Here is a 143,078-nt window from a genome sequence, read left to right on the forward strand (position 1 = left end):
GTGTTTTACTTGCATCTATTTGAAAGACTGAGTGTAAACACAAAAAATATTTTATTTTATGTGCTGGAATGTGCAGAAAATAGGTTTAAATGTTAAACTAATTTCTTCCAGTCAGAGAATGTTGCAGATAATTAAATTTTTGCTTGATGCATAAAGTTAAAAGATTAAAACTAATAAACAAGTTTTAAAAAGAGACTTTTCCATTTGATTACATTTTGTATGATGGATTATGCAGAAAAAGTAGAATTGGGCTGAAAGATCTATCACTTTATCACCTCTTCAGGTTGTAAATCGTGTTTTTAAAAAGTAACTAAGTAATTAATTACTTTTGAAAATAAGTAATCAGTAATGTAACGGGATTACTTTTTGGGGGAAGTAATCTGTAATTAGTTACTAATTAGTTTTTTCAAGTAACTTGACCAACACTGGTGATAAACGTGAAGCAGCTCGGAAAGACTTTAGCTTTACAGATTTGGTTCACTGTCGCTACCGATAGAAGCTAATTTTAAACAGCAGGCAGTTTTCTAAGCAGATCGAAGCTCTAAAAAACCAAATCCCAACTTATAAAACACATTTTTAAAGAAGTGCTGCGCTTTAAACGAACAGTTACACAGTAAAATAAGAGACGTCATACATACACAAACTCATATCGACAAACACAACAGCAGTCTAAATTACCTACGATCTCCCGCTTTGTTAAGAGTCAGAGAATAAAAACGAGTTTTAAGGCGTACTTCAAAAATGTGCTCAGTGCGGAGCAGCCTAACATGCAAAGGTACTTCCATACATTGTGAAATGAGTTACGTCGTGTGTAATGAGGGAACTTCTAGTAAGAAGGTGAGCAGCAGCATTTTGGACCAGCTGAAGGTGTTCAAAGGAAGGCCTGATTTATACGATCATAAAGGGCATTACAGTAAAAACACGTACGACTCTCGCATGTTTAAGACTCGTTTGACCAAACACTAAACAACAGGTGAATATTCATTTTTTAAGCTGCTAGCTTCCAAGCAGAGAGTCTGTGTAATCTCTCTTTGTGCTAATTTTGGCAGTTTTTAAGTTTTCTTCATGCATCCTGATTGCTACACGCAGCACCTTTAGTTAAACCAAAGAAAGTCATCTCAGTACAGCTCGGCTGATGCAACATATTTCCTGCTGTGAGAGCGATGTTCTGAACTGTTACTGTGCAGAGTTCACGCGAGCTAGATATTGTTTCTGCTGATTATTATTTTAAAAATGTATTATTTATTTCTAGCAAATTGTTGAACGAGACTAAAACAGAGCAGCCAGATAGATGCTTTCCCGTCCTGATGTCGGACAGAGCGAGTCGACAGTTTTCACTCTTGCATGAACCACTGATCACTGAAACACCTTTTAATAACCACGACTTCATTAATAATTAATTATTTTGAATTTAATCAGTGAAATTAAGGAATTTACTTTAATATTGTGGCCTTTATTAAAGCCCTTTATTGAGTCCACATACCATGACTGTATTTTTGACTGATGTATCATTGAGTCGCTTCAACTTTTAAAGTTGATTTTATGCAAGATTTGACAAAAAGTGATCAAGTCAGTAAAGATGGGCCACAAAAAACAAAGTACATCAACATGGAAGCAACTCTGAGTGTCTTTGACGCTCGATCCTCCAGGTTTCTGAGATCAGGCTTCTCGGTCACACATCACAGATCAGTGTTGGCAGACAACACATCGGCTTGGTCCAGCTATTGATCTGTGGTTCAACACAAACTATTCTTAAAAGAAACAAAACTACGACTACCTTTACATGGAAAGCTGCAAAAACATTTCCCACTTGACCTGAGTATGAGTGAGACACACATCCCCAACTGACGTCTTTATTTTTAGCTTGTTAGTGAAAAACTGATTCAAGTCAAATGAATCCATCCAAACAAAAAGGAATGAACGACTCATATTGTGTAAGCTTTAAATACAAAAAGAATAACAAAAGAAAAAAATTACATGACCCACGAAAATTACAAAATACATCCTCCCCTCAAAATTTTGTGTGACCACTGCAAAGTGGACAGATGGTCGTGGGAGATAATTCCACAGTGGCCTCTAATGTGGCAGAAACAAACCCCACTCTACACTATACATTTCCATCGTTACACACAAGGGTGATTGCCACATGCAGCATATGCAAAAAGACACACCCATGTCTCCATTCATGAATTTCTCTTTGTTCCGCCTCCCAAAATGTAAAGTTTACACTGTACAGATAGTAGTTCACATTACACGCGCCTCTTGCTCAAGCCCAGAGTTCCCAGTTTGCCACACACGCATGTTGCACCCACACGGTTGCATAGTATTTGGGAGGCGCACAAATCTAAAAATAATATTCTAAGAATCTGGATTACAAAAGTGTGAATCAGCCACAAATCCCTCAGAGTAGTAAATCAGAGACAATATGTACCCCTTCGCCTTGTGCAATGATGCTGCAAGATCAGCTAATCTGAAACAGCAATGCCCGTGATCGTCTGAGACTCAGCACAGAGAAGGAAACAAAGGCTAAAAAAAGGCAGAAACTCTGAGAGAAGAAAGGAGAAAGCAAACACTCTGATCTGCTGAAAGACTTAAGAGGAAGTTAACTGCAGAAACGGAGACGATGGGAAGAAAGAGAGAGAGAGACGGGGAGATTGGTTGAAGCAACCAGCCAGCAAGAGTGAGCGTCTCTGAAAGTGGATATGAAGGCGGATGAGCCACGCCAACCTCCTCTGACTGCATTAACGAAACCTAATGGAACGGCTGGCTCCGAGAGGCCTCGTCATCCATTATCTGACTGTTGCCCTGCGCAACCGAAGAGGCTCAGGGTCTGGGTGGCTGCAACTCAGCTGTCATACACCATTTTCTCCTTTTTCCTGTCTTATTTCCACTGGTCCTAATGAAAATGACCAATAGTCAATTGCCTGTTACATAAAGAAAACAGGGTATTATTGCATCCACCAGGCCACAAATCACTGTAAATCAGCAGGAGGAGAAAAGAGAAGGATGGCCTGTTTTCTACATGTAGTAGAACCACGAGGTCTTTATAGTCAAATATATGATGTCACAGTAAACGCGGCACCTATGGCACGGCCCTGCCAGCACTGGTGGTTATTAAGTGTTTTATTTTAGATTCAGGTGCTCTGTGAATCCTGGTATTTGTTTAATCTTATTAATTTATGTTCGTAAGATTTCATTTTACTGATTTATTTATCTGTTTTCAACCGAGTTTGTGTGTTTGTTTGGTTTAAGCTTTTATTCAAGGTTCAAGGTTCTTTATTTGTCACATGCATAGTTATACAAGTATAACACACAGTGAAATGTAGCCTGACACGCTCCTCGACATGTGCAAAAATTGGGGGGGGGGGGGGGGGGGGGTGTAGAGGAAGAACATTATATATATATATATATATATATATATATATATATATATATATATATAGTATATACATTGGGTGAATGTGCAGTAGTAGCAGCTAGCAGGTGAATTCTGTACATTAATATGAATAGACATCTGACTATTTTACAGGATAGACAATATAAACATATTTAAAATTAAAGGAATTGAAATGTACATTGTGCCTTGGTTTAGTGTCTGGAAGAGAGTCATTAAGACACAAATTTAATTTTTTATTCTCTGAACTATTTTAAATTTTTATATAATTGTTCTAATTCATAACTTACTTGTTTTGTGATACCATATTTATTTAAAGGAGCTACTCTGCCCTATTAAAATTATTTAGTTGTTGGTTGTATTTAAAAAGTTTTTACTTTCGTTTTTATTTGCTTAGGAAGTCCCTGCAATTAAAATCTTTTTTCCTGGTCAAGAAGACAAAGCGTTGCACATTATACAATCAATTATTACATAAACACCAAAAAGATTTTTTAAAAAAACAGATAACAAAATACAAAATATAATATTACGAGACGTCTTTATCAGAGCTGTGAACTGAAGCATGTAGCTTCAGCTTGTTCTGAAGGTTATTCCATGATCATTTGTTATAATTAATAATGAAATATTATTAAATAAATTGGAGATATTTAAAATAAGTGAAAGCATTCAGAAATTACTGAACAATCGGGCAACAATTTGTGAAGATGGGAGAAGAGAAATGTGAATATTTAGAGGTTGTGGGTGGCGTCCCACAGGGGTCCGTGTTGGGGCCAAAGGCATTTATTATGCACATAAATGATTTATGTTAAGTGTCTGATTTGCCAACAATACAAATATCTTGGATCTGATTAGAATTTACAGCAACCTTTGAATTCGTTCACCTCAGAGATTAATAAAATATTTTATGGTTTGAAAAAAATAAGTCAGCGTTAAATCGGAATAAGACAAAAATGCTGCTATAGAAAAACATAGTGTCAACGTAGAACGTGAATTTATTTAGTCAGAAGTGGGACATGTTAACGAGCAAAGCACGTAATAAATGAGAAATCATTCACATTCTTTACTGGTGCTTCCGCTTTATAACTCCTTTATGACTGCAGTTTGAAATGTTGTAAAAGTGAGAAAAACAGCTGTGAACTGCTGATATTGTTGGATTTGTTGAACACACTAATTTTCTGTTCTTACAGTCAAAAACTGTAAAATTCAAAACCACACAAACAACAGAATAAAATAAAGTAAAAACGAAGCTTGGAAACAAACATTAAACAGCTGAATAGAAATACAATGATATTATTGTTACCAGGTAAGGAGACGCACAGGTGTCCAATCAGGTTAGTTTGTGAACTGCATGTTGGATGTATGTGTGTGTATAGACTTGTGTATGCTTATGTATGCATACGTGAGCTGCTTAGTTCATAATTCATGTGCTGCTCCTTTTCAACAATGTAAATTTTCTGCCTATTTTTTATTACATGTTCAAAATCAAGCGATCAATCGATCAGTCAAAGAGGAGCCGTCTAATGTGAGGCCAATCACAGCAGCAGTCTGTGAGCGTTTGCAGGGCTAAGAAGGGCGTCTCTTTATGCTTCCTGACAGCCAAGAAACCAGCCAAAGTACACAGTGATGACTGGACAACTAGTTTGACATGAAAAATAAAGACGTGTGATGCACAGTTAGACAATGTGTGTAAATGTGCGATCCTCTATGCTGTTGCATGCTGGGGGAGCAGGCTGAGGGTCGCAGATGCCAACAGACTTAATAAACTGATCCGTAAGGCCAGCAATGTTGTGGGGATGGAGCTGGACTCCCTCAAGGTGGTGTCGGAGAGGCGGATGCTGTCCAAGATAAAGACAATGTTGGATAACACCTCCCACCCACTCCATGACATGCTGGTCAGTCACAGGAGCTCGTTCAGTGAGAGACTGAGATTACCGAAAAGCACCACTGAACGACACAGGAAATCATTCCTGCCTGTGGCCATCTCCCTGTACAACGCATCCACTTAACACACTGTTTACTGCTACAACTACACATGTTTCTTTTCCAAATATTTATTTATGAGTGACTTATGTATGTATGTATGTATATATATGTATATATTGTACTATTCTTAGTTAGCGTATTGTCTGTCTTGTCTTAATGTTGGTTTAAAATGGAGCACTGTAACAAAAAATTATTTCCCCCAGGGATCAATAAAGTATTCTGATTCTGATTCTGATTCTGATTAAATGATTTCACCATAATCAAGAATATTTAGGATTAACGCCTGTACAAGTGTATTCCTGGGTGCTACATTAGAAGAAGGCCGTATTTCCATAATAAAACTCTAAGTGCTCAATATGCAGACTAACGAGAAGTCCCTCCTCAGTTAAGCCTCCTCTTGGTGTATAAAGAAGGTAATGTGATTAGACATTGAATATATATATTGAATAAAGTTGGGTTGTAGACAGTGTGACTGCACATATCAGTAAGACTAATATAGGAAGATGGACTTTAGCTACTCCTAAAGCTCCATGAGGCTCACAATGGGCTGTCATATCATGGACCTCTGCACTTATTCTCACATTTATCCATCGGATGGGATCTTGTTGTTTTCCAGGCTTCTGCTCATTAACAAGGGGATTACAGCCGGTGGTGTTTTAAGGGTTGAATGTACCCAGACGAGCTGCTCCGAGGGTTTAGTCAGACAGACCACCATTGTGCCGTAATAGTGGTGTCTGTGTGGGGAACTCTGGCCCGAGAGCGCTCCCCCTTACAGTGTATCTTTGGCATTCTGCAGTGCTGACCTTGTCGTTGAAGCACTTCAGTGTGACCATGTGGTGAGAAAATGACAGCATCCTCTGAGAATGGGACGGGGGGGCTGCTACGTACACAGGCATGCTACACAGAAGTTGCTTACTTACAGCTCGGTAGATAATCTTTCGTTAATCCACCGTACTTACCCCGACACACACACTGACTGCATCTTTTGTGTGGTTTCACAGAGAAAGTGTTTCTCTGTGGCTCGGGGTCGGGAGCAGGGGCCAGACTGATTCAGGACATTCCCAGGAGCACTGGAAGGAAATGAGGACACTGAGCAGTTCATGCAGGGTGTGTTGGGCTGTTGTTGTATCGCTCAGGCTTCAGTAGAGGAAAATGATTATTATTATTTTTTAAGTTTTTGCCAAGGCGACATCAAGAGAAAAACGTGACCGCACACATTTCTGTGCACCAGTGTGTCGGGTGACCGCGCGATAACAGAATGTTATGAATTTTGAGCGATTGGACTCATGTGATGCAGCTGCTGCCATGCCGCTCACGCTCCAGCCACACAAGAACATCACTTTCCTCCACGAACAATTCTCCTTTTCTACTTTTGTCTACAGCGGTTTGTTTTCCTTCAAGCAGGCGGCGGGCCGTGTTAGCGGATCTCCAGATGATCATTTCTCAATAATGCGAAATCATTACAATGAGAGTTTCAACATCCACACTAAATTGGTTTTGTGCTTTGTTTGCTGCCTGCCCTCTCACCAGCCTGGGCATGGATTACTCATACAACAGGAAATAATGACGCCAAGGTCCATTAAGTGGGATGGCAGGACATCATATCAGCATTAATCTCCCACTTAGCAGAGAAGCCCCGGGAGAAAAGGAGAGAGCGATGGAGGGGAGATGAGAGAGGGAGAATATAGCCTTTCCCTATTGTACTGGGGCCTTTAATTTTTATTGTTTTTGTTTTTTTAATTATATAAAACTTCATTAGAAATATCTTTTTGATTTGTCAAATCTGCACCCAAACACGAACACCAATGATTTAATACTCAACATGAAGAGACTTTTGAATCGAACTTTAGTCAAAATAGACAATTCGATTTGACTGGATGCCTTTATTTGATATAAATATTATAAAATGTTCGTTACTGCTGTGCATAATCGAATCATAGAATCTGTTTGCAAAGAGAAACAATACACGATCAGGCGTCACTCTGAGGGAAATCAGGGGGAGGGTAATTATTAGCAGTCTGTAAGATCCTGTGAACAGCAGGTTGTTAATGAATTAAATAAATGTATTATACCTTCCTGTGAAGTAACAAAAAAAAAGCTTGCTAAAATATTTATTTCGTTTACATGTTTTTCTTTTTTTTTTGGGGGGGGGGGGGGGGGGGGTCCTCAGAGGAAGTCTTCTGGTTTTCCATAAAACTGGACAAAAACTCCAATAATGTAGGCCTCACTATAACTATACACATCTGAGCTTGTTTGTAGGCATGAACACCTCAGGAGAAATAGTTGAAATACTCAAATTAGTCATAAATGGTAAATGGCCTGTATTTATATAGCGCTTTACTTAGTCCCAAAGCGCTTCACACTACATTCAGTGGTCCACCCATCCACACACACATATTCACACACTGGTGATGGCAGCTACATTGTAGCCACAGCTGCCCTGGGGCGCACTGACAGTCATACAAGTCATACAAAATCTATAAAATGAATTTCCAGTCAAATTTGACTTACAGTTCAGTGCAAAATTCTTGAGCTACCCCATATTTCTTAATACTTTGGTAGAAAAATGGGAAAAAGCTGCAGAAATGTATTGCTTGCGTATACTAAAATACAGTATATAAGGCTTCTTGAAGGTAATTCAAAGCGCTTCTTTGGATGTTGGCTGCCTTTAGTTCTGTTCTCTGTCAAGATGATCCCAGACTTTGGGTTCATTACTCCGTAAGTTCTGTGACCACGGACATGGACATCAGTGGCTCAGGAAGTAGCACTGGTCCTCTAAAAGGTCAGTGATTTGATTCTCCAGTCTGCATATCAAAGGATGGGAAATCATTTTAATATATCAAACATAAATAAATTATAACCCTGTGTTGCTTCCATCTGAGTATGTGTGCGAATGTTAGCCTTTGTATGAATGTGTGTGAATGGGTGAATGAGGCTTGTAGTAAAAAATGCTTCGAGTGCTCAGTTCACAGGTCCATTTACCATTTCTGACGGGGCTTCAGTGAAGAGTATCAAATGAATGAGCAGATGCATCATTCAGGTCCTGTATCAGGTCTTGGTTGGATTTCTTTTTTCCATTTCAAAGACATGACTTTCATTTCTTCTGCAAATAGTTTTTAGGCCCACTCCTTCTTTTCTTCTCCATTTGTACAGTTTTCATGGCTGTTTTTTTAAGGAAACACTGCACACAATGCTGAGGTATGCCAAGTTGTCAGCTAAAAGGTCTTTGGGAATGACTTTGTTGATACAAAAATACAATTTTATGTCAGTCAAACTGTCTTTGGCCTTTTTTTGTGGATTCAACGAAAGAAATGGAAACAAATGATTTGAAGTGCTTAAAGATACAATTTAAAGTCGGCTCTTTGCTAAGTTTTGTGTTATGTGTAGACACAACACTGATTCTCGAGTTAGTGCTTTTGCATGCTTCAGCATGATCACGCAGGGATTCTTCTGGTTTCCATGGTGCATAGCGCCATCTGGTGGTAGTAAATAATTTACAGTTCTTCCGTTATGGTTGTCCTACACGATCCCTGAAAGACCCATAATTTAACTCAGTCTAAAATAAGAAATTATCGATTGACTATTGTAAATAAAAAATAACATGTCTCTTATTGTTTACTGGGCACTTTAGCAAATCGGTTTAATGAAAAAACAAAAAACAGCGGCGTCAGACTCGTCGGTTTCCCGTCCAGAGGTCGTCCAACTGCCCGCCTGATCAGAAGTGGCTTCGGTTGCGGTTGGCTGGCTGTCAGTCTGTGGGAGCGGTGACAGCTCAACGGGTCGTTTTATCTTTAGCTTTGTGCCCAATACAGTCGCCACAATGTTTGAGGAAGCCAGCGAGGTGTTCGATAACATGTTTAAATCTTCGTTTCCCCTCACCTTCATCGTCTTCATCCCGGCGGTGCTGATCCTGGTGTCTCCGCTCCCGGCCGAGGCGTCGCACGAGTTCACGGTGTACCGCATGCAGCAGTACGACCTACAGGGACAGCCGTACGGTAAGGGGGCTGCTTCTTTAGCCTGCTTGTCACAAAAAAGCAGACGTCCCTGCGTGAAGTTGGTGAGACTGGGCTCAGTGTCCGACACCAGTTAGCCTTGCTGTCATACACAGTAAGCGCCCAATTTCCTGAAGCGGAGTTTCAATGACAACAGGCTGCTAATGTAGCTTAGCATAAGCTAGCTCATTTCCCCATGGCCCAAGCAGGAGCCAGGCTCCTTTAAATAATGCAACCAGAGCTCAGAGCTGAAGACGTATCCTCATTTAGTACGTTTAATGATTTTAACTTAAATGTGAGAGGCGCAAAACCCTGGCAGGCCGTTGCTCCTCAAATTGATAACTAGCTGGATGAGTGAATGACCTGTAGGGCTGTATAACATGTACACTGAAGAGTGACTGAGGAGATGAAGGGTGTCTTAAAGGGATTCCTCTGTCTAGTATCTGTGGCAGAAATAAGTAAATAGCAGCTGTCAGCCTTGACAAATAGTTCACCACTCCAAGGTCTGTGCCAAGCAGCTTTTTTCACCCTCAGCATCCCTGTGTTGAAAGATTAGTTTCAGGTCTCACTCAGTGCTGCTCCAAACCTTGTGTCTTGTGTCCTCAGGTACCAGGAATGCCATCCTGAACACGGAGGCCCGTACTGTGGAGGCAGAGGTGCTAAGTCGTCGCTGTGTAATCATGCGGCTGGCGGACTTCTCCTATGACAAGTACCAGAAAGCCCTGCGCCAGTCAGCGGGGGCTGTGGTCATCATCCTGCCAAGGAACATGTCTGCTATGCCGCAAGACATAGTGCAGGTAGCGTGCCAGTCTGTAACACCACAATCCACTATCGCATGCTTCTTCATTTTCAGTTCAGTGCTGTGTTGGTTTCCACGGTGGGTTTAGTATATAGTGAAGTCAGAGTTTATTTCTATAGCACATTTTAAACAAGTTGACCCAATTGCTCCACAGGTTATGCAAAATATACACTCTGCATGAGGTTCAGCGCACGTTCCTTTGACTGTTTCCAGGTTGATTGTTCTTTCATATTAAAGGTACTGTGTTAGGTTTGAATCCAGTCAAGGCCACACGATCAGACTTCAAAGGCTGAAGTTTTGGGATTGCGTTTGCACCGTAGCACCTTTTGGCCCATCATTCTTTTTAATTTAGTGAAGCTGTGGTTTTGCTGGCCAGAGTGCTTTTGTTTCAATCAGGGCAGGTCGCAGTCACATTTATGACAAGCCCGTCTGATTTGTATATTATTGGCTTATTTTAGTAACTCTGGTGTTTGTTTTTACATAATCGTCGGCCATTTTTTTAATGAAAATTCACTAAAGCAAAGAGAAATATATAAGCCTACCCTGTCCTAATAAAAGCTCTGCTACCATTGAGTGAGTCATCACTGATTTCGTTAGTGTGCGCTATAATTTATTGCATTACAACAGCAGGTAAGCTACTTTGTGCTCACAGATTTAGTTTATATTTATAATTTGCAGAAGATATGACCAAGTAAGGCATCAGGTCTTGAGAGAAAAATGTGCTCTTGATGGTTGTATTAAGACATTTCAGAACGTGTGGCTTACACGTTTACATCGCAGGAAGGCACAAATGCAGACACACCCAGTGTTGACATTTTTTTATGCATAGTATATTTTTTCCCTTTCTGCTGCTAATAGTCTGCACAGAGATAAAACTAAAGCATAATTTTACAGCAGTAAGTGCCATGCTCGAGGGCACCTCAGTTGTGATAGGAACAGGAAGGCAGTTGTTTTTTTTGACAGCACCACCCCTTTGAGCTGTTTTTGACGGGTTTCTTTGCACCATATAAGCCTGAGCGTGTGCTGTGTTCCTGTGTTCATGCTTTACATCTTGTGACTAATTAAACCTCCCACTTCACGCGTGGGAATCTTCTGGAAAAGGAGGGACGTATAGTAGTAGTAGGCATTTGATGTGTTATGTTAAACTAATTAACATGTCTGGTGAATTGTTATCTGCACAGATTTTTGTTACACAGCTCTGTAAATGTGTAAAGCAGTTTGCTGCTTCCGCCCATCATTTGTTCTTCTCGGCGCTGGCAGAGATGAAGCGGTTGAGTCACATTTCCTTCCCTTTTATTAACTCTGCTGTCCTCGACCGTGTCTCCCGGTAGCAGTTCATGGAGTTGGAGCCTGAGATGTTGGCTACTGAGACCATCGTCCCCGTCTACTTCGCCATGGAGGATGACGAGCTGCTGTCTATCTACACACAGACCCTGACCTCCTCATCCTCACAGGGCTCCTTATCAGCGGCCGAAGGTAGAGAACCTGCTGATGATGTGTATGATTTTAAACGTCACGTTTTAGATTTTTATAATGTTTTTTGTGCTTTCTCTAGTCCTGCTGCATACGGCCACAGCCAACGGCTTTCAGATGGTGACCAGTGGAGCTCAGAGCAAAGCCGTCAGTGACTGGGCCATCACCAGTTTAGAGGTGAGCCACATTACAAACTGATTGGATGTTCATTTATCTTTTCTGATTTCATCCTTGTGTTGTTCCTTGCCAGACTTTGGCGGTGGATAATGCTCCTGCTTTACAGCCATATGTTAACCATACTTACCTCTGTAACAACTGATCCATGAGATAATTGCCAGAGTGTTTACTGCGCCTTATGACAAATAAAAAAAGGAGAAATTAGATATCAGTTATATGCATTTTAATTTGCTTTATGTTTTAGTTTGTTGCTCACAGTTAGTTTATATAAAAATATATATTTGGGGAGGTTGGGGTTTAAAAAAGTCACGTTGATGTAGAAGTCTAAAAAGCTCATGTAGCAGATATGACACCATTACTAGAGGTGGGAACATCCCATAATACACTATTATTTTTTATATTTTGTTATGCTGAATATTGCAATAACATATATGTGAGTTATCAGCTTTTTTCAACTGCAAACGATGTGCTTAAAGGTAAACTTTATCAATAACTTTTATCTTACTGGATAAAACAAATAACTCAAAAATTATTTATGCAAAATGAGATCATCGAGCACACAAACGCTGTCATTAAATCCAACCATAACTGAAATCAGTTTGCGATCGAATACGGTCATTCGATTTGTTTCTGATCATCACAAAGACACAAATGCAGAAAGTTTCCAGATTCATGTTTAACTGTTACATTTGCACCCAGCAACGTTCCTCTGTGGTGCATGAGGTGGGTCCTCTTGTTCTTGTGTTTTAATTCATAAAATATTTAATGTCCCCTGTGTAAATACAATATTACCACACAAAATACTGCAATACTATGCTGTATCGTGTTTTCCCCCCCACCTCTAATATTTAGATTGCAGGGACCTCCAGTGTAAGATTACAGTTTCCATGTTTGCTACGTGTGTGTTACTTCCAGTAACACTTCCACCACATGGTCAGTTGTCATTGTTGTCATTGCTGTTGTATCTTAGTCACTATTGTAAACTCTGTGTAGGATACCTGCATGTTCATGTCAGGTAGATGTAAAGTATTAGGTGGCTCCACAGTGTCGCCGTTTACACGCTTGTTTGACAAATGTCGCTCCCGGGAGAAGAGACGGATCCCTTTGGCAGTCCTTTGTGAATAAGGAAAAGTAGCTTCATGTATGTTAGAATATTACAGCCTTTTTGGAAGATAATTTTTTTGTCTACAGCCAAAGCAGTACGGTGGTTACGACTATGTTTTACATAATGAAGGGTCACAGTTTTGTTTGGATCGTTTCTCTGAGAGCTTTTGAAGGCGTTTTCGTCCTACGGTGAACACGAGGAAAATCAACTGAGTGAAATGAAACGCGGTTTAATTTACTCATTGGGAACATGGTGCTTGATTCTACTCATTGGTCTCTTAAATGTTGCCAAGGCGAGTTGTGTTAATTAGTATTTTTGTTTTCATAAAAAACACTAATACATAACAAAAACCTATTCAGAGGATTTTCTCTCTGCTTTGAGGTGGAACCTGCTGCTGCCTGAAGCTCTGACTGTTGGTTTAGTGTTTTGTGTGCGACTTCTGAATATGTGGGTGGGCTTAAACTCCTGAACGAGAAACAGTCGAGCAGGTCAAAAGCTGTGGATTTACTCAGCAGGGATTACTCTGACTCAGTGTTTCTGGATGGGAAATAATTCAAAGAGTTCTTACAATAAACTGCAGTTTTAAACTGCTTGGCGCTGTTTGACTTTAGGTACTTGTGTGTAGAGCGATATGACCAAAACCTCATCTCCCGATATCAGACATCTATCGTCCGATAACGATGTAAATCACAAAAATGTAACATTTTCTGTAAATTCTGTGAATCTCGGGCAGCTCGACTTGCGTGAAGTGTTTCCAGCTGCGCGTCATGTAGCTGGAGTCGAGGGTTTTAACCGATGCTGAAACGATGCATTTTTAGACATAAGTTGTAACGGCGCCGTTTTCTTTGTGAGTATTTATTACACGGCGTGCTGCGGGGAAAAGCCTGTTCTAACGTTTGAGTCTAAGATCTATTTTTTAGCACCTGGCGGCTCTTTTTTACTTCTCATCTGTAAATAATCTGCATCTTTCACGTGATTCAGTTTATTTTGAAAAGTCTCAACAGGATCTTGAGCTTTATTGTGAAAGGTTTATGTGGAACATAAACAAGCGGATACGCGATGGCGTTACCGTCGTTGTTGCTAATGACAACGCATAAAAACAGGCGCTTGTCTGTCCGTAGTGTGGTTATATCAAATATAAGAGAAAGAGAGAACTTTAAGAAATTAATATAAACACTACAGTGACATCAGAACCATGAACAAATATTGCTGTAAACAGTTTATTTTGTGACACCACGAAACAAACGACAGCGTAAAATGAAACGACAGACGCTTTTATATCGTCATCAGATATATATGGTTATATCGAACAGCCCTACTCATGTGTAAATAGGTGATGATGAAGAAGAATAACTGTAACACTGCTAAAAACTGCTAAAACACATGATCATATCTTTTGCTCTCAGCACATTAATTTGCCAAAATAGACTGAACGCAATGAACAAAGTCATTGATTTTGACTGTTAGCATAAATAAATATTCTAATAAAAGCACTTTGATTAAAGGCTGCATGTGTTTTAGTCATTACATTTTTTTTCAGGTTTCTTCCTGTTTTTCCTGCCCGCTGTTGCCAGGTGTTGGCGCATAAGTGGGTCATGTGATTGCTGGACTGTTGTTGAGAATCAACACTCTAAATTAATAAAATATTCATAAAATAATAAAATAAATATGTATAAATAAAATTGAATTGTTTTCTTTTAAACATGTAAATATAAATAAAAGAATACAGAACAAAAAACATAAATGAATGAATAACAATTCATGTTATTTAAAATTTACACGCTCAAAATGAATCTGAAGGCTTTGTCATCTGTCCTGCACAGTTCACAAGAATCTCTCCTCCTCCGAGAGTGGTCGTCAGATTTTAATGAAACAACAAGATTAGTTTGTCCTTGACTCTTAGTCTGTAAAGTCGGGACACTGATGGGAGCAAGACTTTACATTAGAGTAACCTTTGAACTGTATCAGACGAGTGCGTTGATGTTGTGATGTCCAAATGGACAGAAGCTGTGTTTGCCTGAGAGTTTCATGGACTATCTCAGTACCACAAACTCACCCCTTTGTTAAAAGAAAGAAAAATATTAGTTGTTTATGATCTTGAACAGAATGACTGCAGTTAGTGTGTACTCATATTTAATGAAACCTCTGTAGGGGATGCTTATCTCTGAACTCGCTTTACTCTAATTGGAGATAATTTATGTGAATTTCAGGAGCACATGTCACTCCATCCTCTGCTCTCTTTTAATAAATGTAGGCGCGGCCCTGCTGGTGAAAGGTGAAGATTAGAGCTGATGCAGCCTTTAAGTACATTATATTGACTAAAAACAGTCATTTTGAGCTTTGTGTTAAAAAAGCGCTTCAGTCTGACTGCAGAGGATCAGCAGATTAGCAGAAGAGTGGAATTAACTGAACACAGTGAGATTGTTTTCTGTTCCTCTTTTATTCTCAGCGTGATATAACGGCTGAATCTGTTTGCTCACAGGGCCGTCTGGCTGGAGTTGGAGGAGAGGACCTCCCCACCATCGTGGTGGTGGCTCATTACGACTCCTTTGGTGTTGCTCCGGTATGCTTCTTTTTTCCTAACTCGGTCATCACTGACAACTTGGACACAGTCAGGGGGTTTGTCAGGAAATATCTCCAGGATTTGCTGAAGTAGGAGAGGTTATATTTGTGGAGAGCTGGTCAAAAAAGAGAAAATAGGGCAGCAAAGTAATCAGCCTGTGCTCTGTTGTGTAGTGGCTGTCATATGGAGCAGACTCAAACGGCAGTGGAGTGTCCATGTTACTGGAACTGGCCCGACTCTTCTCCAAACTCTACACCTACAAGAGGACGCACGCTGCGTGAGTAACAACGATCACGTTACGATTCTTTCTGATCATTTGTGCCTCAGGTAGCACCGTGGTGCGATGTCTTTAAGCTAGACGTCGCGCTGAAGGTCTGTTCTGCCCCTGCGTTCACAAACGCATGAACTCGAGTGACATTCGTAATCCATACGGTTTAATATGATGTCAGCTATAACAGCTTCCGCTCTTCTGGCAAAGCTTTCCACGGGGTTTAAGAGTTTTGTCAAGAATCCCCCAAACTGTTCTTTCAGAAGCATTTTTGTGAGGTCAGACACTGATGTTGGCTCCGCTCTAATTCATCCCAAAGGTGTTCTGTCGGGTTGAGGTCAGGACTCCACGCTCGCTCATCCGTGTCTTTGTGCACTGGTGTGCAGTCATGTTGGAACAGGAAGGGGTCGTCCCCGAACTGTTTCCACAAAGTTGGGAGCATGAAATGGTCCAAAGTATGCTGAAGCATTAAGAATTCCTTTCACAGGAACTTCTCACATCTTACATAAAGGGCGAGCCCTTTTCCCTTTTCCCACTCCAGAGAACAAGTGTCCGCTGCTCCAGAGTCCAGCGGTGCTTTGCTTCACGCCAACACTTTGCATTGTGCTTGGTGATGAAAAGTAAGATGATTGAGCTGCGTCACTTCTGTCTGCCGTTTATTTACTTTGTGGCAAAATGTCGAGGAAAAGTGCCGAGTTTTATCTGAAGCTTGTACCACTGATATTAATCTTTAATAACTGTCAAAATTGAGAGGAAACCAAAACCACTGCTGTACAATGCTCTCTGCCGGCTTAGTTGAATTGGTCACATGACTGCATCAAATGACTAAAATGCTTTTGAAAGCCTCCGTTTACGCTGTCCACACCGCGACGCGAAACCGGCGCTTTCCAATTTATCCACTTTGAAGAGCGTTTTCAAAAAACGCCGTCTCAGTGTGGCTGGAAGGCCAAAACGGAGAGAAGAAGACGGGTTTTCAAACAAAAACATATCAGTGTGGACGTCTGCGCTCTATGATTGTCGTTCCAAATCACTTCTGCTTCACTTCAGCTGTCTCGGTGCAACGCTGGAGTTCACTGAGATCCTTTCACACGTTTGTAGGAGCGGTCTGCATGACTTTATACATCTGTGGCCATGAAAGTGATGTGAACGCCTGAGTCCAGTGACTTGGATGGGTCAGTGAATACATCTGCAGCAAAGTGTATATGAGAAAACAGACGTAGCATTGATCGCTGACCTCAGTAGTTCATGTGAACATAAGCCAGAGTCTGTTTGTTATGTCTGTTATGGTCAGGCTGCTTCTTGAGGACTGTATTGAATTATCTTTGCACTCGGCTGAGATAACGAGCACATCTGACCGTGTTAAACACTCAGAGTGGTCACTAATATCCTGATATGGTGTGTCTGAAAGTACTTAACAGCAGAGGAAGTGAAAGAAATCACTTGTTAAAGACTGTGAAAGTGGACTTTACCATAAGTGCAGCGTTGGCACTGCTGTAGGTCTTATATAAGATGGATGTAGTAAGTGATGGCATCCGTCAATGGTTTTTAATTGGAGCTGAACTGAAGCCTAGAGATTGGCTTCATCATCATTTTTTCCCTGCTGGAGCCAAGTGCGATCAAACATGGGAAGCTGTGTTATTACACAACAACCAAATCAAAACGATGTGACTGCAGGGCTGCGCTTAGCTCCAACTAAACTCCATCAGATGCTTATTTACAGTAAAAGAGATGTGCTGAGCATCTCACTTCAGCTGATTGGGTAATGCCTCCTCAAAGTAATTTACACAAACACAGTATAGATTTGAATTTAAGGACCCTCCTGACATCACTGTAGTCAGTCCAAGCCACATATACTGTCAGTCTAATTTTATTCCTATTTATGGATATTATGGAAACGAGGGTGACACATGACTGGTAATCTGTGTTGTCTTGTTTTATTGAAAATCTGTGAATTTCTCTGTTATTTTGACCATTTGTTGAACGACCACAAGCACTCAGGAGATTTAGATTTGATCGATTGTTATTTCTATAGCCCCGAATCACAACAACAGCTGCCTCACGGCGCTTCATAACAATCAATTTACCCACTCTGAACAATCACTCGGCAACAATGGAAAAGAAACAGGAAGAAACCTTCGGCACAGGCTCAGGGAGGGACGTTCAGACATGCAGTGGAGGAGAGATTGATTTAGTTTGTTCGTTGTTATTTGTGCTTCTTCCACTTTAGCCTCAATTTCAAGTTGTGGTCGTTGCACTTTAGATAAAACTCGTTGGACATTTGCGTCATTTTAGAAAAACCTTGTTTTTTATTTTCCGTAGGCGCCATAATTACAGGCTGCATCATTTAAACACCACATTCTGTTGCTGACCATGTGTTTACAACCACAGTGATGGCTGCTTCCAGCCGGATAAGACGCCATGTCTCAAAGCTTAAAAGTGTGCTTAGAAGGCACCGCCCACACCATCACATCACCACCAATCACACAAAGGCAGGGCAGATCCATTCTTTCATGTCACATCAGCTTGAAGCATTTTGGACATTCCCCTCTGGGCTCCCATCTCTGATTGGATTGATTTGTTGCCATGTGATTGGCTGTTTAGATGTTTGCAGTGAGTGCATATACCAATATTGCAGAAACCTCTCATGTGTGAATCGTGCTGTGTTCAGGTACAACCTGCTGTTCTTTCTGTCCGGCGGAGGAAAGTTTAACTACCAGGGCACCAAACGCTGGCTGGAGGACAATTTAGACCACACAGGTATCGTTCAGCAGTCTCACACAAACCCTGCAGCATTCATGCGTCCATAATCCACATTTCAACAGCAAGTTAATAAAAACATATTTTATAATTATTGAATGTAGTTTGTAGTATTTTTAGTAGTAATGTGTTTAAAAGCTGGTTACATCTGTTGTCTCTTCTTCCCGTCAGACTCCAGTCTGCTGCAGGATAACGTAGCCTTTGTGTTGTGTCTGGATACTTTGGGGAACGGAGACTCTCTGCACCTCCATGTGTCCAAACCTCCCAAAGAGGGAACCCCTCAGTATTCCCTTCTGAAAGAGCTGGAGGCGGTAAGAAGTCACAGACTCGATGAGTCTTGGAGCAGCTTAGACGGATCACCTTTCTTCTTACACCCAAAGCAGAGGTTACATTCTTCTGTCTTCCTCCCAGGTGGTTGCGAGTCAGTATCCAGAGGTCAAGTTCTCCATGGTCCACAAGAAAATCAACCTGGCTGACGACATGCTGGCGTGGGAGCACGAACGTTTTGGGATCCGCCGCCTGCCCGCCTTCACTCTGTCCCACCTGCCCTCGCACCGGCTGGCTCAGCGCTCCAGCATCATGGACGTGCGGTCAGTGTCCCCCTCCTCTCGCCACGGAGCGGGAGAGCCCCCTGCTGGGTGGGTTCATTACTGCAGTTTCTTGAATCACCAAAAAATAGTGTTTCCATTCCAGCTGCCGGTCATGAGCTGTGGTCAGATTCTTGTTTTGTTGATGTTTTTGCTCAGGAAGGTTGTGACTGAAATGGTCGTTATGATGAGATGGTCATGTTCTTTAAACTGCCGTTAACATCGATGCACCGTCTACATAACCTGTATTTCTTTTTTGTTTTTACTCCATTTGCTTTATTTGATGATATTTTCCACCAAGATTCAGGAAAATCTTAGCAAAGGCATCATCTAGATGGTCTTTTTTACTCTGCAGACAGGCAGGACTTTTCCATGCTGTCAATAATGTTTATGATGTTTAATCTAAACGAGGTTGTAAGGAGTCAGGAGAGTCGTTTCCTCTCCTGTAGCTGTCGATTTGTCTTTTCTCTGTGAGCGAGCATCTTCTCAGACTTCCTACGTCTCAGCCTGTCTGTGTGTGAAAACAGACGCTCTGTGATCAGCTCCCTGGTTTCTGCTCTTCGCCTCGGACGACTTCCTGTCGTCTAACTGTCTGCAAACTCGTATTTGTGTCTTACAGGCCTCACGTAGATGTGAAGAAGCTCAGCAGGAACACCAAGCTGGTAGCAGAGGCTCTGGCGAGGGTCGTCTACAACCTCACAGAAAAGGTCTAAACAGCAATTTTTAAAAAGGTTTAAACCGATGAAGATTGTAGGCACTGTGATGCTAATGTGACCTGTTTCTTTAAACTTAAAGGCAGCACCTGGAGACCTGCAGATTTTCACTGAGCAGATGGTACGTCACCTGTCTGTCCTGTTACATCATCATCCGAGTCGCACGCCTCCCTGGAACCTGATTCATTTTATTTTCCTAAAACATACACAGTGCAGCAGATAACTTGATTTTTAGTTCTGAATCTGGATTCGTTACATCTTCAGTCTCTCAGCGATCACAGGTGTTGAGCTCACGTGTCTTTTGTAATATGGTCGGTCTCCTACCAGCAGGTGCAGGACGAGCAGCTGTCAGCCGTGGTGGACTGGCTCACGGCGCAGCCCAGAGCTGCTCAGCTGGTGGACAAAGACAGCACCGTGGTGTCCACCCTGGAGTATCACCTGGGACGCTACCTCAAGGATGTCAAAAGACACTACGTCAAAGCTGACAAGAGGTAAAAAAAAAGGAAAAAATCCACACCCGCAGCGATGGGAGGGAGGTTTATTTGATGTATTTCGTAGGTTTTGATCTGTGTCCTCGTCAGCATGTCAGCTCTTCATTCTCTCCTCTTCAGGGATCCAGAGTTTGTGTTTTATGACCAGCTGAAGCAGACGATGAATGCTTACAGGTACGGCTTCAGGGAGCTGGTTTTCTCTGCACAGAGGGGCTTTAAGGCTCCTCGTACCTCTGCAGCTCACAGCTGTGATGTCATAATTATTTTGAAACTTTGTTGCATATGAGATCAAATTCATAAATAAAACATGATGTAGTAACGCTCTCTGCCCCATGTTAAACTTTTCTTTCTCCTCACTCAGAGTGAAGCCCGCTATCTTTGACCTGCTGCTGGCTGTCTGCATCGCAGCCTACCTGGGGATGGTGTATTTGGCTATCCAGGTAAGTGTCACTTTATTCATGATGGCATCGTTTCGACTCATTAGGGGACACTTAACTCTCACATCAGATCCAGGGAACCAAATACTCCAGTCGGGTGATTCACTGAGCACAAAATGATGTAACGAACATCAGCGGAGACGAAAATTAAATTAACCATAAGGGCTTGATTTGATTCACAGTCACAGTTTAGAATCACAGGCTGAATCAGGATGTTGCTGTTTGCACTCCTGACAGTCTGGAGATGAACGCGTTCAGATTTGGATCACTGCTGTGGTGCTGTTTGGTGGATTTGAACACAGTGTTGCATAATGTCCTAAAACGACTGCGTGGGCCCGTCAGTGTCTTTGTCATCCAGGACCTGCAGAGACGCTCTGGGCGCTGTACCCACGTGAGGCCCAACAGCTGCTCTTTCATCCTGGTACCCAGCGGGTTACAAATATGCTCCCCCAGTTATACTGGATTGTGTTGCAGGTGGAATAAAGTTCACCACAGCAGAGACTTTCACATCTCTCACATTTACTCTGTGTGAACGGCTGGTGAAGAAAACGGCGTCCTCCTGTGGCCCCGTCCAGCTCCTCTCATGTTCCCTGGTGTCTCCTCCACACTCTGAGGATCTCTGTTAATTTTCTGTCAAGGCCTCTTTTTGTATAGGACACACCATCTTATTCTTTCGCCTTTTTAAAAGCAAACACTAACAGTGTTAACAAAGAGATCAGGCCTAGATTAACAGATTTATTGCACTTCTCAACAATGCAGCGCCATCTGGTGGCAGACTGCTGCATAACCTTCAGAATACAACAACTTAGCGGCTTTAAGCATCAATTGAAATGGAAAACAATTAGTCAGGTACCGACTACAAGAGCAGCTAGATTAGCCCCAAGGCCAGCTTCAGAATACCCTAACCCAGCGGTCTCCAACCTTTTTTGCGCCACGTACCGGTCCGAGGCCCGGGGGTTGGGGACCGCTGCCCTAACCCACACCTCACCAGGTGTAGTTAGTCGGGCAGTACCTGAAGACGAGTCCACTGCGGAGCTGCAGAGGTCTGCAGAGTGTGTTGGGCTCATGAGACTAACCCTGTTTCTTTTGTCTCTTTGCAGAACTTTGGAGTCCTGTACAGTGTTGTCCGTAGAATCACTCAACCCAAGGCCAAGGCCCACTAAGGCGTGCAGCAGCGTTTACTGCCCCGGACCCTACTGTACCCTTTTTCCTCAAATTCAATAAACTCTAGCCAATAAGACACTGAGGCTGGACCGAGCTGCTGTTGTCACGATGGTTTCCAAACCAGCAGAATCACTTCCGTTTCCTTCGTCCGTAATGCACAAACAATGATGTCAGATCCTGTCTTGCTGCCAACTTTGACCCGTTTGGTCTCATGGACCAGAATAATCAGGAATCATTTCAGTCTCCACAGATGTCTCTGTCATTCATTCAGCGTGGTCACTCATGTTGTTTTTAACCTCTAATGACGGGGGTTAATGTCACAGGTCGTGATGAGATTGGTTGAGATGTCACGTGGCTGCACCGATCGCTCCCCGTCCCTCTTCTCGGCGTACTTCACGAGCCAAACGTCGTGACATCACGTGTTGTCTCAGGCAGCTAGAGGGAGAAGCTGACCGCACAGTTTATCCCAGAATTTCCTTTTGTCAGGAGGGCTGATCACCAGGGAGTCTCTCTAAATATAACGCTCGCACGATCAGCCGCTGACGGTTCGCTGTGTCTGAAATCGTCTAGTGTTGTGTCGAGAGCGACTGGAGCGTTTCCTTTGAGTGAAACCCTCAAACACGAGTACTGTTTACGGACATGACGTCGATCTGTCTAAATGAAATGTGAAGTAGTCTTTAGATCGTATCTCCATGCCTTTAATACAAACCCCGTCACATCATTAATGTAGTTGTGCAGTGATAGTTTTCACTTTGGCGTTTCTGTTTGCTTTTTGTGCCATTTGTTTGTTTCCTGTGACGTGTCGTCTTTGTCTGATTTGCCTTTTTTTAAATCTCCAAACTGATTTAGAGAAACGGTCACGCTGGTGGCACCAGCTGCTCGGAGAGCTTGTTTCAAAATGTCACATGGAGCCATGTTTTGTTTTTCTTCCTTATCTAATCAATAAAATGAGCCCCTCCCCTTTCACCCCTTTTCTAATCAGTAGATGGGACCTTTTGCTGACTTGCAAAAATATGATTTGACCAAATCAGATATTTTTAAATCCTTGCCCTCGTCTTTGCTTTGGGTGAAAAGTGTTAATTTGCTTTTTTAAAAAATGTATTTTCTGTTACCACATGACCTGTGACCCCTCCCCCTCCCAATCAGCAGACCCGTGGAGGGGGAATATGAGTTATAATTTATTAAATGGCTTTGTTTTTGTTTCGTGCACTGAATCTGCTTCATCTGCAACACTTGATCTTTGCAATGAAAGTGAAAACGGTTGTGATTAAAAATAAATGACACATGAAAAACACTCAAATCGTTCTTTACCCATATGTTTTATTTCATGAGAAAAAAGAAACGATAACATTGGCTGAATGGTATTAAAATCGTATTACAAAAAAGCAAGTATGAGGTTTGTTTTTATCAAGTAGTCGTGTTTCAGAAAGTGGCCAGATTCAGTTCAACCTCGGGGGTCATTTGTACATCTTTGTGCATCAAGGGTCCAAAACAAGTTAAAACACATTTGAAATTAAGAGATTTAATTATTCATCCTTCAGTTGCTAAATCCACCTTTTAATTTTGATCTACTGATGAACAATAAAAATAATATTAAATTACAGTGCAGTGCGTAAAAATACCTGCAGGGCTTTTTCTGGCCCTGTCGCTCTGTTAGCGCTCCTCTTTGCTCCCACAGACACTCGCCTCATCAGCTCGGGTGGAAATTTTGGCACAATCAAATCATGACAAAGCTTTGGGTCAAAAACTTTGAGGCAGTCTCTGAAAGTTTGTTTCTGCCACTGAATTTCTTATTTCATCTTTTTGCAATTGAAATTTTGATTAACTCTACTTGCCTTTGTTTTTCAGTGGTGGAAAAAAAGCTTCCATGTTGACCAGAAACAATCTGAACGCCATTTTTGTTGTTTGTTTATTGGGCGAGGACGAAGCTGAGGTGCCGAGATCAACGTGTAATAATCCGCTTACTGCAGCCTCTTAAATAAGGTGACTTCTCAAAGATGCCGTTATACCGATGAGTCTGTGGAAAGTTCCCTTTGTGTCGTCACTCCCTAAAACATTTTTAGTAACTGCGAACCAGCCAACATACCTGAACAACAAAAACACCTGATTGGACCTCATCAGTAAGGTCGCCCTGTCAGTTATGAAGCTTTGGCGACTGTATGCATACAGGGACCAAATACATCCTCATTTTACTTTCCATCACCTGCAACAGGAGGTCCTGTGAGTCCTTCATTCATTCATCATCACTCCCCTAAACATAAGGGAGTGGGGGTGATGAGGTGAGAGCGCACAGCGGGCTCTGCTGCTAACGTCTCGGTCCTGTTTGTGCACTTTAACATCGCGCCCCGATGTTCTTAGTGTGCGCTGATGGGGAGCGATGAGGTCAAGTTCACACGACCTCAGCTGTAAGCCAGTGTTGACAGGATGGTTTTAGTCAACTCTGAGCCGGGGGTGGGCGATGTGGGTGAAATCTGTCATAATGATCATTTTTAATATTCATAATTTGTACTTGCTGATTAAAAACACAATGAGGTTCTGAAGGACAGTAACCAGGGTGGAAGCAGTTAGCACATTGGCTAGTGTTACGCATAACCATACTGCCCACCCCACGAACAGTTACTTGTACAGACATCAGCGCAGTTGTACGAGACGTTTCTGAGAGCGCCACGTCAGGCTTTAGGGGGCGAGTCACACCCGATCCAGGACGTGGATTTTTGAGGGTTTACTGCAGACTTCATTCTGAGCTCATCGGCAAACTACGGATCGTCTCGCCTCACAGCAACATGTCGGATCAACCGTGTCACCTACAGTACAGATGTGTCACCACTACAGTAAAACGAGCGCAAGCCCGCATTCAGATTAAATGGAAGAGGTCGGAGACTAGATCCAGATGTTTGCCACGTAGATGGACAAGCCCCCCCGGTCCCTGAAAATATCCGACCTGGGCTGTCAGATCACGATCAGCGACTCACACGCAGCAGGAAAAACAACGACACATCTGACATACAAACTGCTCTCTCTCAGGAAAAATAACAGCAGCAGATTAAAATAAATCAATGCAGATAATCTGCACCAACAGATACTAAGGAAAAGGAAATAAGTTAGCTCTAACCCCCCCCCCCCCAAACACGATGCGAGCAGCGTGGAAGACACACAAAGCAAAGCGGATCGTCTCGTAGGGACAGACGACATCTGCAGCCTGCTCCAGCAGCACAAGCATGCTGTTCATCCAAACAAGCGCTTGAATTTGATCGAGAAGGTGGAGAAACTGAAATATCCCTTATTTTCTACAGCGGCCGTTCCCACTAAAGTGCGAGCTGGAAACCAGCGAGGGAAAACCGAGGGAACAGTTCCCTTTCACTCGAGTTCAAGTTATTAATATGCTCAAATTAGAAATCATAGAAAAATCTTCCCTTGGGCTGGGGGAAACGTTTCTGGGATATTTGTGTTCGGTGGCCTCGCTGCGCCAAAAACATAGAGAAAACAAACAGATCGCTTTTAGGACGAGTTAGTAAAAACTTCATGATTACACAGCTGTAGGATGTTTCGTGATCATTTCATAGCAGTTCCAAAATCATTCCGATGTCATGCATTTCTGAATTCCATAATCTGCGCATACATAACGTTTTGTTTGTCATCGTTCAGTCTTTCCATGATTATTATTGGCTCCTTTTTTTAGCCGCCACCACCTGAAATCTTTTGATTCTGAAACCCAGTCAATCAAGTCCAGCTATTTGCTGTCATTAAACCAGCTTGTACGCCTTCATGTCAGCGACAGATGCTCTGCGACACACACACACACACACACACACACGAGAACAAATAATTTAAAAAACAAAGCAAATGAACTTTCCGTACAGGAATGACAGGTGGATATTCCTAATGCCTGCGATGGTCAGTACAAGAGAAACAAAAGATTAAAAAACATCCACTTTACACACACACACAGCCTGGTTTTTTGAAATCAAGATAATTGAAAGCAGGCAGCCAGAGCCGCCTGGTCCCAGCCACCGACTTGTGCGATGATATGAAAATCAATACATGTGGTGAAGCGGCCATAAGGCCAGGCAGCCTTTCTCACACCACTGCGCCATGTTTGTTTTTTACCCTTCCTCCTCATATCATAGGTCAGAGAGGACGGGCGGAGGTGTAAGACGGAGGAAGCGATTCATTAGGAATTACTAAATATCTAAATGTCTACAGAACCATTTACTGGCCAAAACCTTTCCTTGCCTGGGCGCTGCGGTGCTGTGCACGGTGCTGCGCAGGGTGCTGTAGGCCCCGCACAACTGTACGCGACAATCACAGTCCAGCTCTCATTCAAACTGCTCGCTTCTACTGAATCTGTCAAATGTAAAGTTAACAAGAGTAAGACAAAAAGTCGGCTGAAATAACATTCACAGTGCTCCAATTAAACCAATCTGGAAACAAAATGACAGCGATGATTTGAAATGTTCTAAAAACAAATACAGAGAGTAAAAAGTCATCAGACGCGATGTTTCCCTTTCAAGATGCTCTTCCTTTAAAACATGCTCCACGCTGAAGGAGGGCGTCTTTGTCTTGCATGTACCAGCAGCCTAGTGCCAGGTGGTGGCGACGGAGGGCCTGTTATAAATGCTTCTCCTTTGTGATCCCGTTCTGCACGTGTTTCCTGGAAAGAAAGCCAGATGGGAGAGAAAGGAGTGAGAATCCTGAGGTGATCAGCAGAAGTGAGACATCAGCAGACACGGGGCATATCAGAAGTGTTCAAGGCCAGGCAGATAAGGACCAAACAGCACGTCCGGGGCTTTCTTACACGAACTCATTTGCCTTTGGGACAGGAGCGCACATCTGATAACTCAGCCTACCTGAGTTAGTATTCAAAATGAGGCTAGTTTTAGACACAGCACAGCAGGGATGCACATGGCAGCCCCTCAGATAACGACATGAACCTATAACCTCAGCTAAAAGTACACTTTGCTTTTTGTCAGCACTTCTTAGTTTAAAGCTCACTGCTGCAAATACAGATTACACAGGATTCACAGAGAAACAGCTTGTGACTATCATATCATGTGGTGACTTTTGATGTAAGCTAACTGCTTCCACAGGTTATGAAAGTGCATTTCTTCTGCTTAACCAGCTGTTGGTGAGCTGTGGGACTGTGGAGCTCTGCAGGCAAATATGTATTACAGCATGTAGCAAACCAAGTTTACACAGCGGCACCCAGGTGAAAACAGAGGTTTTAAATTCTGCCACGGGCTGTGAAAGGGATTTTAAAATGTAATATTTCAGTTATAAACAAATGTAATTTGAGGTACCAGAACTTTTTCTGTAACTTTACACATTGGTCATGTAGAAAAACTGAGACTACTGTTGAAACTGAACTTCTTTTTCTTATCTTGAGAACATGTTTAGCTAAATGTCTTTACACTGACAGAAAGCGGAGTGTCACTGCTCCAGCATCCGGTGTCCCACAATGTCAAATTAATTTACTATCTCTGCATTAAAGCTTCCTCTTTGTCTAAGCAGCTGTACAATGTAGCCTACAAAGGCTTAAATATACAGCATCACATCTTACCTTAATGCTAGCAGTGCTACGTTAAACGCTAATTGTAGTGTCAGCTTGCTAACATGCTAAATTAGCTAAACATTAGCATGCTAAGATTAATGCAGTCATACATGCTGTTTGCAATGGATCATTAGCATCAAGCTAATAGACGCTATGCAGACCGACAGAACCACCTTTACCAGCATTAACGTGAAGTAATGGGAAGGAACTTTGACCTTAATTCTTTTCTTTCCTCAATTATTTCCAGTCAACTGCATGTAGGAGAGGAACACAGCTTTCAGCGTGGCAGTCTTTCTATTGGCCAGTAGGGGGCGATCTCCTGAGCATTGTCTATTAAGTCTACCAGAAAATGATCCTACATCTTACTTGATTGACCTTGTAGTCTCAAGTCTTCCTTAGTATAACATTATTCTTTGTTCCCACTTAAAGTGGAACAGCAGGAAATTCTTTAGGGCACGGCTACTTAGAGCCACAACAATTTAAGCGTCCAGTGTCCTCAGTTTGTCTCACAGCTTAGCACATTGCTGCCTCCCACTGGTGTTGTACATCAGTGCAGTGTTTGGCATCCCACTGAGTGGGTAGCGTTCTGTGTTTGTGTCCCATCAAACAGCATTATAAAGGGAAATCTGTCTAATGTCCAGTTTCCCAAATTCTCCTTTGACCCAGTCACACGGGAACCCACGAGCACATGCAGTGCAGGCTCCAGGAACCCACTGAGTTTCTCTGCTAGCTCCAATCCACTCGCCAGCCTGAATGTCCCGGCGTTAGCCTTGTAAATATGATGTCATCTTTCTGAGGCCACATTTACCTGATGCTTCGATGTTGTATAGCTTTCTGCTGTCTGCTTCCCACTCAAGCTGTCACTGATGATTCAGCCTCTCGCTGATGAATCGGTCAGCTCAAAGCACAAAGCGCAGCATCAAAGAGCTGCTCGCATGGCTTTGGGCTCGCCGTTTTGTTTGTTTGTTTAGTATACTCGACATATTCCAGTAAGGCTTGGCTATAGAAATGTGTTTCATCATTAAATGTGTATTTTGGTAACGTCTGGATGTCTTGTACTGTCAGGCAGCGCTCAGAGAGGATGGTTGAAACAGGACCGTTTACAGTCTAATGTGTTAAATCTAATAATTTATTAATGTGGAAATTCTGCCACTGAACATCAGCACAGCTGCTTTGGTTTCCTCTAAAATAAGATCTACATTACATGACCCAAAGTACACATGCTGAAGGTTGGGCTCACCCCTGTGCAGAGTTGTGATGTCCAGCATCATCAGTGCTGTTTTCTGCTGGAGGCTCCTTCCTGCTGTCCTCGTCCTCGTACTCCCTAACATCGTTCACCTCCTTTACTTTCAGCAGCTTCACTACAAACATCACAATGAACTGCACACAACAGGGGAGGAAAACAGGAAATGCAAAGAAATCAGACGGCGTGTCCAAAAATGAAAGACTTTCAGGGTTTGAATGAAACATTTGACAAAACCAGTGTCCTCACCAAGAACCAGTAGATGTTCATGAGAAGCAGGGCGAAGAGAAGCGCATTGAAGAAGAAGTAAAAGGGGATGTGGGGGACGGACTGGAGGCTGGACACACATGTGGCATACATGACTTTGAGGGGGAACCAGTACAGACGGAACCAGAACCTGAGAGAGACGAAAACGGGAACACAATGTATTACATATCCGCTCGTCTTCAGCGTCTTCCAGACAGAATAATTATAATGCTGTCAAGACTACAAAACGCTTCACCGTGATGGAGAACAAATGGAGAACAAGCAGCTGAGGAAAATAAGCCGATGTTAAATCTCTCACCAAGTGATGCTGAAGCTGACAGAGCCCAAGTTGGACAGCACGTCGTTTAGCAGGTAATAGCCTCCTCCTCTGGACTTCAGGTAGACGTTGAGCTTGGTGAACTCCAGCTGGATGTCGTTGATGTCGTGCAGGAATAACACTAGAATCCCGATGTTGTGGTATCTGGAGGGCAGAGAGCACAGACTGTGGCACGAGGATCCTGATAGATGCTGAGCTCGGTGACAAGAAGAAAGCAGACTTGACTTTTACATTTTCTATACATTCACTCTGTTGTCTTTGTTCTTTGGGTCGGTACAATGTGATATTTAGACACACCACATAGCTTTTTATCCTTTTTACCTCAAAACACTGAAGAGGTCAGCGGTCCAATTACAATTCAGTCTTATATATATATATATAGCTCCAAATCACAACAAAAGTTGCCCAAAAGCATTTTGTATGGCCTACAACAACACAGAGAAAGCCACAGTAATCATATGAGCCCCTAAGAGCAAGAGCTCTGGCGACAGTGGGAAGGAAAAACTCCCTTTTAACAGGAAGAAGCCTCCGACAGAGCCAGCCTCAGGGAGGGGCGGGGCCATCTGTAACGTGATAAATGTCATTCCCTCGATGTTGTCAGCAATCGTATTTACAGATTTACTTTTTTCTGATAATTTGCATTTTACTTAAGGCAGTGAACGAACACATCTGCTCTAGTTTCCACTAAACTCTGCCTCCTACCCTCCAGTCAAACTGGTGTTTCGACTAACCAACCAAAACTATACAATCATTCATGAACTGTGATTTTGTGCTTCTGTGTTAGAAAATGAGCTGAAAAACAAAAAGTACCTGAATGCGTAGGAGAAGCTGATGAGCGCCAGCGTGATGATGTGGTGCACCACCATGACAGCAGAGTCCTTCCTCCATGCGTCCATATAGATGGTAGCATAAATGGAGTGGCCGTAGAAGCTGCCCTGGATCAGGTAGGCGATGGCGATGTCTGTAGGCACTGACATACCGCTCTTCCAGTCTGCAGGGACAGATGGGAAATTTTATCCTGCTTGCATAAGAAGGTGTTTTAAGAACACGCTTGTGAATGTAGATAATGAATGATGTACAGTAAAGCATTTTGTTTTTATTCTGGACTTCACTGTTTCCCTTCCTGTCGCCAACGCCGTCTTTAACACGACCATAAATAACAAAGATACTCTGTTTACAGGGCAGCAACACCACACACTGGGCGATACGGGTTTCTAGTCTTAACGAGCTTTTGTGGGGGGTTTTTTTGGTAATACTTTTTTGTAACACTTTGTAATTTTAAGCCATTAAACTGTGGTCAACCAAACATGCAGAAAGGCCTCAGCTGACAGTGAGATTCAAATCCAGAGCTCATTAACATCCGTGCACAAGTCAATCATGTGTGCACTTCTTAAAGCCTCTAAAACACATGACTACCTGCCGCTCATCAACATCTTTGTTAATCGATAAATGCACGATGACCCCGGTTTGGATCGAGACGCGCAGTGAAATCAGAACATCTTCCAATAAACACAAAGAGTCGTGCAGCCTCTTGAAGAAGTTCACCTCTGAACTTCCTCACATGCATCCTATCTACATCCTTCTTCTCATAAGACAGCTTCTGCTCTTTGCACAATTTCTCACAAGATAAAAGGCGAAGAGGCGACTGCGTTGCATTTGTCACTGCGGTGGAACAGAGGCGTGCCTTTCACATCAGGCCCCCAGCTCACGTGATGGAGGCACATGTTTGTCTCTGCCAAAATGTGGTTTAACGCACTGTCGACCATTTGTGGCCAAAAATAGAGTCACAGTATCTGTCAGATCAGATTGTGGTGGCGTCTAGATCTCAGAAACATTTACAGTCAAACACCATCAGCATCTGCTGGTGACTGAGTGAAGAATGACTCAGCCACACTGTTTGTGACACATTTCATGAAACAGACGACTGTGGAGGCTTTTTTTTAAACTCTAACTGTGACTGTAGCTGTAACTGTAGCTGTGACTGTAGCTGTAACTGTAACTGTGACTGTAGCTGTGACTGTAGCTGTAACTGTAACTGTGACTGTAGCTGTAACTGTAACTCTAACTGTGACTGTAACTCTAACTGTGACTGTAGCTGTGACTGTAGCTGTAACTGTAACTGTGACTGTAGCTGTGACTGTAACTGTGACTGTAGCTGTGACTGTAGCTGTGACTGTAGCTGTAACTGTAACTGTGACTGTAGCTGTAACTGTAACTCTAACTGTGACTGTAGCTGTAACTGTAACTGTGACTGTAGCTGTAACTGTAGCTGTAACTGTGACTGTAACTGTGACTGTAGCTGTAACTGTGACTGTGACTGTAACTGTGACTGTAACTGTGACTGTAGCTGTAACTGTAACTGTGACTGTAACTCTAACTGTGACTGTAACTGTGACTGTAGCTGTGACTGTAACTGTGACTGTAGCTGTAACTGTGACTGTAACTGTAACTGTGACTGTAACTGTGACTGTAGCTGTAACTGTGACTGTAACTGTAGCTGTAACTGTGACTGTAACTGTAGCTGTAACTGTGACTGTAGCTGTAACTGTGACTGTAACTGTGACTGTGACTGTAACTGTGACTGTAGCTGTAACTGTGACTGTGACTGTAACTGTGACTGTGACTGTAACTGTGACTGTAGCTGTAACTGTGACTGTAACTGTAGCTGTAACTGTGACTGTAACTGTGACTGTAGCTGTAACTGTGACTGTAACTGTGACTGTGACTGTAACTGTGACTGTAGCTGTAACTGTGACTGTAACTGTGACTGTAGCTGTAACTGTGACTGTAGCTGTAACTGTGACTGTAACTGTAACTGTGACTGTAACTGTGACTGTAACTGTGACTGTGACTGTAGCTGTGACTGTAACTGTGACTGTAGCTGTAACTGTGACTGTAGCTGTAACTGTAACTGTGACTGTAACTGTGACTGTAACTGTGACTGTAACTGTGACTGTAGCTGTAACTGTGACTGTAGCTGTGACTGTAACTGTGACTGTAACTGTGACTGTGACTGTAACTGTGACTGTAACCTTAACTGTGACTGTAGCTGTAACTGTAACTGTGACTGTCGCTGTGACTGTGACTGTAACTGTGACTGTAGCTGTGACTGTAACTGTGACTGTAGCTGTAACTGTGACTGTAACTGTGACTGTAACTGTGACTGTAGCTGTAACTGTAACTGTGACTGTAGCTGTAACTGTGACTGTAACTGTGACTGTAGCTGTAACTGTGACTGTAACTGTGACTGTGACTGTAACTGTGACTGTAGCTGTGACTGTAACTGTGACTGTAGCTGTAACTGTAACTGTGACTGTAACTGTGACTGTAGCTGTAACTGTGACTGTAACTGTGACTGTGACTGTAACTGTGACTGTAGCTGTGACTGTAACTGTGACTGTAACTGTGACTGTAGCTGTAACTGTGACTGTAACTGTGACTGTGACTGTAACTGTGACTGTAGCTGTGACTGTAACTGTGACTGTAGCTGTAACTGTAACTGTGACTGTAACTGTGACTGTAACTGTGACTGTGACTGTAACTGTGACTGTAGCTGTGACTGTAACTGTGACTGTAACTGTGACTGTAGCTGTAACTGTGACTGTAACTGTGACTGTGACTGTAACTGTGACTGTAGCTGTAACTGTGACTGTAACTGTGACTGTGACTGTAACTGTGACTGTAGCTGTGACTGTAACTGTGACTGTAGCTGTAACTGTGACTGTAACTGTGACTGTAACTGTGACTGTAGCTGTAACTGTAACTGTGACTGTAGCTGTAACTGTGACTGTAACTGTGACTGTGACTGTAGCTGTGACTGTAACTGTGACTGTAGCTGTAACTGTGACTGTAGCTGTAACTGTGACTGTAACTGTGACTGTAACTGACTGTAACTGTGACTGTAACTGTGACTGTAGCTGTAACTGTAACTGTGACTGTAACTGTGACTGTAACTGTGACTGTGACTGTAACCTTAACTGTGACTGTAGCTGTAACTGTAACTGTGACTGTCGCTGTGACTGTGACTGTAACTGTGACTGTAGCTGTAACTGTAACTGTGACTGTCGCTGTGACTGTGACTGTAACTGTGACTGTGACTGTAACTGTGACTGTAGCTGTGACTGTAACTGTGACTGTAGCTGTAGCTGTGACTGTGACTGTAACTGTGACTGTGACTGTAACTGTGACTGTAACTGTGACTGTAACTGTGACTGTGACTGTAACTGTGACTGTAACTGTGACTGTGACTGTAGCTGTAGCTGTGACTGTAACTGTGACTGTAACTGTGACTGTAACTGTGACTGTGACTGTAGCTGTAGCTGTGACTGTAACTGTGACTGTGACTGTAGCTGTAGCTGTGACTGTAACTGTGACTGTAACTGTGACTGTGACTGTAGCTGTAGCTGTGACTGTAACTGTGACTGTAGCTGTGACTGTGACTGTAACTGTGACTGTAACTGTAACTGTGACTGTAGCTGTGACTGTGACTGTAGCTGTGACTGTAACTGTGACTGTAGCTGTAACTGTGACTGTAGCTGTGACTGTAACTGTGACTGTAACTGTGACTGTAGCTGTAACTGTAACTGTGACTGTAACTGTGACTGTGACTGTAACTGTGACTGTAACCTTAACTGTGACTGTAGCTGTAACTGTGACTGTCGCTGTGACTGTGACTGTAACTGTGACTGTAGCTGTAACTGTAACTGTGACTGTCGCTGTGACTGTGACTGTAACTGTGACTGTGACTGTAACCTTAACTGTGACTGTAGCTGTAACTGTGACTGTCGCTGTGACTGTGACTGTAACTGTGACTGTAGCTGTAACTGTGACTAATAACGGCTCTGACTGGGGGTCTCTGGAGTCCAAAGCCTTAGTAATGGCTTTGTAACTCTTTTCAGACTGATAGATGTCAATGACTCATGTTGACGTGTTGCTTTTTGAGCTCTTTTAGCTAAATTGACTCAGTCAGCAGGTTTTATTTAAGTGAGTTCTTGATTTATCAGGTCTGGCAGTGGCTAATGGTTCATTCACAGTTAATTCATGACTTAACAAAAGTGGCCAATTACTTTATTCAGGGTCAGGTAAGATTTTTTTCCCTTAATAAATGAAATCATCATTTAAAAATGTTTATCTTTGGCTAATATTTGATGCTCAACAACATTTAAGTGTGACACATATGCAAGAAACCCGCTGCAAATGGACAATAACTTCCAGGGGATACCAGAAGTGAAGGGTCAGCTGTGGTAGTCAGGATGGGAGGAAGCTGGAGCGATCGCGTTTATCCCCGAGAGCTTTACAGAGGGTTTTTAAAGTGCTGTGAGAAACGAGCTAAATGCATGTAGCCTGGCTTATATCACTGAAACCTATCGGATGTTGGACGGAAACTTTCTCCTCCTGTGTTTGAGTAAGGCTCGTCTCCAGTGATATGGGGTTACGTTGGGGCCTTGTGTAATGTTCATTGATTGGACCGTCCGTCATTAAACATTGAGAGGAGGGCCGCTAGCTGCATCACAACAGAGGAGCTGCCAAGGGGGAGGCATGGGAACTGGAGCCTTTTTTCCCCTCTACTGGGGACCAAAGCTTTTCTCATCTCTTTGGGGCAGCGATACACTCCTCCTCCTCAGTCCCGTCACTGCACTTTGATTTCGACTAATTTCCTAAATTCTCACAGTAGCTGTATCTCTCTTTCCCTTCCTCCCTCCATTAGTAACAGTCCAGCCTTGTAGAGGAATAAAGCTTCTGCACACATCTCAGGCTGACAGCTATTAAAAGCGAAGCAGCGATTAAACACGAACCTGGCGCCGTCAGCTAGCCTTTGTGAGCTCGGCGCAGGAGCCTTGACAACTCTGTGTCTGATAGAAGAGGCTGAGAGACTATGAAAGGCACCACTGAATTATATGTGAAATCCCCAGTGTGCATCTATCCTCTATCAGCAATGCAATGATGAGCACTACACAGGGTCTCAGCCGCGGCGCTGCTCTCCATGAAGTACAATTTGCCGCTGATTTATTGTAAACGGTGGGGCAGAACTCGGAAAACATGAATAAATTATTAATAGATAGCTTTATTTTAACAAATACTGGTCTGTATAAACAAGTAAATAAATATGCTTTTTGCATTGTATAAAAAAACTACAATAAATCCTCCTGCGCGTCCAATCTCATTGTTAAGTTTGCAGATGACACTACAGTGCTCGGACTTATATCCAACAATGATGAGACAAACTATAGGACAGAGGTGCAACAACTAGAGTCATGGTGCCACGACAATAACTTGGTCTTAAACACCAAAAAGACCAAGGAGATCATTGTAGATTTCCGGAAGAGGGGTCATAACAACCATCTGCCTCTCTTCATTGGCAGTGAGGCGGTGGAGAGGGTGAGCAGTTTTAAATTCTTGGGGGTAACTGTGACCGAGGACCTGTCCTGGGGCAACCATATCACCTCAGTTGCACGGAAGGCCCAACAGCGCCTCTACTACCTGAGGAGACTGCGGAGCGCACACATTCCCAGATCTCTGATGTTGAACTTCTACAACTGTGCCATCAGCAGCGTTCTGACGTATGGATTTCTAGTGTGGTTCCCCAGCTGCACCAAGGCCGATCAGCAAGCACTCCAGCGGGTGGTGAAAGAAGCTGGCAGAATTATTGGAACAAGTCTGCCAGAGATCAGTAATATCTTCCCCACTCGCTGTCTGAGGAGGGTGCACAGTATCCTGCGGGACCAACATCACCCTGCGCGCCACCTTTTCCATCTGCTGCCCTCAGGGAGAAGGTACAGGTCTATACAGGCCAGAACATCCAGACTGGCCAACAGCCTGTATCCACAGGCTCTGAGGCTGCTGAACTCTCTGCCCCCCTCTGCCCCCCTCTCACGGACAATAACCATATCCAACTTCTTAATAGCAATGAACTGGTCTGCATTGGTGCATCATATCTTTATTCTCTTCCCCCTCCTGCCCCCCCCCTCTTTCTTAAATAGATAACTATCATATCTGATATCATATCTCACAGTACAATAATATTGAATGGGTGCATTGTTGTATTTTGTCATGTTTCTCAGGTCTTTGTCTGAATTTCTACGAACATTATTGCTAAGGATTGTCTTATTGCATTGGAGTCACACTGGGTTAAATATGTACACTTGGGTTTTAAGGGGTATTTATTATTTTCTTCTTTTTTCTGGGTTGTATGGAAGCCCCAAACGCAATTTCATTGTTCTTGACAATGACAATAAATAAATAAATACTAAATACTAAATACTAAAGAACCATAAAAGGTGACCAGTTAAAAGCTGCAAATATGCATAAACCAGAACCACATCCTGCATGCGCTGCTATAAATATCTGCCTATTTGAGGACTCAAGGTGGCATTTTACCCCCACAGTGTCTCCACAGGATTAGGCAGCGCTCCTGCTGTTTCATTAGATTAAAATGGCTTCAGCTTCTGAGCTGAGAGGTTCGGTATCTGTGTAAGTTAAAGTGCTGAGAGAATTGTGACTTAAAAATCGCCTGTTCGGGTTTTGTAGCATCCTGTATGATGAAGAGCTTAGGATTCAGTTAGCACAGGCTACAGAAGACATGTGATCAGTGTTGTGTATCGTACCGTAGAAGACAGAGGGCGGGTCATGGAAATAGGAGTAGGAGGTGAAGAAGAGCAGGTAGGTGCTGTAGGACCAGGACATGGTGTAGAAGACCAGCTTCCACGCGCTCTCTGGCATCTTGGCAGCATCTTTGGGCAGCAGCCTACACCACTGTCCGAGAGGCTGCAGAGAGAGCAGAGAGAGAGACGGTGAGAAAAAAACACCAGAGGAAGTCGAGCTGAGAATTAAATGAGCTGTTTCTAGACTTTTGGGTAGATCCTTGGAAACTGACGCTTTTTAAAAAATCTATTCTACATGCAGTGAGAGTCTGGGAAGGCAAACATGGCTGCTCGCTCTGCTCACGGTCGGCTGATACACGTTGAGGCTGCAGAGCTGAGGAAGTCGTTTAGTTGCCCATAATTCATTTTAGAGAATCGATCTTGTCTTGCGCTGCACTGCAAGTACTGAGAAAGATCATTAATAATTAATTTCAAATATTTTGCACAGAGTTGCAAGTTTATTGCCAGTAAGCTAAACAGTTCATGCATGAAGCTTCATGAAGCTTTGAGAGTTTTGCAGGTGCAGTGCTGTGCAAAAGTCTCGAGCTGTGAATAAGTAGTAGGTACAGCGATTTATTGAAATGTGCAATAGTATATGGAAATGCAGTATGCAAGGCAAAAATGCAATTTGCTTGAAAGCCAATATTTGGTGTGACCAGCTTTGTTCCTAACAGCGTCTGAAGTCTGTTAGGCATCTTCTCTGACCGGATGAGGCCAATCCATGACTGATCCTCTTCCACTGGTTGCTTTCGCTGCACTGGCAGCGTGTTTGGCATGACTGCAATGTTGACACTGAAGCTGCTGCCAGTCAGGTGGACCAAAATCTGATGGCACTTTTCTACGTCCATAATTTGGATCCCCAGCACCTCTTACTGAAATGTTTTACAGATGTGTGCATCTCTCCTCACCTCGTCCGTACATACTGATGATGATTTGAGCCGAAGAATCTCAAATTTGGTTTCATCACTCCATTATTATTATTTCCACTCATTTTCACTCCAGTTCTGCTGTAATCTGGCAAACCTCAGCCTTTTCTGCCTGTTTCCTTATCTTAAGAATGGCTTCTTGACAGCAACTATCCACTGACCGTGACCGACTGCATCAGGTCTTTGCTCCCCATTTCTAAAGGACACGACGTCCACAAACAGTTACCACAACTTTAAGGACACACTGCACATCATGCCATTTTTTTGAAAAAAAAATACAAGCACACAATTAGTTAGTTGTTAAGTTGTCTGTAAATAGTTTGGTTCCTTTTTTATGCTTGAATGGACGGCATGAAACGAACACAGCCAGTGCTAAATTTACTCACATTTGTATACAGTGTAATAAAACATCTGTTTAACTTCTGCACTTCAAAACTAGACTGAAAAGTAAAACCAGCATGTTGAGGATTCATTCCACTGCAGTTTACAGCCAGGCTATCATATGCTTGTTTAATTGTTCCTAATAATCTGGCAACTGAGTGCAGAATGAAACCAAAGTACAAACAACTGAACAGACACTAAAAAATGTGCAGGGGTCGAAATGCCCTTCGTTAAATAAGAGAGGTCAGCTGCACGGTTTGGAGAACAACGACGTCCTGCAGTCTGTGAAGCTCGCGAGCTTCAGCACGCCTCTGCAGACTACAGTAGCAGCACATGACCGCCAGTCCCCAGAAAAGTCTGCTAATGCTTTGCTTTCAAGCAGAAATAGAGGAAGTTGGTGAAGAGGCTCCTCATCAGACAAACCCGTGTAGGCGGTACCTAACCGACCCACCCACTCATGTTGAGCCTGTGTTATCTTCTTGGTTGCCCTCCCCCAAACTCACTTCCACCACTTTGTGAGGCCTTTTCTTGTCGCGGCAGCAGAAACTCTTAAAAATGAGCATAATTGATTAATTTTGAATGAAAGGGAGGAATCACTTGTGACCGTCGAACTAATAGAGACGTGGACAAAGGCACAGCACGTAGGTGAAGTAGTGCACCAGGTAAATTAATCAGACAGGCAAGTGCTTAGTGTTGCACAGCTGCGCCAAGACAGGAAACCAGAGTCAGCTCACCGCCTCGTACACAAACGACACGCACACGCGCTGGAAAGCAATGAAACGGTAACAGGAGGCAGCAGAGTGAAAGCTGGCTGTGTCAGTGATACGCTGCATCTCAATCAGTTGTTACCGAGCTGCTGGTCTACGGCTCCGTGATCCTTTTACATACATGACAAATTAATGGAGCGAGCGTGGCTGCGGATTAGAAAGCGTTCTGGTTTCTGCTTTTCCTGCATGACGCTGCTGTTTCTAACTTTTACTCCCGTTTTTAGGTTTTTTATCCTTCTTCTCCTGCTTTTTTGTGTCTCTGCTGTTTTCTGGGTCTGACGTCTGTCTGCGTCACACGCACGAGTCAAAACAGGACGAGAAGCTGATGGAGCAACACAGATGTGAGATTATGTGTTACATGTTCAGAAGAACAGGCAGCACGCGGGGGGCGGGGCACACGATCCCCAGCCGGGGCTGCTGACTGGTTGAGACACGGTGCGTGCTGAGTAAGTCATGACACTGTCCACGTTCTTTTAAGTCTCCAGTACATCTCCATCAGCCCTCCCATCCGTCTCCTCCCCTCACCCCCAGCTCTCTCTCACTACCCTCGTCTCCCTCCTGCCTGCGACATTTATTTATAGAAGCCAGCTGTCAGCACACAGCCCCCCTCCCACACTCTTTTAACACACACCCCCCTCGATTCACTCAAAAAAATAAGCTTTCCCACGTTCACAGTGGCTGAAACACTCGAGTCCGAAGACTCAGATATTAACTTTTAACTATGAGCCCAATTATGAAATTAAGGCTAAAGCCAATTTGAAATGGGAAACGGAGCAGATGAAGTATCTTGGAGTAAATATTACTAAAGATCTGTCTAAGATATACAATGCAAACTTTAATCCTTTAAGTTATAAAATAAATGAGGATATTAAAAGATGGAATTTATTACCATTTTTAAATTTTGAATCACGTATAGATACAGTTAAAATGAATATCTTGCCCAGGATGCTCTACCTATTCCAAACACTCCCTGTAGAAATAACTGACAAACAATTTCGGGAATGGGACAAAATAATCTCTAGGTTTATATGGCAGGGGAAAAAACCACGGATTAAGTACCAAAATATTCAGTTGGCTAAAGACAAAGGAGGGTTGGGGTTCCCATGTTTGAAAGACTATTATATTTCTGCTCAATTGAGGACATTAGTGTGTTGGTGTAATGTAGATTATCAAGCGAGATGGAAAGAACTAGAAACAGTGACCTTAAAAGATTCTCCAATTCAGGCAATTCTAGGGGATGTGACACTTATTAAAAAACAAATTCATCAAGGAAACCAATGGATTAACCTGCCTTTAAAACTCTGGTTACAATTTCTTAATAAGAATGATTGGATTGAAGAGGTTAGGATTTTAAGATGGTGCGCTTTTGACAGTGATTTTTTACCTAATGAATTAGACGTAAGATATAAAAAATGGTCTGGACAAGGTTTAACGGCATATTGTATGTTTTACGATAAGGGAATTCTTAGGGACTTCCAATCAATAAAAGATCAATACCAGTTAAGTAAAATGGACTTTTTTAGGTTCTTACAAATTAGGCATCATCTATATAATTTTATACCTAAGAGAACAGATCTTTTTTCTTTACCTGTTCTGAGTATATTTGTCAAGGCTTATCAGGCTGACACAGGCCTTAAGGTGATTTCAAGATTGTACAAGGGTATACAAGAGGTTAAGAAGTGGAATACTACCTACATCAAAAAAAAATGGGAAAATGAAACAAATATAGCAATATCAGACAACATTTGGTATGAGCAGTGCGCTTTTCAGTGGAGAATTTCTAGTTCTAATACATGGAGATGTTACGGTTGGAAGAGTATCTGTAGGTTTTTTATTACCCCTGCACAAAGTAAACATTACTTTAATCACTCTAATTGCTGGAGAAATTGTGGGGCCCAAGGAGTAAAACATTTTCATCTGTTCTGGTCTTGCCCAAGGATCAACATTTTTTGGGTATTGATCCACTCTGAGTTGCAGATTATTTTTGGTATGCAGCTTCCCTTTAATTGGGACGAACTTTTGTTTGGATATTTATACTCAGTAAATGTAGATAAAATGTCTAAGCAGTTGTATGGTATCCTGAGTTTGGCTGCCCGTAAAATTATTACCAAGAAATGGCTTAGTGCGAAAATTCCATCACTGGGTGATTGGCATGAGACTGTACATGGGACGTTTAAAATGGAAAGAATTACCTTCATTAAAAGACTCCAGTTTGATATATTTAGTGAAATTTGGGGTAAATGGAAACACTACATCCGGTTAAGGAGACCCGATCTTGTTTGAATCTCTGTAACTATATATGCCACATTTCTGAATCGTTATGTGTTTATATGTATATGTTAGTATGTATGAGACTACAAGTGAACACATATGTAAGTAGGTATGTGTATGTATGCTTAAGAATATGGGTGTGTGAGTGAATATGTGTGTGCGAGTACATACACACTAGAGGGTACACCCGTCTGTTTTTCTTATTTTTATTTTTATTTTTTATTTACGTCTGTTCTTGATTATATGTTTATTTTGGATTATTTGTGTTTATATAGGTTGTTTAATAAAAAGAGAATAACAAAAAAGAAACACTCGAGTCTGCTACAGGCTGCAGCAAAAGCACCAGCTCATATCTCACTGGTTAGTCGCCCTCATTCCGGATCCATCTCCAAGTAAAGTTAAAAAATATGGATCCTATCTGTTATATTCACCTCTGGCTGTTTCGCCCAGACTTGTCTGTCACTACACTACATAAATATATACACACACATCACATGCATTACATGTGTTTTGAGTCATCTGCAGTATTTCTGTCACTGTGTTTCCACTGCAGCGACTCTGCACTGGGTTACACAACCAAAGGTCTGTCCCAGTCGTGTAGTGACAAACACTACCATGTGTTTCTGTGGACTGTACCAAAACTGTCTAACACGAGCATAGACTGTTTATGGAAGACAGACGTCTGGGTGTGAAGAGTAAACTATCGTAGAAGTGCTTCCCTGATTTATGGCCTCAGTTTATGGTTGAATCTGTCCTTTAAAACTGTATTAAATAAGACATCGTGGTCCTTTTTTAAAATTACAGTAACATGTAGCTAGCCAATGAGTGAAAAGTGTCCCACAGTTTGATGAGTAGAGTCCATCTTGTGTTTGGAGTCTATGGATTTGAGTACTTTTCATTCTTTCTGCTATTCTTGTTCAGGCTGAGAAGAGAAAAAACTGATAGCAGCCAAAACTATTTACAGAGGAAGTCTAAAAAAAGAGCTGAACGCTTTTAAACTTTTGACTTCTAATAGTTTGTTTACTCTGATCCAAATCATGCACGAGTTTGCACGACTTTTAGCTTTTTCGTCTGGTTTGGTTTCTGTTCACACAAAGAAATCTGCACTCGTAGCAACCCAAATGTGCTGCTACAAACCAAACATTCAGTCTGCTTATTGGCCAGATGTGTCTGCAGCGAGAGCAACAAAAGTAAATAAACGAAAGACAAATGTGGTCATCTGACCAAACATCGCCGCTCATCCAAATGAGTCCTCGGGTCATTTTACAGCTAGTTACTACAGCTTGTGTACTCTGCTGCATCCCAGAATGCAAAGCATAGCTAGAAGGTATTTCTCAGATATACAGATATTCACCTATATATATATTTATGTATACAATATAATATCAACACATACAGCAGCGTACACATCACAGCTAATGCAGTGCAGAGTCAAGCTCTGCCTCCATAGTAGCTGGTCTCCTACACCTGACATATATATATAGACAGAGAGAGAGAGAGCGAGCTCCTGTATGACTCAGGCTCTAACTCACAGTACAGCAAATCGATGGTTGTTACTTTTTTATACCCTTTTGTGTATTGGTGCTCCTTACATCCTGAGTATTAAGTCCAATAATAAACCAAGTTGTTATATTTTTTGGTGACTGTGTATAATCCCTACAAGATTACAATGACAACCACAAAACATTGGCTTCTTTGTAGACGTGCAGGCAGGGATCTATTACTTTGGCCTTCCTGGTTTGTATTAGGTTTCAGTACTTGTTGTAACATGGACCCAGCAAGGCAGCCCCCCTGTGCTGGCTATTTTTTGACAATGCCACTCTCAACAAAGTGATATGACCCAACAGCATCGAGTGGCTGTTAGCAGATTTATGACTGAGTCACTGGTGTTTTTGGGGAATACCAAAGATTCATTCTGGGAAAGGTGCGCTCTCTATACTCTGGTCTTCTGGCCTTCGAGTATCCCAAACCCCACAACATTTGTTCAAATGCAGATTGTGAGATTATGTAACAGTCTGCCAACGGCTCCCTTCTTGTCTCGCTGCGTGCCACCCAGCCCACCATCTCTTTGGGTCCTCTCCGCCCACTCCATCCATCTACCCTTCGGTTTTCTGTGCCAGCCTACAGAGCGGGGGTATAGTGGGTCAAGGACACTGAGATAATCCGCTCGTCCTCTGTCGGATAAATGACAGGGCCTTGAGTTACACTCAGCTGGGACCTACGACCACTCAACAGCTCCCCCCCCCCTCTTCCTCTCTCGCTCTGACAGACAGACTCTGGCTGAACTCGTTCTCTAGCCGGAGGCTTCATCTCTCTGTCCCCTTCTGTGGTTTCTCTCCCTGCCACAGAGAGAGGCCGGCCTTTAAAACAGAAGGAGAAAAGCGTATAGTGTACAAGTGTATATGGAGGAAGTGTGAGAGGGACTTGATGACAAATGGCTGGTTCCCATAGCAACCATGCAGGGATGCTGGCAAGGCCCTGCAGTGTGGCTTACGATCTCTTTCCATTATGCTTCCACTTCCTTATCGGTTTTCTCCCCACTCTTTCCCAGCTTAAGTGTAGCAGGACCCCCTTATTACCCTCTTCACTCTCCCTCCCCCTGCACTTCCTGGAAGCGAGTGATGAGAGAAGGTGAATGGACTGTGGCCTGTTGCATAAGGAGATAAACTGGGCCAGTGAGTCAGGATGCTGGCTCATGCGTGGCTCTGTTCAATAAGGGTTGCACTCTCTCTCTAAACCTCTTTCATTCCTTTGCTTCAGCCTGGCTTCGATTCCTCTCAGCGAGTCTGACGTCACTGCGTCCGTCTCAGTGTCACCTTTAAACTGGATTCTGTAACACATTCCCTCTGTGCTCTTTACATCTTTTTTCCACACCGAGGCCAAATAGGATTTGCAAAGGCTAATCCAAGGGATGGCCAGATTTTTACACTATATATATATATGCGAGTAAAGACAGCCTGTTTATCTGTGATTAACCATTTACGCAACCCCATCTCGTAGAAGTTTCTCGTGCCGTTAAGTAGGTTAGAATCCACTGGCTTGACCTTAATGCGAAATTACCAAATATCCTTTTCATTACACTTCCAGCCCACCTCCTCACCTGATTCGGGTTATTTGGCTCTCTAAAGACAAAATCATCTCGCTCACTCCATCCATGTCATTGCTTGTTCCTAACAAGGTGAAGAGGGGACAGCTGTCAGTGGGGATAAAGATTATCGCCCAGAGAGACAGAAGGAGCTGGAAACACTCCACTTATTGCATTGTTTAGAAAGCCTGACCTGTATAGCTGATTTGATTAGTTAAGAACACTCTGCATGCTTACACTTCCTGTTCCTGTCTTTGATATTTGTGGTGAGTTGATCTTGCGCTCATCTTGTTTTCCATGGATGTAGAAAATCAAGCAACCACTGCTTGGAGTCCTTAAACTGGATCAGCTTAGATCAAAACACCATTTCATAAAGTTAGACGGACCTCACAGAGCTTCATTTTCTTGTTTTTCATACCATCTAAAAGTGACCACAGCAATAAGGACTTTACACATAACTGAAGTTTACACAGCGATGCAGTTATTCAATTATATCACGTAAAATCACAACAACAGCCACCTAAAGACACTTAACACTGTAAGGCAAAGAGAAGATTAATTAAAATAGTCCAGCCTAGAAGTAATGTAGCTAAATGTCTGCACTGAAGGACACGCAGTGTTGCTGGAGGCCACCGCAACACTAACCAGAGTAAGTATGTAGTTAGATACAATGTTTCTTTTTTTAGGGCGAATATAATAACGTCAGAAAATGACAAGACGTCCAGGTCTTTATGTCTTTAAGACGCCTGTAGTTTAAATAATTGATTTCTATCTGGGCATCATCTGCATAGCAATGAAAATATATGTAGGGTTTTCTAATCATATTGCTTAAAGGAAGCATGTGTAATGTAAAACGTACTGGTCCCAGCACAGAACCCTGTGGAACTCCAGGACTCGCTTCCATATGTAAGGAAGGCTCCACACGTACAAGAACAAACTCTATCAGACAGATAAGATTCAAACCGTTTCAGTGAATTTCATGTCAACAGCGTATTCTAATCTCTAATCTAAGAGTCAAAGGAGCTTGCAAAGAAAAGCGTCTGGACTTCTTTAAGTTGCTTGAAGACGTTTCACCTCTCATCCGAGAAGCTTCTTCAGTTCTAAGGTCAAATGGTGGAGAGTCCCAGATATAAACCTAGTGGGAGTAACCCCCCACAGAGGGACAAAAGGACCCCCTGATGATCCTCTAATCGCCTGAGCCAAGGTGGGAAACTGGGCGTGGGTCCCAATCAGCCAGAGTTTCGGGTTTGTTCATTGTGAAACCTGGCCCCACAGAGGCGGGGGTTTACGACACCAACTCTCTGCCATCTATAATCCAGTTTTGAGTTCCCTTCCCAGACGCCTTAACGCCCACTCACATCCTGGGCCATCTGACCTCAGGAATTCGCATGATAAGGTGGGGCCAGGTTTCACAATGAACACACCCGAAACTCTGGCTGATTGGGACCCACACCCAGTTTCACACCTTGGCTCAGGTGATTAGAGGATCATCAGGGGGTCCTTTTGTCCCTCTGTGGGGGGTTACTCCCACTGGGTTTAAATCTGGGACTCTCCACCATTTGACCTTAGAACTGAAGAAGCTTCTCGGATGAGAGGTGAAACGTCTTCAAGCAACTTAAAGAAGTCCAGACGCTTTTCTTTGCAAGCTCCTTTGACTACGATGACCTGGATGACTGAGAATCTTCACAGACTCTAATCTAAGATGCATCATGTACCCACTAACTTTACAATGTAACAAGTATTTGTAAGAAATATTGGACAAGCTCAGTGAATCAGTGGAGACTGTGTAGCAAATGTGACCCGTTTATATTATTAGCAGTCTCTATTGTTCTCATTAGAAGCTTCTGGGTAGTTCAAGAGTGGCTGGCCTTTAATGTGAAGCAGCAACAAAGGAAATACCAGTAATGTGAAAGTCGAGTCATATCAAAGATGTGTTGAAGTGTTGTGGGCCAACAAGGAGATAAAGACAAACACCACTAACGTCACTGATTTGTTTCTAGCACTGCACTGTTGGTGCATCTCACACTTCCTTCCTTCTCTCCTCCTATTCTCTACGGACAGCGACAGACGCGCCCTGACTCGTCTTCTAATCTCTCCAGTTGGTATGTTGTAGGCATGCATTCATATCCTGCCTACTCAGAGGTCTGCTGAGGCCGACGGCGAGCCGTGGATGCTGGGAAATGAGTCAACTGCTAATTTGTATGTGACTAAACAGAAAGAGATGGATTTCAGTTCTCTCTGAGCCTTGGATGAATCAGCTCACCACGGCATGAATGACTTTATGGAAAAAAACTGGATGATTAATCACAAAGGGAAGGAACATATGTGTCTTGATGCACACATGAACAATTCCCACTACGGCAGTCAGATGTTTTACAAACATACATTTGATTTGGTACTTTTATGCTGGTTTTCACACCTACACTACAGCCTATGGCCAGAAGCTTTTAACTGCTGTTTGCATACTGTAGAACACAAAACTTTCACTTTTTAATTTACAGAAAATCCTAAAGACCCGACTAAATAACTCAGAATTCAGCCCCATAAATGAAAGGTCAAATGTGGGCTTTGAAGGACACCAGAAATATTTTCCTGTTTCAAGGGAAACAACATATACTGTAATTCTAAATACATCTGTAGGAAGTGAGCCTAACAGGACCAAACAGCATCTGATGGGTTTTTAAACTTTCATGTGAAGGTTCCTAAACTGCTGAACATTTCAACTTGATTTGACACACGATTAGACAGGGCTCTGTCTAGTGAAACAACTAATTTGCATGCCAGAACGTGATTGGACGAGCGCTGATAACCCATCAGCATCTCCAGCTGAGCGAATGAACAGAAATCGTGACTGACAGCTGCAGAAGTGCATTAGTGTGGCATGGAAAAGCCATTTCTGAAGATTTGACTCTGCTGGCTTCAGTACGCCACAATCATGATTATTGTTTTTAGGTGCACTCAACACAGAAAAATGGAAACAACTTCAGGATGAACAGAATTTGACTGATTATCAACTTGATTTGGTTATTTAAACAAAGGTTTGCATGCCATACATACTATAAACGGCACAATAAAACATGAGGAACTCTCTGAATCTGTTCAGCGTGTTCTACCAGAGACTTCGGAGGCAAAAATAAACCTGTAGTTTCACTTCCTGCTGAGTAAATTTATTATTTCATTGACATAAGACATGGGTAAGGCAGGGTATGTGTTTTATATTCCAGCACATATTGTAATGTGTCAAACTTAACATGACATGGGGAGAGAAAAGGCAGCCGCTCCTATTAGGAGGAGGTGTAGCCTGTTAGTGGAGCCAATAAGCCGACGCTTGTTCTCAGATTAACTGACAAATGATCATTAACTTATCATTACATATGTGAAGCAGCATTATGTTTCCTAACTAACAGATTAGCAGCTATGCTGACTGAGACCTAACGTTCAACTGGAAGAGGACTGAACAGTTTCTTTTTTGTATTATACAGTTGTTATGTTTATATAACCAAGTTTTTACTCATTCGTTAGTCCTATTTTTACACCTGCCTCAGAAAAACAAAGCCGAGCAAGTGAAGTGTTTACGTCCTGCATGACACTGACCCTCATCTACCTGGTTCCTAATGACAAGTAGACAATTATATAACCGCTTCTGCAGTTTTGCACAATTAAGTATCGTTTCTAGTGTAGATGGAGCTGGTTCAAGTTTCATATTTGCTGTTTGCAATCAGACCAGCAGGTTTAAGCAGGTTACAGCAAAGTTTCTAAGCTGATATAGACCAGAGGACTGTGTCCATCCAACTGGTAAAAATGACAAAGCACTATGGATCTGTCCGATAGCAGGAACAACATGTAACACTGCTACCCAGAAATACAGTTTCATAAGTGTCATACAGTCTACTTCATTAGTTCTGTCACAGGCAACAGCAACATAAAGCCTGTGATGGTCACATGGTTATCATTTGTGTCTAATGATTTAATGCCATAGTATTATACTATATGTCTCTGTAATATGATTTATGGTAACAGTAGTGAAACCCACATTGTGACATTGTTCTATAAACTTTGACCTCCAGGCACTTTTCTCCTTTAGAAGTAACACAGGACAAGAATCTTCTGCAGAAGGACCAAAGAAAGCAACATACACACTCAAAGAGCTGAGATACTCCAACTAACAGCTAGAAGACATATGGCTGTCGTTCATAATGCAGTATGGACCATATTGTGACAGCACAAGGACTGTAATAGTAAAATGCATGTGTGCGTGTGTGTGTCTTCAATGGAATAATTTACTCTGATCAGACAAAGCTTTATTCAGAGGTTAAGTGAGCAACATTGATTATGTATCAGCAGCACACCCGGCTGGATTAAATATGTTCGATGGTAAGTAAACAGTTGATTCTTGCTGTGAACACTGACGGTTGTAGCCAGTGTGAAGTCCAATTACAGTCCTCGAGCTGAGCACACTTTGGTGTATGTATGAGTGTGAAACGACCTACTAATTTGTTAGTAACTGATGTAAATATTCTATTTAACCTGACCTGAAACTAATGATTGAGACCATAAAGCAATCAGGAACTCAAGGCTGTTGTCGTAAAGACTTTTATACGACGCTTTTAACTCATTAAAAAGAGAATCTAGGTTCAAAGGACTTAGCAGACATGGAAGTTATGTTGTTTTATATGGTTGTGAGCCCACTGGATACGAGCTTATTGGCGTCATGCAGCCATACAGAGGAACAAGTTTGATGCGTTGCAAATAGAAAGATGGGACTCTTTCCTGCGGTGCCAGAGGTCTTGCAGAGTCTTTGCCTCAGGTGGTTCTAGGTGGACGTGAACGTATCTGTCATGGTTCGTTACGTAGCTGCACTGCAGGTGGCGTTCGTTAGTGCATCACAGCAATTTACTCATGATGGTCTAAACCATCATTAAACAAATACAGAGGAAAGCTAACTGCTACAATGGAAAGGTCATATGGTGACTTACCATAACTTTACATTTGATGAACTTTTATAGTTTATTTATGCAGTCTGCATATTATAACCACTGATTGTTGTCACGTCTGAGATGTGTAAAATGATTCGCAGTGAAAGCAAGTGTGCAGCATAAAGATACCCAAGCTCAGCTGCTAACGTTTAGCCTAGCTCTGGTGCTAATCCCTCATGTAGCTGCTTTAATGTATCCAGGATGTAATGAAAAGAGTTGTTGTTTGCAAGCCACATATTGCAACCATGCAACTGACAAAAAGACACAAGTGCGTCAAAACCCCCAAAGGAAGAATCGCACCAGAGCGGTGTGGAAATCTAACTTCGTCCTTTTTATTTAAGATTAATTTATGATGCAAGCACCGTAAACATATCAAACAGCTTCTACACAAAGGCCAGGCGTATTAAAAATGAACAGAAGTCATTGAAAAAACCATTCTGAGAACACTTGGATGGAGTACTTCAAAGTGGCACCGAGATATTGAGAAAGATAAAGACACTATTAATTCTTATAGCTACCACAGAGAGACCTCATTACATAAATGATGGAGTTGAAATGAAATAACGACTTTAGTTGAATTGTTAGTTTGGACAGAACCTGTGATATGACTCCACTCACACCTGTGCAGACACCCACTTTAGCTTTCAAATGCTTCAGTAGTTAATAACGTTTTCTGTTGATAGTTTTCCATATTTATTTATTTTTTGCAATTTCCCACATTTTATAGTCACAGTAAATGATCGCAGCCAGAAAGAGCGGATCATCTGTGAATCAGAAGGCTGGTTGGAGCAAGTCCCCGCCTACTCTGGTCTTCCTTCTCTCACCCCAACCAATCGCAGCAGATGGCCCCGCCCCTCCCTGAACCTGGTTCTGCTGGAGGTTTCTTCCTGTTAAAAGGGAGTTTTTCCTTCCCACTGTCACCAGAGTGCTTGTTCATAGGGGGTCATATGATTGTTGGGTTTTTCTCTGTATGTATTATTGTAGGGTCTACCTTACAATATAAAGCGCCTTGAGGCGACTGTTGTTGTGATTTGGCGCTGTATCAATAAAACTGAATTGGATTGCATGTTGAAGTATGCTTGGGCACGATACTAAACGCATCATGGTCTTTTATTAGACTCTCGAGTAATGACAAATACACAACAGGTCTGTTCTAAACACAGATGTTCATATCAAACACGACCACAGTTTGTGCCCGGGATCACTAAGAGCTCAAAGCTCTTTAAATGGTTGGTTAGAAACTTTTTTTCTGCTCTTGGCTCTGTATGATGTTAAGGAAATTGAATATTCTTATATGGTCTTCTCAGGCCATCGCAGAAGCCCCACCCACCTGCTGCTCAAATATTCTATTTGCACGTGGCAGCCAATCAGAAGAAAATTGGCTTAAAAGGAGCGCATGAACTGATGGGCTCCACTGAAGCCTCGCGAGAGATAAATAAGTCTTAATTTGAGCTGTAAGTCATTCGAAGGTTAGTCCAAGAATAAAACCATGCAGCCAAACTTTAGCATGATGGATCCACTTTAAAAAATATTATCACACACTAATGTTCATATTGTTTGTAATGCTACAATTTGTCTTGGAGAGGATGGTGAAGCGTGACATGCCGGTGTCTGCATGCTGTCTCTGACTCACTCACCTTGGCTATTCCTGTAAGAACAGCCTCTATAATCACTGCCAGATGTCAGTGAGAACCTATAAAGGTCCAGCTCTAAACTCCAGTTTTGCTATGTGTAGCTATAAAATCCAACAGCACACGGTGGGTGGTGAGACAGAGAAGAAGATATCCAAGGGCGAGTGCAACAGAGGGATGGAGAGGAAGAGATTTTGAAAGCGAGGATGACAAAGACTAAAGAAGGAAACTATTCTGGACGCATTTAGCACAGACTGTGTCTGTGTTTGTTTCCCACAGAGAGAGAGAGAGACTGGGGTAAAGAAACTGATCTAATTGCATCTCAAAACTGCTCCAAAGAATGCCTGGATCTTAGATTCCCCCTAACTACACTGAACAAATGAAGCACGCAAGTGCTGCAGAGATGGCTCTGAAAAACAATGCGTGCGAAGTGATGAGCAGACCGAATGAACTGGGGTTTCTCATGACTGCTGAGTCCTCAAGTGTCCTTGTTAGAGGAAGGACATCTGCCAAGTGTGAAAACTTGAGTGACAGCGTGTTATTGCACAGTGGCGGCCTGTCCACTGTGTCAGTCTGGAGGAAAACAAGGGGAAGAGAAAAAAGCTGGCCAGCGGCACGGCAACTCTGCTGCGGTCAAGGCCGCACGACACATGCCAGGCAACCGGAGGGAACGCCGTGACACTCACCAAACAGAGCTGATGCATGACCCCGCTCTGTAGCTGCTGGTGCACGCTGTTAAAAGCTGCACACGACTCCCAGTTTTATCTGCAAATCAAATGAACGATCTGCTGTGCTTTTCTGTCTGGAGTCACAGAGACTCACGGTCGCACTAAATCCTGGGATATGAAAGAGTCGTCTGCAAGATGATTCAGTAAATGTGAAGAAAGTCTGCAGAAATCTGAAGCCTGCTGGAGGTTAACATTAAGGACTCAATTAATGACAACTCATTAATAATCTATTTGACACTTATTTATATAATTCAGGCTATGAAATGTCAAACATGTGATGAATCTGTCTGCAGAAAAAGGCCAATTTTTGGGAAGTGGTGACCAGAGCGGTTTGCGCTGGTTTAATTTCAGAAACTCTGCTTCGGTTTCTGAAATGAAGTTAGCGTGGCACTGATGGATAGGCAGCGTGTGGGAGCTGTGTGGGAGTTCCAAATGATTTTAGTATCTTGACAAAAAACAAAACAAAAAAACACATATGCAGGTATACGAAACTCAGCAGGTGAAAACATCTAGAAAGCAAAGGAAATAAAATCTGCGCTAGTCGGCATGAAGCCGAGTGCACGCTAGGCTGAAACGGACCAGTGCGGGACCAAGTCTGCAAGTGCGTGAAGCCCATTATTAGCACATGAGCTATGAGCAGACATTCAACTATGTGTGAGCACTGTCAGGAACACGCTACGCTGGTATTATTCAGACTAAAATGTACATGTGCACGTATAACGTATAACATCCGTACTGATCCAGCGCAGTGACAAATGATGATTAATCGCAGCCATGCTCTGTGGAGAACACAGCGGGGATAGCCTGGCACTTTAATGCACCTGTAAGTGCTGTGTATTTATGATGTCTGACACACTGGAGCACACAGGAGAGAAAGATCGTGTGACAGGTGATGGAGGAGGTGCTGCCTGTCTAAATGCAAAGTGATGATATATTAGAGGGGAGGGGAGGGGAGGGGAGGAGAGGAGAGGAGAGGAGAGGAAAACTTCTCGACAAATAACGATTGCTTGTAATCAGTGTCAAAATTACACACTTCCTACAAGTTTCACCTGAGTGGGCACTTTTGGCTGAATAGATATCGCTTCCCCTCAACCTCAAGTCCAGTTTCAGGTTTCTCACTGTGGCTCTAATGCAAAACAATGAGCAGAGGCTTAGTGGAAAGTGATCTGGGATCTGTGGTTGGGAACCTTGTCAAACCTCAGGCTGCTTTCACATTTAGAGCGGCCGAGGATGAGGAACCATTCAGCTCGATAACGGGAGACAACCTCTGCAACAAGGCTGAAGCTGGCAAGCTGTGTGTGTGTGTGTGTGTGTGTGTGTGTGTGTGTGTGTGTGTGTGTGTGTGTGTGTGTGTGTAAGACAAATGTTCCTGCTCCCAGTTTGACCACTGAGCACTTAGTACTACCACTTTTAAAACACAGACACTATGCAGCCTAATGCAGCATTTAGATGGTGAACAGCAGGTACATGTGCTTTTACAAACATGTGCGTGCGTGTGGGTGTGTACGCACATTTGTGTTAGCGATTGGCCGCTGCCTGCTGAGTCAGCAGGCTCGGCCCCAGCCATGACACCCTTCAGCTCACTTCCCCCTCTCCTTCCTTCCTTCCCCTGCCTCCTTCTTCATTAATTTCTTGATTATTGTTTTTATTATTATTCCCTCTAATCACCGCTTCTCTCTTCTGCTCACTCCTCTATCGCCCTTCCTCTCTCTCCTCACTGATTTCACACACCGGTCGTCATTCCTTTGCTGCCGGGAGTCGGGAGTGGCCCGTTTTGAAATTGGACTTAATGACAGACAAAATGCATGCAAACATAAACAAATGTTTTTAAAGTCTTACGTTCTCATAAACACAAGCACACGCCCTGATAAGTGTAATGCACACTCTAACAACAAGCATCCGTGTAAACCACGTAAACACAGAACCAAAGATGTTTGTGCAAACAGGAAGCTGTCGTGTGTAATTATTCTGTGTCACATTTTCCTCAGAAGAAAAGTCTTCCAGCACTTGCAGGTCTCATGCACCTTTGAAACGGTGTCGTGGTGCTAATGATGCGCTACAGCATCTTGTGCAACAGCAGACCTCAAGTGCCTTATAAACAAGTTGTATTTAACCTAATAAGGTGCTGCTGTGCCTCAGACACCAAACCGAATGTGAAACATTCTGAAAAACACTCGACCACACATGCGCTTCGGTGCCACCCCCACTGCGCTCGGCTAACCCTCCCCAAGGGCTCGGTGACGTGAAGTGATAGTAGCGTGTGTGCAGGCTGCTTTGGTATCTTTCTGGTTCACACAAACACCAAACGCAACACCGTAGGATTGTTGCCAGGTTTGCAACCTTGACCTAATTTCCTTGCTTTTGAGGCACAAAGTTCACGCACCATAAAAAGATATGCGCTTGTCCGCGTGCCTGAATAGCCGCTGCATCTAAATGTCTCCGGACTGCCAGGTTGTGAATATAAAGCCTCCCAGAAAGCGTGATGCCTCTTTTTAACTTTGAATGTGTCTCTGTGCTTCTATCAGTCATCCAAGTGGAACAAGGTTCGGCTTTTGTTACAAGGCAAGCTGGCCAAACACCAATCAAAATCCAGTATTCTGCTCTGCTTTCATAATTGGGATTTCCACAGTGAAAAAATGCAAACCCCGGTAACTGTAGACTTGTAAAGTGGGTCAACTTTCATTCTTCAAAAGGGACTGGGAGCGCTGTAAGTAACAAAACAGGAAACTAATTATTTTTATCCGTCAAAGCATCATCTACAGGTGTTAATGTTAGAGGCGAAAGCAGGGCTGCAATTAACCATGATTTACTTTGCAAAGATAAAACAGCCATTAAAATGTCCTTGAGTACCAGGCAATACCTTTAAATGTCCACGAAACAAAATATTAGTTGATGCAATGTAAAAGCAACAAGATCACAAAATCTTCCACTGAAAACAATTCAGTCAATTCTGTTCTTTCATGTGAAGCCTTTGTGTTGAATTGTGTTGCATGTCAATGCTCCTCTGCTGGTAATAAGGGACACAACGTGTGACAGGAAAATATCCCCCACAATTACACCACCACTCGCAGCACCGCTCTGCTGCATACTTTGGTCTTAATGAGTGGTTATATCAGTCACTTGCCTTCCTATCAGCTCGAAGCAGTCTCACCACCCTCTGACCTCTGACCTCTGATCACATCAGCAACAACCTTAAAGTCTCTTAAATCACAATTCTTCCTCTTTCTGATGCTCAGCACGTCATCTTTACCATGTTCACTCAGTTGTTGCCACGGGAATATTTGCAGTACCTAATTTATTTCTTATTTATTTATTTTATTTAGAAAGAGGGGCAATACATATTAATTAAGATTTTAACAAATGTAAATATGCCAGATTACAGCCTTGGGCTAACTTCCATCCGCAGACCTTCTGGCAGGTTGGTGTTAAACACAAGACGAAAACAGTGATCACATCATATTAGAAGAAACAATGACAAGAAGAGTGGACAACAGAGGACAGTATAGATGACAATAACGGAAACACGTCAATTATATTGCAAACCCCAGTATTGCACATGCCCCGACTGCCCTGATGTTGCACTGACCAGTTACACTAATAGTTGTTTCCCTTTTTGTAATACACTAACTCTTTTTAGTGTACGCACTCCCTGATATGACAGAGCATCTGTGAAAAGGTGCTCCGTCTGAACGCCAGTTCAGTCACCTCTAACAGTGGCTCCAGTCAGGCGGGACCCGGCAACACTGCTGGACTTTTGTTTAATAAAATCACTCATTGGTGGAGGCGCCGGACCATGTAGACCTTTGTATATTAGACAGGCAGATTTAAACAATTAGAAATTAGTAAAATGTAGAAACTTTTAATTTAAATTTGACAATGGTGATATGAAAAAGGTTTCTTATCTAATATCTTCATTGCTCTTTTGTAGCGTTTGATTGGCCCAATAGCAGCAAAGCTGGTATGAAATACAGTATTCGATATGAGCCAGTATCACAGAGTGCAGGAATGTAAGCGCTGCTGTCTGGTAATGATGTGCGGATATGTCTACAGTTCTGTATATTAACATTTACATGTAGCTTTGGCACTGTTCATTTGTGTGACTTTATTCCTTGCAGATATAAAATGTAATCGATCAGAAAAGCACCAGGAAACATCTAACATCTGTGCTAGTATCTGATGCACGTAGGGTCTCATCAGCTCTGAAGTTAATGACGTGTGTTTATGTATAACAGTTTAGCCACTTTACTCCAAATCAGAAACCACAGCAACAGCACAGAGTGAGTAACTATGAACAGGTCGAGGTTAAATGCTCTGTCGTTTACTTCAAATCCAAGTTCAGGAGAGGGAGGCTTGTTCCCATTCTGCTAAGAAAGACATCGCACAAGGACGTCGGGCTCCTCTGGCAGCCAGCTGAGCTTTTCTGATGAGTAGCAGTCACATGGCTGAACGAACACTGAGCCCATCCTCTTCATCCCTGATAAGAACTCGAAAAGTGAACTGAGCTTTGACTCAGCATCTACAGCCCCCCCCCCACCCTCCCACCCCATTATGTAGCACATATGTTTCATTGAGTCAAACATACATACGCTGACACACATGCATAATGTAAAAATGAAAACAGGCCTCCTTCTTTACATTCACAGGCAGCATCTGGCTCTGCACACAGTGCTTTCAGCTCCTGTGTGCAACTCTGGCCGAATCATCCTCATCACAACATCTATGTGTGTAGACACCCCGCCCCCACCACCGGGCAGATTAACTGGCCAGAGACCACATGCCCAGTCTGTGGTCAGAGAGCCCCTCCCTGGCAACGCCGGCCGGATGGAAATGCTCAGGCCTCAGATGAGTAAAAGAATAGTCTGAGTATGTGACCAGCAGGAGACACGCAGAGGTAAAACACATGCTGCCAGGCTGCTCTCAGAGACACTCTGTGCACATGGTTACACACATTAAAAAAATCACCATTTCTACTCTATGAAAGCAGATTGGTGTGTGTGTGTGTGTGTGTGTGTGTGTGTGTGTGTGTGTGTGTGTGATAAAGAAAGAAGCGAGGGGAGGCGCAGGCAGGAAATCCGCATCACTTGCTAATAATATGGTTAGTTGCCCTTAAAACACAACAGTTGTAATCTGTGACTAATTACCAGAAACACGACGAGTCAAGATTTACATAATAATAATAATAATAACCGTGATGATGATGATGAAGGATAAAAGGAAGAGAATGGATGGATGGATAACAATAATAATAAACTTGCAGAAACAAGGCGTGCAGCATTAATAAAATACTCCAAAATAAAGTGAAACTAGAATAATTTTTCTAACAAGCATCCATTGGACCTGTTCACCCAGCACGTGTAGATAAGGCTATCTAACACGCACACATTTCTTCCCCTGGGAGTCCCCCTGTCTTCCTCTGCACACAGCGTGCACATTCAGAGCGTGCGCTGTGAAGCTGTGCGGCAGCTACCGTGTGCATCTGCGAGAGCATACGGACAGTTTCGTCCCCTACTTGAACGGCACTAAAATGAGAACCTGCGGTACGGGAAGCTGCGCGCGCCGCTGCAGCTGTGTTTGTGGTAGCCTGAGAGTCAGGTTAATATTTTCTGACACTGTGGTTAGGCTATCTGAGAAGGATTTAAGGTGCCCCTTCCTCTAACTTGTTCCTTTGTATTAAACCTGCAACAGGTTCCAGACAGTTCTTCTTAAACTCCCACCTGCCTGCACAGAGCATCGTGCGCCTCCCGTTATAACTACTGACAGATGGGAGGCCACACTTGTTTCAATTAGAAGAAAGAATCCCTAAGCCGAGCGTATTAGGGACTGCATGGCACCCACCTTAAACAGACTTTCTGTCAGTCCCCTCCTGACCTTCGTCCACAAATAGGCGCAAAAGAAAAACAGGGCGATTTCGGTCCAGGTAATGTAAGCGTTATCCAGGAAAGTCCGTTTGCTGAGCTCCAGACCGCAGCTGCTACAGTCTCTCCATGCGTCCAGCATGACGATGGCGGATCTGGTGATGAACTCTATGTAGCCCGGCATGGGCTCCACTTCAACCGCCCCGGCGCTCCCGGCAAGACTATCCATTGTGGTGAGGCGCAAAAACCAGCACGCAAGAAAAATATGGGCAAAGACACCAGCGAGCAGTGCGGTCCAGACGCGGCGACTGACTGGTTCAACAGCTTGCTAGCTGTGCTTAAAGAAAGGAAGCCAGAGCAAGCCTCTCTAACCAGCTTAACCTCTTCAGTAGCCTAATTCTTTGTTTTCCAAATTAAGACCGGGGCCCATTCTTTTGCGTCCAGGACAGTTTATGAATGATACAGGGCCCCCGCCAGGTATGAGAGCAGACACGGCGGCCTGCGCGGCTGGATTCGAGAATCACGCAGAAAAATTACGAAGCCAGTACAGACAATTAGTGTGAGCCATCAGCGGCAGTCTGGAGGAGGTTTCTTCTGTTAATCATTCCGCTACGCACTCAGCTCATCTGCGCCCCGGTTAGCCGCCTAGCTAAATGAAATCGCAGCGCACACCGCAGTGAATGGAGCAGCATTGGCAGGGGCTTCCAAGCTAGCTAGCGACTTGAATGAATTAGCATTTATCGCCTTTGAGCGCACAAACACAGAGGGAGGGGGGGGGGGGGGTGAAAAAAGAGGTCCAAAGCTCCTGTCGCTTCTCCGGTGATGGTGGCAAACCCTGCTGCGCTGTCACACGCGCGCTCTCATCGGGGTCCGTTATTCGCCTTATATAACGTCTCCTGAGTTTAACCTGCAGCTTCCCGTCACACGGCCGAGTCTCAGACGAACACAAGTTACTCCAGCTTCAGAAAACGGATGAATGAGGATGTTCTCATCCCACCAGGAGCCCCGTCGCCTCCTCTTATTCTCCTCCTCCTCGTCTGGCTACTAAACGTGTCCGAGGGTTTGACGAGCCGCGCTCACTGGTGCGTTCAAAGACGCACAGACAACCCAGCTACGCTTAAAAGAAACCGGGTAAAATAAATAAATGGAAGAAAAATAGAAAGGGGGGGGGGGGGGGGGGAAGCAGAGGGGCTGTGACGTAATTACCGCTCTGTCTTTGTGTTTGAAAGAAAAAAGCGTCATGTGCACGATTTGCATCACAGATAATTCAGAAAGCGCGTTCATGTCTGAATTTCCGGTCTCTAATACATTCAGGCACACAAATCCACACACCATCACACAGCCGGGTCACACGTTTATTATCATTTCAAAGGAATGCTCGCATTACACAGATGTGTTGTAAAACAAATGCAATTTTCAAGAGTGGATAGCAAAAGAAAGACGCGTTGGGCTGTCCCCACGGGGAGTTGTGACATCCAGTGTGGTTTAAATATTACAGCCAAAGTTTCAGAGCAAAAAATACCAAAGCACAGTACACGTTTAAATGAAAGGGAGAAGCTGGGTCTGTGGTGTTAAAGTGAACTCCATCCATTGTTAGAGCGCCTCCTCGGTACGAGCAGATGCTCTACGCTGTAGCTGTGGGAGCGTACTGCATGGCTAGTCTGTCAAACTCGTTCTCCTGCAAGAGAACAAAGAGCAGAGGGAACAGTTCAGCACCACAGGAGCACTGTAACCCACTTTAAGCATGTTTATGTACATCTGCACTCTTATGTAATGACACCAGTGTGGGACAAGGGCTAAAGACCCACAGTGGCTTCGCTCCAAAGGACACCTGGCACTAAAACTTTCATAACATCCATTAAATCGTTATATTTGTCAGAATGCTTAACGACAAGAATGTTACCTTAGCTAAATAGTCTTTGAGGAACGGGTGGGCTCTGTGTGCATCTTTCAGCTGGGAGAGGTATCGACTGGTTACCTGGGGACATCATAAACTCATCAGACATACAGTACCAAAAACAGGTAACGTTGGCCAAAAACAAAGTTTAAAAGTCCACAAAAAGCAGGTTTACAGACGAAAGGTGACACAGGGTTACCAACAGAGAAACAACTTTTCCAAAATGTCTGCAAACAAACTGTAACATGTTACACTGGTAAAGAATATCAGAGTAATGCCATAAAACCTCTAAATGCTCCACCTGTGTACTCCTTTCTATAATACCAGATATTAAGACCCTGTGTTTCGTATAGTTTGCAAATACATTTCCTCACAACTCCAGGAAACCTTGAGTGAGATGTGCTAATCAGCAGTTACTGCAGGTGGAAACAATCTAATGATGACTTGTAGCTTCATGTCAGCAATGTGCTGCTATCTGTCCACAATGCAGGTTATAGGGAACATACAAACTCACTATTTTTGCAGTCTGAAATATTGAAAATTGACGATATAGTGAAATTCCAAACAGCACAAATTCTATTCAAAGCAAAAAATAAAGAACTGCCAGGTAATATTCAGAGTATGTTTTTTTTGAAAGAAGGAAGTTATAATTTAAGGGGTTTTTGTAACTTCAAAACAATGAAGCTACGTACTACAAGAAAAGGCTTTTGTGTTTCTGTTCATGGAGTGAAACTATGGAACAAACTGAATATGGAATTAAAGCAATGTCCAAACATAAAACTGTTCAAAAAGAGTTATAAAAATATGATCTTCTCGATCTATAAAGAAAAGGAAAATATTTAAATTAAGTGAATGTCTCTATTTAAAAACAAACAAACAAAATTCATGATGTGATATTATAGTATATAGTATATCAGAAATCTGTTCACTATTTTTATTACAAATTATATCAGTAAGGAAGCTGACTAAATATTCACTGATAATTTATGGGACAGGGGTGGGATTAAATAAGTGTATACTTCTTCCCACTCCCTTTCAACATGTAAATTAATCAGAATGTTTTTTTGTATGTAATTTGTATAGTATATTTTTTTTTCTCTCATTTCTTTTCTAAATGTACTTGTATATTGTTCACATGTTGAAATAAATTACCAATCAATCAATCAATCAATCAATCTGTGTGCTCTGAAGTCCTTATAATGTAAGGAAGATAAGTGAGCGTTATCTCATGAACTCTGATCTTCAGATTGTGCAACTCCTCTATGGCAGAAAGGATTTGTCTGGTTCAAAACAAAACAAGAAGTGCATCTTATTTTTAATCCTCGATGTAGGCATGAAGGGTGAGGGGGCAAAGCTGCTTCAAACCTCTTTGAAAGATGGTGACTTAATCTATAGGATATTGATAAAACCAATGGTTAAATCACAGACGGCTTTGGGTTCAAAGTCTCACCTCGGGAGCTTTGCCCAAGTGCTGGGTCAGCACGATGAGGTTGATCAGTGTCTCAGGGTGGCTGCTGTCCTGATAGGGATAAGAGAGAGGAAGACGCTTTACTGTCAGCAGGTTTAAAGTTTCTTACTGAAAGACTCAGATTGACCTGCTGCAGGTCGCAGTGATCCAGTTTAATGTCACCCTGCTTTAAATGAATCACAGCAAAAACATGTGTGCTTACAGCAACATGAACCAATGCTCTCTAAAATCAATACCTGCAAACATGATAAGACCAGACTCACAGCAGGCATCACCAACCAAGGTTATTCCAGGCAAATCGTTAGTATCTGTTAGTTTGGTTAAGATTTCCTAACAGTTTACCTGATGTGTTTATTGAGAATCTGGACTCAAATTAACCCCGAAACTAATACAAGCTAAGCTAAAGCTTAACATTTTAAAACAAAGATGTTAACTCAAGTGAGAAAATACACCCAGGAAACCAAACTGAATCAAAAAGGCAAAATCAAATAAAAACTAATTAGAAAAAACTATAATAACCACTGGCATCAAAGCGATCTGCACTCACAGATGGATTCAAAATGCAGATGACTTTGATTTATAAAGTGACCTGTAGTTTTTATTTACAACAGATTATATTCAATAGTTTAAATAATGAACACGGATAAATAACATTTGTTGACTGGAGGAATAAAAACTACAGTCCAACCAAATCCTGTTAGAGATCAAGTGCAGGAAGTGTGCATGTGCTGCCCCCTGCTGTCACACTCAGATCATTTACTTCTTCAGTTATACACTAAGATGCTTTATTCTTCAGGTCGTCTGGATTCAGCAGTTATAATATGGTTCACACTAAAACGAACCCCGCCTCCCACCCAAACACACGACCAATCACGTTCACTGAGCGTGACGCAAAATGTAACAGCTGCTGTCACAAACAAGAGGATCAGCAACAACTGTCATTTTTATCTGTGTTGAACCACTCACTGGTGGTCAGGATGCACGAACGTGGAGTCAGTGTGAAGAAATTCCCAGGTTTTCTAACTAAACTTGTGTTAAGCAGAATTGATGGTGCGGCAGAAGCGGCGCGTTTGCAGTCCGCTCAGGTCCGAGGATGGCCCGTCTGGCAGCGTACCAACTAAGTTGTACGACCATAAATTATGCTTTAGGAGTTCTTCATCCCCAGAGCAGTGCAGAAAACGAATTAATATGGGGTTCAAAAATAAGCTTCTGTGCAGGCTGTACATGTAACACAAGCATCTGACTGACTATCACACATATTGGCTGAGATCACGACGAGGAGGAAGATGTTCCTTAACATGAGTTTATTCATTACGTAAAAAGTGGCACTACTCTCAGCTCTAAGACCGTGGATCTAAAAGCTGCCTTAGAAACAAGTTAATAAAGCATTAAGTGAATTGTGCATAAATGCAGAGACCAGACAGACACACAAAAACCAAAAAAGCCAACTCCTGTGGTCCTCCAACCTTATCAAGCGCCTCCTGCAGCACTCCTTCAGCCTCCTCCCACTTGTTCTGAGCCATGTAGCAGGCCGCCTGGCCATTGAGGAGCAACAGTGTAGAAGAGTACTTGTCAGACATCTCTTGGAAAATGTAGTACGCATCCTGCAGCTTCTCTCCACCCTGGAATAACAAACAGACTGTGAGTCAGTGATGATTCTGAAAAGTCAGTCGCAGCTGCTTTATATGCATCGTATTGTTTTTCTAATGAGGACGGGGGTGCAGAGCTCCTGAAGATATGAGCTGTTTAAGAAGCAGAACAGTCCATTCACCACCTGTCACACTCTGGCTAGGTTAGCTTTACACTGCACCAATATTTCCTGCTGCTTCAGTTCGTTTCAATGCAGCTACACCAACTCCTGTATTGTGCACTGAGGGACATTAATGAAGGTTTGTCCCCTCACCACAGCAATGTTAACCCAGGCTGTTGCTAGCTGGGTTAGGGTGGCGTCTTCATCCTGCTCCTGCATCTTCTTCAGTTCTTTCCTATGAAAAAAGAAAATGTGATGAGAAGATGACTGCCCCAATTTACAGTCTGTTTTTGTTAATGCAAGCTTTTCTAATTCACAGAATTAGTAACACACACTGCAGGTCTGCTGAGTTTAACTGTTTGATAGAGTGCTGTGCAAAAGTCTTGAGCTCCCCCTCATTTCTCTGTATTATGCTATTATTATTGAAACATGCAAACATACGATAGAAAGTAGCTGCTCTCTTATTTCCCAAGAGGTCACCACAGCGGATGTACGCGCATGCTGATTTTACACACGATGCCCTTTCCTGACGCCACCCTCCCATTTTTATCCGGCACTAGGAGTAGGCTAGCATGTGACCCCTGAGACTGGGTGTGTGTCTGCTGCCATAATCTTGTAATTTCTGTAAGCAGACTTCACGAATAGTTCTCCAGGCTTCTTGAAGGATATTCAAAGCTCGTCTTTGGATGCTGGCCTCCTTTTTTTTTTTTGTTCTCTGTCAAGACGATCCCACACTCTGGGGGATTTCATCACACCGGCTGTGTTTGGGATACACTGCACACCCTGCAGAGATAGCTGTGTTTTTGGCTAAACGCTCTTTGAAAATCCCCCAGTCTGTGTAAGACGCTTGTTTGACAAGTTGTTCATTATGTGTAGATACAGCACTGTGTCCTCCTTTTTTAGGCTAAACTCCTTTGACAATGGTCGGGTACAAGAGCTGGATTAACCCTTTAGGACCTACCATAGAACCAAGTCCGCCTGAGCTATCTTTATAGTTTTACATGCTGTAGCGCCATTTTTGGGAGCATTTCAAGTTGCTATACATCAATACAGCGGTTATATCCCAAATTTTAATAATATGTATGCTTTAAGTCCATAGTAACTACATAAATAACAAAAAAGTGCAATAAACTACAAAAAAGAAAATCATTTTTGGTTCTTTACACATATTTGCAGTCAGAGAAATTTCAGAGGTTTATCCCTCAAAACCGTAAATGCAAAAAAGTTGCACAAAATAGTTTCCAACCACAGGAAATTTATTTTGAGTGTCTTCATAGTTTTATGAAGACACTCGTTTTTATATACTTCTCTCTATACTTTTTATATACTGCAGGGAAAACGAAAATATTATAATGCAAATTTGGAAAAACAAACAAAAAACGGCGTGTGCATCAAAATAAACTGTTTCCAGCAGTGTAAACATGAATTTTAATAACACCAGCATAGCTTTGTAAATGCGCTATAGAAAAACAACAACGATATTTTCCGCAAAAATGACGTCACTTCTGGTTTCGGGCAGGTGATGGCGGACATCAGATAAATCGCACTGACGTCTATTCCAACGTAGGAAGTGTCATGAACAGCTGATCAGATCGGCAAAGCGTGTTTCTGGAATATTTTGGTTTTGTTGCTGCAAATGCTTTTAAAGAAATTTTTGCAAAGCCATGTGTGGAAGGAAACCGTGACCTCGGACAAGCTGAATGCATAAGATGTAAGTACAACTCTTCTGGTATCATGTGCACAAAAAACGATTGCGCTAGCTTATGTGCTTCCAGTTCTACCAGGCTTTTAAAATAGTTACGCAAAACGGAGCGTGCCCACTCCGACCGGCCATAAAGGGTTAAAAATGAGCCAATATCCAGAGAAGAACCTGGAGAACTATTGTTTGACACCGCATCAAAATAAATCATAAGAACGCCTGAAAGCTGGTTGAAGATTTTTGTGCAGAACTGTAGATGTGCGCTTCCAGAAGCTGATCAACCAATTCTAGTGGAAATTCTCTAGTGTCATGTTCATTTTTCTCTTGGATGAAAACACCAGGTAATGTCATACCTCGCCAGGTCAACACGATCCAAGCTCAGAAGCACCTGAATGGTCATGGCCATACTGATGACAAAAACAGAACAACAGTTGGTCAGTTTCATGCAGAGCTCTTTAAACAGCAGGGAGTGAAGATCCCACTGAGTACAGATGACACAGGACACATTTCACGTCCCAAAAACAAATTACGAGGGCTCAGAGTTACAGAGTTCAGACTGTAAACAACCCAGAAATCATCTGTGATATTTAGAAAAACGTCAAACAAAATACATGATTGATGTATATGTAAATGTAGTTCATCTCACACTCCCACATATTAGCTGTGTAGGCACTTGTGCGCATTTGTCAAAGCAGCACAGTGAGTCCAGTAATCATGCAGATGACTGAGCATCTCCATCAAATATTGGTTATGAATAAAAATGAACGTTAAAATTTAAACTGTTCTTGTTTTTGTGGTGATTACTAGTCAAATATGGGGGAAATGTTTGGAGCGGATCATAAATCAAACCTTGTTAAGCTAAAAATTTCACTCCCTTCTTACCACTCGAGGCTTTCTCCTTGGTGCAGAGCCCTGAGGGCAGCATCAGTATTCATCTCGTGGTGATAGATGGAGGCAGCCATGAGTAGGAAGGTGGTGTTGGCAGCATCCACACTCTTTGCCATCTTTTTGTCCAAATCGGCAACGATTACGTCCCTGAACAAAAACAAAGCCTAATTAAAAGCTGTGAAGAAAAAACAACTACCATCTGAAGAGTAAGCTGTTTCCATCTTCTGTCTTCTTCATTCAAATTTGTACATGGACACCTTCCTGAATTCTGTCAGGCTTGTTAAGCAGTAAAACATGAATAAAAACTAAGCAAACGTAACATCACAAAACACAGTTTCCACTGAGAACAGGAAACAGTCTGTAACTATGACTATATGAGAGTGAAATAAACAAAAGTCCCACCATCAATATATATTTTTATACAATCTGTTAACCACAGAGGAACTGAATTATTTATTGTATCTTGTGTGCATTATTAACACAACACTTATTTCTCTTCTTTAGGACACACAGGACATTATTGAACACCTGGAGTTTGGAGTGGCAACAGATATAAGACCTGTTGGTGTTGATCAGGCCTGTATCAAGAACGAATGAAAACCCGGGACCCTCAAACACTCAAGAAGTCTCTGCTGAACCCAAATCTCTGCATTTTAAAAGTCATCGCACATCTAATTCTTCTTCTTCTTCTTTCAGCTGCTCCCTCGGGGGATGACACAGTCAATTAACTGCCCATCACACCAACCCTCTGCACAGCTTTTCTCAGAGGTCTTCCTCCTACCATATTACAACATCCTTTGTCCAGTATATCCACTCTCCTCTTCTCTGCACACGCAGACCATTTCTGCTTCGCCTCTTTAACTTTGTCTTCAAAGTCAGAAGCCTGAGCCGTCTGATATACTCATTTTCACAGAGAGAGATCTGCGCATCTTCATTCGGCCTCCAGCTCCATCATTTCGACATCACACATCAGAGCATGTCACTGCCATCATATAAACCTTCCCTTTCAAGCTTGCTGCCATCCTTCTGTCACAAATTGCTCCTAACACTCATATCTACCCACTCTGTCCACTGCCTTGGATGATCGTCCTTTACTACCTCTCCTCCTTGTATTTTCACTCTTACACAGACATGCATCTTTTTTCTGTTGACATTCATTCCTCTTTTCTCTAGCACATATACACACACACACACACCTCCACCTCTCCTCCACCCATTTTCTCCTCCCACTACAGTTCAGAATGTTGTCTGCAATCCTCAGAGTCCACAGAGACTCCTGCCTTACCTCATCCGACAGCCTGTCCATCACCAGCACAAACAAAAAGGCGCTCGGAGCCAGAGCCTGATGTAATCCCACCTCCACCTTGAAACCACCTCTCACTCCTCCCTCACAACAGTCTCGCTGTCGTCATACACCACCCTCAAATAAACTCTTGACACCCTCACACAGCATTGCAGTTCCTCTCTTGGCAACCTTAAATCTGCTTTCCACAGAGCCACAAAGACCAGCACATATCGAACTGCTTGTGTGAACTTTAGCCTACTACTGATACAGACTGGAAGGCCACAGTGACAACTAGTATTAACTACAGAAAAATAATACGTTTTATCCATATCCGGGGGCGATCGTGGCTCAAGAGTTGGGAGTTCGCCTTGTAATCGGAAGGTTGCCGGTTCGAGCCCCGGCTTGGACAGTCTCGGTCGTTGTGTCCTTGGGCAACACACTTCACCCGTTGCCTACTGGTGGTGGTCAGAGGGCCCGGTGGCGCCAGTGTCCGGCAGCCTCGCCTCTGTCAGTGCGCCCCGGGGCGGCTGTGGCTACAATGTAGCTGCCATCACCAGTGTGTGTGTGTGTGTGTGTGTGTGTGTGTGTGTGTGTGTGTGAATGGGTGGATGACTAGATGTAGTGTAAAGCGCTTTGGGGTCCTTAGGGACTAAGTAAAGCGCTATACAGGCCATTTACCATCTACTCTATCGCCAAGTCCTATGTCCCTCCCGTGGCGGACTAGTGTAAGTGGATGTACAAATGGTACGTCTCGATGCATCTCAATCATCCAGGAAAGTAAATCTCCAAAAGTTGATTCTGTTCATCTGGACGTAGCGTTTTGTGGGAGAAACGTTTCGTCACTCATCCAGGTGACTTCTTCAGTGTCAGCTGACTGCAGGTTTCCCCATCTTATAAAGAGTAAATTTGCATAATGACTGAAACCAGCCCACTGAAGGAACAATGGGCTGGGAGGTTTATAAGATGAGTGACGAAACGTTTCTCCCACAAAACGCTACGTCCAGATGAACAGAATCAAGAGGTAAAAATGGTACCTTTTGCTCTCACTCGACAAATACTCTGCAAACATCTTCACAGCCTGCAGCTCGGGGGGAGAGTTGGCCTTGATGTCATCCAGGACAACAGCATACTTCCTCTGCAATAACACAGAAAGTAAGAGGACGGGTCTCATCGACACTCCGTGACAGCGGTGGGTGCGCAGTGACAGAGCTCTGATGGAGACACTCACCTGAGCAATGTACGCTCTATACAAAAACATGTCCCTCTCGATCTCCTTTTCTGGTGACGACGGCTTCAAAGACAAAACACAGGCAGCATTTCAGCACCGAGAGAAGTTTGAGCTAACAGGTTTAGCACTGCTGCTCGCAAACGGGACGCTGGCTCACACAGAGCCGCGGGACAGCTTCGTTTAAACGCATTCAGGTGTTAACTGTTTGTCACCTACCTTCACTTTCTGCGCCTCGTTGATGCACTGCTGATAGCTGCCGATGTAATACGCATTTTTCACATCGAACAGCTCATCAACATCTCCCTGCTGCGCCGCCATGTTGACTACAGAACTTCCTGGACACGTAGCACATATACGTCACCTGCTTACGTTTTGCTCAGGATTCTGGGAGATGGAGTTCAACAACAAACTGCTGAGAGCATAGATTTATGATATATCTCTGTGATACATGCTGAAAATTTGCTGTCTTTAGTCAACTCTTTTTTTTTAATGCTCTGGTTATATGTGTTTATATTTTTTTGAATTTTTACATTTCTATTTTGAGGCACTTTGTGATCGTCACTTTCTTACTTTGTTAGGAGTAGTACCCATTTATAGCACAGAAGAGCCCTTCCAGCTCTCCTCTCTCCTGTCTTGTCTTACTTCTCTCTTTCACCTTTTCTATCTCTTTGAAGAAGTGAGGCTCCATAAATATTAAAGAGGTAAGTATTACTTCTCAGTTGCAGTGAATTGATAGAAGAAAATAAAGAGAAAACTAGATCAGTAGAAAACTAAACAGAAGAAAGTAGAAGAGAAATAACAAGTTAACATAAACCAGTGACACACTCCGGGGCCTGATCAGCCCTGGCAGGGCCTCCTTGGATGAGGGTGTCTAGTGATAATGGCCAAAACACCCGATGAATCCAAGGTCCACTACTGACAATGTGTCCCAAATTTTAATATGATAATCTAGATCAGATCTCTAACCCCTAAACCTAACCAAGGAAGGTAAAAAATGGCAGATTAGCCTGGGTAAAAGACCGAAACACCCTGTGAAGTTGAGGCACACAACGATGTGTGCCGCTGGTAAAGTTTCTGGGCTGCCTTTCCTCATAACAGCCATCCCTCAAGACTTTCTCCATTTGAAGCAATGCATTACCAGGGATTGTAACATCTAGTCCTTTTACTGTACCCATTTATATGCGCCTTTACTTATTTCAATGTGATTTATTCTTGTGCATTTAGACAAAAGTGATTATTCTGCTTTAGTTCTGCTTGACGTATCTGCAGCCTCTGACACCAGTAATCATGGGAGGGGTTGGTATTTCTGGTTCAAATGGTTCTCATCATACTTACCTGTTTGACCTCATCGGCCCCCCTCACACGTGGGGTTCCTCAGGGCTCAATCCTTGGTGCAGTTTTCTTTCCTGGGCATTCTGCTAAACAGCTTCAAAGGCACTTCCTAGAATTTCTTTGCTGATGACACACAGCTGTATTTTTCTGTCAAGACAAACAACCTCTCCTCAGTGAATGCTCCACTGAGATTAAAAACTTCTGTTGTGCTAAAACTGAGGTTTTTATTAGTTCGGGCCTGAAGACATCTCTAAGCAGGTCAGTTATTACACCAGCCTGCTCTCAGGCAACATCAAATCATGTATTAAGGCCGTTGGTATTATTTATGAACAGCAAGTTTGAATCTCAGAGCTCAGCCAGTCGTGTTTCTTTCATTTAAGAAACATCTCAAAAATCAAACCTTCGCTGAAACCCAACAGTTTGCCACTTTTAGTGCACACTTGCATTTTCTGCTCGGACGCCTCCCTTGACTGTGTTCATGGTCCAGAACGCAGCAGTGAGGCTCCTTACATGAAGGTGCTCGCACATCACCCCTATTCTTGCTTCCCGCCTCAGTTTCCAGTGATTTTCAGAATTTGTTTAAAGATTTCTGAAAATCAGCCCTACATAGCCAGGCTCCTGTCTATTAGGGGTGCAACGATACTCGTATCGATATTGAACCGTTTGATACAGTGCTTCCGGTTCAGTAAATGGTAAATGGCCTGCATTTGTATAGCGCTTTTCTAGTCCCTAAGGACCCCAAAGCGCTTCACACTACATTCACACACTGGTGATGGCAGCTACATTGTAGCCACAGCTGCCCTGGGGCGCACTGACAGAGGCGAGGCTGCCGGACACTGGCGCCACCGGGCCCTCTGACCACCACCAGTAGGCAAATGTGGGGTTAGTATCTTGCCCAAGGATATTTGGCATGCAGTCAGGATCGAACCACCGACCTTCTGATTAGTGGCTGACCTGCTCTGCCACCTGAGCTACAGCCACCCTACACCACGCATATGTATCGAACAATACAAAATTTTTAATTTATTTTATCAACTTTCCTTCTGACGATGCTGTCTGTGTTGAGCGCTCAGTGAATCTGCGTTCGACTACTCCGCCTAGGCTGCACTGTCCAGCGCAGATCCACTGAGTGCAGGGCAAGCTAGCAAGACAGAAGCTAAGCTCTCCTTGCAACATGGCAAATTGAACCTCCCCCACCCTCATTCAGATCTGCCTTTGGAACTATTTTGGTTTTCATGTGACTATGACCCTGAAGGTAAGCGCGTCATGGACTGAAGTAAAACAGTATGTTGGATGTGCCACGCAATGCTCAATTACATGGGTGGGAGCTAGTGTGTTAGCGCAGTTTTCTCGTTAACATGTTGGCCGTCTAGCCCCACGCTCAGGGCGATCCGCGGTAGCTCGTTAACGGAGATTTGCCGTGTTGTGGCGTTAACGTCATTTCAGATTAACGCTGACAGCACTAGTGGGAACACAACGAATATGACTGCACATTTACTCCGACAGCATCCTAGTGCAAAGACAAGTGGAAGCAGACAAAAACAACAAGCAGCATGCTACAAACTTTACCCGAGTCATTTAGACAGCCGTTAGCACAGGATTCTCCTTATGGGGACCTGATATGTTTAATATGCTGCTGAGAATATAGCCCAGAAGAAGCGTATAGTAGAGCTTTTATTTTGAAAGAGCCATTTCTCTGTAATAAACTCTTTTCCAAAGATGAGGGATTCCTCCATCAGATTTATTTTTTATTACTTTGTTGTTTCAGCAACATTAAATTTAAAAACTGTACTTTTGAGTTAAAATATATATTTATAATTTTAATAAATGAAAAATTAAAAAGGCACGAACATTTTTTGTATCGAAAAAATATCGAACCGAACCGTGAATTTTGTGTATTGTTGCACCCCTAGTGTCTATATATGAGACCTTACAACAGCAGTCAGCCTCTCAAGTCTTCTGATCAGGGTCTTTTAACTGTTTCATGCACCTATTTTAAATCCAGAGACAATCACGCTTTTAAAGTCATAACTCCTAAGCTTTGGCTTCAGGTCAGCTGAATCTGTGGTTTGTTTTAAATGACTGCTGAAGAGTCATTTTTACAGGCTAGGATTAGCCCTTGTTCTTCTAATGTGCATATCTCACTGTGTGTTTCCATGTTTAAATATGAACACACTTTGTAAATGTGTGTTTTAGAAAGTGCTATACAAATACTCATTCTTCTGCTTATAATTATTACTTATTATAAATGGGCATCAGTATTGTTTTAAAACCCTGCTGTACAACAAACAGCATGTAAGCTGAAGGCTGTGTAAAAATGGAGAACTCTCAGCCCCAACTATATGGATGACAGACTGCCCGACAGGACACAGTCTGTGAGATTGGGCAGTGCTCTGCCTGGTTTGGTGATGTGCAGGGCTCCACAGGGGATCGTGCTTTCTCCATTCCTGTTTACCTCGCACACCTCAGATTGTCAGTACAAGTCCGGGTCACGCCACCTACAGAAACACTCTGATGACTCTGCAGTGGTTGGATGTATTGTATTTTAGTGATGAGCAAGCAACTGAACACAAGTAGACGATTTTGCTGAATTGTCTGGGGGGAATCACCTGCTTCTGGAAGTAAATAAGACCAGAGAGATGACGATTGACTTCATGACCCGTGTCTATCCTGGGACAGGATGGTGATGAGTTGCAGGGAGTACAGGCACCTACGCATCCACACTGGCAATAGGCTGAACTGGAAGACCAACATAGATATGAGCATGGCCTATCGTCTAAGGAAGCTGAGATCCTTCAATGTGTGCAGCAAAATGATGCAGATTTAGTGTCCTTTGTCTGCTAGCAGCATCAGAGCTGAATGAACTGCAACCTGGACTCTTTCCAGGATCCTTCTATCACAGATAATCCCGACCACTCTCTGCACCACTTAGTACTAATGGAAGAAAAACAGCACACGATTTACTTTGTGTGCATTTCTGCAAAGGTCTTCAGCTTACAGAGTAATTTCTCACATTGTACCACAAGGGGGCGCTCCAGATCAATCTCACCACTGCAACTGTTCCATGTTATCCTCATTGTCACAGACTCATCCCATAGAAACACAAATCTTACAGTAAATGAGATTATACAAAAATGTTCTTGTAGCTCAGTAAGATAACGCCTCAATAATCACACCTGAACATAGCACTGCAAGTGCAAGAGTATCAGGCCTACATCATATATATAAAATAAACTATTGTCTTAACATAACAATCCAAAACGGACATGACCTTGGGAATTTCTGTATCCTCATTAGACAGACGGGGAAACACTTCCCCTGTCCCGAAAACATCCGCTGATAGTTTCCCCCTCTCTCACATCAGGCTCATTATCCCAACAGCCTGCTCTCAGCAGCGTTTAGCACATTTTGTCTGCAAAACTGTCACCAGAAGCACCAACGCAGGCTAGAAAGACACATTATAGGCTATTTATTATTTTGACCCTGACAGAAAAGTTGCTCCCACAGTTCCTGCTCATTGTTCCCCTAACACCGTTTCCTCTGGGAAACTTTCAGCCTTGGGAGTGGGAGCTGGACGAGGATAATTACTGGAAGCCCTGCACGGGGGCAGGGACTGCGCTGGCTGTAAATGGCCCTTTTTTTTTCGGCCTGATTGGGCCTGGACCACTCCCCCTCGTTGCTCCTCCATTGGTCCGAGCCCACATCAATCTGGTGATTTCCAAGTGCCCCTCAAGTTTGAAACTTTTTTTACGAGTGGGAGGAATCGAGTTACAGCAAACTGTGGTAACTGATCGCAGCAGCCGAGGGAAGAAAACACGCGTTCAATAATTTACACATCTGTGCCGAGGACACGGTTACAGAACAAAACCTGAATTGAACAGCAGCGAGGACGTTTCACGGCCGACACGCAGCAGAACGAGTGGAAGAAAACCTGAATATGCTGTGAAGTGAATTCATCTGCTCTGCCAGGATGAACTCTTTTCGCTCACAGTACTAACTTGCTGTCATCTGGCTGACCGTGTCCCCGTGAAGCTGAGTAAGGTGAGTCCCACCTCAACGGCCGACCAGTTCTTAATGAAACCTCCCAGCGGCCTGTGGTTAAGCCAGCTCCCCCTCCTCTCCTCGGACAAACACGGACTTGATGAGAGCTGTTTTTGTTTTCTGCGTTTCTTTACGTGTTTGACAGCCTCCATGTTTGGCTCGAGCTCAGCGGAAGTAACGGCCAATCAGTTCGTGCGTGATTGGGATACTTTAGCGTCTGATAAGAGATTTAGCGGCTAACGGACCGTTTCCGAAGCGAAGGAGAGTCGCTCGGGTTGTTGGTTTAATAAGATGTGGACGCGGTGCGAGAAATGAAAGATAAACCGAGTTTGTGCTTCTCCACGCGGAGGATCATTAGGATCATGTGTCTGCTGTTATTAGTCATTGATTGGTAATGAGAAAGCACCGCTGAAGCTCTGACTGTGGGGGTGGTGTACTCTGCCAGCCGCCCATGTTTCAGACTTGTGCGGCTTTACACCGTGTTTGCTGGATTTAATAGGAAGACATTAACGTTTATTAGTAACCATACTGTACACACTACAGTGGGACTGTGCAAAAGTCCATGATCATTTTGTTTACAAGGACCTGTGCCTTGTAATCTTTCACAGTTCTCCTTTGGATACTGGCTGCGTTTTAAGCCCAGTCCTTGTACCTTTTTGTTGAACCACTTGTGAATCATACAACCACAAAAAGGAACCAAAATCGAGGGACAAACCAGTATTGTGTCTACACGTGACCGACAACTTGGCAGAGAACCAATTTTAAATGGTATCTTTGGGCACTTTGTTACTAACAGCCTGTTGCAAAAACGCATCATTTGTTAAACAGTTTCAAAATGGTAGTTTTGATGCCGCAGGAGCGATTAGCTGAAAACCTGCCATATCTCCACATGGTCTGCAGTGAGTCCTTAAAAAGTCTGAGGCACGTGGAGGGCAAAAGCAGAAGTGGCAGACTTAAAAATAAAAACTACCTACAGTATTAAGAAATGAGGGGGGGAGGCTGCAAATACCTGACAAAGGACTGGAGAGCTGCATCTGGGCCTTCAATCGATCCAGCTACTGTTTGCTGAAGCCTCATCAGAAATTGTCCCAGTGGAAGAGTGACTGTCAATAGGTCATTTTTAAAGAACTCCAAGAAGTGCAGTGATAACGGTTCTTCATCAATGCAGTGAAGGACACAGATGCGTATGGAGGTCAGGAGAGATGTGCAACAGTTATGTATTAGCCTCACAGTCTAATCCTCAGCTTATCAAAATCAAAACTGTGGGAAAAACCCTCTAACACGCACGTTTTGTAACACATTGCTGTGTTTACATTGCAAAGCTTTTCTCCATGACAAGGCCGGGGGTGGATGAATAGCTTCACTGTGCAGTGGTGGCACACATTACCACGCTCAGCCTCAGAAGGCATGTTAAATGAAATATGGCCTTGGATTAGGACTCGGAGGTCCGTCTCTCCGTGCGCAAGCAAAACTGCTTTGGCATTTTTCGACCTGCTGTCTTTTAGTCGCAAAGCCTTCCTTTGTAGCGTCGTTGTTGGTGGCAACTGCAACAAGTGAGCCGAGGAAGAATGAACAATAGAGTAACTGCAGGACCTCATTTCAACACCTGCTGTTTTTGAAAAGGGAAAGGTGGAGGCTGTGCCTTTAAATCCTCCTAAACTGCATATTTAATTGGCTATATTTGTCTCCTCTTACTCTTTAGAAATGACGATGGGCATTTTTCTGGACTATTTTCCAATAACAGGTCATAACCTTTCCACAAATCCCTGAAGCGATTGCCTTCATTTTCTAAATGAAAGCCTGCAGCAGGTTGTGCACTGGTCATGCAAAGCAAAACCACCTCCAGTGTTTGGGAAGTGGGATCATTATTTTTGAGGTTTTGCTGTATGCAAGATGAATTGGTTAATCAGTGTAACAATCAATAATGAGAATAATCATAAGTTATAGCTGTAAAGTAATCATATTGGCCTCCATTGCTACAGACAGCCGCAGAATAACTGATGGCAGGTTTTAAGAACTATAAATATGTTTTCCTCATTAATCGTGGCTTTTGTGTTCATTGTTTTTTATACTGTATGATTTTTGAAAGACAATCAATAATATATAAAGCTTTCCCAGCAGGATTAAGCAGACGCTGGTAAGCCTCGTCTGTTTGTATTTCCGTGTAACTCTATCTGTGCGCATCTCCTCCTTTGCGTGTCTTGTCGAGCAGGACAAAGCAGTCACGTTGCTCTACATTCCCCATGCAGTGTTATTAAGGGCAGTGCATGAAATTGCGGCAGTAATCCCAGAGACACTGTTGGTCCTGCTGAGGAGACGCCACGGTTACTCATTAACAAGACAAGAGAGGTGTTTGACCTTTCTTTTACTGGCCTGCGACGCTCAGCCGAGCACGCAGGTGGCCGCTAAAACCCGTGATTCTGCATGAAAGGCCAGCGCTGTATGACCTGAAAATATCGTGACGTTACCTGAAATAAAGGCAGCGAGGGACGGTATCAGTTATGTCACAATCATATCCTCTCGTGCCGGTGACCCCTTTGTTTTCACTAATCCTCAGCCCTGCTGTTCTTGCAGCCAGGCGCGCTCCTTTTATTAAACATCAAGTTAGCAAATTATGCTCTCTGGGCTCTGAGGTAAGGCAAATTAGTCATAATGTGTCGTACTCCTATGGTGGCCTTAATTAAAATGTCACAGGCCCGGCCATCAGTCACAGCACGAGCAGCTTGACTATGTCCTGCATTATTTGCAGCGGTGTTAACGTGATAAATAATACAGAATTGAAACTGAAACACGCCAGTTAAAGCGAAGTAACAAGCAGGCTGTTTATCCCTCTCGATTTGTTGCCAGTCTTTCTCTTTGCACGTTGGTCCAAATTAACTGGGCTCTAAGTTAAAACAACTACCCACTTGTGCATTTTAATGCAAGAACAAATGTTGTCAGTGAGTGCTGCGCTGGCCCCCAGGCAGCGCGGCAGCGACTGTATTCCCAGCCTTATTACACATGCGTAACACTGACTGATGTTCCTAAATTATTGCCAGCAGCTCGCAGTTGCTGTCTCTTACTGTATGCGCTGACGGCCCACCCTTTATCCGTATCCCACGTGTCTGCCTGAACCTGTTGCTCCACAGCAGACTGCTCTTAGCCTTTAGTCTATTTTAGTCCATATCGGCAGACTGAATTATTAATTTCCGATCCATTATGTGCCAATGCGTTAATTATTAATTGTTGAGCGGGCTCTGGCAGATCTGAGGAAAGTGTTAAAAAGAAAAGAAAATGGGGGGGTGGGTTGGAGTGCGGTTTCTGAGCGAAAGGCATTGATTGCTTCCTTTCTTAGCAAATCTGCACAAGTCTTCAGAGATGACTGTGTGGGAAGCAGAGGGCTCGCCATTCAAAGCATGCATGTTGCATGTATGTTCCCCCGTCCGCGTGTTCTGCGTGCAATTATGGCTCTTCATGTCAGCACTGCTGAGCTGGATGAGTGCGAGCAGAGAGAGCATCATTACGCAGACATACAGCTGTTAGCACGTACAATGCTCCCAGCTCTGGCTCTATTAGCAGTCAGCACCTCCTCTGTTATGCAACACCTCAAGAGAAGAGCGAGACAAACACTACAAAAGTTGATGAAAGATGAAATTGCAGCGTTCACTTGTCCTGAAATCCTGCTGTTGATTCCCCCAACAGTTGAGTGGCTCCATTGGAGCTCATTTGAGTGGTTACTCTCATAACACAAAGCACGGATGTACCTTATATAACAACCTGGATTGTCTATTGTATCTCAGAGTGGAGACAGATTATATCATACAGCTGGGGAGAATGTGTAGCGAAGTCTGTTTTTTTTCCCTTTCATTCAAGGTTTGCCACACAAAAATCAATTTAATGACATCGTTAATGTTTTGGGGATTTTCCCCCCCAAACCTGACACTTTGTTTTTCTTACAGCTCTGCAGTTTTACGAGGCTTTTAAATGGAAACGCTGGTACACTGGATGCATCTTTTTTAATAACTTGTGGAAGTTTAACCAGAAGCAAGAAAGCAAATACAACACACCAGTGTGTACACAGCAGGGCGTCGTCCAGTCCAGTCCGGCAGCCGTGCAATAAATGCTTTGTGATGCTTATCATGCAGATTTTTTGTTGTGTCGAAGAAGTCTCGACTCCGCTCCTTTTGTTGATGCTCGACTGTAATGCAAAATGCAGGGCAGCCATTAACCTTGCACTGCTGCTCTAATATTGCAATTAACTGCTGATTACTGGAAATAACCAGTAAGTAATCCTGAATTAAAAACTGAATGCCGTCAGTTGTGCAATCAAGTGCTTTTTGATTGCTGGTTTGAATCTGAATGGATGAACTATTTAACCAGTGGGAGAGCAACAAAAAATATTTTTCCAAAAAAGCAAATAAGACTAAAAACTCTTAAGAATAAATTGCTATTCATAAAAAAACCGATAAAAATATCGATCCTGTTTGCAGCACCTTTTGTCTTTTTGTGGTATCTGTTATTTTACTTGGACGACTACAGCAGGAAATGACAGGAGAGGAGCAATCTGGAGTGGTAGAGGATGTGGTAAAGGTCACTTGCATGCTCGCCGAGGTTTATGCTTTTGGAAAGGTGAGACTTAAAACCAGGAAAGAGTCTTCCTGTGTTTAATACACCTGGACGCATTATTTTGTGTTTGCAGCAGATAAAAATAGTTAGTGAGAAATGCCAGAGGTAATTATCGACACGTGATGCAGTGGAGAGCAGATAATGGGGCTGTTTTTTGTTGTTGTGCAGTGTACAATTCAGTATGATTTATGTCTCTTCAGTAATCGCCTCCATCCTGAAGCGGTGAAGATTTTTCTCTGCTGATGGAGTTGTCTTTTTCAGGGTCACAGTGCCCCAATCCATGTGACTAGCGATCCCTGAAGAGCATGAAAGTCGTGACATTTTCTGCTGCCATCAACCAATCACTTAGAGGATGAAGTGTCATGGAAAGTTCTACAGACTCTGCCAAAGCTTTTTTAGCAACTTTTTGTGGCCAGGCAGTGTAGAAACACATCTTTCACTGGTTTTTCTCTTTATGCTGGCTCTTATCAGCATCCAACAAGCTGTCTAGATTGGCAGCAGGTATTAAAGTGGTGGTATTTTGGTAGCTGTGACCTCCTCTTCCTCGTGAGGCACAACGCCACGGTTTAGAGTGGGCGGTAGCTACAGGTGTATCCAATTTCCACCTCTTTTTCACCTGTCACACCTCAGCTTTAGTTTGATTGACAGGTGAGTATAGCAGATGCTGAGGCTGCAGCCTGGATCCTGAACAACGCTCCCCTTTGGAAAAGCAATGCTGCGCTCGTATCATGTTGGTTTCATCCTACATGTGAGCAGCCAGAAGCCAAAAACATGTTTGTGTCAAGTAGCACGTGTGGACCATAAAACAACACGTGCAAATCAAATAATGCTGAAATAATGTCAATAACTATCCCCTTTGTTGGGGAAATGTAAATAGTTTTGGTTAGATTTCCAGTTTTTGGGCCTTTATGGAAATTTCTTTAGAACTTGTTTGTGATAGTTTTAGGGTTGGGGTGCCATCACTAATGCATCAGACCTCAGGTTAAGTTAAACACTGATTGTTTCCACTGTGAGGATTTTGTAAATTTTCTTTGTTTTATAAATTTGGAAGTTGCATATTTTGAAATTCTACACTTAAACTGCTTGTTGTTGTTGTTTTTTCGTTGGGCTCATTGAATCAGAGCCTGACAGATATTAGATTTTTGGGACAAATTATTTTTACATTATTTTTCAGCTACAAGTATCGATTTCTGATAAGGTTCAGGATCTTCTTTTTAAAAATGCCACTGAAACCATAGATGGTATAAAATAGACACAGATTCCAGGCCTGAAAAGTGAAGGCAACAATTAAGTTTAAATTAATTAGTACATTTTGATGGCCACCAGGGGGCAATATCCGTGTTTGCGAAAAACCAACAACTACACGACCTCGGTAAACGACGTGTCTTTGACAGCTCACAAATGCTAATGAGCGGTTTCACGGTCAAGGAGTGACGTGGTTATGCTTCAGTCCAGCATTGTTACAACTGTTTACTGCCACCAGGGGGCAGCATCACAAACAAACGTACTTTAGTTTTTCCTCTTCTTCAGGCAGTTATACCAATATTGTTATAATGCTGTTTTTCCAGCCAGTTAGCATTCGGCCTATGCAACGCATGCTTGTGTTTTGTTATCTTGGGTTTTCTTTTTGTTTGGTGTGCTGCACACAAGCGCGCCTTCTTCGGTTGCATCCCCATAGTCCTTCGCTTCCGGAAGCCAAATTTGTGCCGCGAGTCTGACCCATCTCTCAGTCGGCACATCTGGTTTCAAAATGCAAAACTAGCAATGGCAACCCCAAAAATGGGCGACGGCATGCCGACGATGACAGAGCGCGTGTAAGATGTTTGCATTGGCTCTGATATGAGCCGATGCTAATATGATTACTAACATCTTACATATGTTTTTGGGGGTTAGTCCTTGTGACCTTTGGCCTCCTTTAAGGGGGAAAAAAAAAGGGAGCTTTAGTGATGACACATTCATTCGGCTCGATGAGTTATTATTTCTGTCATCATACAATGAAATCCAACTATAGTGACAAAAAAGTATTTTAAATTGTGGCATTTGTTTGGTAACTGGGAGCGTCGAGGCTGTAGCCACTACATCAAGATCTTGTTGCTGTCTTTACAGCTCGTCTTCTCTGTATCAGTGTAAAAGGTCACAGTGGCCACATTACAGAAACACTAACTGAAAGTGACAGCCAGTAGGAGTTGTCATCCCACTTATTCCTCTTTTCCCATATGACCTGGAGAAGCTTTTAGCTGCCGCGTCTCCACCGCAGACCGCGCTGTCACCTGCCCTGGCTATCCGGCTTAAATAGTCCTCTGAGGAGTAGGGGGGGACGGGAAGGTCATTTTATTTTATTTTTTTATTTTTATAAAAGTCATCACAGCTTCTCGTCACCGCGATCCTTCAGCCAGGCTGCCACGCAGGCTTGACAGGCCTGTCTGCACCTGCAGGCGGGAGCGTCCCTGGATTCATTACCCAGGCTCCCTTATTGTCTTGAGACATCAATCCGACACTCTGTGGGGTCTGGTTTCATTTCCCATGAGTCATCTTTGCTTTGAGATTTTTGCTCAGTGTCTATATGAGCGAGTGCAGCTCATTTTGAGTGAGTATATGAGTTTGTGACTTGTCTCACTGCTGCAATTATAAGTGCTGAGCTCTCGGCTGCTGCAATCTGTCTTTGTTTCATGTTCAGCTGCTCAGTAAGTCGGCCTATCAGTAACGTGTGTGAGCCAACAGATGTTTGTTCCTCTGATGTCTGCGTGCACTGATGACTGTGGCTCGTACACTTTGCCGCAATACTCAGCAGGATTTGCCGTTGTCATGTCTTGTTTTGCCTTAAATCCGTTAAAATGTTGCCTCTAAATACTACGGAGACGCCGTGTTGGGGTTGGCGTGCTGTCCCTGGACGCCGCCGCGCTTCACAGGCCATTTAGATTTGGCACTAAGCGCTTTGGTGCAGCAGAGTCACAGAAGAAAAATAGGATTTGAATCGAAAACCTTTTCATCGCTTGTCCCTTGAGAGCATGTTTTCGCGAAACCTTTAGCTTTGGGCGGGGACTAAGAGCCGGAGTGAGGATATCCTTCCGTCCTCGAGATAAGTGTCAGGAGTCTGTTTGTCACTCTTAAGCCTCGAGTGAAGCCAGAGGCAGACAATGCTGAGAGCCAGACATTTGAATTGTACGACAGGCGAACCCTCCACCCTTCCCCACTTCTTGCCTTCCTCCTCTTCCAGCTCGTTGGCGGGCCTCGGAGAGTCGACAGCTACGACGCCTCAGATCTGCAGCAAAAGTATAATTTAATGAGCGCCATGAAATCACCCTTGAGCCTGTAAATGGCGTCTGCCCATTATCCATTTGCACTTTTCGAAACTCTCGTACATCCATCAGCGGAGGCAGAGAGAGGATGGAGGCTGATGCAGACGCGTGTTCTGATAAGTGCATCTCCTGTGGAGGCCGTCCTCTGTGATTAACTCGTGTCAACAGGACAAAGTGACGTTTCTTTTCTTCCAGTTGTCACTCGCATAGAAATAAAGATTCCAAGTTCAGGTTTTGTTTGTTTGGGTTTTTCTCTCACTCTGATCATTAGTGTCTTTCTCATCTTATCCGTTTCACACGCGTTGCATCAGAGCAGGATTTTCTGTAACAAGCGTAGCACGGCAAGTTTAGAGTTACGAAGCGGTCGATAGGGATCTGCCAGTGATCCTTGATCAGCGCGGCGAGAGGCCCGATTAAATGTCCAGCACCTGCAACAAGACGCTGCGAAAACTAGATTTGGCGTGAGACGGTATATAAATGACCCCTCGTGCTAACGCCCACAGTTATTTCCTGCATGTTTCAGGGTTGATGTACAACAAACCTCCACCCTGGCTCTGCCTCTCCTCGCTCCTCTCTGGGAAGCATCCTGCTGACACTCTCTCCGAGGAGTCTTATTGATATTCTTCGAGAGGCATTGCAGAGAGAGAGCAAGGGAGGAATGAAAGTCACACACTGTAGCAGGCAGCAGATGCGCTACCTTCCAGTACCAACGACGGCAAACGTCACAAGTCACCCAGCAGGGATGTGTCAGCGCTCTGCGTCGGCTGCACTAATTGCACCTCTCACGCTTTGTGTGCACGTTATCCGGATTATTACGGAGAGGCAATTTGCCATTCATGTATTTGTTTACAGTTAATCCTCTTTAACGTGGAGACGTATGGCGTGAAGAGTAATCACTTATGATGCGAACAGGACATTTGTTTCAGTGCAGCCACGCGTTCGGCGACGTGCGGCTCGTCAGAGGATTTATACAGGGTGTGACTGTTTGCCTCATTTTTATGCGCATTGTTTTCCACTAATCCTCGCATTTGGCTGAGTCATTGTCATTTTTTTTTTTTTTGCTGTGCGATCAGTTTACACAATCGGATGAAAATAAGTTTATTAGCCGATTAGTCAGCCGACAAAAACGACCTGGATTTGTTTTAGCTGGACACAAACCAGTCGCTGCCTCCTGCACCAGTCTTTCAGAATCAGCTCGCTTTCAGTATATTTAATGAAGCCATGCAGAATTTTTACCTTCACGCTTTACAAGCACAGGGGTCAAAGGTTATGATGCATTTTTAATCAGCTGTTTCTCAGGTGGTTTGATGGGAACTAAATTTAGCTGTTTTTGTTTTAGTCCCAGAAAAGTCAAAGTTTGACACTTGACCTTTGTCTTCATCAGACTATAGCAGTCTTCACAATCCAAGATATTATTATATTCCAAAAAGATTTTAGCTTCAGTTTTTCTTGAGACAAAATGATTTTTCTTATTTTAGATTTAAAGTATTAAAGTTTAAACTAAAAGTAAAAAGGAGCCAAAAGTGGAGTGCCAACGTTTGGTGCTTTTTGTTTTGGACACTTTTCAGTAGCAGAATGTGCTGAGGTTTCAGTCTCGACCCTACAAGCTCAGCTTGATTCGTACATCTGCACTGAAACGTTGCCTCAGGCTGATCCTACGTCAGTGGCAAACGCTGTTGGCACCGTTACTCTCGTGCGTGAAGGTGGGATTTCCGCCTTTGAGTCGCTCCATCCTCTCCTGACCATTCAAAAAAACGTCTGCAGGAGAAACCCAGTCAGTCGCTCGGGTGTAGTTATGTGAGGGTTTGTGGTTGGGTTTTGGCATATCTACAGCTTAGATGACGGTACAGGAGAAATCTTTGTTGGGTGATTTACGTTAAATTGAAAGTGTGTCATTAACGTGTCAGGACACCGCTGCAGCTTCATCTACAGCTCGGCTCTCAAAGCCTCGGCTCTTTTCTGAAACATATTCTGTCATTTGGTGTTTTGACGACGGGGTCGCCGAACCGCCGTCTAACACGTCGGGCCAAAATCTTCCAGACATGTTCAATTTGTTGACATCTAGCGACTGCAAAGGCCAAGCATATGACCAACATCGTCTTCATACTCATCAAGCTGTTCACCGACTCCCCTCGTGCTGTACCGTGACTCATCAGGATGAAGGTGATCGCTCAGAACAATTTCATATCTGTTTTCAGTCCCCGCGTAGGTGACGCTTCACATTATTGGTTTAGTTTGTCACCTGTCTGTATATCAGAATATTTATTTATGTAAAACCGAGGCCTGTGTGTTTGTTTACAGAGCTCTGTTTACGGCAGAATAATTTTACATAATTATTAGGAAATAAATTGCAGCAAAGGAGACTCTTTGCATGTTTTCACAGCACATACTCGGCAGTAAACACTGAAAATAAATCGGTGACTTTAGATTTAAGTAATATTAAACATTTATGAGGCAGAAAATCTAAAGACTAATAGTTTGCCTATATGTTCATAATGATGTAGGAAACGTGACGTCTGCTAATGAGTACAGATGGCGGTGCTGTATTAGATTGTGAAATGCTGTGCACTCATCTTTTAGGGACCAGCAATATTTGTACCATATTTTCATGAATATTCCCAAAAAGACACATTTTTAAAGAACCTCCAGGAATTTTGAGCATTTAGTTCAAATTTCATAGAAATCCATCAAACGGTATGTGAGAGATTTCAGTCCAAAGGTGCAAACACATTACGACGCCACTGTGACCACAGCGCCTGCAAGAGCTCCTAATCCGAGCGTGCAAAGATTGACACGTTTTAACTGCACGCTGTGACCACTTCCTGCCCAGCCAACAGGTGGAGGAAACGATGACACGTGCATCTCTGCTACACAGCATACTGTACACTGGAGTTTGGATCAAGTCCACAGGAGGAAACTCTTTCTTGGCAGGTTTCCCTTCAGATTCACGTCAGGTGTGCAGTTTAACAGTCTGTAGCTCTCTGTTTGTAAATACAGCTTAGATTTGCTGTGGTTTCTTCCCAGTAGCCCTAACGATCTATTAAACTGCAGAGACCACTGACATGATGCAGTGAAGCCAGCGCTGAGCCCAGCACGTGTCATGTCTGGTATCTAAACACCAAAAGCAACTGAGTAATGTTATTGTCTCGAGTGGCTAAAAAAAATCAAACCCTGATCTGGATCTTTATTATATGAAGGTTTAGACTTAGAAATAAATTCCTGCCATTGTCCCACTTCTTCCTTGTGGATTCGTTAATATGTGACATGATGCGGCGTCCGCCCAACCCCTCCATCACGAGTCCCAGTGAAACGGCGAGCAGAGGAGAGAAACTGCAGCAGACTCTCACACTGCTGAAATTAAATTAGTGTCCATAAAATAGGTCAGTAACTTGAATAAAACGCTTCTTTGGGTTTTTGAGGCACTGAGTGGACACTCTGCACTGCGCTCGTACATCTCACCATCACTTATACTCACTTTATAAACACAATGAGGGCCAACGGTTTCAAAGAGAGGCTCAAACGCACTCAGCATGCAGGCATGATGAGACCTAAAGTAGAGAGAGGAGAAGCTCAGATTGCAACGATTACGTCTGTTTACTGTTTTAGTAAAGCCAAACACCGTATTCAGTTTCATTTAGAGTTCCTTTCTATATATTTCTGAGAGTGCGAACCTCTAAAAATGTTGAACATGTCCGAACAAAATGAAACTCGTAACACAGATGCCCCTTCCTTCACCCTCATTCTTCCCCCTGCATTATAAGGCAGGCGTGGAAAATGACTGCGGTGCCTGTTTACACTCGTGCGCTCTGAGGTTATCCTTGGAGATCTGCGAAAGTTAGAGAGGGAGTGCTCAGGAAAATAGATTTTTGTTGCTTTATTGCTTTAAAAGGAGACTGTTCAAGCCTAAAGAAGTGACCTGCAGAAGGCTGCTGAAACGATACGGCGTGCTGCGCTCTCGCTCGCTCCCCTCAGCGAGGCTCTGAAAGCCAGCAGACCCGATGACCCCCCCCCCCCCCTCCTTCTGAGCCTCTATCACGGGCGCAGCCTTTCACTGAGTCACCCCACTTGCCACACAAACACACACTCAGAAACGACATGCATAAATAAATCCACACATGTGCAGAGTGGGCTCTGTCTGCCTCCTGCTCGCCTTGTTTCGTCAGTGCATTCAGCTGATGAGACGTTCGGATTACTTTGCCTGCTTTGCGTGGTCGGGATGTAACTGACTTTACTCCCACACGTGTAATGACACATTCTTCTCTAACTACCTTGCAGGCACCGAGCCAGAGGGTTGCTGGGACTAATTTGACAGCTGCCACGGCTCATTATCTGATAAAGCGGACAGTTCTCGGCCCCGCAGTTTAAACAGAATTCGACGATGCTATATCTTCACACATTGTGTGTTGGTAGTGTGGTATTCTTGGCTCATTTTGCTTTTGATATGAGAAGGTCAAAGAGGACATCTAAGAAACGGTTCTTGTTTTATTTCTCAATTTGTGCCAATTTTAGAAAACTTTCAAGATGTTTTCACGTTGATGGGGTTTATCGATAAGACTGTGGCTTGATAGCATGTTCTCTCTGTCTCTTCTCGACCCAGACTTGACCATGGACTCCTTCAGCACCAAGAGCCTGGCCCTGCAGGCGCAGAAGAAGCTGATGAGCAAGATGGCTACCAAGAGCGTGGCCAGCCTCTTCATCGACGACACCAGCAGCGAAGTGCTGGACGAGCTGTACCGCGTCACCAAGGAGTACACCCGCAACCGCAAAGAGTCCCAGAAGATCATCAAGAACTTGATCAAGATGGTGGTGAAGCTGGGAGTGCTCTACAGAAACAACCAGTTCAACAGTGAGGAGCTGATCCTGGTGGAGAACTTCAGGTGACGACCGTCATTTATCGCTCTCGTGTCTACACGAGGCAGTTTAGACCGAAGCCCAACTTTGCTGCTTCTCCTTCAAAGCCATGTTATAGTTTCCTGGTATGTGAGCATGTTAGGGTCCATGTTGGCTGATGTACCAACTACGTATGCTACAGATGAGCACCAGTTATATTTATTTAAAGGACATGAATGGGGATCATCCTCTGTTGTAGAGGTGGGTGGTATAAACAGTATACGGTAGAAACTATGAATTTACCTGCAAATGATGGCGGGCGACAGTAAGTGCAAAGAGACGAGGCACGTTTTTGAATATGGAGAAAGCCAAAAACTGCGCTTCCTCCACTTCTGTACCGTTGATTCATTAATGTTGAATTCTCTGCAGCTGCTCTATTCCCATGTTGTTGCAGTACATTAATGACTAACCTCGTATTGTGGATGGATTATCTCAGCTGTTCTCGTGACTGAAGTTTGGTCCGTTTACAGCATCCTGCCATGCGATTGCATTTGTCCCTAACCATCAGGAACCCTCATGTTAACTTTTATCGAGGGGGAAAAGTTAGCGTTCATCCTCCAGCTTCACTGTGTTTATGCTATGCTAATATAGCTGTGTCGCTAGCGATCACGTAGCACAGCGGTCCCCAACCCCCGGGCCTCGGACCAGTACCGGTCCGTGAGTCGTTTGGTACCGGGTCTTTTCACGTGTGTTATGAATAAATCTTCTTTTTTTCGGTACCGGTACTGGTTTTATTTTGTTGTATTTATCCGCGACACCTTAAAGGCCGGAAAATATTTTCGGGCATAAACCGGTCCATGGTGCAAAAAAGGTTGGGGACCGCTGACGTAGCACATCATTATATACCAGCTAGCCCAACTTCAGTAACCCTACAAACATCACTGCTGTTTAGTTTCTGTCTTCATTTATGTTGGAAGTGACAGCAGAGCTGTACGTTTGAATTAGTTTCCAAAATCTCTCAGTCAGAACATGCTACATCATGTTTAGGTGGAAGCTAGCGAGCTAACCATCAAGCGGTGCGGCTTCGTAACTTACCAAAGTCACACTAAAACATTTTTGACAGATGTTTGAGCGCCGTGTAGCACATAAAATCTGTTCGAGGTCAGTAAGCACAACAGAATTCATACATAAGGCGCACTGTAGATTTTTGAGAAAATTAAAGCATTTTAAGTGCACTTATAATGCGGAAAATACGTATGTATGTATGTAAGCATGTTAGGGATCATCATCTGTTGATGCACCACCTACGTATGCTACAGATGAACACCAGTTGCATTTCTTTAAAGGACATGAATGGGGATCGTCCTCTGTTCTGGACACAGACAGTATGTGAAGGTCATTTTATGTTTTGTCAGAGACGAACCTGCTGGAATAATATCTGTACAAAATCAGAAGTTTATCAACCTGCTGGTTCTTTAACAGCGATGCTACATTTTACCTTTGATTTCTTTTTCTTTCTTATGAAGCGATGCGGCTCTTACAGCAGAGTCCTCATCGCTGCAATAAACGATCGGTTACTCGACTGTGTCTGAGCGAAGTACAAGTCGTGTTATATTGTTGGTCAGGAGGCTGGAAGCCTTGTGAAACATTGAAGATGTGATTCTGGGGAGAAGTGCAGTTAAAGGATGTTTCTGTGTGCTGATGGAAGCAAATTAAGGGAATGGACATTTCCATCAGTTTATGTGTTTCCAGTAAAACCGAGCTCGGAGGGACGCAAAGCTGACACAAGCGCTCAGTGCAGAGACGGGTTATTATATTAGCATGGAGATGTGAGCTTTGCACAGGACAATACTATAACTAATATATGGGGGTTGTGAAAGTTTTCTGGAGAAATTCCTGCGGCAGCACTTTCTATTTTTACTTCTGCTGCTCTGGTCAGAATTAGAAAGTGACAGCGTCTCCTCTCTCTTGTCTCCTCGCAGGAAGAAGGTCCACACTCTGGCCATGACGGCGGTCAGTTTCCACCAGATCGAGTTCACCTTTGACCGGCGCGTCATGAGCGCCATCTTGAATGATTGCCGCGACCTGCTGCACCAGGCCATCAAGCGCCACCTGACAGCCAAGAGCCACTCGCGAGTCAACCACGTCTTCAATCACTTTGCCGACTGTGACTTCCTGGCGACTCTGTACGGGCCCTCGGAGGTTTATCGCGGCCACCTGCAGAGGATCTGTAACGGGATCAATAAGATGCTCGACGAAGGCAACCTCTGACCTCTGCCTCGGCGTTAGGCTCGTTTACCTCGAATCATCACGAAGCATTTCTCCTTTTTTTGAGACAACGATCGTGAACATTTTTCTTTTTCCTTTGTTTGTGTTTGCGTTTACTGTAACATCGAAATTCGCTTGGCAACTTTGTCCAAAGTATATTTCTTTTTCCAGCCTTCTTTTTAATGAATGTAAAACTTCATGCTCTTATCTCCATAGCCTTGACAACTGTGCCTTAAATAGCATATTTTATCTTCGTTCCAAGGGCTCGCTTTCTCTCTGTCACTTCAAAAAGGCAAGAAACCAGGCACAGGCCTCCAGCTGTATCTGTTAAATGGACAAAAGTGGGTCTGGGAGCAAAACGAGGAGAAGAGAGCGAATTTCCAAGGACAAAAAGAAGTTTTACTGTCTGTTTGCTTTTCCTGAAAGCAGTGTTGCACTCGATCCCAAACAAGCGCTGTACTGTAGTGAAACCATGTGAACGACGGCAGTAATCCTGCTCAGCCAGCATTTTGCGGCTCTCGCCATCATGCACTGAACTCTGGCTTTTTGTTTCGGAGCCACTTATAAACCCACAACAAAGGCAAAGTATTTGGGTCATGGGGGGAATGTAAATTCGAAGGAATTTGAGCGTGCTGCGTGTTGTTGATCGTCTCTGCGCCGACTCGAATGTCTCGCCGCCTGGACGCTCATCTAGCCTGAAAAATCACGGCCGGGCAGCGAGGGCGGTGCACAATGTGGCACCAGGTGCAAAGATTGCTCTGGCATTTTGTCAGAAGGGAATTAAGCGCCAACTCGGTCGAACCACTCGCCGTAACGGATGCCGTTAGTCCGGGGTCAGCTGTGTTTCAGGTTGGGGAGCCTCACGTTTATCCTTAAAAGCACTAAAACTCCAGCTCAAATTCTGACTGATCCCAACTAAAAAGTGAGCAGGCAGATGAAAGACTGCAGCGCCGTGTCTGTGAAGAGCGCCGGGCAGAGCACGGAGATTAGAGCAGAGACAAACACAGCACCTGATTGTGCTCTCCCACTGCAATTATCGCTCCCCGCTCCAGGGTGGCGTAATGGCTGGGAGCCGGCCTCCGTCGAGCAGCCACTCCATTTCACCGCACGGCAGCCTCGTGTGATGAGATGGGGATAACGTCTCTGTTTGCGCGATGCCAGTCCTTCTAATGGAGTGAAAGATGATGTTGTGTTTCTCCCTTACAAAGGAGTATATGAGTAGTTACTACAGCCCTCTCCAACCTTGCATAATGGGCATCTTTCCTTTTTTTTGTCTGTGTTTTTGTATCACTGAGCCTGTCTGGGAGATTGTTTTGTGCCGCGGCCTCATTTTGTATTCTGTCTGTCTGTGTGTGTGTGTGTGTGTGTGTGTGTGTGTGTGTGTGTGTGTGTGTGTGTGTGTGTGTGTGTGTGTGTGTGTGTGTGTGTGTGCGTGTGTGTGTGTGTGTGTGTGTGTGTGTGTACCTGTGAGAGAATTGGAAATTGAGCCGTGTAATAAGCGCTGTGCATTCCCAGATAGGATTGCTGAAACTTTAACTTCTGCAGCAGCTCTGCCAAAGAGAGAGGAGAGAAGGGACTGCTGTTACTTAAAAAGCACTCTTTTTTTTTTTTTTTTTTTTTTCCCCCAGGACAACACTTCAGAAAATGGTGTGAACGTGATCGTTCTAACCCCTTAATGGTGAAAATGAAGACCGGGGTGGTGGCTGTTGTCATTTTAGTCCTGCGCCGGTTTAATTGTGAGATGACTTCTCATTTGTTAGATTCATTTAAGACCAGCCTCATCATTTTGGGAAGGCTTTGAAGTAAATCCTTTAATTGTCTTTAAATGCAATTTTCTCCAAATCCTCCTCATCTCAGGGCGAGTTTCAATCTCACTCCTTCTGAAATCCACCAAAAAGCAGCACGAGCCCTCGAAACAGTCGCACTTATTTTACTCAAACGTGCTTTTCTTGTTGCATTTTCACTCTTGTGACTGTGGTGAGTGTTTTTATTTTCACTCGTGTACATAGGATTGTGTTTGTGCGTTCTCTGTATCCAGACACAACAAATTTAATACAAAATCCTTTTTTTTAAAAACTGATACATTTCCTGTCTTTTTATTTTTGTCCTAATCACCCATCTCCTTATCTGGATGGTGGATGTTTCTGACCCGATCAGGAGGGTCATCTGACTGCAGCTGACCTGGATTTAGTCGACACACACACACACACACGCACACGCACGCCCCAGCTCCCAGCATTGTTAGGAAACTATGAAAACAAACCCATCTGACTGACAAACAATTCAACTTGGGGTCATTTCTTTCCTCTTCCTATAAGGCCACGCCACAGTCAAAGGTAGAACAGGAAATGAGTAAGCCAGAGGACTTTGTGCTTCTGTTTTTGGAAGTTTAAACATTCGACTCAGCTGCTGCTTAATTTCAAGTGTACAACGAGCAGCACTCTGTGGACTCAGTTTGAGTTTAATCTGTCATTGACTTTGCTACTTCTCAGACTTTGGAATGATAATTTGGCCAGTAGCACGTCTGCTGATCCTCCCTGTAGCACACTTGAAAGGCTACTGCAGTACCAAGTGCCCATTTATCCTCTAATACGGTCATTATCTAAACGTGTGTGTGTGTGTGTGTGTGTGTGTGTGTGTGTGGATTCACCCTCGAGTTCAAAGCTCTACGATGTGACTAAAAAGATGTGTGACCAACTCAGTCACGTCTTATTTTCCTTCCCGTTCCTAAAAGCCGTAACTTTGATATGGAGTAAACAAAAACATCTTTAAAGTTAAAGGGACAGTTCTCAGTAAAACCCTATTTACATATTTTGCTCCCAGCCTCTAGTGCTGTTTACCCATGCACATTGTTTTGGTGCGAGTCGCCCAGTTCTGGAGATGCCTGCCTCTCTTGAACATAATGAATCTCGATGGAACTCGCCTTGCGGTGCTCAGAGTGCCAGAAATGCATCTGAAAAATGTAGCAGCAGTGTCGCTCCAGAAATCATGGCTGATGACTCAAAAAAACACAAAACAAACCATCATATGAGCAGTTTATTGTAGAAACAGTTTCCACTCGGATACACCCGCCAACCGTATCGCTGTGCAGACAGCTTGAGATGGAGAGCCTTGGGATTGACAGGATGTAAACACTGATGATTCACCCATCAGCTGAGCTGTAATATCAGTCAGCTGAGTGCTTTCTGTGCTTGATGGATGGAGTTGAGTGGAAACACAGTAGTTCCTACATAAACGTCTCACAACAAGGTTTGCAGACTGTCAATTAAGCGGCGCCCTCGGGAGCTCGGCAGTGAAGGTAAAACTGCAGAACCACTAGGAGCCACTCGAGGCTGGCTCCAAAAGGGCGTCGACCCCCCCACCAACTCTGATCCTAAACGTTACAGCAGAGAGAGCCTGGTACAAAATACAGTTTGGCCTCTATCAGTAGTTTTGGCTCTGCTGCTGCGGGTAAGTCGAAATTTTAGGGTTTTTTTAGTTTCATAGTATTTTACAGCTCATTTAAATGGATAATTGAGTTGGTCAAAGTTAAGCATCTGCTAGACTTCATCCAATAATTTGAATCATTAAACTGTGTTTGCACTGTTGGACCACTTTTAATGGACCATCTGACCAACATTATTACTCTGTGTGGCATAAACTATCCAAGACATTAGGGCTTCAGTGTTGGTGAGTGAAATTCAGTTTTTATTCTCACTAACACAACTTCTGCTTTAGAAAATAAACGTGGGGTGACTAAAACACTGTATCCTCACACCACAGCAAAAGCAAGATTTGAATACCTCAAGAATTATGTGAACCGCTGTGAGCAACCACTTGGTGACGGTGGGAAGTAAAAACCCAACAGGAAGAAACATCCAGCAGAACCAGGCTCGAGGAGAGGCGTCCATCTGCTGCAACCACAAGGGGATGAGTGGAAGGAAAGGGCGAAAGGCACAATGTGGTTTAGAGAGACCGTTTAGTGAACACTGAAGATATCTGATAACAAGGGTCACCTGATCAAGCCCAAAACTAAAATGCTTTGAGTTAAAAGTGGAGAGAGTCCGCCTTCTGAATCCAAGCTGGCAGCTGGTTGCACAGGAGTGAGGCCTGAAAGCTGGAGGTCTGCCTCCCATTCTGACAACCACAAGGAAGCCAGCAGTCTGACTGCAAAGCGCTCTGCTGGGCTGATGTGGTAAAGTGTAAGATAGAAAGGACTGCTGCATTACTCATTTTAACTGTCCTTCAGATATTTTCATTTCAAATATAAAGTCACCAAAACTGAAAGTGAAGGATAATTTACTCATTTGTTAGTGTGTGACTCCAGAGGCCTGTGAAAGGAGCAGCAGAGGCAGCACGTGGAGTAAATGTGCAAAAACAAATCTGTAACTTGGTCTAAGCTTCGATGTTAGAAAAAGAAACATTTTAATAAGACCTTTTGCCAAAATGTTTCTGTAGAATGAGCCCTTTGAGGTTTTTGTTGCTTGAAGCCTGACAGCAAAGTGCCATGTAGCTGCCGTCTCTGTTTCTGATGTCTGAAAAACTGGGAAACTCACACCAAATGATGTCGATGCACGTGTGAGGCTACAGGCCAGGATGAAAATATGTAAATGTGATTTTGAGGTGTGCGGCCCCTTTAAATGATTAATTTCTGTTGCTGCCTGAGAGGTAAAAGTGTCTCCGGGGGGAAGGAGGTGTGAGGGAATTTAAGTTTGCTTATTTTCTCATTTGCAGTGTGGGAGTCTCGCTTAAACACTTTCTGAAAATGAAAATTTCCAAATGACAGTCACGACGTGATTATCAGCGGATGTGAATGAGGGCTCTGATACATTTTGGTGAGGCTTCCATTGGGGCATAATTATCATTTTTACATAATGAAGTGACTACAAAGGAGCCGGCCTGCATCCTAAGAAGGGAGCCGAAACGACGAGGCATACAGAGGAACCATTACTCTTTCCGCTCGTGTTCGAGCCCAGATTACCGAGTTGTGATTTGCGCTATAGACTCGCACCCGAACTAAACGCAGCTGAGCTGAGATGCTGTGGCGTCGCACTTCTCTCTGCGATCAAAAATGACAAAAGGGATGATTTCCCTGCTCGGCTGCGTACAAACGCGAGGAAGGACGAACCGAGCAGCATTTCCACGGTCCATCCCTGCAAGGATACAGGCAGTTAGTTTTGGCACAAGACTGCGAAAACCTGGCCGCATGTCAATGCGGGCACAAACACCCTAATGTTTGAGTTGTGGGTGGTGCAACAAAACAAACCAAAGGGCATTGTGTTCAAACAACAGGCAACGCTCTGCCCTCGTACAACAACACGGCCGTATTTTTAGATTTTCTTTTATCATCCATGCCAGAATAAAATGCCTTTCAGGCCTAATGAGTGAGAAAGGGACTGGGCCTGGAGTCAAAGGATTAGTGGCACTGAAGAAAAAACTGCAAAATGAATCAACGGCCTATTTCTACGATGATAGCATTTATTGTGTCATTTTAAAGAAAACCAGCGGAGGAAACGTGTGTTTGCTGCAGGTTTGTTGTCCCCGCAGCAGAGCTTACGGACGGCAGATAAGATAGTTTGTCGTGTTTTGATTTGGACACAACATTATCTGTGGGGCTTTTTCGTCTCAAGGCCAACATCCCACTGTAACAACTGCTTCCACGCTTTCTTAATCTTATTACGGTGCGCGCACGCTCGTAAAAGAGGAGCCTCTTTTACGCGAGGCCTTTGCTGACCTTTTGAGCACTTGCAATTTTTTTCTCGCCACCAATCTCATGTAGGTTAGCTGGCAGAGCAGAGCCGAGCGAGTGCTGCTTATTATGTATTACTTTGCTTTTGTAGTCCCTCCACATCGTTACTCATCCAGTATGCTTAAAGGTGCTCTCCCCTCTGGCAAGCACAACTATGACAGTCAGCTTGGAAGTTAGAAGTCTTTCAAAACTCGCCTTTTTTCCCTCCCTCTCCCCGTGTCTGCCGCCTCTTTTCTTTGCCTCTCTTGGTGTCCCCACGTCTATCTCTTCCTTTCTCGCTCTAGTCCTCAGAGAGCACCTGACTGACGTGTTGTTCAAGGATGAAAAGCACAGTGGAGGGGAATCCAAAAGCAAACAACACAAAAATATACATGAGAGGACGGGAAAGACGCTGTTAAACACGCACACACACACACGAGCATGCGCACACAGAAGTCTAAGAGGAACCCCTTAGGATTATCACCAGCGCGACACTGGACACTTCAGGGAAGACAGCATCTGCTCACTTCCATATTTAATACTGCAAAAAAAGAAGAACATTGTGTTCTCGAGAAACTTTTCATTTTCACTTTGTGTGAATGCAGAACCAAATACAGTCATGCGAACAGGTTTAATCCTCCCCAGACTTCACGTTTCCGCTGTCCAGGTGGCTATAGAAAGTTCCCAAGTGCCCCGAGGCATTCACACTGTGACTAAAAGCCATTTTGCACAGGAAATTTTGACAGACATGGGGGCCTTTGACTTTCAAAGAACTGCTTTTACATCCATCTTTTCCACCAAGTTATGTAAGGTTTCCTTGGTGCTCTCTCCCTCTCTGTGAGTGTGTGTGTGTATAAAAAATAATCATCCAGGACACTGGTGTATGTGCAGGGGCAGTAAAGTTTAGCAAACACACATGCAGGAGGCTGAAGTATCCGTGCGCACACGCTCTGCTGCTTCTCGATGGGCAGTCGGACTGCTGCAGGACTCAAAACAAGCGAGGGAGCGCTGCAGGAGGCAGTAGACAAGGTTACAAGGAGACCATATGCTCTGACTGCCTGTACGATGGTGACAAAAAGGCCTCCTGTTTAAAAAAGGACAACGTTCCCTTTTTGTTTTTGTCCTTCAATCACTCAAACACATATTCAGCGGATTAATATAATGGGGAGAATAAAGGCAACCGCGCTCGAGAGGCTGTCCAGCGAGCCTGAAATGGACAGCAACTGTGACAGCTGCTTATTCTGCATTGACTTTAAAATGAGCGATGATTGTGTGTTTGGCTGCCATGTTATTTATGGACCTCACAAAGTGGGTGGTTGATTGGAGGAAAGCTGAGACCTTGAAGAGGCCTGAATTCAAGGTCTTTAACCCTTTAAGACCTACCATAGAACCAAGTCCGCCAGAGCTTATATTATATTTTTACATGCTGTGGAGCCATTTTTGGGAGCATTTCAAGTTGCTATACATCAATACAACCATTATAGCCCAGATTTTAATAATATGTCTGCATTAAGTGCATAGTAATTACATAAATTGCAAAAAAGTGCAATAAACTACAAAAAAATTGAAAATCGTTTTTGATTTTTTAACATATATTTGTAGTTAGAGAAATTTAAGAGTCTTATCCCTCAAAACTGTAAATACAAAAAAGTTGCACAAAATAGTTTCCCACCACAGGAAATTTATTTTGAGTGTCTTCATAGTTTTATTTTTGAAATACACCAATTTTTATACACTGCAGGAAAAATGAAAATAAATATTATACTGCAAATTTGCAAAAAAGCAGCATATGCATCAAAATAAACTATTTCCAGCAGTGCAATATGAGTCCTAAGAATCCCAGAAACGACACAGAAAGTCATAAAGTCAAAGATAACTTTTAAAAAGAGCAGTATAGGCCCTGAGGCCCTGATCGCAAAAAAGACTACATTTCCGCGAAAATGACGTCACTTCCGGTTTCTGGCAGGTAATGGCGGAAATGCAAAAGTTCGCGCTGACGTCTATTCCAACGTAGGAAGTGTTTTGAACAGCTGATCAGATCGGTAAAGGGTGTTTCTGGAATATTATGTTTTTGTTCCTGCAAGTGCTTTTTATGCAGTTTTTGCAAAGCTTTATGTGGAAGGAAACCGTGACCGAGGACAAGCTGATGGCATCAGATGTAAGTACAACTCCTCCGGTTTCATATGCAAAAAAAAATTTTGCGCTAGCTTACGTGGTTGCAGAGCTACTGGGATTTAAAAATAGTTACGCATAACAGAGCGTGCCCGCTCCGATCGGCTCTAAAGGGTTAACACACACAGAAACCCACTCAGAGAGTTTATTGGAATGAATGTGCAATAGTAAACTGCTCTGCACTTCATCACTGTCTAGTGCAAACTTCATGTAACATGAAACCCCAGAAATGTCATGCTCGTTTTCATAGGTTTAAATCATCGCACAATAAACTGTGAAATATTATCTGCGGTCATCTGAGCGCGAGTGGTGCTGACGAATTCATTCGGTGAACCAGTCCCAGCACCTACCAGCCACATCACCTCCTCAACTGCTCGTTAATAAGTTAATAACATGGTGCGTTTAGACATGTAGACACGGTCAAGAATTTAGTGTTTTAAGCGACTGGTTGTTGGTGCCAGACTGAGTATTTCAGAAACTGTTGATCTGCTGGGATTTTCCTGCACAACCATCTGTAGAGTTCACAGAGTGCGATCTGAGAAAGAAAATTTCCAGTGAGCGGCAGTTCTCTGGGTGAAGATGCCTTGTTGATGTCAGAGGTCAAAAGAGACTGGCCAGACTGATTCGAGCTGATAGGATGGCTAAAAAAACACTTGTTACAGCCAAGTTATGCAGAGAAGCAGCTCTGAATGCAGCAGGAAACTGAGGCTACAGTTCGTACATGACAGAACAAGACGAGTCTCCGTTTCCACTGCAATCCTTGGATTTGGGTGGGAAAAATTTGGTGTAAACAACATGAAAGCATGGATCCATCCTGCCTTGTATCAGCGGTTCAGGCTGCCAGTGGTGGTGTAATAGTGTTGGGGATACTTTCTTGGCACACTTTGGGCCACTTGGTATCAAGCAGAAAAGTAGCAGAGTATTATTGTTGTCCAGCCCTTCGTGATCGCAGCGTACCCATCTTCTGATGGGCGCTTTCAGCAGGATAATGCGATAGTGAATTTCATGGTGCTCGAATGTCCTCCACAGCTACCAGATCTCAGTCGAACAGAGCAGGGATGTCAAAGTCATTTCACTCATCCAGGGACACATAAAGCCCACTCTAATCTCAAGTGGGCTGGACGAGTGAAACTCCACTTTCTGTCAGTGTAAAGATGGTCAACTACACATTCAATCACTGAGATGTGTTAATATAAGATAAAGAAGTGCAATTTCAACAGCACGTGTCAGTTTTTCTACATGAGAAATGTGTATAATTACAGAAAAAAGTGCTTTCATTTGCCCTGTCCTCACTGTATTAATAAAACATAAAGTTTTAAATGAACTGCTTTGGTGTAGTATGAACGGCTGTGGGAAAAGCTGTAAAACACATAAAAATACAGTTAAAGGTCCAAAAATGTATGCTCCCCTTCATATTTTCCAAAGCCACCCAGGGGGCCAGATTGGAGTCTTTTCTGGGACGATTGTGGCCTTTTGTGTGACACCCAATAGAGCAATATAGCACCTTTGGGATGTGGTGAATGCAGAGCCTACAACTCTGCAGCAACCTTTGCTTTGAAGAGTTAAGGCACCTCCGAAGGCAAAAGAGGGTCCAACGTACCTAAACTGGCTGGTGAGTGTTTGTCTCTGTGCTTCTGATCAATCTTTACAGCACTTTAAATTACTTGTTGTTCGCAAATAAAGCTGACTGATTAACCATTTGTGTCACAGTGAAATCCAGTGCAATAAAAATGCAATCTCCAGCTGTTAAGCGGAGCAGGACTCGGTTGCGTGCAGCAGGATGTCGTGAGCAGTAAGAAGCTGTAAGGTCAATAACGGCGGCTCTATCGCTCGCACGCTTTATTGTTTTGGTTTTTTTATCCCGGCTAATGGCCATCAGAGGCCGACAGCCGTCTGTCGACATGCAGGCAGGAATCTTCTTAGCCTGCAGATTACGCCGAGCCCGCGACTCTATTTTCACTCCCATCATGTACCTGTATAGTAAAATATGTCAGCGAATGAAGTCATGTTTCAGCAGGGCACTACCGGAGGAGTATATTGCAATGCTGACTAACAGAATGACAGATGCTTTGAGTGTTTCGCTGTTGAGTGACAGCAGACTTGTCAGGGCTTTTGTGTGGCTCTGCTGCCATCTTTTCATTTTGGCTGCTGCCAGTGAGGGAGGGACGCATCTATGCAGCCACAGCTGAGTGAAAAGGCACCTAGGAGGCATTTTTCTGAGCTTGTCAGACACAAGAAATCTAATCCAGACAGCCAAGAACTGGAATGTAAATGAGAAACCCGAAAATAGCAGCTGTCTCTGCGTAATTGGAACAAATGGAAGTTGGATGTGTGGTAGAAAATAAAAACAAGAAAACAACTGGGATGTAACGTGACACTGTTTGCTGACAGTTACAATAAGCTGGGGAGAGCCGAGCCACAGGCAGGCTGTTGTTTGTAGCCAGGCAGCTTATAGTTTCTGTCAAACCGCTGCTGATCTCAGATCTTGAAGGTCGCAATTATGTGCCCCCCCTACCCCCCCGCCTCCTACTATTCCTGCTTCATCCCTTTCTGCTGTTATCCTCCTCTTTTCCTTTAAACCCCCTCTGGTGTCCTAAGCAGCATTTAATTGTGAAGGGCTGAGCCGAGGAAGGAGTAATCAGATGAGAACGGAGGCAGGGGGAATCACGTGGGCACACATTCACTAAAGGGGGATTAATAACACTGGCGTCTTGATTGAACTTCGGCTGCTCTCCCTGGCAAATTGGAGGTGGGGCAAGGGGAGAAAAATAGTGACACGGAGAGAGGAGGGAAAGAGACGAGAGTTGTAAAGACGAGGACGATCGGAGGTTCTCAGATGAGAGCAGCAGGGAGAGGAGACACAGATGAGGAGAGAAGAGGGAAACAGAGAAAGGGAGTTAGAGCAGTGAGAGGGAGTGGGAGGAAGAAAGAGCGAGGAGAGGAGGCAGTGCAGCGCAGTGCGGGGGGGAGAGAGACAGGAAGGGAGAGAGAGAGAGATGTAGAGACAGGAAGCCTCCACTGCCACTGAGCCAGTGAGATGCAGGCAGGCAGAGAGAGACGACAGAGGGAGAGAGAGGCCCTCGGCATCTCCACGGCTGGCCCAGCGAGGGGGCGAGGGGCTCAAGAGCACTACAGCGGAGAGAAGAGTGGGAGGGGAAGCTGAAACTGAGGGAAAAGAAGAAGGGCGATACAATCAGAAGCAGGCTTCGCCAGGAAAAAGGGGAGTGGGGTGAGAGCCGAGGAGGGAAAAAGCAGATAAAAGTTTTGGAGACGGAGTAAGAGAGGGGAGAGGGAAGGGGGAGACGAGACTGAACATCAGAGCGGATAAAGCCCGTTAATGGCAAAGGTAGGAGGAGATTCGTGGAAGAAGAGGAGGAAGCTCTCAGTGTCTCAGGAGTCCTCCCGTTCCCCTTTTACTTCGTCTTCATTCTGCCAGGCTGCCGGAAAACATTCATCACCATGTTCTCTGACAGCAGGGCTCCGGCGCCTGGGGAGCAGAAAGGCTTCAAGTCCCACACCCCTCACTTCATCCCGTGGCTGCGCAATAGCTTGAAGCCTCACCAGAGCAGCGACCTGGGGCTCAACGGACCGTACAAATCCAACTCAGAGACCCGAAACAACCTGACCCCGCTGGAGAGAGCCAAGGGGATCGGCTTTTTCTCCATCCAGGGGAAGGGCCGTGGAAAAAAGGCTGAACTTCGGTGCAATGGGGTGGGGAAGGCGAGGATGCTGCCAGTTGCGCTGAGGGGGCACCACATCCTGCCAGGGAGCCTGGGGAAGCAGAGGGAGGACAGTCCTGCCAGGTGGAACCGGACTAAAGAGCTTGGCACAGACCGCAACGCACAGACCAGCCCAGGGGAGGGGCCGCAGGGACCAGCCAACAGCTCCTCCGCTGCTCAGGGCAACCACACCTTTGTTAGGAAGCACAGCAGCCACCTGAGCCCCCATCAGTCGCAGAGTGACAGCAGTAGCAACTCAGTGAAGAATTACGGGCCACTGCTTGGACCTCCTGCTGCTCCTGTTGCTGCGCTGCTCTCTGAGGAGCCAAACTTTAACGTGCCTGTTGTTATGTGTATGGAGGGCAAAGAGGGGAAGGTGTGGGACTGCGCCAGCCACACCACCCACCGTCAGAGAGACCACCGTTCATCCAGCTGGCTGAACTATGACACTCAGGGACTAATAGAGAGGCAGCATGGATTCAGCTCCAACTTCAGCTACACCAGTAAACACAGCAGGAGCTCCCAGAGCCAACGAGACCTGACAGCGCTGCGGGAGCCACCTGTGGAGGATCTAAACGGAGTTATCTTCTCCACCGAGGTTCCTCACGGGGGGCTCAGCAGTACGACAACTCTACAAGGCCCCGAGAAACCCAGACCGAGCTCAGAGCGCACCGCTTTCCTGGCTCAGAACCAGACGTGGGTCCAGCACAGACCAAAGAGCGAAGGGGAGTCACAGAGGAAAGAGGCCGGCTGCAGGAGGAAGGTGGTGCGAAACCAAATTAAACGGGTGGTGGTCAACCTGGAGCAGGTTCTCAAAGCCCTGAGGGATGTTCATCAGGAAATGAAAGAGGTAACATGACATATTTTTCTCGACTATGACTAAAAAAATGAGATGAAAGCTTTTTCAGTGTCAGATTCAGCCACGTCACCCTCTCAATCATCACATTTCACTCGAGCGACTGAGAAGTGAGAAATCCAAACAAAACAGGACAGAAAAGTTACTGCGTCCTTTCACATTCATTTTCTGAAAGTGTTCATGCTCGAGGGCCTGTGCACTGACGAATAACAAGCCGGTCTCCAAATGCACGTCCTCAGCAAGAATTTGCCATGCATTAAACAGTCAGCAGCACAGCTTGCATGAATGCAGCACCAAAATTTCCCAAATTTCCTCTGTCGTCTGTCTGCACGCTTCAGCTCGAGTCGTGTGCACATTTTCATAAAGGTGAATGAGACACTAGTCATGCCCCATTTGCCTGATGCGTTCAGAGGTTGTTGAGATGAAGGATCTCTCCCTCCACTCGCTCTTCTTATGGACAGATGTGCTCCAGGCACAGCTGGATTGCGTCCGACGCTTTTTATAATCCATTTATGTCTGAGTTTCTCTGCCTCACACAGTAAAAGTGACACATAAATCTTGCCTCTTGCCATTTGATCTGCCTCTGTGGGGTCACAGCTAAACCCGAGGTAGTAACCTCATCATCCTGGCTGTGAGCTTTATTAATAAAACCCCAACGACTGCACACACAAAGAAGGGAAAGAGGGGGGCGAGTAAGCAGACACTGAAATAGAAAAGTCCCAAATTTTCACAACAGAGACAACAGATGAAAAGGGAGATAAGGTACCAGAGAAGACTGGTCGCATATTTATTCCAAAGCCGTGTTTTTTATTCCGCTGCATGAGCAGCAAACCTCAGCTTTGTTTAATATTCATCACGGCTACGAAAAGAAATTAGTGGAGGCCTTTGTCTGAAGCTAAACAAATATTACACTAAAGATCTCTCTCACACACTGGAGGAGGAAAAGACATCACAAAAGTGGGCTTGCACTTGAATATGATAGCGATCCTCTGCTGAGGCGCTTTGATAGATCAAAAAACTGAACTATGACTCAGAACTTCAAGAGAAACAACAACAGAATTGAACTTAAAGAGCTAAACGCAACTTAAATACCGGCGCTCCACAACAAACGTCTCTCGGTACTCATCAGGAGGACCTGCAGGGTCAACCCCCCCACACTGCTTCTAACAAACACCCTTGGGGGAAGCACATGAAAACCAGGGTCCTCTGCACTTTTATCTCATCTGATTTCTGACATTAACGAGCAGCACCTGCCCAGAGTCACTGGATGTGCATATACACGCTGTACTTCAAAGCAATATGAAATGCCTCGCTCAAACAGCTCCAGCATTAAAAAAAGACAGAGAGAGACAAATCAGGTCATCCACTGACATCAGCAAGGATATTGAACACGGCGAACAAAACAATCCAGCACGGACCGAGGATTTATCCGTGCACATTGAGCAGGTGGCGTGATGGGTCAAGCATTTTCCCCAGAGTAATTTCCTCCAATCTCTTCCATCTATGTATGGCTGTGTGTGTGGCTGTTTCTTCTAGTCTTGTTGTGTGGGTTGTGTGTGTGGATGCTCTGCACGCACTTGGATACGTGCACGTGTGCCTCGTCTGATTTTTACTAAACTGGCAGGACAAATCTGATTTGTTTTACCAGACTGAGCTGTGCTGCTTTAACTTAGTTCTGTATGTTATGAAACATTTATTTGAGGTTTGCAGGAATTCATCTTTGTACAGCTCTGTTAAGCTCCTGCCAGTGTCTCAATTTTGGATGAGATCTGAGGTCTGTGGCAGATTTGACGCTGCGCTTGGGATCACTGGCCCCTCGTGTGATTCGATTTCAGCCAAGCTGTAGCTGTCGGACAGATGGCCTCACATTTACTCAAGAATACTTTGGTATACGGAGGAGTTCACAGTGGACTCAATGACTGCAAGGTGCCCAGATCTGCAAAACCAAAATCATCACCCTGCCACCACCGTGCTGACAGATGGTAGAGGGGTTGGTGCACCATGGTCAAACATCTCCACTTTGGTTTTGTCTGTCCAAAGAAATTTGTTCCCGGAGTTTTGTGGTAACATGCTAGCTGAGGCCTGCAGGCTCTGAGAAGTAGCTCTTGGGTTCTTTGCAGTTTCTCTGAGCATTGCACAGTCTGACCTCTGCTTCCGGAAAGATTGGAGCATTGTGTTCGACACATATAGAGGTGCTATATGTGCATATTTATAGAGGTGCTCAAACTTGCTGATGATAAAATAATGACGTGTATATGAGACGTACTGGCTGCTATTTACCTCTTAATTCCTGAGGAAGCAGAAACGGCGGCGTTAGCGTTTCACATCCTGGTGGATTAGGGGATCAAGCTGATAAGCATTTAAACACAGTTTCCCAGCTGAAATTCAGATCTTTGTGGAATTATGAATCTTTCCCCTTCTTCCCTTCGCTTCAGCGCTGCTGTCCAGGCAAAGAATATTTCCTCTTGTCAGCTAACTGAGGAAATGATCAAATTTAAGCCAATAGTTGTTAAGTGTGATTTGTTAAAATATCTATCATACATAATGCCAAATATTAACTGTTTCCAGCTGCACTCAAATTTGTGCTGCTATCGAGAGATTTGCTTTAGGAGTTTGACTCTCGGTGGTCAATTATGCAGAATTTATGGAGAAGAAAAAGCAGCAATTTGGAGATGCAAGTGTTATTTTTCTAGTGTGTTATTATCTCTATAATAAATTATGTATTGCAGCACTTTTATAAAACGAGTGACTCACAAGAGACAGGTTAAACAGAGGATGGTGCTACACTGATAGCGTTAAAGTGAAAATGCAGCTCGTGGTGTCTTTGATTAAACCCTCTCTGCCCGGTAACAGAGGCTTTCTGACAAAGCTCAAAAACTCTTTGAGTTTAGTCTAAGATTACTCTGATGACATCACCATGACATCATCTGTTTTCACAGGCTGTTACTCACTGCCAGAGGTGAACCGATCTGTATAAGGAAACAATGGAGAGCTCTGTTCTCAATCTATCGCCTCTCTTTTCATTCAGCACACAGAGCTGGACCAGCAGCCAAGCAGAGTGGCAACTCCCAAAAAGCTCAGTGTTTTACTCTGTGTGTGCAACCTTTGATCAGTCTGCTAATATGTGTTTCTCTAAAGGGGAACCTCGCCATCAGGTCCTGCATCCTCTTTCTTGGAGCAGTGGCACCAAAACCCAAAGCAAACAAAAACTATAGAAGACATTTTTCAATCACAGAAACTGGAGGAAGACTTCACTTACTGACTCTATCTTTATCTGTCAATCATGTATTTTCTAGGTGGTGCAGCAGATTGACCATCTAACATCAACCATTGATCTGAATGAGGAGGAGGAGGAGGAGGAGGAGGAGGGAACTGGAAGAGAAAGCACCAAACCTCCCAGCGACAGCAGCTACAGTTCAGGCTCGAGCTCCAGTGAAACAACTGTGGGCTTCACACATCAGAGGCTGTCAGAGCCTGCAAACCAGCCAGAAACTGGGTATTTATCTGGCACCCTGAGGGGAGAGCATCATAGCAGGAGCCAGTCTCCACCCAATGTGCAGCTGCGCCCGCTAACCTCTGGACTTTTATCAGAGAGGAGTTGGACTCTTCACCTCACCGGTAGTGTTGGGGCCTCACCCAAACATGGTGGGAAGCTGCCATACCCCAGTAACCTCACGACCCACGACCACACTCGCTCCCCCCAAAGAAGCCTCCCTGCTCGGCCTCCAACTCCTGGTCTTTCCCCTCTAACGGTAAACTTCCATCTCCCCAGTAGCTCTGGTTCTCAGCCTCACTCCCCTGGGGCTACCTCCTCCATCAGGATCATCTCCATCTCACCTCCCTCTCCCCTGTCTTCAAAGGCTAACCCACCCCCTGCTCTTAGCCCGTCTGTCATCATCCAGACCAAAGTGGGGTCTTATCAGACCACACAAAGCGATCTCCCATCTGCTGGGCCGCTCTCTCCATCGTCCAACCTGCTGCCGTCTGCCAGCTGCCCACCCACCGACTCAGAGACTGAAACCGGGTTCGCCGCTAACACGGAGAGGCGAGCATCCTCAGCGGGACCGTCACACGTATGCGCTGCGGCACAAGGCCACAGAGGTCGCAAGCCTCCACCTTACCCACATCACAGACTCTCTGAAAACACAAAGAAAGTGAAGGAGCCCCGCAAAGCTCCTCCGTACCCTGAGAAAAGAAGGCTGCTCTCGACCACAGTGTGAGACAATGCAGCAGGAGAGGGGGGCTGATCGAATGGAGCCATATTCACAGCACCAGCCACAAGTCTGCAAGAGTGGAGAGTGATTTAAGGCTTGCCAAGCTGAGCTGAGACCAAGTTTCCAAGGTGACAAGGCGCAGACGCAACTTGGGGTGAGTATGTCAGGAGGAACAGCTTGCTTCTGCTAATGTCCTCTTACTCTCTCCTTCTATACAAACCTCTCGGGTTCACACACTGAACATACAGAGGGCATCGTAACATCTGTCTGGTTAACTGCTCTGGTAACAAGAGCCTCTATACAGATGTTCACTTTGCCCTGCAGATCTCAGACTCCCACCGACTGCACAGTTAAAGGGCAAGGGACTGAAAAGGCCTAATTAGAGAGAAATTGCAATTATTGCAAAATGACAAGGCAAAGCAAGAAGTGATTACCTTAGTGCACTTCAGCCCATGCAGCCAAAGAGGTCCACTCACATGTATCAGCATCGTCTGAGGTGGATAATTGCTGTCTCACTGCAGCTCAGGCTACCTTGGCTTGCAGTGTTAAAGAGCACATGCGGGGGAAGTGAGGTCAGAGATCTGTGACAGAGCTAGAGACAAGAAAACGTGTCATAATATGAAAAACTTTGCAAGAAAGTGCCCGAGCCCAGTGTCCCTGCTCCGACTGGGTCACCAGCCTAGCACTGGGGTGCGCGTCAGGGGAGACAGGGGGCAGCTGGCCATTCGTTGTACCCTTCACCGGGCCCCTGGTGATACAAAAATCCCATCTCCTTTGCTGCCTCTGGCTTGACCGACCCAGCCACAATCTCCATCTGTTCCCCTCCAAATGTCAGGAGATGCAGAGAGAGAGAAATAGGGGGCAGGTGCGAGAGAGCAAAGAGAGAAAAGCAGACACGGGAATGCCAGCCGGATTAACTACATAAACACAGCACAGCAAATCGATGGCTCATTCATTTAGGTCAGCTTATGTTGTCCTCTCTGAAATGTTGCTTTGGGTTATTTCAGCTGGCTCTTTATTTTTCTCAAAGAATAAAGCTGAGGTTATTTTATATTCTCTCTCATGACCAACAGGCCCGATAAAAAGAGCCTGTTTCTCAATAGAGAGACCTAATGGTTACTGCCTGTGCCACTCAGAGGTTACATCTTCAACAGACGTCTAGTTTCAGTCTTTGTACAAAGACTCAGCTATTTACCCCAAATAGGTAAACACTGTAGAGCATTATATATATATATATATATATATATATATATATATATATATTAGGGGTGCAACGATATTCGTATCGATATTGAACCGTTCGATACAGTGCTTTCGGTTCGGTACGCATATGTATCGAACAATACAACATTTGTAATTTATTTTATCAATTTTCCTTCTGACGATGCTGTCTGTGTTGAGCGCTCAGTGAATCTGTGTTCGACTACTCCGCCTAGGCTGCACTGTCCAGCGCAGATCCACTGAGCGCTCAACACAGACAGCATAGACAGAAGGAAGAGCGCAGGGCACCTCCCCCACCCTCATTCAGATCTGGCGTTTGGAATTATTTTGGTTTTCATGTGACGTATGACCCTGAAGGTAAGCGAGTCATGGACTAAAGTAAAACAGTATGTTGGATGTGCCATGCAATGCTCAATTACATTGGTGTGAACTAGTGTGTTAGCGCAGTTAGCTCGTTAACGTGTTGGCCGTCTAGCCCCATGCACGGAGCGATCGGCGGTAGCTCGTTAACGGAGATTTGCCGTGTTGTGGCGTTAAGGTCATTTCAATGAGATTAACCTGAAAGCACTAGTGGGAACACAACGAATATGACTGCACATTTACGCCGACATCATCCTAGTGCAAAGACAAAAACAACAAGCATGCTACTAACTTTAGCCGAGTCATTTAGACAGCTGTTAGCACATGATTCTCCTTATGCTGCTGAGAATATAGCCCAGAAGAAGCGGATAGTATAGCTTTTATTTTGGAAAGAGACATTTCTCTGTAATAAACTCTCTTTTCCAAAGATGAGTGATTCCTCAATCAGATACAGGGCTCGCAATATCGCTAGCCCGACGTCCTGGAGCTAGCGATTTTTTCAGTCGGGCTACAAAAATCTCTCTGCCCTGCCCGTCGGGCTATTGTAGGAAGAAAAAATATATGTCAATGCTTTTGCATTCTTTCAGAAATGTAGCTGGGTAATTATGTCATTGGCATCGGTGAGCCACTGTCAATATGTGACATATTGAAATCGCGTTTGAATTTGCGCTTGTTTTTTTGCTTTCACTTTGCAATCATGCGAACTGTGTATAGGGTTAGGGTTAAATTTAAAAACTGTACTTTTGAGTTAAAATATATATTTATAATTTTAATAAATGACAAATTAAAAATGCATGAACATTTTTTTGTATCGAAAAAATATCGAACCGTGACACCAAAGTATCGAACCGAACCGTGAATTTTGTGTATCGTTGCACCCCTAATATATATATATATATATATATATATATATATATATTAGTGCTGCAGCGTTAATGTTGTTAAATTGACGTTAACGCAATAACCGGATTAACGCGGCAAATCTTCGATAGCGAGTTAACGCGGATCGCCCCGTGCTTGGGGCTGGACGGCGCTAGCGCGTTAACGTTAGCGCGGTTCCTCAGCCTCACAAACAGCTAGGAATGAATAACCACTGGTGCTCCAGAGAGCGCTTCCATCACCAGCATGGTATATGTGGGATTATGTTCATAATGAATATCACACAGTGATACTCTGTGACTCATTCAAGCATTTTTAGGCAAATTTTGCGATAGTTTTATTAGTAATTAGTCATTTTTGTGCAGATCTACCCCTCAGAGGTGTCTACCATCATGCTACAAGTGCAGTGCTTACATGCTTAAAGCTGGAGCGCCAACATGATGCTCAGAAAGAATCACATCCTGAGTGTAATCTGCTAACCTGTTAACTTTAAGGACTTAAAACCTTATGTGCAGCTGAGGTCAGTGGAGATCTTGTTAGTGTTGCAGGTGAACTGAATGGTTTTCCTAATAATGAGCAGTCCACACTAAAAATGCCACACTACAGCTGTGCAAAAACAAAACAAGTTTTCAAGTAATGAAAGTGCAGTCCTGTGGAAAAACTACATACATCCTTACTGCTTCCATAGGAACTGAGAAGCTGCGCTGCAGCCAGGCGCTGCTAATTAAATGCATTTGATCAACTGATCATAAGCAGAAGTTTTAGCAGTTTGCAGGTCTGAAGCATTCAGGTGTGTGTTAACTCGATGCCCAGGAGGAAATACACCAGCAGTGATCTAAGAAAAGCAATTCTTGCTGCCGATCAATCTGAAAAAGGTCATAAGTCCATTTTCAAAGAATCTGGTCCATCATTCTGCCGTGAGAAAGATTATTCACAAGTGGGAAACATTCAAGACAGCTGCCAGTCGTACCAGAAGTGAACATCCCAGCAAATCGACCCCAATGTCATCCTGTGCAGTGGTCAGGGAAATTGAAACAAACCCAAAGACTGCATGCCAATCCCTACGGGCCTCCATTAGCACCTTAAAGTTCATGACAATACATTTAGAAAGCAAAGTTGCACAAACCACAGACCACAAGGTTGGCCTTTGCCACTGGACTATGAGTGGTGATGAAGGCTGAGGCAGAGTACGGTGGAAGCAAAATAACTGGACAATTAAAGGCAAGTCAAGCCTTCCAACTGCAACACAAATCACACTGTCTAATATTCTATTTCTAATTAAATATTATATATTTTAATCTTAATTAGCGCCATTATGAAAACACTCCATGTACAGGAATTCCCCACACTCATGTGACCTGGCCTCTACTGGACCCCCAGGGAAACATCTGCACACACAGACAGGCGAGTTAGCTCATCTCCACAAGCAAGTTTTACTCAACAGTAGACCTTATTTGGTGCCAGTGTCTTTGAACATACAAGAGCAAAAAGGAAATGCTCGACAATAACGCACAGCACCACGTTTGCGGGAAACCAAACGCAGCACGCCAGCTGTCGAGCACAGTGGTGGAGGCGTGATGATTTGGGTTCGTTTTGCAGCCACAGAAACTGGACACTTTACAGTTATTGAGTCGAACACAAACAGCAGCGGCTTGGCTGAAATATGTTCATGCAACAGAAAAAGCACAGCAGTAAATCTACAACACAATAGCTGCAAAGGTGCTGCAGCGACCGAGTGTTATCCAGACCTCACCGGGACCTTGTTCCTGCAAACCTCAGTTCCTGCAACGCTGTAAAGACCAGCGGGCCAAGATTCCTGCGCAACGATGTGGAAGACTGATAAAGTCGTACAGAAAACAATTCAAGTTATTGCTGCTAAAGGTGGCTGCAGAACCACACTGATTTGCTTTTGGTCAAACATCTCTTAAGGCAACAAGTGTACAAGCTTTGTTTTAAGGGGTCACAAGAAGATGGCAAACATCCTCCTGAAGCCAAGAAAGTTGTACCCCTCAACCCACAACTTTCTGTCAGTTAGTAATTAAATCACATGAATTTAATTTTGCTCCATGTTTCTCTCCTGTCGGCCTGCACACCCTCTTGCAGTGGCTTTGTGAACCATTACAGTGTGTCTGCACCACATTTGAACAGTTAGAGGTATTTCAGTCTGGACAGCAGCGGGGTGGCAGGATGGGGGGTTCTGATCAAAGCTCTTTAATTGACGTCATCATAATCTAGGCCAATTCTTTGGAGAGTGTATTAATTCTTTGTGATGGTTGTACTGTAAAGGGAGAAGTTGAAAGTAAACATCTGTACCGCTGCCAGATGGTAAACAGCAGCGATATGTGTTCAGGGTTTGCATGACAGCATCGAGGCAGCTCCGAGTCCCATAGACGGAGTGAAATGATGATAATCAAAGAGCTACTGTGCAACAGAGACCTATTACTCGATGGAACAACCAACTCGAGAACAAAGTGTCTCATTTTCTCCCCCTGCAAGGCCACAAAACTAGAAACGAGAGTCTGAAAATGTCCCCGCTTTGCTATAAGATGCTTTAATTACAAATAAGAGCCTCTGTGGGAGTTTCATCGCACAGCTTGTTGTGATCTTAGCTCTGCCACACTTGAGATTTTCAGATGTTTCATAGTCACGGCTGTAAAAGCAGCGCTAAACGTGCTGGTTACAGTTCTGACGCTACGCTTCAAACAAACTTGCGCCGATATGCCGACAATCTAGATTACAGATTTTTCTCTTTGGCTTAACATAAAATGAATAAATCCCCACCAACTTTCTATCTCTATAAACCCATAAAGATCAGAGCTCTATAGATTCCCATTTGTGCCTGTGGATTTAGAAGAGCCTCGCTCCAAAGCTTTTCTCCCAGAAATAAAGAAGAAACAATAGAAGCTCTTTATCTCATGGCAACATTTATCTGAGGACAATATATGTTAATTTCCTACGCCAGCAGAATACATTTTAAAACAACATTTCTTATAATGCTTATTTTAATTGCAAGTTTTGCTCGGGGCCTCAGATGTCCTGTACACTGTATTTATGCTGCTTATAAACTGAGTCTAAATTAGGGATGCATTAGTGCTGCTACTAAAATTACTGTTGTTCTGGATGGGATATGATGGGGTATAAAAATGCTTTCCACCGTGTTTACTGTTGCCCAGCTTTGACAGTGCTCCGAATATTTATTGTCTCAATGCTGGCACTCAAATCTTTCCTCTTTTTATGTTTACCCTCTAACAAGCTGTGGGAGCTTCAGTGAGATCATGACTGACATTAACAAGACACAAACATTGAGTTATCTCCAGAAAATGTCTTTATTGAGACGCCCATCACATTTCATCATGAATCAGAAGAATCAACAAGTAGAAAAAGAAAACGTACAAAATAAGTAACATTGGGTTTGTTTGTTTTCAAATCTGTCACGCCAGGATCTGGAGGTGATTATTTCCAGACGACGCATCGACATCAGCGGTGACAACGAGGAAAAGGGGAAACGCTCCTGCTAAGCATTTCCTCAGTTCCTTAGGATCACCTCCGGACGGACGAGGGAAACCGATCCCGGGCCAAACAAGGCAGAGAGATAACAGGTAACACAACCACACAATCAAATCAGCAAAATCCTCAAATCTGAAATCAATCGTCCTCTGGAGACTGGCGTGGATCTGAGAGGGCTGGATCAATGACGGGGGGATAAAGGTTCTCGCAACATCACGAGGGGGGGGGCGCGCGAAATAATGAAGTCCTTGTGAAATCTGCACATTATCCTCGCTGATCCACACATGTGGCACCGAAAGATGAAAGTAAAGGGTTCAAGGAGGACTCAGAGATACCTGCTGGCATCTCTTTTGCCTCGCGTGTTATCATCCAAACGTCTGTGCATGCCCTACATTTTAGTATTCTGTGGTTAACAATGTAACTGAAAACTTGTTGCAATAAACTCAAATTAGATCCATTTGTTAATGGGAATTTGTTTGAGAAAGATTTGCATCTTCTGCTGCAGAATGATGAAGATTTGAAGACATAAGTGGGCATTATGGCTTCAGGCAAAAACACAAAACAAAGATTTATCACAAGAAGAAGTGATTGGTGGTTGCTGGGGATCAAATGTGGTGCTTACAATCATCTGGAACGGATAAACAGAGAGAGATGAAGACAGAAGGAGGCAGTTCGCTCAACAGCGGCTCAGAGCAGAGCCAGACGGGGGAAATTGTTTATGTGCGCGCAGTGACGATATTGGGGAATACTCACTTTTCTCTCGGGATTACATAAGATGGATAAATCCTTCCCTAGTCTAAATATGTTATCTATACTCCACAAAGCCCCCAGACATCCTCTATACAATCACAGACATCCCCAGTGTATCAGGACACAATTCTTTGTAAATCTTGTAGCATAAGAAAAATAACAACTATGGAAGCACTTCATCTCAGAGCAAGCATTTTGTTGTTGTTGTTGTTGTTTACTCAGCTGATCCCTTTTGTCCCGTGTAGCTCCGATCCACTATAGCAACAAAGTATCAGGTAACTTTTGTAGCGACACAAAGTGCTGTCAGGGCAGTATCCAGTTTATCCTTCTTCAATTTTTAGTTGTAACTCAGGAAGAAATCCATCCTTCATCGATCACTGAGGGAAAAGCAGAGGCTCCAGTCGGAGCTCGTTGGGATGCTCTGATTGGTCAAAGCGCTTCACTTCTGACCAGCTACAGCTCGTCTTTTCGTGTCCGTCCAATCACGGTCAGTTTGGAGAGTTGAGCGCTGAACTTTCCATCCCTGTGGGTCACTTGAGGTTAAAAAAAAGAGGAAATGCATGAAATGCCGCCACAGATGATGACAGAGCAAAAACAATCATTCAGCTGCAAACAAAGCACAAGGAGAATAACAGGACATCACGTCTGTAGGTTTGATGAGCTCCACCTGCAGGTGAGCTGGTGTAAATGAGACATGCCTGCTACCTGCAGGCAGTGAGCCCAACAGCAACGTTGCTGATCCTGTTAAAGACCTCACACACAAACAGCATCTTTATCTTTTATGTATTTGAAAAAGTCTATATTTCAGCATTTTTCAGACATGCACTAAAAAAAATGCTTATTTGCTTTTTTGAAGGGTGGAAAGAAAAAAAACACGAATCTCGTGTCTGTTTATTATACGCAGAGCTAGAAACCACAGCGTGGCGAGCTTAGCTTACAAAGAAAGCAAATGATAATTTAACCTTTATTACACTGGGGAAGATATTTATACAGGAACTAAACATATTTTTATTCCAGGCAAGCAGTTCCCATAAAGCAGGGGTGGGCAATTCATTTCCCCAAGGGGCCACAGCTTATTGGTGCGGCCCTACACAACAGTCCCAGTGTATCATGTGGCCCCTTGGGAAAATTAATTGCCCACCTTTACTCTAAAAGCTTAAACATGATCAGTTATTTTGTACTTTGATGGAGTCGTACATTAAAATACATTTTTGGAGCTGAACAGTTGATGCATGTTGTAGCTGTTAGCTTATAAACAAATGTAAAGGAAAATGTGTAATAAGTGGACTTCAAGCGATTTAATTAAAGCCTTACAAATTAAGAGCCTGACCATAACCTTAAAACACGTCCCAGCCTAAAATAAAACAGCACTTATAATAAATCACCAGCTGTAACACTCACTGCCTCCATGTGGCACAAACATAAGGACATGTCAGCATGTCTTTATCTGCACGTCTGAGCTCGGTTGCTCTCCTTTCCTATAGATGCTAAAGGCTACTCGTAGGTTTGTAATTAATACGCTCTCCACTGTTAAGCAGTCTATCAAAACAAACCCAGACTGCAAGTGTTTTCCAGCATCTGTAACTGTAGCGTTTAATATGCTGAAAAAGACACAGGAAATTGCTGGTCGGCTCGACTCGTCAAATCCTGCTAATCACAGTCTGGAGCCTCGGTTTGCGCGGAAACGGAATAACAAGAAATAATGCTACAGGGACAAATGACAACCCACTCACAGCTGGAGCATATGCTTTAGAGGGAAATCAGCAGGGTACTTGCAGCGTGATGGAGAGGGAGGGAGGCAGACGGAGAGAAAGAGCAAGGGATTGATGTGACAAGCAGAGGGAGTTGATTGAACACTCGGAAACACAATAAATTTCTCACCTGTTGATTCTCCGATGGTGAATTCTTCTGGCTTCAAAGGCACGTCACTCTGTCCTCCTGCTGCCGACTGAGACTGGAAACGCAAACAGCAGCCGCGATGAAGACGAGGAGGAGGAGAGCAGGGGAAGAGAGACAAAAAAGAAACAATGAAACAGAGAGGGAAACAGGATGAGAGGCGGCACAGATGACAACAATTTTGTTTGGAACAGACGGGCCGGGACAGTAGGAGGACGTGACGGCAAGGTCAAGGAAATGTTGCGCGGGGGTGGCAGGTGTGTTTGTTTGTGCGTGCAAAGTTATTTCGGTCTCATCATTCAAGGAAGTTGTGTTTTTTTCCCTGTGTGTTCGTCTTTGGCTTGCAGGGCACGGAGCTGAGCGGGAGGAGGAAACATGCGCTCGCACTAATGACAGAAAGTGTCAGGACTGTCCTTGCTGTGGGAAGGAGGCGTGTCGAGGTGCGCTCCACTTCACAGACGACCACATCAGACAGGCAGACCGCGCAAAGTGGCTGAGCTCAGACCGGGCGCGGACATTAACCTTCCACGAGACATTAAAGTGCACAGACTCGATTCCGAGTGTGACGTCAAGAAGAAATAAAGTTTTCGTGCTACTTTGACTCACTCGACTTGTGTTAGTTTGTCAAGGGCACATTATGGGTTTGTTGTATACAAGTGGAGGGAAGATGATATGTCCAACCCACCCATGTCTAGCTTATGGTCGGGTGACAAATCCAAGTCCTCGAGCTACAAAATCCCGCAGCTGCAACTTTATCGACTTTGTGTCTGGGGGCACGCCTTATGTAACGGGCGCCATCGTTGTAGTAAAGCAACATATTATGCATTCGCTTTTCATTGATTTCTAAGTAGAGGGACCCAGTGCCGCCCCTTTTTGCAGAAGGCTCGTGTGCCAACATTTAAAGTTGAGCAGTTAATCAAACATATTTGATAGGTGATAAATCACAGAACACTGCAAAACATTATCTGCTTCCAGCTTTTCAAATGTGAGAACTGGCAGCTTTGCTGTATTTTATAATCACTGAAAAATTAACCGTGAAATGCTTCGGACAGCCATTCGATCACACCGAGCAACTTGAAGACGTACTCTTGGGCTGCGAGATGGAAGTTTTTTAAATACTTTTCAGATATTATGAACTAAATGAATATTAAAATGGTAAGCTGCTGCTTCTTTCTCTTTGAGTCCGATTAGACAAAAGTCTGAAGGCAGCTCATCCTGTTCACAAATCATTAAATGTCAGACTTACAATAATCCTCGTTCGTGCGGAGACGTGGCACGCACTGACATTTACATATCCAGGAATGAGGCGCAAGCGTCATTATCAAACTGTTTAATTAAATACAGCTCTGAGATTTTTTCTCTATTTGTCGCATGAGACGAGATAAAAGTGCAGATGGCGACAGCTGTGACGATCTTACAGCCCCTACGTGCTGGAGAAAAAGCATATAAGAAGCGGCTGCACACAAACGTCTGCCTCAGATTTGGTCCCAGAGGCTGATGAATGTGTTGCTGGTATAAAGGTGGATGTTTTATTATTTGCAGGCTATGCAGAAATGCTCATCAACAGAGTTTCGCCTTGTTTTTCCTGACAACTGTGCTGATGAAGCTTTAATCTCTGCACCGAAGGGGCGCCTGGAACAGCGAGGCAATACAAAGCAGAAAGTTTTTGTTTGTCCTGTCAAACCAACCGCAGAACTGTGAGGCGTTATGATGTGTTGCACCGACAGTATCGCAACTACGCTGCACAGGTTGTGGTGCAGTTTGACTACCAACAGGCAAACTTCAGTGCAAGGAAGAAAGACCTGCACTGAACCGCTGGCTTTAAGCGTGACTCATCTTGAATTTGAAAAAGAAACCAGATGAATCCAAGCTGAATGAGCTTACAGTGCTTTCATGCGATGTCAGGAAAATGAATCCCTGACTGGAGATATTCACGTGTCTGAGAAACCTCTGGCGCTTTAGACAGAAACACAGCGAACATGACGGCAGAAACTCTCGGTGCAAATTCATGATTGGCAGGAGATTTGGTGCAGCGTCTGCATTACTGCGGATGGTGCCTGGGCTCCGGCTCGGAGAGGGGATGAGGAGCTTGGTCATTTGCGAGGAGCTCAGAATCAAGCTGACATCGTAAGGAGCCAGCTGAGGTGGCTCGGCCATTTGATTAGGACGCCTCCTAGGTGAAGTGTTTTGGGCATGTCCATCAGTGAGGATAGCCCTCTAATATGCTGTTAGGCTGTAACCATTAGTTACCATCTATGCAGGCTGGGCTAGATTAGTGAAAGAGGTTATTTATTAGTAGTAATTCTGACAGAAAGTCAGTGGAGCGCTGTTCTGGAATCAGCTAACACGGTGTTGTTCTGCTTTGGGCCATGAGAGGATGGACGCGAGACTCCTTGTGGACATCCTTCAATAGTTTGCATCTTCAAGGACCAGCCCGAAAAACAGTGAACCAACCACACACCTGCAGGCGAACTCCAGCCAGCTTTTTAAAGAATCATGTGGAATATTTATCGGCAGTGTCCACAGCAAGTATGATCCTGGTTTTAAAAGCATCACTGAAGCACAGCCCTCCTCTGGAAATGGGATCAGCCCACTGACAGTAATAAATAACAAACTCAGCAGCACAAAGAAACAAAACCCAGCAATCACAGTTTTTCAGCTTTGTCCATGTTGAGCACTGGGATAATTTGACAACTCAAAAACAAATGAATGAACACAGGCCCACTAAAAGCTCAGCTAACAGTTTCTTTGTACTTACATACGCGTTGGCATACTCGATTTTGGTTCCCTTCAGTTCAGCTTTGAACTGAGTGAAAAACAGGTACGACTTCCCCTGAGGCCTGGCGGGAATGAAAAGGAAATATTTGCTGTCAGTGTCACGGGTTTGCATAAATTCATTTCAATCAGAGGTTAGAAGTTTGCTGTGTTGTTTCCCCTTCTAGTCTCTACCGCCACTGTCACGATTAAGCAAAATCAATGAGGTGACTCAGCAGACGCACACATTAGCGGTGAGGGTGCTCTTAGCATCGGGGTCACCGAACTGAAGAAGAAGAGTACCTCCGCGGGCTGCTCATTGGCCTGTGAGTGTTGTCCTGGTATAACTGCAGTTACGGGGACCTAAATCTGGTTACACAATCACAACACGGGGGCCCGACTTCCTTATGGGGACATTTTAGGGTGAAGGCAGGCTTTAAGGTTAAGGTGAGGTAAGCAGTAGTTGTGCAGCCTCCATTAAGCCAATGCAAGTCAGTGCAGCGTCCTCTAAAATCTGTGTCTCACCTCCACACAGAGCAGGAGAACAGTCTGTTGTCATCAGTCAGGCCCACACTCATCAGCCATTGCTGCGTTACAGAAAAAAGGGACAATATTTTAGCATAAAGACCGCAGTAATCAGTGATGTGAGGCTGGAGACGCACAGTGAGAGAGAGGGAGGGGCTCACCTCGTTGGTTCCTCCTTGAGAGGCGTACGTGAAAGAGCATTCATACTCCCCCTGCAGAAGGAGAATGAAACCAGGTGTTAGTGCCGTGTTTTGGATTCACCTACAAAACTTTCCTGTAAAACGAGAAACTCTGTGTTCCACTGATCTCACTCAGGTTTCAGTTTAACCTTACATAGAAATAAAGACAGAATATGGTTGCATGTAAACTCACATCCTTTCCAATAATACCCTGAACACTAACACGTTACTCTTTAGGAGGAACCCAAGAAGCTCTGTTCTGTCTGTGCATCGGAGGTTAGCGAGGGTGGTCTCTGCCAGACAGCTCCCCTAAGAAAAGCCCAGAAACGATTTCTTTATTTTGTACTGAGGTCTCAAAACCTTTCTTAATGCTAGAGCGTGTCAGATGTTGTTTATGGGGGAAAGAGTTGAGCCAGATTAAAAAAGCCATAAGAAATTACCGCTGGTCTTTTTGGTTTTGGATGTTTCTTTTGCTTGTTGATCATCATTTAAAAGAACGCCGTTTAAAGTCTGGTCTACGTGACCTGGTACAGATGTTTAGAATTAGCCTGGGTACTGCTAAAAAAACAATTTCTCTCTATTCAGATTTCAGCGTAGCACGACAGACACGCCTGTGGTTATTTTCTGCCACATTAGTAACAGCTTTCACCAGTTTCAGCTTGAATAGTTCATTCATATTAAGCTTTTCAGCATCACGTAGACTGAATGGCTCCGTAACGTAGTGGTTAACATATTCACCTAACGTGTAAAAAGGCCCTTGGTTTGATACCAGGAGGAATCACAAACTGTTTGGGGTTGGCTCAGGAATCTGGTAAATCCAATGTGTACTGAGCCAACCTGAAAGTAGTTTTAAATATATTTAATTGGTCCTGAAATGACCTAAATGAGCTAAACAGGGCTTCCTGATGTGAAGATAAGATGTGCATGAAGCTTTAGAAAATGTGAATGAGGGCAATAATGTTGGACATCTAACTGCAACATTTCCTACTGATGAAGGCCTTCCTCTGGACCATTCATACTATACTAAAGTAATTAAGTAACAGATTGAAAAAATGAAATGAAAGAAAAATTCCAGTTTTTTCACTTTGTAGTACAGAATTAGTTTACACCTTTATTTCTTAAATCTCGCTGACAGATTCCTCTCATTTACTACAGCAGCATTTGTCTATTACGTAGAAAGAAATGAGAGGTAAGGTTGTATTTGCACTTTTTTTTCTCATATTCAGATATCTGTGGGAATAAATGTGCAGCTAATCTTCGGTCCACTGACAGAGAAGGGGAATTCCACTGCTCTGGACTCTGGACACTTGAGATTAAAGTGGGCTGTCTGTGGCCAACGACGCAGAGGGAGTCTGACATTCCTGGTTTAGAGCATGAAAGTGAGTCAGAGTCACACCTCTGCCATCGAAACGAGGAAATAACAAATAATAAGTCAAGCTACAGCTGGACGAGTCAGCGAGTTTCTTTTTCTATTTAAAGTAATAATCTAATGTAACAGCTTGTAAGATGACTTTGACTTTTTTAAACTGCGACTTTGCAAACACCTCCCACGTCAGAATATTAGAGACACGTAATGGTTCTCTTTGTCACCGCTGAAGCTATCAGGGACACCTGAGCTTTACCTGCTGTGACCAATGACGAGTCAGCTTTTCTTTGATTAATCAAACAAGAAAAACATTAATTCATTAAATAATTAGTTCGCTCGTTAGTTTAACAATCAGACAAAAGTTGTTTTTACAATTTAAAGTGAGCAGTCTTTAAGTTAAAAGAAAAGAAGCTCTCAACCAATCAAAAGCGCCATTGTGACAGCGACGTGTCAGCCCCTCACAGGCTGTGTCGTCATCAGACAGCGACTAAAGCTGCCCAGCAGATTGTAGTTTTTCTCTTTTGTTGTTTATAACATCGATTATGTCCGACTGTAATAAGAGAAGCAGACCTCAGCTCCTCAATGATAATTAATTTAGCTATTAATGTGTTAATAACTGACTGATAAATCACATTGGAGTGGGTTACAGTGAGCTGCGCGGTGAATTCAAATTTAATCCACGTAAAATTAAATTTTACGATTCAGGATTTATCGGTAGCTCCGTGTTTCCCTGCACGAGGGCTCGTTTTAAAGCGGGAGATTTACAGCGAGAAATAAAGACACCGCTCGGCGGAGGCACTTACAATGCCCTCGGAGAAGGTGTGCACGACTCCTCCCGGTTTCACGTTGAACTCCACCGTCTTCGCCTGCTCCTCGGACGCCTCCGCCGGGACACGCGCTGCAATCAGCGCGAGCGCAAACAGAAACGCCAGATTACCGGCGCAGGTGTTACTTTGACGAGCCATGTTTTCCTCCTCTGACCTGCAGCTGGTGCGAGCAGCGCCTCCGGTGTCCCGTCCACTGTGAGTGTCGTCACACTCCACGTCACGAACGCTGTAAAACAGAGACAAAAGGGCTACGAGTAACATCACCGCGCGTGACTGACAGATAATAATAATAATAATAATAATAATAATAATAATAACTGTGTTAAATGTTGACTGAATAAAGTTACTTTAATGGAGACGCTGACCGTGTTGGCCACACGGTGTCGCTGTAGTTTAACCAATTTTACATAGTACTTTATGTTTAAGGGATACTAAGGGTATTATTATTATCATTATTATTATTATTATTTAAACACGAAGAAATAATTTAATTTTAGCATTTTATTTTACTTGTTGTTATTATACAAGTGATGTAACAAAATAGAGATAAATAACAGAGAGATAAGAGGTGTGAAAGAGTTTCTATATTTGTCCTTGTGGCAGTAGAGATAATTCAGTCTGTTAGGAAATGTGCTCTGCTGTCTGTCCCGTAAGTGTTGCAGGGGGTGGTCAAAATGACTGAAGAGTCTCCACCACACCTGCAAAAGAGCAGTTTGCAGCCCATCACAGAGTCGGCCTTCATCAGCTTATTGGTGCTTGTGTGTGTCTAAAGCTCAGATGAAGCTCCCCCGGCAGACCACAGCAAAGTATGCCGTGATCACCACAAACTGAGTGGCAGAAAATGATCACTGAATGATCTCAGCCTCCTCAGACAAGAGAGGCTGCTCATCCCCCATCGTGCAGCCGGTGTGCTGCTCTTCCATTTAAGCATGTTCTTATTTATATGCTAATTTGTAGGATTACGCCACTACAACCTTTTTAATTCGACACTCTGCTGCATTTATCTGCCAGTTTACAAATTCTTTGTACAAATTGATTGAAATCCTGGAAGGCAAAATAGTTAAGCCTGCAGTATGTCATCTATAATTTCTAAAAAGGGGTCATTAGTTGGTGCGATCATTGGTAAAATGTCTGACGCTCTGATGCTGGGTTATTTTATATAACGCCTTTAGATTACTTATACAGAACAATTAGTGTTTAAGCAACATGTTGCTGTTTCTGCTGCTGAGTTACTTTAAAGTATTTCATGTTCAGAAATATTAATATGTGGAGGCCAAATTAATCAGATGTGTCCAGAACTTTAATTAAATTGAATTTATATAGCAGCAAATTACAAGGCACTTTATACTGGAAGGTAAAGATCCTACAGAAAAGCCCAACAATCAGAACAAGGCTGACATCTGTATTTATTATTTTTAACCACCTGGCTGTAGCCCTGAATGTTTGGCCAAGGATGTCACATTCAGGTGTGAAGGGGTGAGGTCAAAGGGCACATTTTGTCTTTCCAAACACGTGCAGCAGTTTAAGAGGAGCATTAGCTGCTGGCTCATTGTTCTTATTCTTTCGCTGCACAGATACTGAACGTGATAACATCCTTCATTAAGATGAAAGCTGATAAAAGGACACGTTTCCTATAAAGCACGCTGCAGTTACTTCCCCAGTGTGTCCACATTTTCTCCACAATTAGCAATGTTTGTATTTCCTGTCTGGGATTTAAGAAAGAAAGAAAGTGTACTTTATTGATCCCCGTGGGGAAATTCCTCTCTGCATTTAACCCATTCACTCAGTGAAGCAGTGGGCAGCCATTGGAGGGTGTAGGGACGGTACCTTACTCAGGGGTACCTCAGGGTAGCTGTTCAGGGGAATCGAACCCCTGACCTTCCAATCATGGGGCCACCATTCTACCTACTGAGCTATCCCTGTAGTAATAACACACTCGCAGCCTACATATGTACCACAGCCCTTTTAAAACTGTCTATACTGCTGTAGTTATAACTTTTGTTATAGAGTTTCATGTATAGTATATTTAATATAGTATATTACACACTGTGGCAATGCTCACAAGCATATACAAAGCGGGATGAATGAAATACTTAGATCAGCCCGTCTGGCACCAACGACCACGCCACATTCAGAGTGACTTTTAAAAGAACCTTTTTCCTGATTTTGATGTTCAGTTTGAACTTCAGCAGGTCGTCTCGGCCACGCCTCTATGTCTAAATGCACTAACGTGCTGCCACGCGGTTGGCTGATTAGAAATTTGCATTAATGAGGAGTTGAGCAGGTGTACCTAACAAAGTGACCACTGAGTATCCTCCAGTGCAAAAGTAAGAATAAGTACTTAAACACAGCTCTTGCTGTTACAGTTAGACCTAGAAACTGTTGCTGTCACGCTTCTGTACAGAACCGCAGCAGATGAAATGAGTCAGTTAAGATGCAAATGAAGAATCTCTGCTTTAATCCGAGGGGTTGAACAAAGATCCTGCATCAACACTTGACGAACAGCTGTCATTTTATTTATCCGCGGCTCAAATTGGACAAATTAACATAATAATAAACGAGCTGTTCATTTTCAAAACTTTGTCATAAATCCAGTAAGATTATTTGTTTTGTAATCCACACATATTAAATCCACACTACAATAATTAGGCGTGTGTAAACTGCATTTCTTTGGTATTGCTTTTGACTTACTCGAGATTTCTTTAGGCGCTGTTTGAGGCCCGCTCTGCCTCAGCAGGCTGTGATTCATGAGGCAACCCTCCGATTAAACTTTGCACTACTCTCGTGCTCTTGCATATAGCAAACATGTCGACAGCTGTCTTTTTCACACTGCAGTAACATTTTGTTTTACACGAGGCAGCAGCACAGTCTCACGTCTGCTCACGTCTCCGTGGATGTGTTTTATATGTCTCCGGAGCCAACATGCGTCCTCCCGGTGTAGCGTGAACAGATGTTAGGCACGGCAGGAGACACGCTAACGTCGTCTGACAGCCAAGTGTAAAACCCATAAAACAATATGAACATTCAGAACAGAAAGAAATGGAAGGCTTCAGCTGGGCGACCCCCCGCCCTCTCTCCCCTGCACCTCCTCATCCAGACCTCCTCCCGGCCCCAAAATTATACAATAACAGGATAAATAAAACAGCATGCATTTGCACAGGGCTGTCGAGTGTTTGCTTCAGGAGGGAAACCACACACAGGATCCTTCTCTTTCAAACAGGGGAAGCTGTTGAATCTACAGCGGTGTGTAAACGGCCCAGTTTAGAGCCCTCGTCCAGTCCAGGTAAACATTGTTTCCACTTTTGGGACATCAGACGCCGCCGGCGGGAGAGCCGTGAAAATGATTCAGTCATTTCCCCCCCGCTCGCACAAATAGCTTCGACTCTTTGCTTTAGACAAACAGTTCACTCACAGCAAACACAGAGCACGGATGGAGGAAGGGAACATTAAGTTGCCATCGAATAATTTCACTCGTGATGGAAGCTCGTATTCCAGACTTTACACACACACTCACACAGTGGGAGGAAAACAACACAGCAGCACGTCGGTGGTGTGTGTGTGTGTGTGTGTGTGTGTGTGTGTGTGTGTGTGTGTGTGTGTGTGTGTGTGTGTGTGTGTGTGACTCTACAGGCGTCAGGGTTAATTTGGTGCTTTTATTAGTTCTGAGCAGCTGCTGTTGAGCTGAGTCGCCCTGTGGCGTGAAAACTTTCCAATTTCTTCCTCTTAGTTAAAAACAAACAACCAGCACAGGAAAACTGCATCGTTTGTTTCTTACCTCTGGGTGATTGATCACTGTGGCTACAACTGCAATGTTTTGGTATTTATGTATTCATGGTGCTGATGTCTGCGATCGATCTGAAACAGAGTTATATGTGATGGTTTTACGCTGTTATGGACATCTGGACCCACAGTGGGCCGGGCATCGTGGTTTCTAACTGACAGGTGCTGAATATAGGAAGAGATCACACTGTGCACGTCGTGATGCGGCCACTGGTGTTTGGTGTTAACAGCAGATGTAGTGACTTGATCAGACCTTGTCAGATCTGCCGTATTTCTTCGTGGCTCTGATTTTCACTGGAAACCTTCCTGGGATATTCTGGTCCATACTCGCATTGCACAGCTGATGCAGATTTGTTGGCTGCACAACCATGATGTGAATCTTCTGTTCCACCACATCCCAAAGGTCTCTTTTGGATTGAGATCCGTTGACTGTGGAGGCCATTTGTACCGTCATGTACAAGATAGTTGGAGATGATTTGTGACACAGTCGACAGACATGGTCAGCAACAATACTCAGGTAGCCTCATTCTGATGCTCAGTTCGAACTTCAGAAGGTTATCTGAATGATATCTACATGACTATATGCACTGTGATTAGCCGATTAGACATTTGCAATAAGATGGACTACACCAGGTATACCTAATGAAGTGGCCAGTGAGCGTATGTTTGAGTCAGTCCCAAAACCAAAATGATCTCTTTTCAAAAGGTTTAGTTTAACAGATTAACAGGCATCTCTTATTGTCTCTAGTGATACGTATTAACATCATTTTCTGCAGTGTTAACATGCAGATGAATAGGTGTACCTAATGAAGTGGCTGGTCAGCGCTGTGATAATGTTCTCTCGGAGTGCATTAAAGAGAACACTTGACATCGTGGCGCACAAAGCTGTGATTAAGTGGAGTCTGTGACCTGTTAATGCGTCCTTTTAAAATGCGTTTCAGTGATCTGGACACAAGTGGAGCGCGTCATTGTCCACACCTGTTATTGTCACACACCTCCAAGCTGCCCGCTGTGGTACTTCGCACAAGCTTTTAGTGCTGTCCATTTGTGATCTGATTGCATTTTAAAAGGTGATGTGTTTTAGTGTCTTTGAGTGTTTTCTTACCCACAGTCTGTGGCAGGAAAAAATGAATTCAGAACAATTACCAAATACAGAGTAGAGTTAAATTGCACATAAATGTCTGAGTTTGTGTGCAGGGGATGATCAGTGTTGTGCTCACATAGGCGGTTATGCTGCCACTAAGTGACTGTAAAAATCTGACAATGCATCTTTAATACAAGTGTGGTGCTTTAGTGAAGTCACAAGACAAGCGTAACAATATGGGCGTGAAACTAACACACGTGCATATTTTTAGTCTGTGACTGCTTATCGACACTGTTCCAGTCTAAGTCTGTACCCAGGAATATTGACGTCCATCATGTGTCGCTGGGGTCTGGGCTCTTGGCTCGGACACTTGTTGACTGGGCGTCTCAGACAGTCTGAGCACGGCCTCACAGACACTCAGCCCACAGTAAGAAAGGCTCCGTCGCTGATGTCAGCAGTTTGCAGTCGGGTTTTCCTGCCCGTCAGTGGATCTGTGGAATTTCTCTCCTCCTTGTCATCTCCAGCCGGAGCGACCGGCAGCTCTGCCCACACCCTGCAGGCTTAGTGCACCGGCCCACCCTTAGCACACAGCAGCTGGGAGCGCTGGAGGAGGTGGCTCTGCCCTGACCCTCTTTCACACTCAGATGGTTCGCTGGCCAGAGACGGTGTAGGTTCAGCACAGAGTCCATGTTTGGATAAGAGGATGAGTGAAATGGGTTTCAGCACAGTGTGATGCGGTTATACAGGATGCGGTGCAGGCAGCATGCTTTCCATGTCATCTCTGGTAGTTTTTCCATCTCTTGCATCAGTGTGTGTATTTGATTTCCTCTGTGTCCTTAAAACATAACAAATAGAGGTGACCTCATCAGGACCGACAGACTCTTACTATTATTGTGCGAGGAACTGGAGAAGTTGGTGACAGGCTGTGACTTGATGCTGCCACAGACAAACTCTGCAAATGATTCAGTGAATGTGATCCTAGAACAAACTCCCGCGACCCCGCTCTGCACCTGTTAGCATATGCATCTCATCAAAATCCTCTTTCATTTAGGCTTACTGCTGCTAAAAGCTTCCATTTTACTGCAAGAAGTTTTCTGCTGAGGTTCAAATTACTGCAGTGGGCATGTTTGGTTTGGAATGGTTCCCACGACAGTCCTGCTGTGCCTAATGACGAGTGCCAAAGAAAAAGCCCGTACAATACAGGACATACCTCCTGCTTGTTTTTCTGCCAATCTTCTGTGAGGCAAACAGGCCTCATTAAAAAAATAAATAAAAACACGGAGCAAAGAGGAAGAATTGTGTTTTGCGCTGGTTATGTCCTCCAGACAGCGTCCCAGTTGGTCCCGACTAAATTCGGTGACAAAGTGTAAACAGAGCGAGACACTCGCAGGCGTCTCACATGGAGCCACTGCCAGGTGACTAAATGTTTTCCCAATCACTCACCAGCAATAACACAACACAACAAGCACGCAAAAACACACTGGTGTCACAGCGCTCTCGTTCTCTCGCTGCTATTTTGATGACGTTAATGAGCAAAGTGGGATCGTTTCAGGTATTTCTCTGAGGTGTGTTATTCCTAAAGCATTTAGGAAATGTACCGCTCGACACTGAACCGCCTCTCAGCTCGTGTTAACTGGTGTTAATGGGCAGCCAGATGAGTTCAGGCTGAGAAATATTTGCTCCCAATTGTAATTAGACTAATTCAATAATTAGATGTCGGGGTTGCCTTTGTTTTCAGAAATCTAAATAAGTTTTACCATAAAGTAAAAAGCTTTTAAAAGTCGAGCCTTGTTTCAGTAGAATACATAAAACTATAAACTGCTGCTGGAGCAAAGCATTGCAAATAATCCACACGTGACAGCTTTTGAACTTTTTAAATAAGAGCAGCGGCACGCTGTATACTTCAGGGTATATTTGCTGGTCTCTGACAAAATCCTAATAGATGTGATGGAGGAAAGCTGGAGCACCACTGCTTCCCCACAGTCAGCACCAAGTCAGTCTCACAGTAACAGCCAACAGCACAAAATCCACTTAAAATGAATATTCATATAAATAAGTAAAAGGTCAAATTGAGCCATCCTGGCTTTGGATACAATAAATCATATAAATACAGATTCATTTAGAAGCAAACAGATGATGGTATCAGCAGCTGCTCATTAGGAGCAGTAAGAAGAGATTAAGTACATGTTTGCCTGTGAGATGTTCAGTCTGCTGTCAGGTCAGCTCCTGTGAAGCAAAGAAAAAAATACTTTAAACATTTTTACCTCCAGAGTCACTCGTGAAAATCGAGAATACTTGACCCGACTTACACAACGATCCTGCAGTTTCTCGCCTGGACGTAGCTTCCCGTGTACCTGACGTCACACTGAGCCTCGTTGTTGGAGAAGTCAGACTCCTCGACCAGGTGAGAGGGGTTCACCGTTACCTGAAAATCAAATAAACAACAATCATTTAGAGATGAAATGTGAATAATAATATAAACAATATAAATCCGTCCTGCAAACCCACCTTGAGTATGTAGTTCCCCGGCGGCACATCAGTGATGTCGATCCACTGGCAGTCGATGTTGGCGTGGTACGTGTCATAGCATCCAGGACTGAGACCCTAAGAAGACGCCAAACTTACACAACCTGCTTCTGCGATGCTTTAAAAGCGGAAATCTTTACGTTTTTACGAGAAAGACGTAACCAGTGAAAATCCTGCACAGATACAAAAGTGCAAACTGACTTGTGTGTGAGTAGTGCAGGCAAAGCGTCGCCGTACTCCTGCATCACACGACGTGTCCTCTAGACAGAAACTGGCTTTGTGTCCCTCAGCAACCTTCAGTCCAGTGGAGACATCCAGCAGGTCGTAGTTACTAAATGCTTCCATGCTGTGGTAATGCCTGAAGAGGAGAGAAATCTTCTCTGCTAATGTGTTCAGGAAACCGTCCTTTCTGCTGTATTTACAGTACGTAACATTCTCTTAAATCTCATGTTTCCCTTTTTCAAAAAACAAAACGTGTAATTACCCCAATTAAAACAGATGAAGAGATTTGGTCTACTCTCAGCTGTTTCTGAACTGTTGGCTCTGTGGGATGTCAGAGTGGATGTTCCTAAAACGCTCACCTCAGGCATCTTTGGCTGACAAACTACAGTTTCCTAAAATTAACTTCTCCCTCGGACATGTTTTAATGTTTTATCTGTTAGTTATAAATCCTGTGTCCACACATCACTCTGCAGGAACTGGGGTGTGACTTTGAGGACATATATGGTGTTTCTAACTCACTGGTGACAGCTGTGCCACTCCCACTCATGCCTGGGTCTCACCGGGAGGAAGTCTGCTGTTCCCTGGTTCTTCACTCGCTGTGGGAAGCGCAGCAGAACTCGATAGTCGAGGTCACTCACACTCGGGTGATATGCAGAGCTGAAGGAAAAGGAAACAGGAAATGAGCCAAGATACCTGGAGCACCTTCACTGTGTGCCGAGATGACACTCGGAGGGTTTTAAGCACTCAGTGCGCAGCCGGAATCGACTTGCACCACCTTTTTAAGTCTTTGTCCTCCACACATACATGCCTCACTGCACAGTTTACTCTATTTCCTGCTCACCGAGCGGCAGACGCAATGATTTACTGCAGAGGTGGTTTCTGGTCTTGCCTCAGCAGTTTTTGCATTCACCTCAGAAATCCTTTGCCTTTCGTTTCAGAGTTTATTTTATTTGGCAGAGCGGCTGCTCAGATCAGAGGAGAGAATCTCAGGCAGCAGCCAGGTTTGCGTCCAGTCATTCTGTCACTCAGCTGTAGCATCCAAATGGGATGTGGGCCAACACAGTGAGGCAGGCTCAAAGAAGTCCTATCTTTTATTATCTCGATGTAAATGTGTTTGTCCTGCCTGACGTCACACGTTTCTGCTGCACAGCAAAAATAACCTGTATTGTAAAATGTCAGTGAAGAACAACTTAAATTATTTTTGACAGACAGATTCATATAAAGCCCAATAAAGCACCTGGAAAGACAGTTCTCCTCAGCTGCACAGCGAAGTGCATACATCTGTGCTCTCTGAATGTACGAGGCTGCTTGGATGTAGTAAGGGTCAGGAACCAAGTCTGGAAGACCTGCAGAGGAAAAAAATCAGAAACTTAAACGATTAAAACAACCTAAAGGCAAAAACTGGGGCATCAACTTTCCACTAATGGGATTTCAAACTCATTTTACTCATCAAGAGTCACATAAATGTCCACATTTAATCCCTCAGATATCTGAATATAAGATAACAAAGGGCAATTTTAACAGAATATCTGAATTTTTCTACATGATAAATGTGTAAAATAAAAGAAAAAGTGCTCTTAGATCACTGACCAGACTGTCCTGTACTTATGAAACATAAAGCTTTGTTGATGGAGTCTGTCCTCTGTGTTTGACAGCTCTGTTCTACACTGTCTAATAAACTGCATCCTTATTGAAAAGTGCTGCATGTGTTGATTTGACTATGCAGACGTCACAAAACCTGTATCTATACAGATCAGCATAATAAGAATCTGCTTGGGAAGAATAATGAATGGACAACTTTAGATATACTGTCATAAGCTGCAGAAGTAATTTCTCCATCACTGCTGGCTAATCACTAATGACTCTCAAAGTCTATCAATCAAGCATTTAATTTTAACTTTGCTCAGAGGCTCTGGCACGGGAGACATTAGTTTTGTCATAACGGGGCATTAACTCCGGTTCTCATTAAAATGCATTAAAATCTGCATTAGATGGGATTTAAATGTGGGGCTCGGCACTCCTTTCGGCGCCAAACCAATTTGATTGATTGGGCGTGATAATGTCTCTAAAGCTTCAAGATGCGTGCCTCTCCATAACTACTTTTTAACCCTTGTATGGTGTTCGGGTCTGTGAGACCCGTGTTCAGTTTTTTTCAAAAGAAAAATTAAACAATTAATTATTTTTTCACGTGTAAATGTGTTGTGTCTTTCCACTCACTCCACTTGATTATAACTGATTTATTTATAACATTTTATATAAAAGAAAAACGAGAAGCACATTAATTCATAAATGTGATCTAACAAAGGTAAAGGGAAAAAATTAACCATGTTTGCTGTTCATATGTCTTGTAATTGGGATGAAGTAAACATCTGTTGAGTAATTTAACATAAAATTGTTTGATAGTGTTAATTTGGAAAGCCAAAACTCTAGCGGGTCCACCAGACCCATGAACACTGGCTGAGTAACAAAAATACGAACACCACACAAGGGTTAATACACGTTGGTGTCTTTGCCGCGGTGCTTCTGTCTCACCGTTGTGGAAGAACCTGGTCCCGTAGCCGGCTCCTGGTGGAGGGCGCGCACTCAGCCTGTTCCTGCGGTCTGGTGGGTAAACGTTATAGAAAACCGAGTTCCTGTGATGAATACTGTGCGGGTCTCGTGGGTCAGTCGCGTCTGTAGTGCGTGAGGCATCGGGTCCGCTACGTGGAAATTGTAATTCTACAGCGTTGCTGTACAGTGCTGTGGGAGAAACAATTAACTCTGGCGTGACTCTGGTCAGAGTGTGCGCTCTTTGCACACCGCGCGCACTGGGAGCGTCTCCCAGCGTGGTCTCCTGGGTTATATGACGTGCGTTCCCAGCGTCCTCTGCCGTGGTCACCCATATTGATGTGGCAGGTGATCGAACAGTTGAATGCGTGCTCTGGGACCTGGTTCTGCCGCTTCGGCTGTGGGTAAAATCCGGCGATCTTGCCTGTGACGCGCTGGCCCGTTGTACACCTGTATCATCTCCAAGTGCACTACGGCCTCCCCGTGGGACTCCGCTGCCGGAGAACTCTTGGACGGAGGTAAGAGCTGAAGAGCTGCTGGACTGTGACCGGAGGGACCCGGAGTATCCCACAGCCTCTGTGGTGGTTTGGCTGCGGGGTGGGGACTGACTGCGTGTGCCAGGTCGTCCCGAGGCGAGTATATACTGATCCGTATCAGCACCAAGGACCGACGCATCCACTTGACTGCGCTCGTTTTGTTGAAAATGGCCGTTGAGTTCGTTAAATTCCCAAGATCCGGTTCTGGTGGGTCTACTGGACGCAGCCGGAGGGTTCACTTGGTTGTTTGCTCTCAATAGAAGCTGAGCGCGTCTCCGTGTCTGTGCTGGTAAACGATACTGAGTCCCAGTGCTCAGTAAACTGTACACCTGACCGTTATTCTCCCACTGAATCCGGTGTGTCCACGGTCCAACACGTGCACGCAGATGGTGCTGACCGGTGCCCAAACACACCAGAACACCAAATAAGTAAAATAACACAAACACGAACTTCTCCATGGCTCGTCGGGATGGCAACTGCTCCAAAAGTGACACATGAAATAGGCTGACATTTGAGTTTGACACGGGAGGTGAGGGGGTGTTTTGAATATGCTTGACTCCGTCACGAGGTTGCGCACAGCATCACCGGCAAGGGGGCTTGGTTTGAGAGGTTTTTGGCATCTGTGATGTGATTTACAACCATCCACCCATGTACAGCAAGAAGCCGCACTCACAACCGTGGGCATCAGCAAGTTGGTGAAATTTAAACAAAACAAAACAGCATTCCATCTGAAACTCTCTTATTGTACCCAAAATACAAATTTTAGTGATTACATGTGGCTTCATTAATTATGTTCAAACGGATGAATACATAACGCAAGTAATAACTTTATGATCAGTCAGTGAATGAAGGAGCTCAAGAGTGCAAATATAGTTGCAATAAAGTGACAAATATGCCCTTTTATGTCAAACAAAGACCGAAATAAGTGGCATCAGTGTGAGGATGAGAATGAGCGATCCAACCTCACACTGCAGATATCAGGGCAAAGCACAGTGGGGGGGTTGCAGTCTTCTTGGCTGGACCTTCTTCTGCAGTGTGTGATCTTCTAGGAGAGTCTTCATGCAGCATGCCTGCCAGTGTGGTCCACACTGCTTCTCTGTCAGTCTTGGGCACACTGCGTAGGTCTTTAAAACGTGGGTCCAGTGCAGTTGCGATCTGGAGCCATGCATAGTTGGTATGTTCCTGGCGGGAAGCAAGGTCTTCCTTAAACTTCTCTTTAAACCTCACCACATATGCAGGGTCCTCATCAGTTACTTCCATGACACGGCGCAGGTGGCAGAAGGCTGGTAGAACTACAGAGCAGGAGACGTAGGCCTCTCCTCCCAGCAGTTCAGTCACATATCTGCAGTGGAATACACACACACACACACACACACACACACACACACACACACACACACACACACAGAGAGAGAGAGAGAGATAAGACAGCAAATTTAAAAAAGCTTTTTAATACTAGGTAATATTAATAAAATATTTGATTTCATTTATTTTTTAAATAAGACATTTTCATAATAACAAAACTGATTTAAGATGTATGTTTGATACATTTAATCTAAACCTACAATTATGGTCACAATGACAGGCTCACCTGCAGGGCTCTAGAAGTGTCTCCAGTCTCTGGAGTTTGTCCCACTCTGGAGGCGTCAGGAGGACAAGTTTATGCTTTTGTTTATCCAGAGTCGCGGTTACTGCAGTTTGGTTGCGGATCAAGCGCTTCACCATCTCCAGCGTGGAGTTCCAGCGCGTAGGCACGTCCTGGGCCAACGGCTCCTGCTTGCGCCCCAGTGACACCTGCTCTGCGTTCAGCTCTGCTGTGTTTGCTGGGCTGTGCTTAAAATGGCCAACAATTTTGCGGCATTTGGCCAGCGCAGTGACAAAGCCACTGTCTGCGAGACTCACTGTGATGCATCTCTGTAGAATGTGCGCGGTACACGGCATGTGATTGAATGGCATGATGCGAGCCGCGGCGATCATATTGCGCGCACTGTCCGTGCCTACTGTTGTCACCTTCTCCTCAATTCTCCACCTGCGAGCAACAGTCTGGAACTGCTCTGCACAAGCCTCCGCAAAGTGCCGCTCTTCCGTTTTCATTATAGTCAGCGCAAAGGATGTCAGACCCCAGGCTTCAGTGATTAAATGCGCAGTAACTCCCAGGTAATTGTCATTACTCAATGATGTCCAGTGGTCTCCTGTCAGAGCCACGCATTCTGTGTGAACTAAAGCCTCTTCTTTTTTCTTTTTCTCCGTTTCATACAGTTCGTGGATTCGAATTGTTATTGTGCTTCTCGCTGGGGGCTTGTAGGACGCGTCCTGAGATGCAACCTTTAAAACATCCGCAAAGCCCTTGTCCTCCACAATGCTTAGCGGTCTGCAGTCCTTTGCTATCCATTTGGCTATATTGTCGGTCAGTTTGTCCAAAGAAGACTTACCGAGTGGCCTGCGTTCACTAAGAGTGGTCTGACGCAGGCCGGGTGAAGCTGCTGCCCCGACAAACGCGTGTTTGGCATTAAGGTGGTATTTTAAGGTCGAATTTGAACGGTGAAATTGAAACTCTTTACTACAGTGAGTGCAAATTACAACGCGTTTGTTTATTGTCCCATCTATGTTCTTCTTGTATTTAAATTCCCCATCCAGAAGGCCATCCGCTTCCTGCTTCTCCATTTTCAGTGGCGCGGTAAACAAATCAAGTGGAATTATGGGAGCGACTTATCTGCGTGTTGCGCTAAATAGTTAAATATTCTAACGTAATTAATTCCAAAATTTAATTATCGCAATTAACGCGTTAATTTCGACAGCTATAAATATAATATAATATAATATAATATAATATAATATAATATATCATGTTGCTATTTAATGTTTTTTGTTCGTGTTGCAGCTGCTCTGTGAGCCAAGCTTTCGTTGTCTAAATTCAATGGCAATATATCTCTGCACCACACGATGGCGATAGATTCTCACAGACAGTCTGTGCTCTGCTTCCGCCACCAGTCATCTTTAAATCTTTTTTTTAATTCAATGAAACCTTTATTTAACTGTCCATCTCGCGGCATTACTTAAAAAAAATCATATTTAAATACAAAGAAGATTAAATACATGAACGACAGTAAATTGATAAAATAAGAGCAAATAAATATATTTACAAATGATAGCAACATCAATGGAATAAAAGCATGAACAGCAGCAGAAGGAGAAAGAGGCCTGTATCTACATTATTACTCTGGCAGCTCTCAGTCTCCATACAGACAGGACACGTTGCAGCGTAATTGCAGACAGGTGCGTGGGCCTGAGCTCCGCCCAGGCAGAATGACGAGTGGAAGAAAGCAGCAACACAATAAACATATGTAGCCTTGCGGAGCCGGCCGGGCAGACACCGAGACAGAGTGCAACGATTTTATACGTGACAACATACACAAAAAAACACACACAACAAAAATCAGAATGTGTTTGTGATTTGGATTTTTATTTAAAGGTGAAACCTTTTTTCTTTTCTTGTTTTGCCAGATTAGACATTTTGATTCATTTCATTTAGTTTTTTTGTTTTACTTTGATGCTATAATAGATGTTTTTAAAATGTAGTCATATTTAATACTATATTGCAGGGGTGCCCAATCCCGGTCCTCGAGAGCTACCGTCCTGCAGCTTTTAGATGCATCCCTACTCCAACACAGCTGAATCAAATGGTTTGATTACCTCTTCAGCATGCCATCGTGTTTGGCAAAGGCCTGATAACAAGCCATTCATTTGATTCAGCTGTGTTGGAGTAGGGATGCATCTAAAAGCTGCAGGATAGTAGCTCTCGAGGACTGGGATTGGGCAGCCCTGCTATATTGCATCATGGCAAAACAACAGTCTCCTCAAGCTGCTTTATACTGTAAGGTAAAAACACTACAGTAAAAGCCAGAAAACCCCAACAATCCAATGATCCCCTTTGAGCAAGCACTGGGCGACAGTGGGGAGGAAAAACTCCCTTTAGGAAGAAACCTCCGGCAGAACCAGGCTCAAGAAGGGGCGGCCATCTGCTGCGACCGGTTGGGGGTGGGTGGGCAATCTCAGTCCACGAGGGCCGGTGTCCCTGCAGGTTTTAGATGTGTCCTCGAACCAACACAGCTGATTTAAACGGCTAAATTAGCTCCTCAACATGTCCTGAAGTTCTCCAGAGGCCTGGTAACGAACTAATCATGTGATTCAGGTGTGTTGAGCCAAGGTGAGATCTAAAACCTGCAGGGACACCGGCCCTCGTGGACTGAGAATGCCCACCCATGATATAGGGAGACAAGATGAAGTATACTTCTAATGGCCTATTTTAGCAGTTAATTTTTAACAATCAACTGGTGGTAATCCATCATCAGAATTGAGGAAAGGTGGTGTTGATGGAGACTCTACAGGAGGATTCACTGGGGAAGCCATACCTGCACTTCTGCCAGGGTGTCTTGGACGTACCTGAATAAATGTAGTTTTCCCTGGAAGTGGACGAGGATTAATCTGAGACGGAGTCTCCTCAGAACATCTCCCCATCATGCTTCTATGGTCCAACGATGCCAGCTTTTGTCCTTTCTGTTTTTCTAATTTAAGCTGGAGTTGAGCGTCTTTCACTCTAGATTTTAGATGACCTATCTCTTTTTCTTCATTGGCAGCCTTTTGGATAATCTGGTTCACTGGTCCAATGAGCTCCTCTCTTTGTCGGAATAAAGCGTACTCGGAAGACTTTACCATGTCATTGTACTGCTTTTTAAATGATTCCAGCTCCCGTGTTTTAGCTAGTAAAGCTGCATCTAGATCCTTGCATCTGATACGTAGACAGTTCAGCTGTTTTTCAAGAAACTCCGTTGTTCCAACAAAGGGGGTGCCTTCCACTCCGTCTACGTATTTCTTTTTCAAGTAGTGGAACATATCCCTAAATTCCACCTTTTCTTTTCCTCTCAAGTGACCTTCATGTGGAAATGCCTTTTCAAAGGACAAAACGCACTGGCACAATTCCTCTTGGAAGTAGCGCTCTTTCTTCTCCAGCCAATTCACTTTGGATATAAATCTTTCCCGTTGCTTTTTTGTGGAGCGCAGTTTCTCTTCCAGCGCCACCTTTTCAGCCAGTGCCTGATTGTGTGCCGCTTTTACTTTGTGCCGGTCCACTGCTGTCTTTCTGTGGTTTTCCTGCTCTGTGCTTAGGGCCTTTTTGACGTCTTCAATTTTCTTTTTCAAAGAATCAACTTCGTCTTCAAGCATAGCCTTCATTTTCTTTTCCAAGGCCAGAGCTCTAATATTACTCTGGCATTTCTGCTTGATCGCCATATTCTGGGCCTTTTGGTCGTCTATCACTTTGCCCATTTGACCTTTCTCCTCTGTTAATTCTTTCATGTTTTTAACCATAAATTCATTTTCGTCTTGTAACTGTGTATTATGCCACAAAACACCGTCAATCCAACACTGCGAGGATTGACGTTCTTCCTCGCGTTCCTTAACCGCATTGACGGTCACACCTCTACTATTTTTTACTGCCGTCTGCAGCTTTTCTATTTTGGAGTCATACATGTTGATCACCTCTTCTAACTTCCTGTCTGCAGCATTTGCTTTGTTTTCCAGTTTTTTAGTATTTTCCTGGTAAAACTGCTGCATCTTATTTTTTTCCTCTTTGTGGCGTTTCAATAATAATTCAACAACTTGGCTGTTGTGAAATTGCTGACGTGCCACCTTTTCTTTCTCTGTTTCCAGCAGTCCTTGCAGGACTTGGACTTCGTCCTCGTGTTTTTCTTTAAGCTCAGCCAGAGTTTTCTCCGTCTCTGCGCGGAACTTTACCAGAGCTTCGTGGTCATCTTTTATCGAGTCCAACCTGTCTGCGATGTTTGTCCTGTCATCCAAGACCGAACCCAGCAGCTTATTATTCTGCAAAAGTTCATTGTTTTCTTTTGTTAGATCCTCGATCCGTTTCTTATTGACTGTATGCAGGTTTTTGAAGTAGTCAAGCTCAGTTTTGAGCTTTTCAACCTCGTCGATCATTGGCTGCAGTCTTTGCTCGAACTGTCTGGCATATGTTTCTTTTTCTTTTTCACTTTTTTTAACCATTGTTTTCGAGAAATTAACATTTCTGTCTTTGTTAGCTTTCGAACTCATTTCTGCTTTTTTATGTGCTGTATCACTCCAACAAAACGATAGCTTAATGAATTCCCTTTGACAGCTGTCCTCTATTTATAGACTTGAACATCAAAGGATGAAAGGACTGTCACTATGACATCACCACGTTCTGTGACGTAACAGGGCTTTGGAGCGTGATGTCACGGGGGTGGGCGTGGAAAGGATTTTGGGGGTCTAAACAAAGCGTGTCTTTTTTTTAAAACTTTATTTAACAAACAATGAGTATACAACATACGAACAGATGAAGTATACAACAGAACATGAACACAAAAAGCCAAGGGTGAAAGAAAAAGGTAACAATTATAAGAATACACGCAAAAATTCACATACATATATTGTTGTGAGAGCCTTTTTGTTGGTGCAGTCTGATATTGATTGTATGTGCATGTGCACATCCTTAAAATAATGACAGAAATATGGTGTTTTGTTAGTAAACTTACATTTATGGATAAAAAATTTAGCTAAAAGTATTAAGAAATTTATCATAAAAAACATTTCTCATACTTCTTGGGGAACTTAAAGAAACAGAATAAAACATTTTCCCATCGTAAAGAAAACTCCCTTAAAATATGGACAATAACAAAGCTGCTAAATTCCTTCCAGAATCTCTGTGTAAAAGAACAGTACCAAAAAAGATGTGTCACCGTTTCTGGATGATCCCCACAGAAAGTACAATTAGTATTTATGTCCCTTTTAAATTTGACCATGTAGTGACTGGCTGGATAACATGTATGTCGAATTTTAAAAGAGACTTCTTTCACCTTATTTACAATCAAATATTTATGGGGGACCATCCAGACTGTCTTCCGCTTGATATCTGGAACACTGATTGGAAAATTATATAGTGCAATAAAGTCGTTGTAAGTAAGTAGTTGTCCCTCTTTACTAACCAGCTGAGCCACCAATAGGATCCCATTTTGGAGCCAAGTTTCCAGGAAAAGTGATTTATTTTTCTATAAAATATCTCTGTTGTTCCAGATAAGGTATTTGTGAGGTGAGAAGTTGTGTTTATAAATGAGGGTCCACGCTAAGAGGACCTGCTTATGGAAGGATGAAAGCTTTACAGGGACTTTCTCAACATTGTAATTACAATTTCAAATAAAAGTAAAGCCACCAAAACGAGAGAAAATGTGGTATGGTATAAAGTTCCAGATAGAGGTAGGGTTTTAAGAAAATGTTTGGCCCAATTAATTTTTAAAGTGTTATTTAAAGTAGAAAAGTCTAAGACGTTAAGCCCACCTGATTCGTACTTATTCATCACAACAGTTTTTCTAATATAGTGCGTACGGTTTTTCCATATAAAATTAAAGAGCATACGGTCAATATCTTTACTACTTTTCTTATCCAGATGTAAGGAGAGAGCAGCATATGTTCATCGGGATATCCCTTCAGCTTTAGTAATTAACACTCTACCTTTCAAAGACAAGTCCCTTGTTCCAAGATGGCGCCGCCGCGTATGGATGCCCCGGTGCTTCAGTGCGTTACTTCTGTTTTGTTTTTGTGCATAACTTCTGTGTCTGGGCACTCCTCTGGATATTCTTACACTAGAGAAGAGCTTCTTAACTACAGGACTACAACACCTGTGGATTTACTTCCAATATTTGTCGCATCTGCGGCAGATTTACTGCAGACTCTGATCAGGAAAGTGAGACGCCGAAAGCGAGGAAAGCGAGCCGGCGCACTCGTGCGTCTGAGGAGACGCGGACTGCGAACTGCTCTTCCTGGGATCTTCCTTTCCAACGTACGCTCACTCAGGAATGAGATGGACGAGCTGGCCCTGATGAGAAGCATGAACAGAGACGTTGCCTCCTCCTGTGTCTTGTGTTTTACGGAGTCGTGGCTCTGTGAGGACATCCCGGACAGCGCGCTCAAGCTGGAGGGCTTTCATCTGCTGCGCGCGGACCGGCAGGCCTCTCTCTCTGGTAAGACCACAGGTGGACGTGTCTGCTTCTACATTAATAGTGGCTGGTGCACAGATGTAACAGTGATTGCTCAGCACTGCTCTTCCTCTCTGGAATACCTTTTTATTCACTGCAAACCGTTTTATTCTCCGCGGGAGTTTGCTTCATTCATCTTGGCCGCTGTTTACATCCCGCCAGATGCGGATGCGCAGGCAGCTCAGTGCGCACTCGCGGAGCAGATACTGCACATGGAGCGGACATTCCCGGACTCTCTCATCATTGCTCTTGGGGACTTTTACAACACCCCCCTCCTCACCCCACACAAAAGAGGATTTCACACCACCTCCTCCCACCACAACCCTTCATATTCATGAAGCAGATGCGAGGAAGCGGTTTAAGAGTCTGAATGCTCGGAAAGCTCCCGGCCCAGACGGTGTGTCTCGTCTACTGGACGCAGCCGGAGGGTTCACTTGGTTGTTTGCTCTCAATAGAAGCTGAGCGCGTCTCCGTGTCTGTGCTGGTAAACGATACTGAGTCCCAGTGCTCAGTAAACTGTACACCTGACCGTTATTCTCCCACTGAATCCGGTGTGTCCACGGTCCAACACGTGCTCAACACGATGGTGCTGACCGGTGCCCAAACACACCAGAACACCAAATAAGTAAAATAACACAAACACGAACTTCTCCATGGCTCGTCGGGATGGCAACTGCTCCAAAAGTGACACATGAAATAGGCTGACATTTGAGTTTGACACGGGAGGTGAGGGGGTGTTTTGAATATGCTTGACTCCGTCACGAGGTTGCGCACAGCATCACCGGCAAGGGGGCTTGGTTTGAGAGGTTTTTGGCATCTGTGATGTGATTTACAACCATCCACCCATGTACAGCAAGAAGCCGCACTCACAACCGTGGGCATCAGCAAGTTGGTGAAATTTAAACAAAACAAAACAGCATTCCATCTGAAACTCTCTTATTGTACCCAAAATACAAATTTTAGTGATTACATGTGGCTTCATTAATTATGTTCAAACGGATGAATACATAACGCAAGTAATAACTTTATGATCAGTCAGTGAATGAAGGAGCTCAAGAGTGCAAATATAGTTGCAATAAAGTGACAAATATGCCCTTTTATGTCAAACAAAGACCGAAATAAGTGGCATCAGTGTGAGGATGAGAATGAGCGATCCAACCTCACACTGCAGATATCAGGGCAAAGCACAGTGGGGGGGTTGCAGTCTTCTTGGCTGGACCTTCTTCTGCAGTGTGTGATCTTCTAGGAGAGTCTTCATGCAGCATGCCTGCCAGTGTGGTCCACACTGCTTCTCTGTCAGTCTTGGGCACACTGCGTAGGTCTTTAAAACGTGGGTCCAGTGCAGTTGCGATCTGGAGCCATGCATAGTTGGTATGTTCCTGGCGGGAAGCAAGGTCTTCCTTAAACTTCTCTTTAAACCTCACCACATATGCAGGGTCCTCATCAGTTACTTCCATGACACGGCGCAGGTGGCAGAAGGCTGGTAGAACTACAGAGCAGGAGACGTAGGCCTCTCCTCCCAGCAGTTCAGTCACATATCTGCAGTGGAATACACACACACACACACACACACACACACACACACACACACACACACACACACACAGAGAGAGAGAGAGATAAGACAGCAAATTTAAAAAAGCTTTTTAATACTAGGTAATATTAATAAAATATTTGATTTCATTTATTTTTTAAATAAGACATTTTCATAATAACAAAACTGATTTAAGATGTATGTTTGATACATTTAATCTAAACCTACAATTATGGTCACAATGACAGGCTCACCTGCAGGGCTCTAGAAGTGTCTCCAGTCTCTGGAGTTTGTCCCACTCTGGAGGCGTCAGGAGGACAAGTTTATGCTTTTGTTTATCCAGAGTCGCGGTTACTGCAGTTTGGTTGCGGATCAAGCGCTTCACCATCTCCAGCGTGGAGTTCCAGCGCGTAGGCACGTCCTGGGCCAACGGCTCCTGCTTGCGCCCCAGTGACACCTGCTCTGCGTTCAGCTCTGCTGTGTTTGCTGGGCTGTGCTTAAAATGGCCAACAATTTTGCGGCATTTGGCCAGCGCAGTGACAAAGCCACTGTCTGCGAGACTCACTGTGATGCATCTCTGTAGAATGTGCGCGGTACACGGCATGTGATTGAATGGCATGATGCGAGCCGCGGCGATCATATTGCGCGCACTGTCCGTGCCTACTGTTGTCACCTTCTCCTCAATTCTCCACCTGCGAGCAACAGTCTGGAACTGCTCTGCACAAGCCTCCGCAAAGTGCCGCTCTTCCGTTTTCATTATAGTCAGCGCAAAGGATGTCAGACCCCAGGCTTCAGTGATTAAATGCGCAGTAACTCCCAGGTAATTGTCATTACTCAATGATGTCCAGTGGTCTCCTGTCAGAGCCACGCATTCTGTGTGAACTAAAGCCTCTTCTTTTTTCTTTTTCTCCGTTTCATACAGTTCGTGGATTCGAATTGTTATTGTGCTTCTCGCTGGGGGCTTGTAGGACGCGTCCTGAGATGCAACCTTTAAAACATCCGCAAAGCCCTTGTCCTCCACAATGCTTAGCGGTCTGCAGTCCTTTGCTATCCATTTGGCTATATTGTCGGTCAGTTTGTCCAAAGAAGACTTACCGAGTGGCCTGCGTTCACTAAGAGTGGTCTGACGCAGGCCGGGTGAAGCTGCTGCCCCGACAAACGCGTGTTTGGCATTAAGGTGGTATTTTAAGGTCGAATTTGAACGGTGAAATTGAAACTCTTTACTACAGTGAGTGCAAATTACAACGCGTTTGTTTATTGTCCCATCTATGTTCTTCTTGTATTTAAATTCCCCATCCAGAAGGCCATCCGCTTCCTGCTTCTCCATTTTCAGTGGCGCGGTAAACAAATCAAGTGGAATTATGGGAGCGACTTATCTGCGTGTTGCGCTAAATAGTTAAATATTCTAACGTAATTAATTCCAAAATTTAATTATCGCAATTAACGCGTTAATTTCGACAGCTATAAATATAATATAATATAATATAATATAATATAATATATCATGTTGCTATTTAATGTTTTTTGTTCGTGTTGCAGCTGCTCTGTGAGCCAAGCTTTCGTTGTCTAAATTCAATGGCAATATATCTCTGCACCACACGATGGCGATAGATTCTCACAGACAGTCTGTGCTCTGCTTCCGCCACCAGTCATCTTTAAATCTTTTTTTTAATTCAATGAAACCTTTATTTAACTGTCCATCTCGCGGCATTACTTAAAAAAAATCATATTTAAATACAAAGAAGATTAAATACATGAACGACAGTAAATTGATAAAATAAGAGCAAATAAATATATTTACAAATGATAGCAACATCAATGGAATAAAAGCATGAACAGCAGCAGAAGGAGAAAGAGGCCTGTATCTACATTATTACTCTGGCAGCTCTCAGTCTCCATACAGACAGGACACGTTGCAGCGTAATTGCAGACAGGTGCGTGGGCCTGAGCTCCGCCCAGGCAGAATGACGAGTGGAAGAAAGCAGCAACACAATAAACATATGTAGCCTTGCGGAGCCGGCCGGGCAGACACCGAGACAGAGTGCAAAGATTTTATACGTGACAACACACACAAAAAAACACACACAACAAAAATCAGAATGTGTTTGTGATTTGGATTTTTATTTAAAGGTGAAACCTTTTTTCTTTTCTTGTTTTGCCAGATTAGACATTTTGATTCATTTCATTTAGTTTTTTTGTTTTACTTTGATGCTATAATAGATGTTTTTAAAATGTAGTCATATTTAATACTATATTGCAGGGGTGCCCAATCCCGGTCCTCGAGAGCTACCGTCCTGCAGCTTTTAGATGCATCCCTACTCCAACACAGCTGAATCAAATGGTTTGATTACCTCTTCAGCATGCCATCGTGTTTGGCAAAGGCCTGATAACAAGCCATTCATTTGATTCAGCTGTGTTGGAGTAGGGATGCATCTAAAAGCTGCAGGATAGTAGCTCTCGAGGACTGGGATTGGGCAGCCCTGCTATATTGCATCATGGCAAAACAACAGTCTCCTCAAGCTGCTTTATACTGTAAGGTAAAAACACTACAGTAAAAGCCAGAAAACCCCAACAATCCAATGATCCCCTTTGAGCAAGCACTGGGCGACAGTGGGGAGGAAAAACTCCCTTTAGGAAGAAACCTCCGGCAGAACCAGGCTCAAGAAGGGGCGGCCATCTGCTGCGACCGGTTGGGGGTGGGTGGGCAATCTCAGTCCACGAGGGCCGGTGTCCCTGCAGGTTTTAGATGTGTCCTCGAACCAACACAGCTGATTTAAACGGCTAAATTAGCTCCTCAACATGTCCTGAAGTTCTCCAGAGGCCTGGTAACGAACTAATCATGTGATTCAGGTGTGTTGAGCCAAGGTGAGATCTAAAACCTGCAGGGACACCGGCCCTCGTGGACTGAGAATGCCCACCCATGATATAGGGAGACAAGATGAAGTATACTTCTAATGGCCTATTTTAGCAGTTAATTTTTAACAATCAACTGGTGGTAATCCATCATCAGAATTGAGGAAAGGTGGTGTTGATGGAGACTCTACAGGAGGATTCACTGGGGAAGCCATACCTGCACTTCTGCCAGGGTGTCTTGGACGTACCTGAATAAATGTAGTTTTCCCTGGAAGTGGACGAGGATTAATCTGAGACGGAGTCTCCTCAGAACATCTCCCCATCATGCTTCTATGGTCCAACGATGCCAGCTTTTGTCCTTTCTGTTTTTCTAATTTAAGCTGGAGTTGAGCGTCTTTCACTCTAGATTTTAGATGACCTATCTCTTTTTCTTCATTGGCAGCCTTTTGGATAATCTGGTTCACTGGTCCAATGAGCTCCTCTCTTTGTCGGAATAAAGCGTACTCGGAAGACTTTACCATGTCATTGTACTGCTTTTTAAATGATTCCAGCTCCCGTGTTTTAGCTAGTAAAGCTGCATCTAGATCCTTGCATCTGATACGTAGACAGTTCAGCTGTTTTTCAAGAAACTCCGTTGTTCCAACAAAGGGGGTGCCTTCCACTCCGTCTACGTATTTCTTTTTCAAGTAGTGGAACATATCCCTAAATTCCACCTTTTCTTTTCCTCTCAAGTGACCTTCATGTGGAAATGCCTTTTCAAAGGACAAAACGCACTGGCACAATTCCTCTTGGAAGTAGCGCTCTTTCTTCTCCAGCCAATTCACTTTGGATATAAATCTTTCCCGTTGCTTTTTTGTGGAGCGCAGTTTCT

General features: G+C 43.8%; 7 protein-coding genes across 10 annotated transcripts; 3 read left to right on the forward strand and 4 right to left on the reverse strand.

Annotated features, from left to right (window-relative positions):
• Nucleotides 1-8,918: 8,918 nt before the first annotated feature.
• On the forward strand, nt 8,919-23,747 carry ncln (nicalin). Of its 4 annotated transcripts, none has more exons than XM_085450036.1 (15): nt 8,919-9,372; nt 9,976-10,166; nt 11,503-11,644; nt 11,724-11,818; nt 15,406-15,486; nt 15,660-15,763; nt 18,423-18,511; nt 18,683-18,822; nt 18,923-19,149; nt 19,718-19,805; nt 19,894-19,932; nt 20,139-20,302; nt 20,423-20,476; nt 20,664-20,742; nt 21,840-23,747. In XM_085450036.1, exons 1-15 carry the CDS (start codon nt 9,198-9,200, stop codon nt 21,900-21,902), a joined length of 1,731 nt encoding a protein of 576 aa, XP_085306162.1. In that variant the 5' UTR covers nt 8,919-9,197; the 3' UTR covers nt 21,903-23,747. The 4 variants fall into 4 exon arrangements, with proteins under 4 accessions (XP_085306162.1, XP_085306161.1, XP_085306160.1 ...); XM_085450035.1 differs by having other exon boundaries at nt 8,922-9,372; nt 11,500-11,644; nt 20,142-20,302; XM_085450034.1 differs by having other exon boundaries at nt 8,923-9,372; nt 11,500-11,644.
• cers1 (ceramide synthase 1) lies at nt 23,204-58,312 on the reverse strand. The gene is made up of 7 exons (XM_085450038.1): nt 57,518-58,312; nt 36,882-37,041; nt 30,088-30,268; nt 29,260-29,421; nt 28,944-29,091; nt 28,692-28,831; nt 23,204-26,554 (listed from the first exon to the last, which is right to left on the reverse strand). Exons 1-7 carry the CDS (start codon nt 57,764-57,766, stop codon nt 26,512-26,514), a joined length of 1,083 nt encoding a protein of 360 aa, XP_085306164.1. The 5' UTR covers nt 57,767-58,312; the 3' UTR covers nt 23,204-26,511.
• Nucleotides 58,313-58,878: 566 nt separating this feature from the next.
• cope (COPI coat complex subunit epsilon) lies at nt 58,879-68,119 on the reverse strand. Its single transcript, XM_085449959.1, has 10 exons — nt 67,969-68,119; nt 67,753-67,815; nt 67,559-67,659; nt 65,234-65,386; nt 64,705-64,758; nt 62,806-62,887; nt 62,369-62,524; nt 60,885-60,953; nt 59,441-59,515; nt 58,879-59,215 (listed from the first exon to the last, which is right to left on the reverse strand). The coding sequence occupies exons 1-10, from the start codon at nt 68,068-68,070 to the stop codon at nt 59,162-59,164; spliced, it is 909 nt and encodes a 302-aa protein (XP_085306085.1). The 5' UTR covers nt 68,071-68,119; the 3' UTR covers nt 58,879-59,161.
• Nucleotides 68,120-72,700: 4,581 nt separating this feature from the next.
• tnfaip8l1 (tumor necrosis factor, alpha-induced protein 8-like 1) lies at nt 72,701-90,207 on the forward strand. Its single transcript, XM_085449960.1, has 3 exons — nt 72,701-73,125; nt 85,627-85,906; nt 87,842-90,207. Exons 2-3 carry the CDS (start codon nt 85,635-85,637, stop codon nt 88,128-88,130), a joined length of 561 nt encoding a protein of 186 aa, XP_085306086.1. The 5' UTR covers nt 72,701-73,125; nt 85,627-85,634; the 3' UTR covers nt 88,131-90,207.
• Nucleotides 90,208-98,858: 8,651 nt separating this feature from the next.
• Nucleotides 98,859-111,178, forward strand: LOC146679908 (uncharacterized). The gene is made up of 3 exons (XM_085447196.1): nt 98,859-100,575; nt 103,878-104,949; nt 110,696-111,178. The coding sequence occupies exons 1-2, from the start codon at nt 99,466-99,468 to the stop codon at nt 104,799-104,801; spliced, it is 2,034 nt and encodes a 677-aa protein (XP_085303322.1). The 5' UTR covers nt 98,859-99,465; the 3' UTR covers nt 104,802-104,949; nt 110,696-111,178.
• mydgf (myeloid-derived growth factor) lies at nt 110,563-119,276 on the reverse strand. Its single transcript, XM_085447198.1, has 6 exons — nt 119,036-119,276; nt 116,849-116,899; nt 116,688-116,749; nt 116,167-116,248; nt 113,394-113,466; nt 110,563-112,045 (listed from the first exon to the last, which is right to left on the reverse strand). Exons 1-6 carry the CDS (start codon nt 119,195-119,197, stop codon nt 111,966-111,968), a joined length of 510 nt encoding a protein of 169 aa, XP_085303324.1. The 5' UTR covers nt 119,198-119,276; the 3' UTR covers nt 110,563-111,965.
• A 6,516-nt stretch (nt 119,277-125,792) lies between these two features.
• Nucleotides 125,793-130,235, reverse strand: loxl5a (lysyl oxidase-like 5a). The gene is made up of 7 exons (XM_085448077.1): nt 129,204-130,235; nt 127,909-128,017; nt 127,191-127,328; nt 126,651-126,807; nt 126,432-126,527; nt 126,233-126,348; nt 125,793-126,149 (listed from the first exon to the last, which is right to left on the reverse strand). Exons 1-7 carry the CDS (start codon nt 130,210-130,212, stop codon nt 126,143-126,145), a joined length of 1,632 nt encoding a protein of 543 aa, XP_085304203.1. The 5' UTR covers nt 130,213-130,235; the 3' UTR covers nt 125,793-126,142.
• Nucleotides 130,236-143,078: the final 12,843 nt, after the last annotated feature.

The sequence above is a fragment of the Copadichromis virginalis genome, linkage group LG23 (assembly GCF_057382275.1).
Source record: "Copadichromis virginalis isolate Kocher_CV1m ecotype Utaka linkage group LG23, C_Virginalis_male_GT1.1, whole genome shotgun sequence".
Lineage (NCBI taxonomy): Eukaryota > Metazoa > Chordata > Actinopteri > Cichliformes > Cichlidae > Copadichromis > Copadichromis virginalis.

What these genes read in the sequence shown, in the direction of transcription:
- tnfaip8l1 (XM_085449960.1), top strand. Translation starts at nt 85,635, where the DNA reads ATGGACTCCTTCAGCACCAAGAGCCTGGCCCTGCAGGCGCAGAAGAAG. An exon ending in ATCCTGGTGGAGAACTTCAG is followed by an intron (nt 85,907 to 87,841) that starts GTGACGACCGTC and finishes GTCTCCTCGCAG; the next exon opens with GAAGAAGGTCCACACTCTGG.
- cope (XM_085449959.1), bottom strand. Translation starts at nt 68,070, where the DNA reads ATGGCGGCGCAGCAGGGAGATGTTGATGAGCTGTTCGATGTGAAAAAT. An exon ending in ACGAGGCGCAGAAAGTGAAG is followed by an intron (nt 67,816 to 67,968) that starts GTAGGTGACAAA and finishes TTGTCTTTGAAG; the next exon opens with CCGTCGTCACCAGAAAAGGA. An exon ending in ATAGAGCGTACATTGCTCAG is followed by an intron (nt 67,660 to 67,752) that starts GTGAGTGTCTCC and finishes GTGTTATTGCAG; the next exon opens with AGGAAGTATGCTGTTGTCCT.
- ncln (XM_085450034.1), top strand. Translation starts at nt 9,198, where the DNA reads ATGTTTGAGGAAGCCAGCGAGGTGTTCGATAACATGTTTAAATCTTCG. An exon ending in TGCCGCAAGACATAGTGCAG is followed by an intron (nt 10,167 to 11,499) that starts GTAGCGTGCCAG and finishes GTCTCCCGGTAG; the next exon opens with CAGTTCATGGAGTTGGAGCC. An exon ending in GGGCCATCACCAGTTTAGAG is followed by an intron (nt 11,819 to 15,405) that starts GTGAGCCACATT and finishes GTTTGCTCACAG; the next exon opens with GGCCGTCTGGCTGGAGTTGG.
- loxl5a (XM_085448077.1), bottom strand. Translation starts at nt 130,212, where the DNA reads ATGGAGAAGTTCGTGTTTGTGTTATTTTACTTATTTGGTGTTCTGGTG. An exon ending in GAGTGGCACAGCTGTCACCA is followed by an intron (nt 126,808 to 127,190) that starts GTGAGTTAGAAA and finishes TCTCCTCTTCAG; the next exon opens with GCATTACCACAGCATGGAAG. An exon ending in CGGGGAACTACATACTCAAG is followed by an intron (nt 126,349 to 126,431) that starts GTGGGTTTGCAG and finishes TTTGATTTTCAG; the next exon opens with GTAACGGTGAACCCCTCTCA.
- cers1 (XM_085450038.1), bottom strand. Translation starts at nt 57,766, where the DNA reads ATGGATAGTCTTGCCGGGAGCGCCGGGGCGGTTGAAGTGGAGCCCATG. An exon ending in GTCAGCTTCAGCATCACTTG is followed by an intron (nt 29,092 to 29,259) that starts GTGAGAGATTTA and finishes CGTCTCTCTCAG; the next exon opens with GTTCTGGTTCCGTCTGTACT. An exon ending in TGAACATCTACTGGTTCTTG is followed by an intron (nt 28,832 to 28,943) that starts GTGAGGACACTG and finishes TGTTGTGTGCAG; the next exon opens with TTCATTGTGATGTTTGTAGT.
- LOC146679908 (XM_085447196.1), top strand. Translation starts at nt 99,466, where the DNA reads ATGTTCTCTGACAGCAGGGCTCCGGCGCCTGGGGAGCAGAAAGGCTTC. An exon ending in TTCATCAGGAAATGAAAGAG is followed by an intron (nt 100,576 to 103,877) that starts GTAACATGACAT and finishes TGTATTTTCTAG; the next exon opens with GTGGTGCAGCAGATTGACCA.
- mydgf (XM_085447198.1), bottom strand. Translation starts at nt 119,197, where the DNA reads ATGGCTCGTCAAAGTAACACCTGCGCCGGTAATCTGGCGTTTCTGTTT. An exon ending in ACACCTTCTCCGAGGGCATT is followed by an intron (nt 116,900 to 119,035) that starts GTAAGTGCCTCC and finishes CTCCTTCTGCAG; the next exon opens with GGGGAGTATGAATGCTCTTT. An exon ending in TCGAGTATGCCAACGCGTAT is followed by an intron (nt 113,467 to 116,166) that starts GTAAGTACAAAG and finishes TTGCGTTTCCAG; the next exon opens with TCTCAGTCGGCAGCAGGAGG.